Here is a 144,179-nt window from a genome sequence, read left to right on the forward strand (position 1 = left end):
ATAGGATAGGATAGGATAGGATAGGATAGGATAGGATAGGATAGGATAGGATAAGGTTGGGTGGGGTAGGGAAGGGAACAAGACAAGGAAAACAAAAAAGGAAAAGACGGGGAGAAAAGGAAAATGGAAAGAAAAAAGAAAAATATAAAGAAAAAGTGTAGGTAAAGAAAAAGTAAGACAAAGAGAAAAGAAAAATAAAAAAGGGAAAAAAAAAAAAATTCTCCACTTTTGTTTAATTTCTTTTGGTTGTTTTTGTTACCTCAGTCCCCTCTTCCAGAGCCGCACCACAAGAAAGGATTGCCCCAACTCCGCTCTCCTTTTAAAATGCTTCCTTTTATTTCAGTGGTTGTACATTGGGTGAATGAATTTTAACGTCACAACAGAAATAGAATGGCTATTTAACAGACCACTAGTAGTTATATGCTGAAAAAGAGTGAATGGTGGGGTTTCTTCTAACTGTTACCGAAATAGTCATTGTACGTGCCGTCAATTATGCTGGATGAGAGAGGCAAACTAAAAGGTATTTTGGTGAGGTGCTGTGTCCTCTGAAGAAAATAAACACTGAGACATCTCAAGTTACTTGAAACCATGTCCCAGCTACAGTATTCACTGTCTCTGTGTTGGCCCATCTCATGGTTCTTTTAGGGGGGTTTACTTGTTGGGTTTTTCTTTAATTAAACAAAGCATCTAAAATTTAATCATTTCCGTTAGACCTTTTTTTTTCTTTTCCTTTAAATATAAACAAAGTTTTGGCAAATAATATTTATACAGAAAAATAGGTTTTAGGCTCTTCCCAAATTTCGAAGTAGTCTATAAAATTACTTTATAAATAAATAAAATGCAGAATCTGTTGTACAGGTATTTGCACATCTCTGTAATTGCCTCCTTACTGTGTTCTAGCGTCGGTTTGCACGCCTGCGGTTTTCAGGAATATATCACAAAGTCGAAGTCGGAAAGTGGATTCTCTTATTAAAAATACATTTTTTTTTTCTCTCTTTCTTTTTTTCTTTTAAATGTTTTTTTTTTTGTCTGTCAGTTTATCTGGATGAAAGGCCTGATGTTTCTGAAGCTTCATCATCCACGGGCAGAAAAAAAAAACCAGCAGTGTCGGATTACTTGTAAAAAAAACCCAGAATACCGGTTATTTTGAAACATAAAAAGTTCACACGTAACAATGTCCTGAAGAGTTATCTACATAAAATATTTAAACAACAGGGATAATTTACCATTTAGTATTATACAATACGCTACCCAAATGCCTAAAGTAACTATTATAAAAAAATAAAAACAACTTTGACAGATAATAGGCAAGTTGCAGTGTCAACTACCTAGTTATAATGACTGAGAAAGTCTACAAATATTAGTGTTTTAATAGTATATAATGGTGATACCTTAACTGCTAAAGTAACAAGTTAAGATACGTTATCTTGCCACAAATTAAAACTAACGCAACGTTACAAGCACTATGTTAATTTTACAATCGAATTGTGATCAGTTTTTCCTTTCTTCTTTTCTTCCAGATGATCAAATCTCCAGCTTTATATATATATATGTTTTATATATATATATATATAAACAGAGAGTAATTAGACATCGGACGAACAAGATTTAGCCTGGAAAATATCATTTCCTAGACGAATAATTACATGGTTAGTGCCTCCGGTCGGTTCAGAACAGGCAGCGCTGCCAGCGTTTAAAATAGTTTACAATCAATCTGAAGAGGTTAAGTTAAAATACTGCAATCACTAATAATGTCCACATAGAAAACTTATGCTGCAAACAATTATACATAATATCCATTAATAACAGCTGTCTCGTTCTATATTTTTTTTTGTTTGTTTGTTTTGTTGTTTTTTTTTTTTAAAACAATAATTTAAAAACTATGTCATTCATGTGATACATGTGCAACATATAAAATGTGAAGTATGAAATATTTGGTACAATAGTGCTTGAAACAAATCTCAACTCAAACAAAGGAAAATTTAATTACACATATATAATTACCTTGTAAATCAACAAAGTATTTTAAAAAAGTAAACAACATTAAAATCTGCTTCATCCATATATATGTATGTATGTATATATAACATGTATATAATTGTATTAAAGATATCTTCATACATTTGTGACATAAAATATGTTTTTAAAGAAAAACAATTAACCGTTTTTTGTTGTTTTCCTCCACTCTAATCTGGTTACAATCTTATAATCCAATTAAAAAAATGCAAATACAGTAATGATTTACTAAACTGAATCTCATTCTACATTCTTAGTGTTCAGTTAATAGTCTAGATTAAAGTCACCCATGAAGTTGAAGTGACTCAACTGAATCTTAATTAAATTAGCGTATCATACAAATCTCACTATCTACAGCCTTCTTCTTCGCCTTTGCTTTTCTTAGTTTGGTCGGTTTTGTTTGTTTGTTTGATCGACTGATTGATTGATTTTACACTTCTAGAAGTAACTTCTTAACAGCTTGGATCTTTTTGGTAACCTGATTATGAGTTTGAAAGATTATTTGCTTCTGGTGAGATTTCACCGTTGGCATCAGGCTCACTTTCATCAAGTCTGATGTGACAAAATTTAGGCACTTCTGCAAAGTCTCTTTTAAAAACATTATAAATATACTTGTAAAATAATATTCTCAAGACTTTGTTCTTTTGGGGACTGAAAGGGGTATGAAGTTCATACTGTGCAACATTTTTAACTTTTCTTCTGCTATTCTGCTATGATTCAAATGCAACTTCTCCATACAGGTCAAACACCAACCATGCGCATCGAAAGAATTTGTGCTTCACTTTGGGCTTCTGGTTAAACATATTCAGGTTTGGCAGGGTGATGTGCAGGACACTGGGCACTGCTTTCACTTCTGCTGTCTTGGAATCAACTCGCTAAGGGAGCAAAACCAAGATTCATTTACTTTTTTATGTTTCAAATCGAGAAGAAAAACTCCCAATCATAGCTCGGGTGAAAATCAAACCTGCAACTGGGATATAGGTTTTTAGCCAATACAACTTAGTTATTGCTGAGCTCGAAAGATTCACCAACACCGAATCTCACGAGACTGACTTAACTGGACCATTTCCGTTAGGTATAGTTATGGAGAAAAGACATTATCTTCAAGAATTAAACTATGCTTAGAAAAATCTTTAAAACTAAATGTTACCCTTTTATGTCTTGAAACATCACAGCTGGTATTCAGGTAGTTAACTATTTTAGGTTGGAGTATAGTAAGCATACCATATTTAATATTCATATATGACATAGCAGCACTAGCTTTTTCGAGTTTGTGATTTGTCCATAAGAACAAATTCTTGACTTAGCATGCAGTTTGTGGCAACTCTAGAGAGGAGGAGACGGGGTAGTATGTACAGTAGCCATGCTTGGCCGTCCGCAGGGAGGCTTCGTGACACTCTGTTCCGCTCCTGCCGGCTATTTCAGGATTATCTGTGAAGAGAAAGGAAAGCGTGACCGCGCTTTGAGGTGACAGGGGAGAGCAGTTTGCCCAGACAGCTGGTGCTACACTAGCTAAGCTCAGGGGCAGCTCATACTGGGCAGCATCCTGTATCCTCACACTGCCCAGGAGGTGTTTGGGTTTCACAAGCCTGCTTGTCTTCCTCCCGTATGCATGTCCTCCTGTGTGAACAGGCAGAGGCGGTTTTTCGCATGTCAAAATACCGGGGATGGCACCAAGGCCACAAAGGGAGGGTCTGGCCATAGGTGGGGTGTGCATCCCCAGCACCTTGGCTGTCAGCAGCGGGGGAAGCAGTCTTGCGCCTCCTGAGGAAGCTCAAAAGTGCATTGGTGCCTGGTGCTATTCTCCAGTTCCCACAGTATCAGAACAATGAGGGGAAACAGTGGAGGCAGGGCCCCTCACCACTAGCAAGCAAAAAAATGTACTGGGGTGGCTGGTTTCAAGAAGCTGAAGTGTCTCCTCAGTGCACTTCTAGCAGCTGCTTATTTCCTAAAAAAAATAATTATCTGCAGGTCAGTGAACGTGAGAGGGTTTTTGTCACGCTTCCTTATGTCAGGGGATCCAGGAGCCTGATTGTAACAGTACCTCTGTGCACCTAGCTAGTCACTAACCTTGCTGCTTTACCTCCACAGCGTCTCAAACTGAGGGTGCAGCAACCATGTATACAGAAGCCAACTCTTACACTTCCAGGGCCATGAAGGTTAAATGCACAATGTGCCCAGCAACTGACTCAGCCTGCTCACACCATTGGAGAACAGTTTGGACTCCCATCACCTGCCTGAAACGGGTGTCAGTGACAGTGATGTCCACAGCCAGCGGTGTGGTGTTTTATCACCTCCTTGCTCATCTGTGCTCCAGACTTAAGCACAAGTCAGGGAATTAGAGTGCATTGTCTGCTCTTCCTGTTTAATTTGGCATGCAGTGTATTTTTAAGTGGTACACAAAACAGTCATGACAGCACTCTGACCTACTTCTGTATTACTAGACCGCTGCTTAATGCAGTATTTATTTTAAAAAGGAGGGAAAAAGAGATGTTTTGAAAATAACGTCAGCAACATACTACCTCTGACATACAGAATGCCAAAACAGAAACATGCTTGCCTCTGCATGGAAGGACCTTGCGCTAGTTCACTGCCCAGTCACATCTTAGCATGCCTCACAACTACGGAATCACAGAATCAACCCGGTTGGAAGAGACCATGGCAATAAGTTCCTCATCCAGTCTCTTAAACACTTCCAGGGACACTGACCCCACCACCTCCCTGGGCAGCCTATTCCAACGGGCAATCATCTTTCTAAGATGAAGCCTAAACTTCCCCCTGCACAGCTTGTGACTGTGTCCTCTTGTTCTGGTGCTGGTTGCCTGGGAGAAGAGACCAACCCCCACCTGGCTACAACCACCCTTCAGGTAGTTGTAGACAGCAATAAGGTCTCCCCTGAGCCTCCTCTTCTCCAGGCTAAACAACCCATAACTGCCATAAACGAACCATAACTGCCTTGCGCTCTGTGCACAGCTCCCAGCTCCCTGATCCTCCCTAATTTGCCAGTGTGCTAAAAAGTCATCTTTGATTACCGTCAGCATTGAAGATCTGGTGACACATGGGACCCCCTTGTAATGACACAGTACAAACACCTGATGCTCCAAAGGGCATACATACAACAAGGACATACATTTTTAGTGAAATTCCACCCACTGTAAGTTTGTTTGCTTAGTGTCTATCTTCTGTTTCCTATTGAATTAACAAAGAAATGCCTTTGCTGTAATAATAAAGCTCTGCCTGTGATCACCTTGGTCCATCTGCAGCACAGTACTTTGACAGTATGTACATAGAACGTAGCTGTGCTGAAAATGAGAAGTGACCAAGATTATCAGCACTGATATTTTTAGCATATTACAAACCAACATGTCAATGTAATTAATAAAGCAGCTTTAGCTATATTGGGTTAGATATAATCACACAAGTGTATTGAAGGGAACCTAAGGTCTGATTTAATAGGACACAAATCCATTCAGTGTGAAAAAAAACAAAACAAAAACCCAAACAAAACTTGAGACACTGCAGCTCCCTACTACACTGTCTGCCAACTTTTGAGATAAACTTGTATTTTCCTATAGCTTTTTTCCTCCCTATCCAGAGAGACAGATCACTGTCCCTTATGGCAAGGCATCCTAAAAGGTTAAACACACAAGACTGATGCTCCCAGTTTCCCCAAAGTGTGCCCCAAAGAATGAGGAGGGCCTAATCTCAGGTTGTTTCTTGGGATAAGGATAGGATCCTCTCTGGTGCTTTGGTTAATGCACATGCAACTTGCCCTGCTACATACCAGGTAGGACAGAGGGGTCCTGGGCAGTGTGAAGGAGCAGGGATCCCTTCTCTGCCCTGCTCTGGCAGGTGCCAGACCCAGCTAAGGACTTCCACCACACCATCCCTATTCCTGCCATTTCTCCCCACTTTCCAAACTCGCCAAACAGCAAAGACAATGCAAACACTTTCCTGTTGTGCATGAACATGTCCTGTTTATGTGGCTGTGGGCAGAGAAGGAGCAGCTGGAGCTTCCCTCACCATGCTTCTCCCACTGCCAGTGGCTGTGGAACTGGCTTGCTCCCACCACATTGTCCTTGCTGTGCTGCTCGTGCAGGGGATGTAACTAGGGCATGTTGCACCCTGGCTATTTCTAGTACACGTAGGAGTCCTCCCAGGGAAAAAAAATAAAACAACAAGTTTCTCTCCATCAGAACAAGCTTCTCCAGTGCAGACACACAGAACTACATTTTTAAAAGGAATTTTTAAAGCTTAGCCAGAAAGTGTAAAATGTATCCCATAGTCTTTAATTATATGTTCACACCCTATTTCTCAAAAGATATCACAACTCTGCCATAGCTACATACACATGTATCAGCTTCTGCAACTGGTTTTGTGTTGGGTTTTTTCCCCCCACTGCGTCTGACAGAGGCACATGAAATGCTAAACTACTTTATATGGAAAACACACTGTGAACCTCTTCTGTTTAATCTACAAATGAAGTCATAAACTGTGATGGAAGACAGAGGATATCTATGTCTGCATCACTGCTAATTGCTCCATCGCTTGCATGCTGAAAAAGGAGAAGCTGTACAGAACATACTGACAAAGCAACATCTTTGAATACTTACTACAGGGTCTGTGCTCTCTTGCTACTTGTAAATAGTTCCAACCTTTATGTTCGCTGCTGTTTAAAGAAATGCACATATATATGGCTTGTCGTGTTTGCAGTGAGACTTTTGTATCATTGCACTTAACAACAACTTGCTATGTGTTGACACTTCAACCGTAGTGTATGCAAACATGGAAAACTGAGAAGTAAGACTGTACAACGAGTGTGCATTGTCCCATGTACAAAGGTTGACAGGGCAAGCATGGGAAAGCATTTTACCATGCTCTGTACAGGTAAGTTCTGCAGGTGTGGATACAGATGTGCCAGAAAACATACCTGCTGCTGCTGCTGCAGTAAGAGATCTAACAAGTACACTCTTGCTAGCATAAGGAGCATGGCCTGGCACTTACTTGTCTGGGGGAGTAATACACATAAGATTTAATAACAGAAAAGGGAATTTTTTTTGGAGGCAGTCACAGACGTAGCCTCTCTGTTGCCTTCTTGCTTGGTACCCATTTGAAGTGCCAGAAAGCTGGCTACCCTTTAGACTAAAATCAGTAAAATTGTGCCAGTGTTACTAGACCTCACTGAAACCAGTAATACGGAATGGACCTGGATTTCTGCAAACTACTTTTCTAACTGCCAAGAAGCATTTGCTCTTCCAAATTTTCCAGCTCTTCAGAGGTGAGATTTTCAGCTCCCTAATGCCAAGACTTTCTCTCTTTTCTATCAGAGCATGCCTCTTTCAGACCTTTACTTTCAGAACTTCAGAATGAACACAGTGGTCATTTAACACCCCTGTGCAACACAGAACATTCTGAAATGCAGCCAGGGTGTATCATCCTAAGGGTGATACAGTTCTGAAGTGTCATCCATGGGAATGGCAACCAAGAGAGATGTTCGGGCCAATGGCTGCAGCTTCTCACTGGACTATAATGCATGCTATGCAGAAGACAAATCAATGTCAGCCAGGGATTTCCTCATCTAAGGCATCTATGATCAGTTTCCGTCTCAAGAATTATAAAGCAAAATGGTGACTCTATTTTAAATTACGGTGGAAAGTCCACCTTTGTGAGCTGTTTTCTGACACCCAGGTTACTACATGCACTGCTTTATTCAATACAGTTTACAGAATTAATGACATTACCTACAACCATGACTGGATAACAGGAATTTCAAGAATACTGTTTGGCTTGAATTTTTCTCTTTCAAAACAGAGAACACACAAAGCAGAGTCCTCTGCTCTCTTGGTGTTAAATTTTGTTTCCAGTTCCAGGAGTATTACACAACGATGCGTACGGGAAATGTACCATTCTGCATGAACTCAATGAAGGTGAACTCTTGTTCAACTACAGGCATGTCACAGTGGATCTGCTGGAAAACATGACCTTGCATCTACCTCCGATGTGCGTCTCTTTCAGAAATTTTGAAACTGCTTTTCCAAATCACACTTTGCTCTGCAATCACAAACACATTTTAAGGGGGCATTTGACCTCCATGTTGCAAAGCACTTATCCCTCCAAAAATGAACTCCTACATAGTTAACATTTTAGATTGCTCAGCCTTTCATTTGAAGAACAAGGTAGTAACAGGAGTTTCTACTAGACACAATTCATCTCCGATGGTTTCAGACATGCACGCCTCAGCTGGTTATCCTATTTTACATCTTCCTAGTCTACCTCAGGCAACTTATTTTATCCTGAGGCAGATTATGAACTCATAATGCTTTTTCCCTACCCACCAAATGTAAGAGTCTGCAGCAATCAGTTCACACTGAGGTATTTAACTTTTAGACACCTGTGTCAGAGCAGATGAATCCTTCCACAAGTGACGTTTTCTGCTTTCATGTTTTTTGCTCAAGTAGCAGACTGGTCAGATATATCTAGGGTATACATTAAAAACTACAGATATTTTCAGACAGCTGGCTCGTATCAAGCTGTCTCATAACTTCTCCTGCTTTCTAAAAATAAAACTAACACCAAGTATTTCTTCCCTTTGACATGAAACCCAAGACTATTTATATTTCTCCAGGCCTTTGGGAAATGTTTCTATCTCTTTATTTATCATTTTCTCTTAGAATCTTCATTGGTGGCCTGCACCTTGTTCTTTGTCTTAAAAATAAATCAAGTTGTTGTTTTGTTTTTAAATTGAACATTTACTGAGAGCAGTCACTACTCTATCAGTTATGCTTGATCGTACTTTTTACATAGCTTTGCAGATGGACTTTTTTCACCTCCTATTTCTTCATGACTTCAGCAGCAGCATGTCCACAAAGCACCAACCCAAGTTTTCCAGTCCAAACCCCACCTTTCCAATCCCCTCCCACTACTACTTTTCCAAAGGATGGGATTTGTTCCTGTCCTCAACTGGTTAATAGCTGAGACAGCTTTAACTCTCCCTTGTGTTAAAAGCAGCCTGCCTGCTCCCAACACTCAGGGTAGAAAGGTACTCAAGCACACACACACCTCATCTCTCCCACTTTAGATGTCATCCTGCCCCTTTCACTGCTCCTGGCACCAGCTGTAATCCCTGACTGGAAGTCTCTTCCTGGTGTAGTGTCTGCACATCACAGGTCTTGTCACTGCTGCAAGAGCCTCCCTTCCTCCTCTCCACCGAATATATTTGCATATTTGTGCACCCATCTAACCTCAGGCCTGCCTCACTCATTTCTCCCTTTCCACTTTCAAAATTCACAGTCACCAGTTTGCACTTGTGTAAAACTAGTGTCATCTTCCTACAGAGTCATCTGCAAACACTATAAAGAAAAAACTCTGAATAAACATATACCCAAACAAAACCTAAAGGAACTACTAATAGCGTTGGAGGGACCTGCTGAAAGCAATTTGTTATCCCTAGTATCACTGCTGAAACACTTCCATCACTTTTCATAAACACACACTGTGCTCCACCCTGTGTCACTGTCACTGGCTTCTTTCCTTTGCTGCTCCTTTTCTCTTGATGGCCAGAAACCTTGTTCTCATTCCCAGCATACTGTGATCTAATGTATATGTGCCTAAGTTTTCTCACTAACTGCAGATCTCTCTACATCAGGCACGAAGGAGGATTTTTATCATATTGCTTCTCCATTAACCCACTGCATCCCTAATACATTTGTCTACTTTGCTCATCAATAAGGCAACCTCTGACTTATATATATAAAGGGTGAAATATCTAGGTCACAGATGATCTCCTCAGTTGCCTGACCATACAGTGATTAGTATAGGGGGCATCAGGTGTTTCCTGAGGGGTGGAAGCCCTCTTTGTTTGGCTTTCTCACAGCCCATCCTCTGCCATGGTAATTCTACTGCCCTGCCCCACCTTCTCTTTTCTTCTCTAAATCTGAGTGTCTGGTTCTGCCTGTCCCATATCTTGATAATACACCTCTGGAAATTGCTGAGGGTCAGATGTCCATGCTGAAGTAGCCACATCTACTAGGACACTTTCATTCTATCAGGCACAAGCTTCTTGGTCACTGGGGTGTCACAACAGAGACTATGTCTGAATCCAGCTCTTCATGATGATCTAAAGAAAAGATCAAGGCAACCTTGGCATCCCAAAGGACTCAAGGATTTGACAGCATCATTCCTCTCATTTAATATTCACAAAGTCCTGAAAGTCTACAGCCACTTGTGCTGCTAACTCCTTAGCATGCTTAAGCATTTCAATCAAGTAATAATGTATAATATTAAAGTTCAACTTAATAGGTATTTACTTACTCTGAAGAAACAGCACTAGTTGCTTTAAAATTGAAAGCAATCTGGCTTTATTTATTCTTCTTTAAAGTAATAAATAATGCAGTGCTGAAAATTGATCATAACATAGTCTAATATATTCTATCAAAATCTATTTTTAGCTAATTGCACTGGCAGCAGACAGACTATGTAGAAATGAGAAAAATATTGCTGTAATATCTTAGGAGCATGCATACAGTGCCTGTTTTGAATAGCCACTCAATTTTACCTTTCAGCAGGTCTGAGCTACTGCAATCATCTGTGATTTTTACTTCTTATTTTCAGGTCATTTCCCTTCTCTTCTTGAATTTTAGAAATGCCAGAATAGGCTTATGCAGAGGAACTGAGAGCACAAAGGAGTGAAAGGCCAGGTAGAAGTTGTGTTTTGATCTGTGAACGTGCTTGTACTCCTCTTGTAGGGCTGTTACTTCTCCAAAACTGCGTTTTCTTAGGTGTCCTTACCCATTTTTTGTTGTTGTAACAAAACCTGCTTTACGTTTTCTTCTTACACATCATGCATGCCCAAATCATGCAAACTAAGGCTGCCACTACACATATGGCATCCCTTTTAGGTGAACACTGTCACTGCACACAAAGGATGATTAGCTGGCACTTCTGCAGGTTCCCCAGCAGCAGCCACCACTCTGAACCCCCCTCTCCCAAAACCTGGCACTCCAGATCAGACTCCAAGCATGGGACGGTCCACTGCAACATCCAGAACTGAACTCAAATGCGGAAAGCTACCACAATTATGTTCATCAAGGTTACTCATCAGATACCGCTCTGAGGACACCTATGCCAGTTTTATAAAACTTACAATTAGAATAGAATAGAATAGACTAGACCAGACCAGACCAGACCAGACCAGACCAGGTTGGAAGAGACCTTCAAGATCATCGTGTCCAACCTATCATCCAACACCACCCAACCAACTAAACCATGCAACCTAGCACCCTATCAAGTCTCCTCCTGAACACCTCCAGTGGCGGTGACCCCACCACCTCCTCGGGCAGCCCATTCCAATGGGCATTCACTCTCTCTGTGTAAATACTGTAATACTTACAGCTTCTCTGAGGAAATCTGAGGTGAAATTTCTCTGAGGAAATATTCCTGACTTTTGACTGCTTACTGCTTCCTTAACTTTCTTCTTATCTGAATACTCTCACAGAAACAGAGAGAGGACTGCGTGGCACTGGAGATAATATTGCACCAAAAACAAAGTCTGTCAAAGTTAACAAATCTCTGCCTCAAGATGAATGTCATGACAGGCATTATGTTGTTTAGTTTTTATGATGGAAAAAAACCCCAGACTCCCATGAGCTCTGTGTATGTGGTAAGCTCAATGAAACAAACTCATTTTCCCCAAAATGCCCTCAAGACAAGTTGACCTCAGATTTTTTTTTCCTCTGTTTAAATAATAAATAAATGCCCCCAAAGACTTTTTAACTAAATTTCTCAAAGCATCATTTGTGGAATAATTGAAAGCAGGAGCACAAAAGAGCTACCATATCAAATATAAATACATATTTTGAAAGATAACCCAGTCTATAACAGGAAAGGGAAATACGTCTTGATTTTTTGTTACATAAAAGAAGTGTTTGCCTGCGCTTTACTGCTCCTGTTATGTGACACTGCCATCTAGCAGGCTACCAGGGGAAATCAGGTTTCAGGTCACTTCTATAGGGGTGACTGTGTGTGAGGGGAGAATTAAAAACAACAAACAAACAAAACAAACCCAAAACAACAAACCAAACCGAATGAAACCAGATTTTTCCACTTCTTCCCACTGGCATCTTGTATATGAGCACGTCATCTAAAACTCAGCATGCCAGCCTGCCAGAAGTCTTCAGCATCTGCACATAATCATACAATCATAGTATGATAGAATTGTTAGGGCTGGAAGGGACCTCAAGGATCATCTAGTTCCAACCCCCCTGCCATGGGCAGGGACCCCCCACACTAGATCAGGTTGCTCAGAGCCCCATCCAGCCTGGCCTTAAAAACCCCCAGGGATGGGGATTCTACCACCTCCCTGGGCAACCTGTTCCAGTGTCTCATCACCTTCATGGTGAATTTCTTCCTAATAGCCAATCTGAATGTACCCACTTCTAGTTTTGTTCCATTTCCCCTAGTCCTATCATTACCTGACACCCAAAAAAGTCCCTCACCAGCTATCTTGTAGTCCCCCTTAAAATACTGCAAGGCCACAGTAAGGTCTCCTTGGAGTCTTCTCTTCTCGACTGAGCACAACTCCCAACTCTCTCAGTCTGTCCTCACAGGAGAGGCATTCCAGCCCTCCAGCCATCCTCGTGGCCCTTCTCTGGACATGCTCCAGCACCTCCAGATCCTTCCTATAACTGCATCCCTCCAGAGCTTTATGCAGCACTCTAGGTGGGGTCTCCCCAGAGTGGAGTATAGGGGGAGAATCACTTCTCAACCTGCTGGCTATACTTCTCTTGATGCAGCCCAGGATGTGATTGGCTCTCTGGGCTGCAAGTGCACACCGGTGGCTCATGTTGAGCTTCTCATCCACTGGCACCCCCAAGCCCTTATCTTCAGAGCTGCTCTCAAGCCAGTCACTGAAACAACATGGCTGTCTTAAAGAGACCAAAAATTGTTATTAAAAGTAAAGACTTTGTGAAAGTTCACGTGAGACTTAAAATAGAATTCCTTTAAATTTCTCAGGGTAATCTTCTGGCTTTGCTTCTCCTCTCCCTTACAGTTCAAGAAGGCAAAATGTTGCCATGTATTTTGTAATGTCGGTTGTTTCAAGGCAATTTGAAGTGTCTTTTCTTGGCACTGCTTGAGATATGTTCTGGGATTGAAGTTTGGGAAATCTCTTTCATGATCTTCAAACTGTTAATTCTGAAAGTTACCACTACTTATATGCAACTCAGTGTCTTCAGACAAGATAACCTGATTGAGTTAAAGCTCGTGATTCTTGGGTGTATAGCATGACAGACACAGCAAGCTGTTTGTCTTTCCTACCCTGAGAAGATATTGCTATTCAAATACTTTCTCTAGAGAAATGACTCTTCATGTTCAAGTATCACTTAGGTTCATCTTTCCATCCTGGTACAGGTACAAGGCGAGATCTCTAGTCCTGCATCCCAGATACCAAGGTTTACCACTACCTCTGCATAGAGCAGCATGGTGCCATAGATGGGGTTGCTAGATTCCCCAATGCTGTTCTGGTCAAGGGACTGCTCCCTGCAAGCATTCCCCCTCTGATAATGTGTCAGAGAAAGGAACTTTTCTGGATTTTATCATGACAGATTGGAATTGTCCTTTCTGTTGGTAGAACAGGATTTTCTATAGGAGTATTGAACTCAGGACTAGAATTTTTAGACCAACATTTCAGTCAATAAAAAAGGACCAAAATTGTTCAGATATTTATTATTCACAGCAGAAGTGCTTTCCTACCTGTTATGCCATTCCCATACAAGCTGCAATTGAAGCTTTTCAAATGACTAACAGGAATTTTGCATAGGCTCTTATTTGTATACCAGTACTAAAGATGTAAATAACACTCGTTTTCCCTTCCCACTTTCCTTCTCAAAAGCTTGCTTTTAAACAACTAAAAATGCCATTTCTTAGTACCTTCCAGACTTTTCAATTAGTTTTCTCCTTGCAGTATTACTCTTGTTTTCAAGTTCAGCAGGTTCCCACAGGAAGAAAAAGAACTTGAAAAAGAAAAAACCTTGTGAGCAGCACTGAGGACAGCCCTCAGGACAGCCCTCTGACCAGCCAGAAGGCTTCCCAGGGTTAGATGGGTGGACTAGAGAGGAAGCCCTTTTTGGGGCCACAGGGAATATTTGCAAGAGGGAGCTTTATGTAGAAAGAGAAATTAGCTTGAGTAGATTGCCACATGACATTTGAATTTGAGAAGAATTTGCCTCCTTTGGGAGTGGTGGCTGCCTTTGTGGGCACCTTGGCAAGGAGAGGTGTTCAGTTGCTGCCTGTCTCATCTCCCCCTGCTCCAGAGGGACCTGCCACATGCAGTATCTCAAAGCCCTGTTAAGCATTTGGCATGTTTGTATTTTATTCTACATTAACTATTTTCTTGAATTCCAGGGCAAATATTTTAATTGTCCTTTTGTTCTTGGCACTCCAATGGAACGTAACTATTTTATTTTCGCTTCATTGTATTTTCACAGATTTTGACAAAACTGAAGGCTACAGAATGATTTCATAATTAATATCTGCATAATTGCCACCCAGTTCAGTGTGAACACTGAGGCATAATTTAAAACAGCTGTGCTGGATAAATCACAAGCCTTAGCATGAGGCACCCTGTTGATCACATTTATTTTATTTTTTTCCAGTCTATGACTATTTTGCTGTTCCACTGCATCTGCCTTCTAATTTTTTTCCTTCTTGGTTAAAGGTCATGTAACCATTAGAATGATGTTGGCACTAAGTAACATCTTTAAGCATCAGTCTCCACAATGCTATTTTTATACTATCAGTCTGTGGCCCATTTTCATTGCTACAGAAAACAAAGCCATGTGCTGTTCTGCACTGAAGTGATGTGAGCAAGTCTATTTTAATTTGGAATTTGTAATTGCCCTGTAATACCCAAGAACTAAGGAAGCACCCACTGAGCTTGAAGACACATTAAATCAGAGAAATGCTGGTGCCTTAACCTCCTGCTGCAGTCAGTGGAGTGATACAACAGCCAGGAAGCCAACAGAGCCCAGAAATGACTTCATATGATCACCACTGCAGGCTCAGGTCATTTGCTCAACAGGCTTTCAGTACTGTTTGGGCTAAGGTCTCCTGCCTGTCATCCAGCTGCCAGTTCAGAAGCATGCAGATTTGTCTACAGGTCCCCTGTTGCATCTGCCAAGCTTGTCAACATGTCTTGGATAACCTAGACATCCAAGGTTATCTCAGGATGATCTTAAACATCAGTAGACACATGTGTAGGCAACTGAACCAAGACCTGCATGAATTTTGAAGGGTAAGACAGACTATTCTCCAGACTTCATCTGGCTGTGCTCACAAACTTCAAAGTCTAAAATGGATACTTAAACTTCTAGCTTGCATGCAGACATATTCAGACAGGAACACTTAGATGTCTTAATTTCAGGCTGAGTCCTAACCTTTTATGCTGGTGGGACTCACTGAAGCATACACATAAGCAAACCAATAGTAAGGCTTTCTGCTTAGAAATTTAAAGCCCTCCCAATGCAGATGTTTGCATTACTCAAAACTGAAACTCAGTCCCAGAATTCAGAATAACTCCTTTCTCACATAATGCTAGGGCACATCATCCTCTGCAAAATCTTATAGCTACCTGTGAGTGAAGTTGAGCAGGTAACAGCTTCCTTGCTTGCTTGAGTACTGCTTGCCCACTAGCTACCAGAGTAATAATTGAAAGCTTTGTTCAAGGTCTCTGAAGGAGGTATTTACACACAGTTACTGTATGCATATTTTAAATACATTTGACATACCTCTGCCCACATGCATGCACTAGAGGGAGCCAGGACCAAGCCCTCCATATACATGCCCTAACACTGCTTCTCACTCGCATTTCACACTACATGGATTTTGCAGGTTCCATTCTCCAAGAAAACATTGTGAGTATCCCTGAACAACAACTGAACATAAGTTCATTAAAGATCTAAGCCTGAAGTGAAGTTAAGCAGCTGCAGCTTCCAGCCCCACTCTGGTGAGAATGGCTGGAACAGTTTGAAAAGTGGGAAGAGAAAAAAGGGAAAGATGTCTCACCTCTGACAGGTCATGGTCATCATGTATCTTTGGAAGTCCACCTGCCTTTCACTGGAAAACCCAAACTGAAGTCCCTTCACTTCTCATCACAGCCTGACAGCTAGTGTAAGTGGGAACACCCCCTCACAAGATGTCCACATGCAGTGAACAGCAACACCACCAGCTCTTTTATCAACTGAGCCATTTTTTAGTCAGGATTTTTGAAACAGGATCTGCTAAAGCGTTTTTTGCTCCATCTTGGTTTTACTGCACTGAACCAAACCGATGCTCTCCCACAGTGAAGTACACTGCAAGAAAATTATTTTGGTTTTAAAATCTAATTTCTGTAAGTGAGGGAAAGCAGAAGACTTCCAGTTTTCCACATATTCTTAACTGCTGTCACCCAGCAGAGATGTACTACAGTATAGTCTTTACCCTACACAATCTTCTTATGTGCCTCATGCCATACACTGCGCACTCAGTGCACAGAGCTGCTGTCCGAGCATGACCAAACGCATGTTTTGAGCTGTGACTGATGCTACTTTCAAAAAGAAGAGACATACTCAAGACAGAAGTCATAGTTCATCTTTTTTTTTCAAAATAGAAGATGATGGCTCACACTGAATAATTTACTAGATCCCACAGAGTTGTTAGGGCTTTTTAGCCATCAGCTCAGATTCCCTAACTTTTGGGATGCTGACGTTTCCTTCCCCTGGTGCTTCAAGGACATTGGGATCATCACACTCAACACAAGGAAGTCCAGCAATTTTTCCCCAGGCCAGAATATGAAGCCAAATGATACTGAGCTAAATGATTAAGCCCTGCTGCAACTTTCTTTCCATGACTGTTATTAGAAGCTGTGGGAGCTGAAATGGGAGCTGAAGGTTGCAGGTTGATTTTAGAAATGCAGAAAAGACACTGGAAAGAGGAAATTGTGTCCCATGGATATGTAAAGTAGTGTGGCACAGACCTGAAAGGAAATTTTATCTAGATGGGAAGTTAATTACCTGCTCTTTCTGTGTTTCCTGAACTGAAGAAATACTGAGAGCAAGGACCACAGAGCTACTATGGGGCCTTTCCCAGTGCTGTAGCTTTGTCTCCAGTTCTTAGGAGATTGCAAATAAACAATAAACTTAGAGATTTGTCTGTTATAAAGAAGAATTACCTTTCCCTTTTCCTTTCAAATACACAACTTTTTACAGTAGCTTTTAAAGATAAGCCGTAACTCAAACACAGGAGTGAGAAATAAAAGACAGCAATGGCACATGCTACAGAAACCATTGAGAAAAGCTCCTGGGTTTGGAACCCATCTCCTCCATGTATAGCGGTGCAGAACTTCGGTTACACACCTATGCACCTTCTACAGGCAAGGGAAAGAGGCAGCACCTTCCACGGCAATTTACCTTGCCCTGACATGGACTTCTAGAAAAGCAGACAAACTGGATGCTGAACTTCCAAATGGCTGAAGTTAAACAAGTTGAAACTCATATCTGTGTTAAACTATCCTTGAATTTCAGCACGGAGTTACATGTATACACACACATATGCAACTAAATAAACACAGAGAGGCACTTTTCATTACTTTCATTAAATGTTAAATGCTCTAATGCTCCAATGCAAACAAAACCCACACCAGGAAAGGAGGGGCTCTGCCTGTTATCCTGTTAGATGAAAAAAGTGTATTAAGGCACACCTATGTCTCCCTAGTGGCACTAATTACTTGTGTAAAAGTATTCCCATTCCCATCCTGAAATAACCAGACTGCTTACTGGTCCTTTTGTAGGTGTACATCTATTTATTCTGCTGCAGACATAGTCTCTCTGGCACCCAGCAGTGGGGGTGGTGGAGCTGCCCCAGCTGCATTCCCACATGAGACAGGGTGCCCAGCTGATCCTCTCCCCAAACTGTCCCATTTTCTCATAGTCCCTTGGCATCTTCAAGTCCCTCTGTTATCACTTTGGGATCACAAAACTACACTGGATGCCACAAAATAATTTTCTGCAGTAGATGCAGTCCAGGGAAGGATGGTGAAATGCACTGTTTCTCTGCTGCACTTTCTTGCTTGTCTCAAGCATGTTTTTCATTAAAACAAGATAGCTCTTGGAAAAGAATGCACAAAATGACAACCCTCTTCTGATGAAAATGCTAGAAGCACAAATACCACAATGCTGGCAAACAAGCCTTTAAAAAACCCAACAAAACCAACGCACAAAGCTGACTGGTTTGTGTTTCTTTCAGAAAGTAGGATGTATTTCAGAGGTAGTATATTTTTCCTGAATTATTATAAATAAACTCTGCAGCAACTTCTGGTTTTCCATAGGATACTTAAATAGTTTGGGGACAGACTGAAAAAAAGAAATAAATCTGCTGGTATAACATTATTAAGTAAAACATTTTCACTCATTTCTTTCTAATTCCTTGGCAGGTGGAGGGGAATGAAACAATGAGCACACGTTTGTAGTAGGTCTGCAATAGCTTGTCAGTCTGGCCAAAAGCAACACAAGGAAAGGTGATGGGGACATAGCCCTTTGCTTTCTCTTGGTGAGCAAATCTGCTTGCTTCTTTCTTAGTCTGACCTCGCAAAACATGAGGGGAAACGGCTCTTAGGTGAAAGAGCCCAAGGACGGTTCCAAAGCAACAGAAAAGCCAGAGTGACCGAAGTGCTGTGCAAACATCTCTCATGGCAAATGCCAGGTGCGTCACGGTGGCAAACTCTACAGCCGCAATGGAGGAGTCAAAGCTACACACGCTGAGCTGCAACAGGTATGTCTTCCCTGGGAACCAGGTCTTACAGGAGGAAGAAGAAAACTCTATCAACATTACAACTTCCATTATCATAACACACCACAAAAGAAAAGGAGAAAGTATCATCTTTCCTAGCCTGTCTCTACCAATTACCCTAGGGGTACTTTGTGACAGTCCTTCCTTAGGCAAGTAAAATTCCCAGGTTAAAGGCACACGTTCAAATATAAAGCAAGCATAGTCATAAATATCTTGAGTGCTGATTTGATCACTAGCATTGACAGAAAACACTCAATTTTGTTTATTTTCTTTTTGTTTGTTTTGTGTGTGTTTGTTGGTTTTTACCTTTGGGGGTTTTTGTTTATTCATTTGGTTGGTTGGACTTTTCCCAGCTGCTCTGTCCCACATATGATTTTTGACCGCTTCCATGCTTACTAATTAGTCACTTCCACACACCACATGGAAAAGGCTACATGAACACACCTAAATATTTGAAACCTGTGATGATCTGTCTTTTGAACTTAGGAGTTAATAATAGACTTTGGTAAGTAGTCCAGTACTATGGTGATTGTAACTCCAGCTGGGTTAATTACACATTAATTAGGTACAAACATCGCAACACAAAACACAGCTACGTCATTATTTGCAACAAATGTTAACTCTAAATAAGTGCAACCTGTCCCACAAACACTTGCTATAAACGACTTAGAAATAAAAGTAAAATTTGATGGGGTAAACACAGAAAAAAAAAATTCTCTGGGAGAATTTTTTTTGTTTAAAAATAAAAGAAAAATTAAAATAAAAATCTCAGCACTCATTTAGAGTTCGGGATCTCGTGAAAGAAAGCTTTAAAAGGAGCAAACCTGATTTGCTGTGGCTGTTGCGGCGAAGGGAACACTTGTTGCAGGAGTTGTTGCTGCAGAGACAGTGGCGGCCGTAGCGTTGTGCATCATGGGTACTTTCAGGAGGGGAACCATGGAAGCAATGAACAGGAGGGTGCAGCATTATGGTAAGAGAAGTGGTATTTTTGGCATGGTGAATATCAAGAGCGGCAAGCCATCGTCATGGGTTAAACCGGCAGATGGCATGCAATCACAGTGCAAAGCGAGAAAGCGTGGCGGAGAAATAAAAAAAACAAGGGAAAATAGCTTATTACAAGTACAATTAAAGGAAGGCTGTCAACACAATCGGCGATTCCCAGAAAAAAGAGCAAGGAAAACACGGGTGTGATCTCCAAGAAGGCTATTACTTGCGCAAACCAAGCCGCTCCAAAAATAGCCTGGTAACTGAGAATTGTTACGAGGGCAGTTTGTTTTCCTCCGGTATCGATACAAAGCATTGGGGGAAAAAAATTAGCGCAAAGACAAGACAGTGGTTTGCACTGCGAAGGAAAATTAAACATCTTTATCTCATTTTTAAAAGACAATTAAAACATTTATTATTTTCATGTATCTTCATTCTGAAACAAGCCAGACACTGCCTGTCTTCCCTTATAATCCAATTTATGCATTTTTTTTTCCTACTAGCACTGCACAACTGTTATATTTTATCAGAGTTACATTACCATCTGTTTTGAGGCAAAAATCAGGAGGATGATTATAATAATTTTCCCGATTTAAACACTACTTTGTGCGATCCAAAAAAAGCAAGGTCGATTTTATAAAAGTCGCTGCTTTTGCTCATTTTGAGAATGAATTCTAACCAGCATCTTCATGAAAGAATTTTTAACTCAATGTTTTAAAGGCTTGACATTTTAACTGCTTATCTGAGTAGTCCCACAAATAAAATTTGGGGGGAAAATTTTTTACAAAAGATCACTGGGATAGGGCTACAGAATAGAAGGAAGGTTACTTTTCCGTCTTAGAGGCTGCTGCATTGGACTTCCATTCTGCATGCCCAAAATGTTAGTTCCAAGCTGCAAATACATTTAAAGGAGGAGCAAGGCTCAGATCACAGGTTTCAACAGAACCTCCATGGATCAAAGTAGGCATTTCTGGGAAACGCTGATAAAACTTTCTAACACACAGCAAAAAGGAGAAATAGGCACACCACTATGAAACTTTAAAACACTGATGAAATTTGCTGGCTTTTTTCCAGTATTTCATGTTTTATAGTACTAGACAATATAAAATATAAAGAGAAATAAAACTTTGAAAACTGAAAAGCAGACTGGAATTCATGGTATTATGCTTTTGCAGTGTAGTTGTTATAGCAGGTGATATCGCATCTAAACTGCAGCTTCCATCTACGAACCTAAAAACTCTGCAAATTCAACCAGAAGGACAAGCGAATCTTTAATTCACTCTCTAAATCTCGCCTAGGACTTTTGAAACAAGTGAATATACATCATATACATTACAAAAAGAGATCAATAAAGAGATTTGGAACCTACCAATACTGGTAGCGGGTGTCATGCACAAAACTGACCCTGCGTGTCATGCAATGATAGGTGAAAAAAGTGGATAAAGGGAAGAAACAGGTTAGCTGTTTAGAGTTAACATTCAAAGTGAGATTCAAGCATAACCACAGAGAAGTAAGTTAGTTAAATGAAACTGTAAGGTCATTCATAGTTTAACTTTAACACAAAAAGGTGATTATGTTCTCACTAAACTCCTGGCATTATTCTGTGTACCTACAAGGTATTTCATAAACATTTTTACTTAGCACTTTTATCCTTTCAATTACTACTTTTGCAGAAAAAGATTTTTGCTTACAGCAAAGATCTTTGGTTAAATATCCTGTTATTTGGGAATTTTATAACTCAATGGATAATTCAGACAGTTCAATGTTGCACATATAGGCATTCACCAACTTTCTGATGTGCAGTAGAGAAAGAAATTTAAATAGAATTAGCTGATACTGCTCTGCAGGGGCTTTGCCAAATTCACATTTGATGGTAAGGTACTCGTCCTTAATGCAACACTGGAGGCACAGAGATGCTTCTGAACAAAGAAAACACTACTGTGACAATTCCCTGAGCTAAACACTTCAAACTGTGTACCTACCCAGCAAAAGGTTCCCAGCACATCTCAAAGATGCCCTGGAAGGACTGCTCACCTGCCACACAGTTTAGTTTTGGTGCCTAGTTCACCTTTAACCTTTCTGGGAAGACCAAATGAAAAAAGAAACAAAAAAACCCAAGGAACTATTTTCAGGACAGCAAGCTGGTGAAGGCCAGCAGGTAAGGAGACTAGTTCCAGGTACACACATATTTGATATAAAATCAAATATGCTTCTGGTATTCGTGCTTAATTACTACCATGTCCCCTTCTCAGACCGTCACAGTAGCAGTGTAACTATGAATGACCTTACTCAAGAACATTCCCAGAGAATACACAAAGTTCCTCCTCTTAGAGGCTATAGAAACAGTAACGAACAGCAATGGGAAGAGAGAAAAGACCTGCTGTTTTCAAGATCATTCATCAAACAGTGAGGAGAAGGTGACAAAGCAATCAAACTGATGTAAAACAAAGTGCAGAACTTTGGAGCTAAGCCATGCTACGTCAAGCCCCACACTTTCTATTAGGGGAGCAAGTGGTTAAGAAAGCAGAGAAGTTATATAAAACAATTAAGTTTTATATATATTCCAGCAGCAAAACTTGTCCTAAATTTGAACTTAACACACACACACACACACACACAAGGAACACATTTGAAAATTACACCAGTTCAGAAAATATCACATAATAATTTAAAATCCAACAGATCGTGTCGTGCATTGCTCCTTAGACTTGGGTGGCATGACAGTCCTTACACTCACCAAATCCAACCTTTCTAGGAAATGCAGGATTATCAAGTGCATGTAACATCTTTAATGAAAAGCTTATGACACCCACTCATATAAGAGGGGGTTCCCCTCTCCTAACTTCCTCCCACACACCACTCCTCTCTCTAACACCCTTTCGAGGTGCTGATGTTGTTTGCAAAGAGTAACACTTTTAGAAAGGTTTTCTACTCTGGGCTTGGGCTCCATCTGCTATACTATCCCTCTGTTTTTCCCTCTTTCATGCACTTGTTTCAGGGCTTGCCAACAATCTGGCCTTTAAGATTTGGTATCAAGATCCGCCCATCCCTGTCCTCTGAAAATTTTAAGATAAAACTGTAATTATAACCATTAGCTGGAAAGGGGGATGGACATCAAAAACCACAAAGAATGAGCTACTTAAGGAAGCGTGAGCACTCCAAAAGTCTGGAAAATATCCAAATGGTATTTTGCTGAAAAGGTTTAAACTACTGCATTTTGCACAGTTAATTTAAAATCCTCGGCAATTGCAAGTAATAGCAACAGGCCCTGAAAGGGAGCGCTGAGGAAAAGGAACAATGCGTATTGTACCGCAAAATCGCAGGGCTACGATGTAAAACAAGCTTGTGGAAATTTCCGTACGTTTGTAGGCACAGGGCAGTCTTCCATTCATGTCCAAATAAGCAGACTTGCAATTTATTATTTTTTTTTCCAAGCACTCCCATAAATGTCAGTGTGTTTCTGCCACAGATATTCTGGTGCACCAATGCGCTAAAAATACAGCAAGCTATAACTTACTATTATAAATACAGGGGCAGGCTCCAAGGTTGTTACTCAGGCCTTATAGCAAAATTCCACGAAGTCAAAGCCATCTGTGTTTGTTTTTATCTTTAAACACATATGGGAATGCTGATAGATTGGGAAATCATTATGTGTTGCGTTTCATTCCTTGTTTAACCCACATTATTTCTATAAACTAAAAAAGCATTGCTGAAATGTCAAGTGCATTTGCAAACATGGAGTTTTAAATGATTCTGGAAGTTCACACTTGATAACATTCTGGTATGAAAATATGTAATTTGATAATCATAAATGAAAGTGCACATTCACTAGGCAGGATGTTTACCATTGGGAAATCTGGAGTGGGAGTGACTGACATAACGTAGAGGTTTATGTTGTTATTGTTTACACAAGCACTTAACACATTCTTTCTCTCACTGTTAAAAGAGAAGCCCTGCCATCAGCCATGGTGCAGTTCAAGTCATCTCTGAATCATAGAATCATTGAATGCTCTGATAGTTACAGACTTCTGAGCACTGAAATGCAAATTATGGTCACTCATATTCATATCACCCCAATGAAGAATTATAACCCCAGCCAGCTACCAGCCACAATTGCTAGGAAAAGTTCTGGTGGCATTCCAAGGTAACAACCACAAAAACACGCCTGATGCCTTAAAACCCTTCAGTGCAGCTGTGGGAAGCAATGTATTTGGTCAGGGCTTCCATGCAGGTACCCATTGGAAAGTTATGGCTGGTGTTCCCCTTTTCTTGCTCTGCTTGGGTGCAGGTGGGGTAAGCCCTGTGGCTGCAAAACAGCTCCCAAGGGAGCAGGAGGATGTGCCTCACTCACAGCACAATTTCTGCGGCACCTCTGAAGCATGATGCTTTTCCCAGCATTTCTGCTAGTGGATCTTTGCCTTCTCATCTCCTAGGAGAGCACTGGCAGATAAAAGTCAAAATACAGCCAATTTAAAGCAGGTAAAAAATGGGTCAGACTGCAGACAATGATCAACAAGGCTATGAATGTGAAAAGCAGCCTAGTGGCACATTGAAATACTTCTGCTTCGATTCTCATACATTGCAGAAGGAAGGAAAGTAACGTATAAATGTCTGTGCAGACTTCACCTCAAGTAGGGCAGAGAACACAGTGAAACCTTTTTTCAAGTGCAACTGCCTGACATGGAGGCTACCTAAGGAACACAAAGTAAGTTCAACGTGAGTACAACATACCTGTTGGGATAAAGGCTGCATGTTGCTGCAACTGAGCATTGGCAAGAGCCTGTTGATAGTGCAAGACACTGGGATTGAAAACGGCACTGGCACCATTGCTTTTTTCAAGTGCTTGTCTCTTTGGTAAAGGGTGAAGAACACCAGGAGGAAAGGCCTGTAAATAAGAAAGTTAGTTAAAAGGGTGCCATTTTTAAGACTTTGTTGGTAACACATACATAAATACAAAAAAAACTTCTTATTTTTTAAAGCAGCTAAAGATGCCTCGCCATGCATATTAACTCAAAGCACAGCAATGTAAAATGAGTGAGATTTTGTTATTGGTAGCAAAAGCGTGGTACTATTAACCTAAAACTGTAGCAGCACAACTACTGAAAAGAAAGGCCTTTAAAGCAACGAAAATGGCATTGCCTTTAAATAGGTTTTCAAATATTAACAGGGAGAAAAAACCACTTGTGTTTCATTGCCAAGTATTTTCTTTTTTTTAAAGTTTAAACACCGTTTCCTATTATTACCCAGATTAATGGATTACGTTAAGCGTTTTCAATTACAGAAGCAGTTTTGTCTCAATTCGACTTTTCATGAGAGGATATTTAAAAAAATGAAACCATGTTAGGAACCAAACTAAATTGTCTGCGTTTATTACGTATGAGAATGAGATGGATAAATAGAGTTTCTGGTAAATCAACGAGTATGTGAAATCATTTCCGGTTGATGTTCAAAAGTAAAGCGATACAAATTTCATTAGTTGCTTTCTCTGAAAACAAAACAAAATAATAATAATAATAAAAAAAAAAAAGCTACATGCAAAGCAAAAGGTGAAAGGTCAAAGTACCAGGTCTACAGTTGCTTCGAGAGGTCGCTTCATTGCTTTGGCAGTCGACTGAGTCTTTTAATAACAGGCAGCGAGCACATGATGGCAGTGGGCCAATGGGATTCAAGCGAATTAACATACAGGTAAACAGCAAGCAGAGGTGCATCATGGGAACGGCATTGCATTTGTGGATAGGTGAGAAGGAAAAAAATATTCTGAATGCAATATACAACATACAAAACACTAGGCATGCACAACAACAAAAATGTCTTCTAAAGAAATGAATATTACATTTCAAATTAGTACCGAAGCAAAAATGCATCTACTATACCTTAGTTAAAAGCATATAAGAGAGTAAAATATAGATGTTTGAAATTCAGGAAAGTTGAGTAAAACAGCAGCTTGCAGACACTATTAAGCATTATATAAACACTTCACAGAGATGCAGAAACTTTTACGGATACGCCCATAAGAATTCCTGATAAGTTAGTCACATCACATTTTAAAGCAGAAAAATCAATTTGGAAGGCTACTTTTTCAAATGTAAAGCACTAGTGAAAGTTGTAATGCATTACAAATGCTATTAACATCAGTGCTTGCAAGGTGAGGGCCTTTTAATTACGAGGTGTGCTGTTCAATAGGTTTGGGGTTCCAAATGAGAGAAGTTCTCCTTTTCCAACAGAAAGCAGAATCAGTACAATGTCTGGTTATACTAACTTATCATTAATTCCTTTTTGTTTTTTTTCTTTTTCTGTTTTCTCCCCTACAGCTGGGTCACTTTTGCAGATTTTTTTTTCCTTGTAACTTACCACATTACATTGAGAGGGAAAAAAAATCTTTCAGAATTTAAAAGGTATTTTCTGAATTTTGCTACGACCTTCAGTAGTAGTTTCAGGAGCAGGGAGTGAGAACACTGCGCTCCCAGTGCATGAGCAAACATTAAATGATGTGTAATGATACTAGTACAGCATTATGATGATCTTTTAAATTGAGTATTTAGGTGTAGTACATAGGCACATACATTTATGTACACTTCCGTAAGAAGATCAAATTTACAGCTGATATGATTGCTTCTCCGAAATATCTTCTCATATAAAATATTTGTGCAATATTACACGGTGCAAATAATTCTTACAAATCTTTAGAAAGGAAAGGGGGATTTCAGAAATGAGAATTCTTACTTTTGTTATTTAAACACAGACTGATATTTAGCTCTTTTCAATTAATGCAGACCACGTCTATCTTGACATCAGTATGTGGAAATAGGGAACAAAAGTAGGAAAAAAAAAACAGGGCAAGGCACAAAATGCCTAAAAAAATGCTTATGATCACAAGATTAGCTAGTTGCCAACAGGGTATTTTGCAGAATAGCTCTCACTTTGCCTATTCCTTGGCCCTGGCTCTGTTGCACCTACGTGGTATGAAGCTTCCTGACACCCTCCTTGCCTCTCCTTCAGCACTTTTCTGGATTACATACCCTGGTCTACAGGACTGTCTGGGTCCAAGACTCAGACACTACAAGAAACTCCTATTGCAAAGTGGAGATCTAGAAAGCACTCTTTTATCTCAGCAAGCTGCTGTGCCACTGAAGTGTGGCACCCTCGTGGAGGGCACCACTCTGCACAGGGCACAGCCTCAGATCTACTCTGCATCCACTATGAATGGAAGACTACAAGGAGGTGAAGCATTATGACTGAATTCAGTGCTATGTCATGATGAAATCCACAAACTCAAATCAACATAATTAAGAACAAAGCATTTCAGGTAATTACCTTTATCATCCAAATGCAGATCTTATCTAATCTCACTTGTTAACTTCTTATCTCTGTGTTTATGATTGCCTTCTGCCATTTCTCCATACACTTCATAACCTCAACTCCCTATTTTGAGGCTTTCTGATGGTTTTCCCCTCATTTTCTGCATCAAGTTCAGTCTCACAGATTTCCTAGACTGAAGGCTTTAACTTGACCTGGTTCTAGACCTACTTAATCATCAGCCTTTTTTCCATGCTGTCTCTCCCTCTTTTCAGGCTTTCAGACTGACTGTCCATTTTTCTCTCTTTCATCCTGATACCAATACCTTCTTTGCCTCTTTCTGTTCCGTCAGGTTTTCTCTTGCTCAACATCTGATCTCATATAACTACCAAAAAAAATAAAAATAATCAATGGCTATAGACTGGAGATGAAAAGGCTATGGAAAGGAAATACAGATAATAATAACAATGATCATACTGAGGCAGAGTGTTTGTCTGCTGTATATCACATTGGTACACTGTAATATCTTCTGGAATATGAACAAAAGCAGAGGCCTGCACAGATGTGCATGAATCTCCTGACTAAAATCAAATGCAAGAAGGGAAATACACAAGAAGTGGAAGAAAGCCCTGAATGAGGACAGGAGAAATGAGGGCACCACAGCCTGAGCATGCAGGGATGGGTTAGGAGAGTCAAAGACCAGTTGGAGCTGAATCAGGCAAGGGATATGAAGGACAACAAGAAGGGTTTCTCCAAGTGTATCAGCAGCAAAAGGGAGATTAGGGAAAACGCGGGCCTGCTGTTGTATGGGGCAGGTAACGTGGTTATACAGGACACAGAGATGGCTGAGGTACTGAACACCACCTCCACATCAGTCTTTACTGACCGTTGGCCACTGGGAGACTAGAGAGAAAGTCAGAGGTGAAGATTTACCTCTAGAGAAGGAGGATCACACTTAGAAACATCTAAACAAACCAGATGCATACAAACTCATAGGACCTGACAGGATGCACTGATGGGTGTTGAGGGAGCTGGCCAATGTCACTGCAAGCCACGCTCAATTATCTTTGAAATATCCCTGCTACTAGGTTCAAGTTCCCAAAGACTTCAGGAAAGGAAATGACACTCTTATCTTTAAAGTGGGCAGGAAATAAGGTCTGACAAATGATAGGTTGGTCAACCTCACCTCAATCCCTGGGAAAGCAGTCAAGCAAATCCTCCCAAAACCCATCTCCAAACACATGAAAGCAAAGAAGGTGATGAGGAGTAGTCAGCATAGATTTACAGATGAGAAAGTGTGTTTTAACCAGCCTTGACAGCCTTCTGCAATGAGACTGGCTTGGTGGGTGAGGGAAGAACAATGAATGTCTTTTCAGAAAGATTTTCCAACACTGTCTCCCATTTTAAAAAACAAACATACTTGGTATAGGCTAAATGGGAAATAGTGAGGTGGGCTGAAAATTGACTCAACTGATCAGCAACACAAAGTCCAGCTGGAGGCCAGTCACTAGCGGTGTAGAACTCAGAGGACTTGCTGACAGACAAGACAGATGTGCTGCCACTCAGAGGAACTTGAAAAGGCTAGAGAAATGGGCACAGAGGAACCTCACTAAGTTCAGCAAAGAGAAATACCAAGCCCTGAACCTAGAGAGTAACAAGCCCAGGTACAAGTACATGCTGGTGGCCACCAAGTCTTGGCAGAAAAGGCCCTCAGGGTCCTTGTGGACACCAAGTTGACACGAGCCAGCAACGTACCCTCACAGAAAAGGTAGTTGACAGCATCCTGAGCTGCATTAGCAAAAGGATCATCAGCAGTCTGCGGAAGGTGATCCTTACCCTTTACTCAGCACCAGTGAGGCCGCATATGGAGTACTATGTCCAGGTCTGAGCACTTTGGTACAAGAAAGACATGGACATACTATAAAACAGTCCCATAAAGAGCCATGAAGATTACTAAGGAACTGGAATACCTCTTATAGGAAGAAAGGCAAAAACAACTGTGACTATTCAACCTGCAGAAGACAAGACACTGGGAGATCTCACCAATGTATACAAATACCTGACAGAAGTAAAGATGGAGCCATATTCTTCTCATCAGTGCTCAGTGAGAGGATAAAAGGCAATGGAAACAAACCTAAACACTCTAAATCCCATTTAAAGATTCCATATGAGATTGCTTAATTTATTACTGAAAGCATGATCTAACCATGGAGCAGGTTGTCAAGAGAAGTTGTGGAGTCTCCATCCTTGGAAACTTTCAAAAGCCAATCAGGTATATTTGCTCTAGCTCACCTGGCTTGAGCAGAGGGACTGGACTAGGTGAAGTTCATAGGTCTTTTTCAACATCAACTGTGAATTTACATTTTCATTTAGGCCGTACATTCTTCAGTGACTTTTTATATGCTCTGATGCACCATATGAATATTTGGAGCTCCCCAAGTACAATGACAGACAACACTGCCCCCTAACACACTTCACACTTAAGCTGTACACAGTCTATAGCCTCTTTCACAGTGTCTTTCCCCTTTCCTTTTAGAATAGAATAGAATAGAAGAGAGTAGACTAGACTAGACTAGACTAGAATAAACCAGGTTGGAAGAGACCTTCAAGATCATCGTGTCCAACCTATCATTCAACATCACCTAATCAACTAAACCATGCAACCAAGACTTCAAATTACTTCAAATTGTGAGGTCACATAAGATATCTGAATAAAAAATCCTAAACTTCAGCATACAGAAATACAGACAAGGCATTTTCTGCAAGGTCCTACACTGCAGAATTCTTTGACCTTCAGTGGCCTTATAGGCCACAATGCTCATGTATATGAGTACCCTTTGAATCAGACCAACACAACCATCTCCCAAAGGAAGGAAAACCTCTCAGACACATTTTCAGCATGGGAATGAACTGAAAGCAAACTCTGCAGGTAATCATTTGTATTTTTGCCTTAATTTTGCTCTCTAGATCCAAATGAGTATTTTTGCTTGTTCCTGGGTAGCCTTGCAGGCATGTATCCTTTCTACCACTTTTTTGGGGTTTGTTTTGGTTTATTGCCATTCCTGTGATTTTTTCATTCACTCCATCTGATTGTTTCAAATGAATATAAAAAAAAAATAGTTGGATTGTAAAGAATCTTTTCTGTTTGGTAGTCTAAATACGCCATTAAAATATTTTGTACATATTTTTCTGCAAAACGTTATCCTGAATTAGAGGTTCCTGCTGCTTCTCCTGTGACATTAGAACGCTAATATTTCAATTCTGTCTTCCCAAAGATGCTTCATCTTGCTTTGAGGCTAATGCAACTCCAATTATGGCTTATTTAAAATCATGGGATATAAATTCAGCTATTACTGAAGCACAAAGAAATTAATCTCTCTTTTTCTTTAGTATATTGCCTAGAAATATTACATTCTCTAAATGGACAATAAATATTGTACAGCAGAAGCTAACTAGAATAAAAAAACAATCTCCTTTGCTTTTAGTTTCCAGATGGTATTCAATTTCTGCAAGCACAGGAAAGTTTAACTAAAAATCACCCAATCTGAATCAGACTGTGGATACTATAAGAGAAATAATATTAAAACTTTAGGAACGTTCCTCTGTTTGGAAGCTCACTTTCTTGCATAACTTATCCTATGTCCCTCAGAAAGTCTGGTCTTTGCTAATACGCTAAATACAATGGCTTGGGTTACTTATATACTGTGCTGTATTGTGTTCCTGGTAGGCTTTTTACCCAGAGAATAACTGTATTGTCTATAACTATTGTATGCACTGCCCACAAGTCCACAAACCACATCTGCTTCATTGTTCATCCACTACCAGCAATAAGGACAATGACTCTTTGATTTGCTGCCAGCAATTTCATCTCCCAAGTCAGATTCTGCGTGCTTGATTTATTTAACTTCATCAATACTACTCTATTTAAATTTATCAACTTTCCTGGTAGCAACTGTAAGAGAGATCAGATACTGGTAAATAGATGGGCTGACTCGTCTGAAGAGTTTTAAGAGCAAGCTTAAAAGATCTGAAAATGGAAAGCTCTCAATCTCTTTTCCTCTGACTACAGTTACTATGCTTTTTCTTCATGATTCCCATTTTAGTTTACTACCCCATAATTCAAATAATTTCTGGGAGAGGCAAGGATAGTCTCCAGGCAGGAGATTCATCTAACCAAGTTCAAAAATACACAGTCAGCAGTTTTCAGTCACAGGGGACAGGCGTGTATCTTTCTCATCCTCAGACAGGCACTAATGGTGGATGAAATGAATGTGCTGTTTTTTCTCCACTACCTATAAAGTGAGATCAAGGAAGGCTACACTCAGATATCTAACTGTCTGATATCAAGGGTGGGGTGAGTTGAATCTCAATACAGGTTTCTTCAATACTACTGATCTCTGAAGCAAAAGGTCTCTTTGTTTTTCTTCCTCTTCTTCCAAATTTCCACATGTATATCTGTCATCAAAGAGCTAAACCAGCATATGTGCCCCTCTTTTTCCAGGGGACGCTGAAGACGACCAATTTGGTTTCTGTTTGCAAATACTAGGGGTAAATTTAACACATAATTAAGGCAGGGAACAGAAGTGGTATAGAGTGTCATTTGCTTCACTGTCTTGGATAGAAATACAGCAATAAAATAAGGGCATAAAGAAAAAAGTGCTTCCTCCCATCAAGCAATACGGATAATTTCATTAATTCTTATCTTTTAACAAAACAAATTAAAAAAAAAATGAACAATTTAAAAAAATAGAGGCAAAAGAGAAAAGAAAGTATAAGCAAACAGCATTAAATTGAAGCAAAATAGGCATCAAAGAGCTTCTGTCAAAAAAAGGCAGCCATATATGCCAGCACTTACCATCACAGTCGCAGCTGCCGCAGCTGCCTGGGCTGCCACTGCAGCCTGGTTGGCTTGGTGTTGCGCCGCTTTGATTTTGGCCTGCAAATGTGCAGGAGGGTGAAAATACTTGCATTTCTCCCTCATGCAACGACCTTTTATGTAATCCATACACACGGTTACGGTGTTGTCGTTTGTGTCAATCATTGTGCTGTCTGCTGGATGCGCAAAGCGGCAATCAGTCTCTCCACGTGCACAGTTTCCCCGCTGGAACTCCCTGCACACCTACATGCAAAACAACACCCGTTGCAGGGGAAGAACTTGACACAATGCAAAGGGACAGGGAGAGGCCCATGCCCCCAAAAGACAGACCTTACTCCTTCCCCAGTTAAAGTTTCTCAGTGAACTGAATTTAACAAACTTTCCACCTTCTTCTGGGAGAGGGCAATGCATCTAGGTTACCCTTGCGTACTTGGCTCCTCAGGCAGCTCTGCGGTATGACGGCTAAATGAACTTGACACACAACAGAAGCATTCCCAAATACCTTTTGTTTTTCATGTCTAGAAAACACCTGAGAAGGATACCTACTGAAGTAACCGTCCCTGCATAACTAGCTGGGAATCACAAAATATTCATTCCCTTTCTGGCTACACTTCATATTCTTGAAGCTCCGTCAGTAGGGAAGGAGTTTCTCTTGCTTAGACCCAGGCAAATGATGCAATTCATTTTTATGGACTCAACAGACAAAACAGGGAGCCTCCTCAGAAACAATTTTCAAAAATTAACACAATGAACACACTGATTTATAAAGAGGAAATGTGCTCCAGACACTAGGCTTTTGGAAAAGGACATTCATTTCTGCAAGAGCCATTTGGCCTTCTCGTTTACTTGGATCACAGATTCCACTGAGCCCAGCCATGCAGAGATCTGTCAATACCAGGGAGACTCTGCACATAGCTGGCGGCTTGCCCCTTTAGCCTGCTGCAGGGCTGGTAACATTTGATGTTTCCATTTGTAGCTCAAGGCTGAAGGGCTGTAACATTCCTCTAATATCAATCCATAAGGTTACAAAATTCCCCTCATATTAGTCCATTAAAAAACTGGGACAGAATTAATAATGCAAAAAAAAAAAAAAAAGCTTGTTAGATATTTCATCCAAATATACCTTTAAAGGTGTGCACACCTGAGATAGTTTGGAGGACATGGCCTTTACCAAAAAATGAAAATTCATGCTGCTGCCTGTGTATTAAATTTGAGCAAACACACTACCTTAAAAATAACTGTGTTTCATTACCACTGGCTGCAAGTGTAGAAATCCTGCCTGGTTACAAGGTCTTTATTAGTAGCAACTAAATTCAAGCACCATTTCTAAAACAACAGAATTTTTCCCTCCAGGATCTTTCACACAGCCTAACAAAGGACTGTATTTCTAGTCACAGCGGTGTCTACAGTACCTCCAATTTATCAGTCCTGAGGAGCTTCTGAGTAGCAGTTGAACTGGGGACTGAAACCGGTGGACTTCCAGGGACAATGACAGGCGGCGTGGGTAGGATCTCAGTCGGGACTAAGCCAACTCCTGGTGTTACTGGCGTTAGGTAAGGAGCAAAGCTAATAGCCGTGTTTGTTCCTATTGTGGGACCCACTGGAAATGTGGGCTGCAAAAGGAAAACACAGATCAAGATGAAAAAAAACCAATCTTCTAATCAAGAGCTTGCTAGCTGTCTTTCACATGTTCTTTCTGGCACTGATTCCTTTCCTTAATGAAAAACTTTCAAACAGCTGGAAAAACACACAGCATACTTTCTTCTTTTAATTACATAACACATTCCAGCAGCACATGAAGAACTGTCCTTGTAGCTCTATTATTGGAAAAGAGGCTGCCCACGCAAAGGAACTCATACCTTGAACCTGAATCTCTATGGAGGTCCAGCTTACATTGCAGGCTTATTTACACATCTAAAAGCAGAAATAACACAGACTGTACTGCTTTTCCTCAACATCTGTTTTCCTTGGGAAAACAGGCTATTTTTCAAAGTAACAGATTTCACAGGTGAGGCATTATTAACTATATTAAAGCTATATTTCTAACAAGGGTATATATAATGAGTCCTTTGGCATGTAACTTCCATCTGTTTGCATGCTGTATTTTGTCACCTCCTGCAATTATACGTTACTATGGCTCACACATCAAAAAACCTCACCTTTGCAAATGTTTGTGTGTTCAGCTGTCACCAGTGGCAAGCAGAATAAATATTATAATCTCAGCTGGACACAATATTTAGAAAGGGATTATTCAAGCTTAGCCAGAGTTCATCTTACAAAAAAAATTTGATTGGAAGGAATGATATGGGTCTAAAAATCTGTTTCATGCCTTCCTACAGTGAGTCAGTGAAGTCATGACCAGAAGAAAGAGCACTTGTGTGATGCTAAAACGCAGGCCTGCCAAGGCAGAATGGTGCATTTGTTATCACCAGCTCCATAGTGGGGTGAAGGCAGCACACCACCACAGTCAGACCTGGAATGTGGTTTAGTTCTGCAGAGCTGACATTTACCCCAGAGTGAAGCTATAATTATAAATGAGGGAAAACTATGCAGAAAAACAGGACACATCTCAGAGTAGTTTTGTCACAAATGAAGTTCCCAAATAAGCCAGCAGCTAGAAATTAACCACAAAACAGTAGAACACTAAGGAAAGACTTTAAAACACTTAATGAAGTAGGAGTGTTTCTTATCTCTCGGTTCAAGAAAGGAAGGCAGCCATGTGCAGTATGTAGAAAATATGCAAGAAAAAGCGTAGGAGCTAAAAAGTTATTTCTGTTTTTTTGAGGTTTGTTTTGTTTTTTGTGGTCCTTTGAATAAATTACTAACTTATAAACAAATGTGAGAGAGTATCAAGAAGATGCTTTGAGCAGCAGATTGGCCAGGATACCCAACTGTATGGACACGGCATCTACCCACCCTAGTGAGTTGTGGCAGTTTTAGGCTGATGCCTAGAAAATTTTCCACAGATCTTGAGTAGAAAGTGGTAAAATGTAAATACCATTGGAGGTAAAGGGAAAATAATGATAAGGTCTAAACAGAATAGAATAGCATTAACCAGGTTCGAAAAGATGTTCAAGATATCGAGTCCAATCTATCATCCAACACCATCTAATCAACTAAACCGTGGCACAAAGTACCCCATCCAGTCTCTTCCTAAACATCTCCAGTGATGGTGACTCCACCACTTCCTCGGGCAGCCCACTCCAAAGGCAAATCACTCTTTCTATGAAGAACTTCTTCCTAACATTCAACCTAAATCTCCCCTAGCACAGCTTGAGACTGTGTCCTCTTGTTCTGGTGCTGGTTGTCTGGGAGAAGAGACCAACCCCCACCTGGCTACAACCTCCCTTCAGGTACTTGTAGACAGCAATAAGGTCTCCCCTGAGCCTCCCCTTCTCCAGGCTAAGCAACACCAGCTCCTTCAGCCTCTACTCAGAGGGCTTGTGCTCCTAACCCCTCACCAGCTTTGTTGCCCTTCTCTGGACACGCTCCAGCAAGGCAACATCTTTCCTAAACTGAGGGGCCCAGAACTGGACACAGGACTCAAGGGGTGGCCTAACCAGTGCTGAGTACAGGGGCACAATGACCTCCCTGCTCCTGCTGGCCACACTGTTCCTGATACAGGCCAGGATGTGATTTGCCTTCTTGGCCACCTGGGCACACTGCTGGCTCATGTTCAGCCTATCATCAACCAGTACCCACAGGTCTCTTCCTGCCAGACTGCTCTCCAGCCACTCTGACCCCAGCCTGTAGCATTGCATGGGGTTGTTGTGGCCAATGTGTAGAACCCAGCACTTAGATGTGTTAAATGCCATGCTGTTGGATTCTGCCCATCTGTCCAGCCTGCCAAGGTCCCTCTGCAGAGCTCTGCCACCCTCTAACAGATCAACATCTGCCCCTAGCTTGGTGTCATCTGCAAACGTACTGATGATGGACTCAATCCCCTCGTCCAGATCATCAATAAAGATATTGAACAGGATGGAGCCCAGCACTTATCCCTGGGGGACACCACTAATGTCCCATTGGTCTGATAATTAACATAAAGTTAGTTGTATAAACTAATCTCTCTCTTTCTTGGCTCTTTGCTCTAGCTGATGCTAGATGGTGGCTTCTGTTTGGCTGCTGCAGACCTTGGGTGTGTTCTTCTTGTGGCTAAGTAACTAAGAAACTACTCTCTGCTTTTGTCTTTTCTCTTTCCCTTGTACAGTGTGGAAGAGAGCAGAGAGGGGGAAGCTATTGGTAGCTCCCTGTTTTTTGTCCAGTGGGGTCCTTGTGTTTAGAAATTGAAAATATATGTAAATATTGTATATTTTCTACACATTCATTGCATTTCATATTTCCAGATTTTAGTTTGCTTGTAAATACAGTTTAATTTGCTCCTATCCCAAACTGAGCTGGTCTGGCAATTTTATTTTGGGGAGTAGTTCTCCAAATTAGTTGGGGGGTAATTTCAACCCACCACAAGAGTTAAGAATGAATCATATTCTGGTTTTATCAGAGACCAAAATTGATTGATACCAAACAGTCATTTATATGTCAAGTGCAAGCTAAATTCTTTAGAGCATAATAATAATGAACATTCATATAAAACAATATGTGTTATGTAAAATCCAAGTAACAGCTTTGTATCAGACACAATTTTAAGAATAAATCTGCATGTTAAATGACTTCTATGGAATTTTCCTTCATTTTTATATCCATTTCGTCAAGGGTGAGTCATCTTAATCTGGCAATTTATGTGAGACCGGGAAATAAACCCCAGCATTGTTATCACAGTGATCGGTACAGAAGGCATTACGTCAATGAAATGACAGAGTTCAAATTATGAAATCAGTAGGGAAAAAAAAAAAAAGTATAATTTTGCCACTTCAATTTTTCTCATAATACTAAGAGGTGAAATCTATTACTTCACCAAAACCTTTCTGGTGAAAGCTCAAGCAGTAAAACCCCAGGAAATATCAAAACACTTGAGACCCCATCTTGAATACTGTGTCCAGTTCTGAAGTCCCCATCATAAGGACACAGAGCTGTTGGAATGAATCCAGAAGAGGGCCACAAAGATGACCCAAGGGCTGGAACACCTCTGCTATGAGGATAGGCTGATAGAGCTGGGGACATTCAGACTAGAGAAGACTCTGGGGGGACCTTATAGCTGCCTTCCAATACCTGAATGGATCCTACATGTAGGCTGGATCCTACATGTAAAGCTGTCTAGCAACAGGACAAGGGAGAACGATTTTAAGCTGGGGTAGAGTAGATTCAGACTGGATCTTAGGAAGGAGTTCCTTAGTATGAGGGTGGTGAGACTCTGGATGCCTCCTCCCTGAAGATATTCAAGGCCAATCTGGACAAGGCCTTGAGCAGATGAGTCTAGTTGTGAGGTGTGTGTGCCCATGGTAGGAAGGTTGGAGAAGAGATCTCTAAGGTCCTTCCAAACTAAGCTGCTCTGATTCTGCCAATATACCAAGATATATTTTGACAAATATGTACCAGAAATTCAGGGACTCCTGACACTCAATTTTTGTTCATACCCCCTCACCTTACACCAGCTGTTTCAAGTGTAAAAATACATCTGGAAAAGGCATCAATGGTAAGCTACCTGTGACCAAATACAGATGTCTTTCTCTGAGATGGCTCGTGTGATAGCCCATGGCAAGACAAAGGCACTTAAACCAACAAGTATTCTAATCCAAATGTAGAACTCCAAAACAAGGCAAGCAAATAGTAATGAGAAGCGCCTATGTCTTCCGATAAACTATAAATGGACTTTGGAAGCCCAATGCAGAAGTTAATGTCAACACTACAGATGCCTCAAGCTAGAGAAAGAAATCCCACTCCAGTGAGATGCCTTACACTAGGCATTCAGATTGAGAAAACAATATTAGCAGCCATGTGTGAAAAGTTTAATTCTGATCACTTGCCAAAACACGCTTTGGAAGTCTGGTAGCAGTGAGGAACTCAACTGCAAAAGCAGCCCAGAGCAGTCAAAAGATTTTAATGTATATCCAAAGATGCCGCTCAAGCATACAAGACTTAAGTTTCATGCAAGCTTCTGGATTTGAAGTGTCCCAGGCATTACATGCATTACCTTAAGATAAAATGCTGAGTTTTGTAAAGGAAACACAACGCCAATCTCTGTCTTACTCTGGGACACTTCAGATTTCAAGAGAGTAAGAAAATGCTACTCAGAATGTCATGAACCTTTGTTGCTGGTACTGGGATTAAATACTAAATAAAGCCATTCAAACCCATAGACTTCTGAGAACCTTGGCATTCATACTCAAATATCTTACTAGCATTATAGTATTATTATTACACAAATTTTGACCTCCAGAAGGATTGCAGGTAAAAGCCTTGCAAATCTAGACTAAACCTGACATAAAGTGAAGGGAAAAAATGAAGAAAGGAAACAAATCCTGCAAATTATTCTGGAATTTAAAAAAATGTATAAAATCAACTGCAACACTCCACTCTATCTTCAAATGCAAATACAAATAGACATGTCTTAGCAATTGCTTAAGTCAATAGACAGGAAATATTTTTATTGATACTAATTTAGAGAACTTTTGCAGGTCAGTATAGTCTTCAACTTTACTTACCATTCACACCATCAGAGAAATATACTTACCACTGGTTGTAGTGGCGTCCCTGGAAACATGAACTGCATTTGCTGGGCAAGCATTGCTGCTGCAGTTTTTTGCTGGATTAAATTGTTCCTGCCATTGATTTCCAGTTGAGTTTTTAAATGCGTTGGTGGATGAAGGTACTTGCAGTTCTCCCTTGTACAGCGACCCTGGAAGAAGAAGTCACACTAATTGGTCTCCTGCTTTTCATGATAGTTTAATGCCTTTGAGTAAAATGTTACACCATAAGCTGAGGAAGAGTTGATGAAATACCGGGTGTTTCCTGGGAACTGTGTGGCCGGCTGAGAGGAGCTGATGGCCTTGAGCTCTGCCTCAGCCCACTACCTCTGATGGATCATTACAGCTAGTAGCCAAGAAAAAGTGGGAATGACTTTAAAACAGCATTTACACTGCTAAGTACAGATCACTGCTACACACTTAATATTCTGAGTATTATCTGAACTGCCTGTTGTTACCATAACATAAATGTTTGGGTTTTTTAATAAATGACATTACATTATGAAGAACAAATTTAAACCTTGTTTAAGAGAAGTGCAGTCTTTAAGTATATAATATTAAAAAAAATAATTGTGTGTTCATGGCAGTAAGGATCTAAGGTCACTCTCTGCTTGTGTTCTCTCATATATTCACCCTTATTCCAGTTCAGTGCCTTCTGGCCTCCTGTTTTTATTACATCAGCACAACTTTGAGCTATTTCCATTCAAGTATAAGAGAACAGAAGTCAAGCTGGTACTTTCACAGCCTAAATTTAGAAGCAGTGGACGGAGCTAAGTCTGAAGGTACACAGCACAAAAAAAACACAAAAAAAGAGCTGCTGATCATCCTGAAAGCAGGAATTTACAGACAGTTATACGGCAGTAAGTGACAATAAAGATACAGGTGGGCTTGTTTCTGAGAGATGGACACAGAGCAGACTTCTGCAAGCAGTGCATGTTGACCAAAACATGGGCAAAGCAGCGCAAGGTGCACTGGGAGGTTTTCCCCCAGAAAGGGACATTGTAGGAAGCACCAGTAGGTGGTGCAGCTGCAGGGCAGGATGTGCCGGTATCAGAAGCTCCTCAATGACACAGCTCACAAACAGTCACAACATTTTTAAGAGCTGTGACCAGCGGACTTCGAGCACTAGTCAAATTGTATGTGACACACTGTCCTGGGTTTAAGGCACACTGGGAGGTCTTAAATCACAGGGAAGTCTTCCACAGGAGGACTAGACAGTTCAGAAGATACACCCCAGAAAGTATAACCTCTGTATTTCATTCCCATAATGCCTGCATCCATATAAAATTTGCTACAGAGTTAGTTTCTGTCTCTCCTCTCCCTCATTTTGGCTCTCTGGACTGAATCCTTATTTGGTAACATAGGGGAGTACATCTGTTTATGGCCTGCAGAGGCCAGACTCATTTGTCCTGTGCAATCTTGGCCTGTTTAGGCCTAATGGAAAGGAGACAATGGGGAGAGAGAAAAGGAACACTGGGGTTTTGGGCTTAATCTGCTTGGGGGAAGGTTTTGGGGTTTTTTCACGTATCCTGTGTATGTATTAGGTGTTAAGAGTTCATGTGCTCTGTGTTTTTTCTGTATATTTTTGAATATAACTCTGTATTTCTCTCCAATTTATTTTCCTCTTAGGGGAAGCAAAATTGCATCTGTCCACTCTTTAAAGGAAGACACACACTCAACTTGTACAAAGGCAAACTTCCAAATTTAGACTTGTATTAAGGTTTCTTTAAATTTTCCATTCACTGGTATAAGGGCTTTGCAAGTTGTAGCCAAGCAGGAATGTCCTCCCACAGCCAAGAAAACATTAAGATCCCTGTGCAAGAACATCACACAGTAGACACGTACATTGTGTACGCATATGCACACACAGAGTACTACAAAACCTTCAGTGTGTCCCAGAAGAGCAGCAGTTAATACAATAGAATTAATGAGGTTGGAAAAGATGTTCGAGATATCGAGTCCAACCTATCATCACACACCACCTAATCAACTAAACAATGGCACAAAGTGCCCCATCCAGTCTCTTCCGAAACACCTCCAGTGATGGTGACTCCACCATCTCCCTAGGCAGCATATTCCAATGGCCAATCACTCTTTCTATGAAGAACTTCTTCCTAACATCCAGCCTAAACCTCCCCTAGCACAGCTTGAGACTGTGTCCTCTTGTTCTGGTGATGGTTGTCTGGGAGAAGAGACCAACCCTCACCTGGCTACAACCTCCCTTCAGGTACTTGCAGACAGCAAGAAGGTCTCCCCTGAGCCTCCCCTTCTCCAGGCTAAGCAACACCAGCTCCCTCAGCCTCTCCTCAGAGGACTTGTGCTCCTAAACCCTCACCAGCTTTGTTGCCCTTCTCTGGACATGCTCCAGCAACTCAACATCTTCCCTAAACTGAGGGGCCCAGAACTGGACACAGGACTCAAGGGGTGGCCTAACCAGTGCTGAGTACAGGAGCACAATGACTTCCCTGCTCCCGCTGGCCACACTATTCCTGATACAGGCCAGGATGCCATTGGCCTTCTTGGCCCCCTGGGCACATTGCTAGCTCATGTTCAGCCTACTATCAACCAGTACCCACAGGTCTCTTCCTGCCAGACTGCTCTCCAGCCACTCTGACCCCAGCCTGTAGCACTGCATGGGGTTGCTGTGGCAAATGTGTAGAACCCAGCACTTAGATGTGTTAAATGCCATGCTGTTGGATTCTGCCCATCTGTCCAGCCTGTCAAGGTCCCTCTGCAGAGCTCTCCCACCCTCTAGAATACATAGAATACATAGAATAAACCAGGTTGGAAGAGACCTTCAAGATCATTGCGTCCAACCCATCAACCAATCCAACCCACCTAATCAACTAAACCATGGCAACAGATCAACACCTGCCCCCAGCTTGGTGTCATCTGCAAATTTACTGATGATGGACTTGATGCCCTCGTCCAGATCATCAGTAAAGATATTGAACAGGATGGGGCCCAGCACTGATCCCTGGGGGACACCACTAGTGACTGGCTGCCAGCTGGATATGTTCTAGTTCAGACAGCAAAACGCTGCTGGTTCTGCCTCTCATCTGCCACAATTGTGCAATAGCTACCTACACAGCAATGAGTTAAACATGTCTGCACCAAGGCCAGCAGGAGTGCAAACAGCTATTTCTACACTATTAAACTATTGAAAACAGCCCTTTTTCTGAACTGGCCACTGCTCAGGAGTGTGCTAAATGGCAGAAGCCAGGAAAATTTAAGACAGATAAAAATTTAAGGAATAATGGAAAAAAAGGTCTCAGCTCTCAAGAACAGTTCTTAGTGCTGTACACATGCTAGTATAAAATGCAGCCATTTTCAGGACACCATGTCTTCCTTCTGACTTCTGTTGTGCAAATCACTAACGCTGTCTGGTCTAATAAAGTACACAAAAGGAATATTACTTCGTCAGCTGGCATGAGCAGATCCAGAAATAGTCATGATTTGATGGGCATGGAAGAAGCTTGGCACTTCCATTTGGGGGAACAAGGCCATCCCCTTCATAACGCTAAATTGCAGCATGATTAGCACAGGCAATGAGCATAAGCTTCTGTGTTGGCTGATGAGGCCAACTGATTAAGACATTTTAAACTGAGATCTATTTAACCTTAACCTATCTTGTACATGAATGGTTCACACAGCAAATTTGAAAATTAAAATGGCAAATTCAAATCAAATTACCTGATGGAAATATCTACCTATGGAAACAAAAGTGCTCCTCAAATAAGGATTGAGAGGGACTCTCAACCACAGTGCCTTTTGAAGTGCCTTAAGCCTGAAGAGTGCCTTCAGCCAGCCCTGTGCTTTCATCTCTGAAAACACACAGCTACCATATACCATTACTCCAAGCTCTGCAAAGCGACCCACAGTGCACAAAAGATTGGTTATTTCAGAAAACTTTCCAAAATAATCCAACCATACAAAAATGTACTGTCCTTTCTAAACTTACTCATGTCTGTGCCTCATTTAATAGTATTTTGAGCTCCTGGTTAGCAATAAACCTGCTATGAAAGAGCTGTGTGGCCCCGTCACGCTACTGTAGAAAGTGCGGTAAACAGATCAAGCCTTGTTGAAATTAAATGACCCAAAATAAACCACAGTGGAATGAACAATGAAAATAGTGAGCAGATTAATCCAACTCTAGCTACCAAAATTAAATAAATTCTGAGACAAGCTTTCACTTTTTGGACCTACAATGGTTGCAGGGTAGTGCATAAGACCCTTAATGGGAAGGTCGTGAGTTCAAGCCTGCAGTGGGCAGTAGTGTCCTCCCTACTCTAGTCATGAGGTCTGTGGTGACACGTTGGACTTGATGATCTTGGAGGTCTCTTCCAGCCTTAGTGATACTGAATACTGAACTTTTCATTCCTTCTTTAACCAATGCTCTATGTCCCTGTGACCTTCTGATGAGGTTAGTTTCAGAGAGGAACAAGGCTGATTCCCAGCTATCTATCCTTGCAAAAATATTTGTAGTGTTATCTCAGTCAAATGTGACCCTGGATTTTTTTGTTCATTAAAAAGTAAAATATGAAATCCAGCTGAAGCAACAGCACATATCAACCAAATCACAGAACAGACAACAAATGCAGAGACAAAACTGAGTGTTTCAAATTTAGGATGCATCAGTATGAAGCCTCTGGAGTAAGGCTTTGCTTATAACACTCTTGAAACCACAGCAACTCAGGAGCTGCTCCGCAAGACCTTCAGTCTTCCCAGCATCCTGGTGGCACAAACTGTCAACTGGATGAGACAGGTAGCAGGGAAAATAATTGCTTCACACAACTTCACCAGCTTCATTGCCCTCCTCCAGCACCTCCACATCTCTCCTGTACTGAGGTGCCCAAAACTGAACACAATACTCGAGGTGTGGCCTCACCAGAGCTGAGTACAAGGGGACGATCACCTCCCTACTCCTACTGGACACAACATTTCTGATACAAGCCAGGATGCCATCAGCTTCCTTGGCTACCTGGGCACACTGCTTGCTCATATTCAGTTGCCTGTCAACTAGAAGCCCCAGGTCCCTTTCTGCCAGACAGCTTTCCAGACACACTTCCCCAAGCCTGTAGCATTGCTTGGGGTTGTTGTGACCCAAGTGCAGGACCTGGCATTTGGCCTTTTTGAAGCTCATCCCTTTAACATTGGCCCATTGATCCAACCTATCCAACTCCCTCTATAGAGCCTCCCTTCTGTAGAGGCTTCGCTTCTTCAGGGTCAGTGGTCTTGGGAGCTGCTGCCTGATCAGCTTAATATCAAACCTACATCCCTTAACAAGCCATGTTACACCACTGACTTTTGTTTTTATTTCAAACAAACAAACCAAAACAAAATAGATTTCCCTATTAAGAACAAGTAGTTTGGCTGAAGCCAATGGCACAAGACAGCTCACAGAGGGGAGTATATTTAAAAGCTAAGCATGTGCTAAGAATCATAGTTTTAAAATAGCAAAACAAGGTGAGTGCAGAAGTAACACCTCATAACTCTGCATATTAAAACACTAAGAACTTCTTTCCTGTCTACAAGTTGTACAGACACATCTCTGTCTTGACTATCTTATAAATTCACAACTTTCTTCAGCATTTTTTTGTTGCTCTAACAGTAACAACAATAATAGTTCATCCAGGCCCAGGCTGGGAATAGCTTATGCACAATAATGAGTTAGTTTTTGCTCACTAAAATTACCTTTGTATTTAAAAAAAAAAAAAAGATAAAAAAGAAAAAAAGATATCTGACTTTAAAAAAAGGCAAGCCAACAAAAGGCAAACCAAGCTTTCTTTCATCTCCTAAGCCATTTCACTCAGGTACTGAAGTCTGCTTTTGAGATAGGAGTCAATACATAGTCTTAGCATGCTTATCATAAGAGTCTAATATTAAATGTAACAGCCCCAACCTGTACAATCTGAAACTTCTGTAAGATACATTTCTGTAGCACAATATGGTGGAGTTTTTTTAGCAAAAGGAGAGGCTAATACAGGTTGCAGACCAACATGCTCAGAACAGTCAGCCCTGGGGTCAGATCAAGTTGCTCCAGCTGGGTCTTGGAAACCTCCACGGGTGGAGCCTGCACAGCCTCTCAGCAATTTATCTGCTGCTTGGCTGTCCTCTCAATAAAGATGATTTTGCATATATCCAGTCTTAACCTGTCTAGTTTTGGCTCATGCCAGCTGCCTCATATCCTCCCACTATGCACAACTGTGAGGAGCTGGGCTGCACCTTTGGACAACCTCGTCTTTGAACGCTGCGCTTTCAGGAGGAACATTGGCGTGCAACATCATTACATTGTATTCTTTTAGTGTACCTGGCTCAGGTTTGAACCCTTAGGGATATAGGTCAGTTGTTTTTTAAATCATACCAGCTAAACTAAGACTTCCTCCACGTGTTACCTCATGTTTTGGGAAGGCAGCAACCATGGTTACCTGCCATCCTGTCAAAGCAGCAGCGTTATTCATCATCAGCCCAAATTATTTTATCATTCTCTTAAATAGTTGAAATAGGAAAAGTCCAACTTGAAGCTGAGCACACAAATCCAACATTCATTAAGGCAATTTATTGATACTGTTAGTGGAAAACATCAGAGTATGCCTCCACCACCTCACAGCACATCATGGGACACCTCATCACCTTTCAAAGTCAGAAAAAGGGAGGCCCTCTTCCTTGCAGACATTTGTTGCTAACCTCAGTCCCCAGGGTGCTTCCAGCTCCCTCCACTCACCCTTGTTCTCCCTAAATTCCAGGCTTCCTCTCATACACCACCTCCCTCTTTCCTTCTACCCCAGAACACCCTCCCACCTCTCCTAACTAGAGTCCAGGAAACAACTCACATGATAAATATAACTTGAACAAGCTATGAATGTCCTGAAGGGCCAGCCAAAATGTGCACGTGGCTGGCAGACCACACTTAGGAGCAGCTCAGTGCATGCTTTAGCCTTTTCCTTAACAGGATTCTTAGACTGAGTCTCTTTCTTCTACCCAGACACTGCTTTTTGCATAACCATTTGTGATACATCTTTGAGATGTTGTCTTCCAGCAACTTTGCTTTAAATAGGCCAGGGTGTTCAAAAGTTATTAGGGCACAAGGATGTTACTGGCAAAAATATGGATAGCACAATTATGCAAAACCTCTTTCCTTAAGAAAATGAGCTACAACTAACAAAAACAGATTAAATAGTATCATCTCTCAGGATTAAATATGCAGCCTTATGGGGGCAAGTAGCTCTACAATGGCCAGCCTGATCTAGTGTGGGGTGTCCCTGCCCATGGCAGGGGGGTTGGAACTATATGATCCTTGTGGTCCCTTCCAACCCTGAATGAAACTATGAAACTATGAAAAAAAGATTTTCTGGTTTCCAACTAGATACTCTGAGATACAAATATTTAGAAAAGACACACCAAGTATTTATTTATTTAATTTACTTGTTTATTTAAAAAAAAAAATAATCATCACTTGATGTCACAGCCACTTCTCTTACTGGAAAAAAGAAATAAATTGCAAGTTTCTGTACCTTGCAGCTTCAGCAGCAGATCTGCACATGCTTGTAAAGATCAGCCCACATTTTAACAAAGTATTGGTAAATAAATTTTAATTTTATTTAGAAACATTTTAATAAATACACTCCTAACTGTGGCCATGCTGGTTAGCTAGGTAGCATCCACTTGACACTGACATTAGATACCCGAAGCTATTACATGCTGTTCAAACCTTGGCAGAGCAAGAGCTAGCACAGGTCACTGTCTGGGGTGGGGGCAGTGCACAGCAAGAATAGCCACAAAGAGAGCAGTGTCAGCAGCAGTGGATGTACCTAAGCCCTAAATACTCCTCTGCAAGAATTTCTGACAAGAGCAGAAACTGTTACATCTCCTTCGGGACTCCTCCTCAGCAGCCCCTCAGCAAATTCTAGTTGGGAACATGTGTGGCCTCACCCAGTCAATTTAACAATTTCACCGCTGCATAAATCGGGAACTTCTCATTCCAATAATCCCTGGCTCCCTAGGGCTAAAAATAGACCCAGTCAATCGAAGGGCAGGGTATTTTGAGATACTTAAGCTTCTGCTCGTGTCCACAGACAGCCACACTAACTCTACCACTTCAAAACATCCAGTTAAAACATTATTTTCCAAATGCAGAAATATCCCCCCCAAAAAACACCAAACCACGAACCAAAACTGCAACAAAACAAATAAAACCCAAACATAATGAAAATGCTGAGGTTTTGTTCATAAAGAAAAAGGGATTCTTCTTGTTCTGCAGGACTTGCATTTATGCATTGCCCTGTATATTGCAGCACAAGAGCTCTATCACCAACAGTCCTTTCAACACTAGACTTCATTTTGGACTAAGTTAAAAACAAGCATTTTCCATCTAGCATCACAGTGTGGGACTTCAATTTTCCTATGCAAGTCTATCTGCTTCCTAACTTCTCTCAGAAAATAAAAAATCAGGTATCACACCTCCACTGAAGTATTCCCTTTGCCCTTGCTGTGAATCATCTCACACAGTCTGTGGGACTACACATGCGCATAGAGCTAGGCATATGTGCAAGGACTTAGGGGATTTAGTTAAGCCTGAAGAATGACTAGTCATAGGTTTAAAAAAAAAGTAACAGCATTTTATTTCTTTCTAAAGGTACACTAAAAGCTTCACAGTTGGTTTTTTTTTTTTTAATTTTGCACAGTAATCTAGAGCTGGCTTACAAATATACATGTTGATGAAAGCATGATATCTTTAGCCTAAGAATTGTAGCTACTTTTATAGAAAGGAATGGAGATGAGAATAAGATCTCTTATCATGAAAATGAGACACACTTGAGCTAATTGAGGAAATGAGAAATAATTTCAAAGGTAGCAAACTGTACTTGTAAGAGAAATAACAAGCTTCTGATGGAGATCTCAAATACCTCAAACTTCACTTGTTGCCATACACCTTAACAGCACAAAAACTTGAAGAAATAAAAGGTATTTAGAAAAAAACACAAGTACCTCTTGTATTATACTTGAACTGTTTCAGTTTCCATTTTCCTGGAAAAATAAATCCAAAAGCAAACAAAAACCACCAACAAAAAACAACTTAAAAACTTTGCTGGGAATTTAATTCTGTATTTCTAAAAAGCCACCTTGCAAGCCTGCCCACTGAAGTTAGTGAGTGTGCATACATATTTATACACACCTACACACTTCCACTTCAGGAAAAAGTAAAGGCAGATTCAATTTCTTACTTTAAAGCAGAAAAGGGAAAGAAGGCAAAAAATCTCAGGTGACTTCATCTCGATTCACTTTCCAACCCCTTAGCTACCCTTGCAATGATTTCTTTTCTGGTAAGAAACCTAAAAGCTGATAATACAAAAATGATCATTTTATTCATAAAGTTAGAGAACAAGGACTGCCTGTAACTGACAGAAACCCCAGAAAAATATTGAAGAAAAATGGAAGTCATGTAAAAAGCTGAAATATCTAAATGATGTAAGAGTGTTAACACTAAAGACTTAATAGGAGATATTTATTTAAGTGGAAAAAGACAAAATGTTCTACTGAAGAGCACATTTGCACAAAAAGCTCTGAGCTTCTCAAGATGCTCTTTCAAACAAATGTTGAGAAGGGTGGCTATAGAGAATAGTCTAATAATTTGCCTCACAGTATCAAGGGAAGTATACTCAGCATTAAATTGCTGAAAGGAGAAAGAATTCAAACAGATATTGCAGACACCAAAAAAGAGGACACTTATTAAATTGCAAGTTGTCGGACAAACATCCTCCAGTTTACTTCTAAAATATAAGACAAAGTCAATTCAGACAAAGAAATGGCAGTTTAAAGCAATACCAGTTTATTTTATTTCTGTGTTTACTGCCATGAAAATAATTTGTGAATAATAGGGAGGTGGTTGAGGCCCTATCCCTGGAGATGTTTAAGACCAGGCTGGATGAGGCTCTGGCTAGCCTGATCTAGTGTGGGATGTCCCTGCCCATGGCAGGGGGGTTGGAACTAGATGATCCTTTTCACAGTATCACTAAAGTTGGAAGAGACCTCGAGGATCATCGAGTCCAACCTGTCACCACAGACCTCATGACTAGACCATGGCACCAAGTGCCACGTCCAATCTCCTCTTGAACACCTCCAGGGATGGCGACTCCACCACCTCCCTGGGCAGCACATTCCAATGACTAATGACTCTCTTGGTGAAGAACTTTCTCCTCACCTCTATCCTAAACTTCCCCTGGCGCAGCCCGAGACTGTGTCCCCTTGTTCTGGTTCTGGTTGCCTGGGATAAGAGACCAACCCCTTCCTGGCTACAACCACCTTTCAGGTAGTTGTAGAGGGCAATGAGGTCACCCCTGAGCCTCCTCTTCTCCAGGCTGAACAATCCCAGCTCCCTCAGCCTCTCCTCATAGGGCTTGTGCTCAAGGCCTCTCACCAGCCTTGTTGCCCTTCTCAGGACACATTCCTTTTGGTCCCTTCCAGCCCTGACTGATACTATGATACTATGAAATAATGATTATTTCTTGCCCAATCACATAGCTCCTTTTTCTCTTCCCATTTTCACCCCTCATTAGCACTCAAAATCTAAATCAGTTATTTTTTTCTTAGCTTTATGTTTGGCGACCAGCTTCACACAGTATATTCCAAGCAACCAGACAACCTCTGAAATAAATTTTCTCTAATATACACAGGCAATTTTCCTGGAACAAGAAGCAAGCAGCCAATGTAAAGGAATAGAGGAAGACTCTTATGGAATGAAAACAAAGAAAGCAGAGGGAAGCATGAACTCATTTAGTTAAAATTCCTAAAATGCCTGATTTCTATTATATTGGGGGTGAGACTCTTCACAGGATGCAAAGTTGCCTTGTGCTTGCAAGGGTGTGGTGGGTTAGAGTCTAACAAAAATACAGCTCCTCCCATGAAAGGACAAGATGCAGCTTGTCATATGACTCAAGATGGGCTACAGTAGCAAAGCAGTGATTTAAGCCCTCCAACTCTGCCCGTTAGGAGAAGTCAATGCATCTGCAGATTCCTGTGTTATAGAAAAAAAGTCAAAACCTTTATGCAGTCTCACGATACAGCATTACAATCAGTTAACACAGCTCAGGGCAGCTTTAATGTACCCACTCACCACGAGGACAGAATGTTTTCATGGAAGTCAGAAGAGAGCTGTGTAAATTGCAGGTGGGACCACATGGTAACTTGAGGTGACATGGATTTTTGGCTGGTAAACAACATACTCTACCATTAAGTTTAATTTGACCGAACTGTAAAAGAAGATAAAAGCTTGGAAAGAGGCAATTTTCGTCAACTTTTCTCAGAATTTCAAGAGCAGACAAAAACAGCCATTCCAGAAATAATGCCAGTACAGGAAGGTAAATTGTTGCACTGCAGGTCAGCTTGTAAGACAAAAGACAAGAGCAGTGTAGCAGAAGGCCAAGCAAGAAGTTGGGCAGGGCATGGCATGGCACCTCTTCCTGATCTACCTCTCTAACCTCCTCCTTTGCAATGCTCATGAAAGCCTTCAAGCAGAGGTATGCTGACTTTAATGCAAGCTTGTGTTATGAATAATTAGTGATAAGGTAAGAAATTAATAAAAATATAACTTGTGTATTGATTTGGCTCCACCTCCCACATAACTATATACAAAAGTTATAAAGGCTCGGTATTCCATTGAGAAATTATCTTCACAATAGGAATGGTTACAAATGGCTTGAGAACAGTATTTGGAAAATGATAAACCCAAAAGCAGTATGACTATCAAAAGGTAGGCATTTCCCAGAGACCTTAGGAATATAGCGATTACTCACAATGCTGTTTGCCAGCGGCAGGAATTCCTCTTTTGTCTCTTTTTATTGGAAAATCCTCCTGAACTGCTCCTGCTGCTTAGGATCCAGCAGTCTGGAACCTCAACCACTTTATTAATAAATCATCAACTTCACTCCTGGAACAGCCCAGCAAGGGATGGAGTCTGACAGCATCTCTCCACTCACTGGAAAGCTACTGAAAATACACAGAAACTTCCTGGTGTTTTAGAAACTCCATGTATTTGGAACTGCATTAAAAAGCACAAATTAAAGGAAACACTCCTAAAAACCTAAAATATTTCAAAAGAAGAACCACACCTTAAATACCCCATACCACCCATAACTGTAAGAGAAGTGGCAAATAAATTACCAAGATGATAATACACCATTATCATTATGGGACCACCTAGCAGAGAGCAACCAAGTGTGTTTGACCTGCAAAGCAAAAGGTAAGCAGACGCCTTTTCTAGCTTTTCTACACCCAGCCCATGCCCTTCCTCTTTTGGGGACTGATTTCTTAACATCAGTGATACATTTCAGTTCCTATCTTTTCTCGCAGACCAATACACCTCAGATTTCCCTCTTCAGGGAATGAGGAAACCAGCACGACCAGCAGGAGGGGCAGTGAGATCTCTGCCTCAAAGCACTGGGACAGGACACTTAGCAGTGAGAAACACCCAGAGACTCAACAAGCTAGACCAGCTTTTAATAAATAAATAAAAGGAGAAAGAGGGTGGTAAGAGGTCCAGAAACTCAATCAAGTGCATGAAGAACCTGGCATCCCAGTAACCCAAAGAAAACCCACTGCTTTTTGCTGAAGTTCTATTTGTCCTCCTCCATCCAGTATTAAGAAGCTTCCAGAATATCCAGCAAAAACTGTAAGAACTGTAATGCAGTTACATTTATTTCAAATGCTGGCTTACAGAATTAGGCAGCTAAATCATGGTTATGAGAACAGATAAGACACATTAGGATGTCTTATTATCTCCCTTGAATGCTATATTCATCTAAGTGCTAGAATATGTGATTGTGGTCTTGAGAGTGCTTATACCTTCTCAATACTGTGTTGAAGGAGCAGATAATTATTCTCTTCCTTAACATAGATTCAGCTTCAACTAAATGAAATTCTAAGTTAATCTCAAATTAAAATACTGTCTCTAGGTTTTCCAAGGCATATATCCATGATTTTCAAGGGAATGAACACACTGGACTCCCTGCCATTTATTATACTACAATGACATTATCAGTGTATTCTGGTGTCCACGGTACCTTTCTTCATCAGGTCCAGAGTAGATGCGGTGATACCAACCCCAATTACATGAGTGCATCTACTATTTTACACAGTCTCCTTTCCCAGATAATGAATAGGGCAGTTGAAGGGTACTTCTTTTAACCCTGACTGTCAGTAGACAGTAGAACTCTAACACATATTCATCTATCTCCTGGCTTGAATGCAAGATAGTCACTGCCTTTTGGGCCTATCCATAGGCACAGCAGGAATGGCTCCATTAAAAATTGTTAATGGATTTCTCTGTTGTCTTCTGAGACTAGACAGCACTACTCTCACTCTACATTGAATAAACTGAGACCAAATGAAGACCTGAGAAGTGTCTGTGGGTTTTGGCTGCAGATCCCTGCCTTCCTTCCACTTTGCCATTGCATCCACATGGCATGTTTAAGTGCTCCACTAGACTCCTACTGCTTTTGAGTTTGGGGAACCCAGCCACGTAAGAGCTAGCAGTGAAGATGCTAGCTTCAGGGCCTCAGTTGCTAGTCTCCAGAAGAACAGTGAATGCCTGACTAAGAGGCCAACTCCTGCCAGCTCTGCCACTGCCTGCCTTGTTTACTGCATCAGCACCCTGTGAATGGAGACATGACCACCTCCACGTGCCATCCCAACTCCCCAAAGCTGTCTGTGATGTGCACTACTGAGGCAGAGGAAAATGTAAGACTGGAAGAGTGCAAGCTAACATCACTTGGACAACATATTGCCAGAACAATTTCCTAACCCCTTGGCTTCCACCCAGTTCACCTGTGTGAGCTCCCACTTTGTCCCAGCTCTCCTCTTGCTCTGTCTCTCCTTACCCACTCCTGGCACCAGCACCTGACACCTAAATGGAGCAAATGCATTGAAAGCTGTGCTCAGCTTGAAGGCAGCTCTGTGAACAGAGTCTGTCTTATCTGCACACCAACCCACACACAGCCTCTGCTAGGCGTGCATAGATGGTGAGTTTTCACACACAGAGAATAACCAAACTTGGGTGAAATTTCTCAAAACCAGCATAAGGCAGAATTACTGATATCAGAGCAACACTGCTGCTGCAGGATTTTGAGGCTCAGCTGTAAACAATGAGGAGTCAACTTTATTTTTGAAACAGTTTTAAGATGCACTTAAAAAGGAGAAACAAGTTATTTGCATCTCAACTGTTTTTGAAAAAGGCTTGAAGAGTTTCACTGAAACTTTAAACAAACACTCTGAGTAAGCCCTCATGTTTCAGCCCAGATAATTGCATTTTGAGAGACTTACAAACCACAGAAAAGGAGGATCTTATTTGGAAAGTGGTGGGCAAGATTAAATTCAGGTGCTGATGATGGCACACTGTTTGCAATAAAATGCTCACGCATGCCTTAACCACACACTCGACCAAAGGCTAATGACCACAGAAACTCAAAGCACTTACGGAAAAGTAGAAGGATTCAAACACAGTTATAATTAACAGAATATTTGGTAACATGTTAAAGATTAAATCTGTTGGACCATTTGTCCAGAAGTACTTTAATGCAAGTAGGCATTTCACATCCCAGCTGATGGACTCCATAGACGATAGCTACCACACAGTGTTTTGGAGAATATAATGCCTATACGCATTTAAACATAATCTCAAGGCAAACTTTTTGTTGTACTTCAAATTGCATCAGAAGGAATTGTGTACTAGTGTACCCAACCTTTTCAGTGTTACAGCAAAGCCCTAGTGATCTATGTAGAAAGAAAAAGGTCATGACCATTTGACTTGCGCAAGGACTTCTCTGATTTGTTGCCTTCAGCATTTTGAAGATGATACCTTCCCACCATAATTCTTAGCAGGTAAAAGAATTTTATCAAGTCTTGACAGGCTATTGCAAGTTCTACTATAAAATACACAAACTCACTTGAATAAAGGAATCACCTTTGTGACTTGTTTTTCCTTCCTCTTGAAGTTTCTACAGAAGACAAGCAGGCTCCCCTGTTAACAGGGACCAATGGTTGCTTTCAGTGTCTATCTCCTGGAAGACTTCACAGGTTTGGCACTACCCTCATCTGTTTCTCAGGATAAATTAACACAGTCTGAAATAGTGTTCCCCAAAGAGGAACCAATAGACCATATGATTTATGACTTTCCTTTGTAGGCAAAGAGTTTTCAGTGCCCGCACCTTGCCTGAGCAGCAGTCACAAAATGGAGATTCCCATCAATATATTTTGTCAAATGCTTCCTTTTTTGAATGCCAAGGAGAAAGAGGCAGGGTGCAGTTAGAAGCCAAGGGCATAGCCAAGGCTTCCATAACTGCTTTTCACACCAAAGTGGCAACAACCACCAAGTGAGAAACTCTAGGTGAAGATTACACTTACTTGTGGCTGACAGACCTCTCCAATCCTGCCTGGGAGCAGAGAGGGAGCAGAACAGATGCACTAAGAACTTCTGTCTCTGAACCAGGAAGGAGATGACCACAACCACCAAGTCCTCAAAACTAACAGACTTTGAGAATGGATCTGGCTCACTACCCAGCCTGGCAGTGTGGCTGAACCAGGCCTTCATCGCTCCCAGGAGAATCACTCATCGCAGCCACACTGCAGGACTTTGGTTTAAATATTCTTCATAAATGTCAGAAGGCTGAAGACTATATTAAACTAAAATTCCACAAACCAAACCAAAATTTAACGGAAAAAGAAAGGGGGAGAATAAAAGACATCATGATCTCATGCTTTTCCACAAGAGTGGCTCTTTCACTGCCAGGAACCATGAAGCATTTGTTTCTATTTTCTATTTTTATTTGTCTGACACACACATCATAAAGTGATTACAATTGCCATGGCATGTCAAATTCAATCTGAAGGACGTTCAGGTTAAAACGTAGCATGGTATGAAATGTTAATTGTAATTGAAACAGACTTGATTCAGATTTTTCTAAAAGCCTTTGCAATTACGGAAGGTCTGGAAAATAAGTATTTAAATGGCCAAATCAGTGGTTTTTTCCCATCCCACTGCTTTTAAGTGAAGAAAAATTTTGATGGATGAGCACCATTCATCAGAAGAAATAGTCAAAACATGAGATCACTAACCAGCATCTAGACAGGGTTTAACCAACTCCCTTATTTAATCACTGGGGATTCAGTGTCCGGATGGAGAGAGCGTGAGAGGGAGTTTAGACAAATCTACAAATTTAACACTAATGTACTTAGAACATTTATCTGTTTTAACCAGCCTATAGTACTTAGTAGTATCTATCACGGGTTTCCACCACAGCAGAGAGGACTCTCTCAACCAACAGTGACCACAAGAAGGGTGGTGTATGTATCACTAATTGCTAATTCGCTAATTGCTAATTAGCAAGACTAAGACTAGCGTTAGGTGCTCTTTGTCAAATGTAATGTAAAACCATGCCCAAAAATACAGCTCCTAATACAAGCTGTCATTTACCTCCTACCACTCATTCACAAGGCAGCCCACAAAGCATGACTCTTCAGGCTATTAAATCCCTACCCTATACTACTTAGTAAATATATACAGCAATAAAAGCAAAAAGATACATCTACTTTTAAATATGTTTTCACATCTTCAGGCCAGTCTTGGGGGATATAGCTGCTCTGTAAGGGTGAGTATTGGTATAGCAGCACCAGTATGGGAACATAAATTTCATTAGGGATCCCCTGGAAGACCTCTGAGCCAGATGAAGCATCGTCATATGAGGGCAAAACTCTCATTCCAGGTACTGCCAAATAATACCGAGCACACAGGTAAAAGATGCAGGAGGTTGGAAGGACTGCACTCATCCCCCCTCACTGATATGCAAGCCACACACTATAGGATATGTAGAGTTTATATATAAGCAAACCAATCACACACAAAAAGTGAGATTTTTATAAGGCTGCCTTATTATCTCTGAAGATATGGCCTCTGATACAGACATTTCTTTGGAGGTGAGTTAAACATGAATACACCCCAAGCACACCTCTATTAGCGCATTAGTTTTATTAGCTTACTTAGTTATATTTGTTTGCACAGATTTTTAGATACCTTAAAAGCAGACTGACTGGAAGTATCTTGCCTTTCTACAGTTTACATGGAATACAGTAAATAATCTCAGTTTTCCTTGGCAAGTAACTTCAGTAGAAAGGAAGAAACTGCCAATGGGGAAAATGTCTTTTAATGAATTTTAAACAGACATTGAGACTACAGCACCACTGTTAACATTTTTAAAGAGAACTGTCTCCTCCAGTAGACATCACTGGCCTTTTTATTTGTTTTATTTCACCATCCCATACTGAAAGCCCACTGTTTCATCAGCAGGTATTTATCAGCAATGGTAGTGCCAAACTCAAACTTTCAGCGAACAGATAAGGTCAAATTAGCTATAAATGTCAACTCTGCTTTAAGAATAGGAAACACAGTGAATTTTAAAGGTATCAGGGTCTCAAGAGAAAGTTCATAGGTACAGCCACCCACTACAATCTAGACCATGTTTCACTAGTTTTCTTCAGCTACAATCCTGAGAACAATGAAATAAAGAGACAGTAAATAATGCAGATGCATGCCCAAAGGACTCCTTTGGCTGGTTGTATTTAACAAATTAAGTGCTCAGTTTCAACTAGTTAAGGAACATTTGACTAGCATATCAGCAAAACCAAAGGCAAGGTAGGAGCCAGGAAAAACCTTTTCAAACATCGAACAGAAATCTAAAAAATTTATAGAGTGGCCTGAAAGCAAACCATTTCTGGAATGTACTGTGGGAAGCAAAGGACAATCCCACAACAAAGGGATTACAAAATCCAACTCAGTTTAACAAGTAGAATTACCAGTTTGGAGACTACAAGGAAACAATGCAAAACCACCAGCAAATCTGACAAGGACAACTTTCCCTAGCATTTCACAGATACTCCAACATAAAAGCCAATCACTAGGTAATTGAATTTGGCTCTTTGGAAATACAAAGCCTCACACAGAGTTGTTAACTGCTCATGAAGTACTAGAATGAAGGAGGAACTAGAAGTCTCAAGAGTAAAGCGGAACAATTTCAGATACATCTATTCACAGCTGGAAAATATTAAGCTATTTGAGTACTAGACAAAAATTTATGTACAATCAAACAGCTGTCTGCCAATTTATCATGTACTACTTGCTGACACACAGAGAGTTGAAGACCTCTAAAACATTATTTTGGTGCTTTAAATGTAGATTTTATGCTTGCTATTAAACACAAACTCATGCATACACTGGAGTCTAGATGTACAATGAAGTATTTTTGACTGCACATAAGAGGACAATGATAACCCTACTGTGATGGAAACATAATAGCTACCACTATCATGTTCTCCAACACTCTAAAAAAAACTGAAAAACAACACAAACCTCCTAATGCTGCAGGGGGTTACAAGTAATTGAGGATTCACCAGTCTGGGAAGGAGAGAGTCATTCTGTGACATTTCTCCACACTTGTGAATGGCCCAAGCAGGCACTGTAGTTCATGCATCCAAGCAGTGAACTGTCTATAGGTGCCAGTGGAGTCCCTTAGCTACTCAACGCCACACTGTACTCCACAGCAATATCCAGTGTCCCCAGATTCCCACCTTAACAGAGGGATTATCTAGTATGGCTCTGAGTAGCTGCACTGGGAGGTATGAGATTGCTGTTGCTGTCTATAAGCCAATGCTCATCTCTGAGGATCCATCAGAAAAGACAGCAAAGAACCATATTCAACCCAGTCGCTCTCACCATAGCACTGGGAGATTAAACAAAACATGGAGTAGGCCAGCCTGAGCTTGTGTGTTCAAATAATGACCTACACATAAGCACTTATTCAATGCTCTTCAAATAAACATATCTTCTGTTTAGAAAAGTAACTTAGATACAAAATGAAGTGCACCTGGTCCTTTGTTTTGCTCATCTTCATGAATAGATTAGGGGCTAATACCAATATTCCTACATCTCGTTTGCTGCCCTATAGCTAGAGAAAAAATTTATTTGTATTCTAAACATTTACATTTTTCTTTGTTTAAACATGGAAATACATGTTGTTATTCCTTAAAATTAAACTGCTTCAAGGACAGTGGAGTCAAATAAAAATATATTGCCTGTTGGCTAGTTTGCCATCGCCGGGGAAGTGAACACTGCTATTCCAAGTACAGCAGCCGGGAAGTATTTAGGACAGATACTCAGCCAATTTTAACTAACTCCTGAGCAACAAGTCAACAAAGCTCAGGATCTGTAAATGCTCTGACAATCTCTGAAATGAAAATATAGGTCAAAGTTTTCAAGATTTCTACCTCCTTCTAAAAATACAAACAAGAACATACAGCTAGAATGTGAATGCATCAAACAACAAACTTTCGCAAAAACAGTAGGTGAAAAACGCTAACCTTGGTGACAATAATTAAACCAGATGATAGTGCACTTAATCACAAAAACAGATCTCACAGTTAAATGGATGAAAGTACAGCAAAAGTAAAATACAAGTCTAAGTTGGACATCCAATTGTAGAAATTGTTTGGGAATTATGTGAATGCAAAACTTCATCTCAAGAAAACTTCCACTTTTAAATCTGGCCACATAGACAGGTAAAAGTGATGCCCAGGAATCTTAAAATACCTCTGAGACTATCACTGTAAGATCATTTTCATTAGTCCAGTGTAACTAATAACAGTATTTCTATGATTCTCAGTTGCATCTCAGTGCTGCATACCACAATGCATTATTGCTTCAGTGGTATATGAACTAGGAAAACATATATGCAAACATGATAAGGCAATAGAGCTCATGTTACTACGTCTGTGTCTTAAAACACAAAAATAATCAGATATCACAACATTTACTTTTTATTATTAGTAGGAAAAAAGTATGTAATCATCAAAATTAAGGTTTAAACAAAGAAGCTTCAAGAAGAAGCTGTGAAATCTTGTAGTTGTGAGCCCTTAAAATTTTGCTGAACTATTAAGAAGATATTTACTATCTACATTTATGATAAGGCACTGTGAAATCTGGACACAAACCACACCTTCCCTGCCCCAGTTCTTTCCTGTTCCCCTTCTTGAGCAGTGGCAACTCCAGCTACCAAGTCTCAGGCAGATTTTTCTCCTCACTGGCATCCTTTGCCTCCCCTTCAGAGTGCAAGCTGGGGTAGCTCTCATCTTTCCCTGCTGTTGGGTTCTTCATCTCTTCTCCAGGGTAAACGTCAAGACTTTCTGGAAGCTGCACATTTCGTTGCAATACACGCTTACTGCCTCAGCACTCATCAGAAGGTTACAATTAGGAACACTTCTGTAATTACTTAGATGAGCTGTTGTACACCTCTGAATTTATCTTTATACTCTCAAGAGCAAACTGTAGGCTCTGCTTCTTAAGAGCCACTGCAGTTGCATACAAGCAAATTAATAAAAATCACTTTTTCTGACAAATGATTCAGCGATTAAGAAAATAAAACCAGCTGCACTGTGTTAAACCAAGGTACATCCAGCCCAGTATCCTGTTTCCAAAAGCAGTCAGCAGCAGATGCCTAGGGAGTAGTATAAGAACAAGGAAGCCATTTAATGATATATATTGAAAATATTTTTCCCATGTCCTTTATAGAAAACAGAGATGGAATTTTGAGAGAAGAGGGGGAAAAAAGTAAAAGCAAACAGAGTCAAAAACACACACACTTGCAAAAGCATGAAACATTCTTATTGAAATAAAAAGAGAACCAAGGAGAAAGCCTGCAGGAGCAACAAAACCCAGAATCTCACTTTCAATCCACAGAAACAGTGTAAGTACATACTGCATACATCACTATCCAGATAATTTTTACAAACCCCTAACTGTGAGTGTCAACAGATTTTCTCTTGTGAAACAGTCCTCACAGAAACAGATAGGGATTCACATCATGACAGCACAGCTGAGAGTTCTCAAAGTATTTAAATTAATGGATTTATAAATACAGCTTCAAAAAGTATATGCCTTAGTCAGCCTGTTCCATTTGATTCCCTAGGTACGGAAACAACCATTAAAACACCATATTGGTAATATGCAAAACAGGTTGCACTTAAAAAAACTACAGAAAATGTGGGGACAGTGAAGTACTCCATTAAATCAACTGGAGGTTTACAATTGGTTTAGCTGCACATATGATCAGCCCCTGCAGAATTCATCCCAGATCAAAGACAGGTTGGATCGGGACTTGAGCAGCCTGGTTTTGTAGGAGGTAGCTTTGCCCATGGCAGCGCGGTTGAAGCTACATGATCTTTAAGGTTCCTTCCAAGCCAAACCATTCTTGGAGACAACAGGCTGGAGGGGCTACAAAGTCACAGATATAGAAAGCAACTGCTTCGATTATGTTGTTAAGCTTCATAACTCTGGGACACTGCATTTGCTCATTTGACAACGGGAAGGTGGAAAAACTGGGGTTATGACAGAATGTGATGACCTTGAAGCCGAAAGAATGAAAGCCAGTATGAAAGCAGAAAGTGAACAAAGTATTTCTAATCAGCAACATGAACCCCACACATCAGTGGAGACACAGACTGGAAGGTTTTTGGTTGTGACCGAAGCATGGCAGAGAACACCATGGATGCTTTGATCAACAGCTGACTGTGGAGACACCAATGTGACAGACTGTGGAATAAGCCATCACAGCCCCAAGGACGTATCAAACCAGGATTGTCTAGGAAAGGCAATAAGCTGCTGTGGCAAGGTTTGTTCTTTTGCAGTGTATCTCTGCGTGCAATGCTGTGTGTGCTTCTGATCTCCAACATCCAAATAAGATCAATTTGGCCTGGAGCATGTACAGAAAGAGGGCTGCTGAAGTGACCCAAGGAAAGGAAAGTCTGTCTTGCAAGCAGAGAAACAGAATCTGGTGGGGGGGTTTGGCTGAGTAAAACAAAGGCTGAGGAGCAGGGTGCCTGCTTCCAGTGAATGTCCCAGAGGTTGAGGTGGCAGGAAGAAATGGCAGGAAGGGAAAACACGGCTGCCTCAGCTGCAGAATAACAGTGGCATTCATCTGAATGGAGGTAAATTGGCAGTGCATCCATCCACAGAGGAAACGAGGACATACGTGAGATATGAAACTATAGCAAAATCTTCTGATGGAAGCTGAAAAACTATATCCTAAAAAACTCCACCCACATTTAGTACAGAGATTAGTAAATAACTTTAGTGAGGAGATGACATGCTCACCCATGATAAAAAACAGCACTGAAATCTCTGACTTCCACAACTCCCTCAAAGCTACCTTTCTAACCTGTCATTAATCAAATAGGTATCTGCTAATGTACTGGAATAGTATCAGGGATTCAGAAGTCCTTGATTGATAGAGCACTAATAAACAAAGCACTTGAGTAGCTCAGGTCCCTCCTCCTCTCTCAGCTAAGCACTGAGAGTAAATCACTGTGGAGCAGAATGCAAAGGGAAAACCTTTGCTGAGCAAAGGATATACATACAGAAGTAGTTATGATTCATATATGTGTATGCATATATCTATATTATATTTTATAAATAACCAACCTCAATGGATTTTTGAGCCTCCAGTTTCACACCAATGAGATGCATTACAGGCAAAAATTAAAAAAGATGAGGAAGGAGTGTGTTTAGATGTTACCATATACCTTTCAAAGGTCAGTTTTCATGACTAGAGTAAAACAAGAAAAGTGCATGATTTCCCACTCAGAACTTAACAGAGATTACATCAAGCTTCAGCAGAGAACCTATCATGAAAACAAAAACACTGTGTGCTTGATAGGTTTTGAGAATCTCTGACATGCCTTCTTTTTAAAAAAGCTGGAAAGGAAGTCTCACTCCCAGGGGGAGCAGGCGTTGGTCTCTTCCAGTGCAAATCAGCACATGCAACTCACTCTCTGCAAAGCCTTCAGTGTAGCACCAGTCTGTGGGTGCAGTTGTGAGGTGACTAGGAGATGTCCCTCACTCAAGGGGCTTCTCATGCAATCTAGTTTGGGAAGGCCAGATTTAAACACCTGGGCCAACAGCTCAAGAGGGAGAGCCCTAACTTTAGATACTACATCCATTGAACCTAAATTAATTACCTAATTTTCCCCTGATCTTTGGATTACAACTACATTTCGACCACCAAGCTGCTAGAGGTAGACAAAGGTCCCTCCATAATTTTGGGTACGAATCTATTCTCTGAGCTGCAGAAGCCACCTAGCTTCTTGCTCTTAGTTTCTCTTAACTGTATCATTTGACCCCAAGCTACCACTTTTTTTGGGTGACAGAACCCTACAGGCAAACTGTGCTGTAGGATTGACTCTCTAGGTCCAATGCACTCTAGGTCTGCCAACTCTAGTGAACAGCAAGCACTACATATTCTGCATCTCTGTATGTCTTCTATGCATTCATGGACCTCTATGTGAATAGTAAGTTGGTTTACAGATGCCAACTATTTTTTATTACTTTTTCTTTATAAGTGAGTATTGTCATGCTTGCTCTGTATTTCCAGGACAGTCTACAGAGAAATTTATACAAATATGATGCAAAAAGGGGCTTGTGAGCACAGAAGTTTATCTGTGGTTTTTTGTGGGTTTTTTCCTCAGTTGTTAGCAGGTCTCACAGAAAGTGTTGTTTCTTCTCGCTAATCTTGAACAGCTTATTAATTTCTATTTCTAAAAGAAGGAGAAGATAAGTGAAAAAAAAATCTCAACTGTTGCATCCCTTTCGCAAGGGAAAACAAAGGGACAGAGAGGTTAAAAACTTTGCATCAAATAACACATCAGTGTCAAAAGCTATTTAAATAACCTAGTAACCCCGCTGGAACGTGTCAAGAGAAGGGCCACAGGGATGATCAGAGGGCTGGAGCACCTCTCCTATGAGGACAGACTGAAGGAGTTGGGGCTGTTCAGTCTGCAGAAGAGAAGGCTCCGAGGTGACCTAATTGTGGCCTTCCAGTATCTGAAGGGGGCCTACAGGAAGGCTGGGGAAGGACTTCTCAGGATCTCAGGTAGTGATAGGACTAGGGGGAATGGAATGAAGTTGGAGGTGGGGAGATTCAGGCTGGATGTGAGGAGGAGGTTCTTCACCATGAGAGTGGTGAAACCCTGGAATGGGTTGTCCAGGGAGGTGGTCAAGGCCCTGTCCCTGGAGGTGTTTAAGCCCAGGCTGGACGAGGCTCTGGCCAGCCTGATCTAGTGTGGGGTGTCCCTGCCCATGTCAGGGGGTTTGGAACTAGATGATCCTTGTGGTCCCTTCCAACCCTGAATGATACTATGATACTATCTGCTATACAATAGAGGTCTGTTACAGTATGAGTAGTAACTAAGACTTGTACACTGAAGACTTACTATTTCAGCTCAAAACAGGCAGACACAAGCATTGTGCAAGGAGAGGTGTTTTAAAATATACATATAAAGATCAATATCTTCTGATTCACCACTTGTTAATTTTCAGATTGGTATAAGCTATAACCCATAGCAGACAAATAAATAAGAACATATTTACACACACTGTGAATTTTACACAGATTTTTAAGAGGCAACACAGGTTGCTTTGTCAGATAAATGCAATCCTGTATAGAAAACAGGAGAAAAAAAATCACATTTAGGATATTGTGATTAAATAGAATTTAAGAATGTCTCCCCATATTATTTGGGGAAGAGAAAGCATGTTAAAGATACTGCATTTATACTGATAAACTGTGGTTATGTTTTTAAACTCCAGTCTTAACTGCACACAAGTATGTACATAGCGAATGCAAAGTCAATAAACTATCAATCCAAACAATTTTAATAATGCTTCTGCAGATGACACATCAGAAAGATCCAGCCCTCCCTTCAGCTCATTTGAGGTCGTCTTGCATTTTCTTTGTCTGTAGTTGCACAGCAAATTTTTACTCCATATTACACTGTGTTCCAAACCAGACTGAATTAAACAACCAAAGCAAACATGATCATCACCCAAACACCCTCGAAACAACACCATTCCCATACTCTCTGTACCTGCTGTTTTTTATCATCCTATCAAACCAGGGTGTTTAAAGAGGTTGCTTAACATTACACACAGCAGCAGCACAAAATTCTGCCCACAGCCTTCCCCTTTCTTTGTGTCTGCCTTACTTTTAGAAGCATCAGTTAAAAAAACAGGGCAGCATTTTCTGAACTGTGTTGTCCTCTCTGTGGTCTTCTCCTGGCATCCAAAGCAATGCAGGGCACCAGTGTTTACTACTGGCCTCTACTGACTCAGCTGTGTCACTCTCTCTTCTTTTGGGCTGCTCTACTTGCATCTCTTTTCAAGCAATACAGGAGTCTAAGATCAGATGCACACTGAAACAAACAAAGCCTTTCGGTATATCCGTTAGTTAACTTCCCTGGAACAGAACCCAACCCCAACTTGCCATCATTTCTTTATGGCATATATAAAATTTGCCTGTTACTTTTACACTCCTGGTTCTCATGTGCGTTGCTGAAATGCACAGCTGCTTTATAGCAAATCAAAGCACACTAAGACACAATCGACACAGATCACAGCAACATCCAGGACTGAAAGGCAAATGACTCATTAGGAAGAACAGCCTTATTCAATTGCCTAATAATAAACTCCCTTGCTTGTTACGTGCATTACAGATATTGTAACAGCTGGCATGCTGAAATATGCAATAAAAGAAAACCTGCTCATAGTACTATTGGTGCTTTAGGGAAAGCTGACTAAATTTGTTGGGGTTTGTTTTGTAGTAGTACTTGTTTAAAAGATTAGCTATGCATGGAACAATGGAGGACTTACACTGCCTAAAGTTTGGGGGAAGAAAGAGCAAACATCTCTTAGGCCAGCCTTGAGTAAAGCCAAAGACCAGCCTGGTCCTCCAGCAGGATACAGGAATAGCCTTGTGGGCTGCTGCTCTGAAAACGAGAGCTAAGAGCTCAGGAAAATGGCATATGGTTCTTACATAAAATGTAGTCACCTCTACTTCCAGGACGGTTGTCAGGTTTTTTCATCAATTGGCTGCCTAAAGAAAACATACCCCAAGAAACCTAGCAGCAGAAATGATAATTGTAAACTCCCTCCTTCTTGATGAGCTCTAACCACAGAGAGTCACATTGTTACCGAAAATTGTAACCAAGAGAAGTCTCCAAACCTAATGATACCTTTAGAAAGCAACACTAGTTTATTACACAGTTGTGCCAGATTGTGTATTCTCAGAAAGCTAGCACACACCTTGAAATTCACAGCAGGTATTTATACAGTGAAATGCAGTGGTCTTCTAGCTAGGACATGTGGAGTTTAACATTATAATGAGGTTAGTTTAGTCTAGGACATTATTTTCAAGCCAACAGCTGACTATGTTATGTAGTAGCAGCACTTTTTACAAATTTATCTAGGATGTTTCAACTATCAAGGATAGCCCAAATAGAAGTTCCTTCCCTCATTGTTCCAGTATGTCATCTAAAAGAACAGTTTAACCCTGTATGCTTCTTTGGTAATGCCACCTTCTCTTTCTCTTTCTTATTGCCTCTTATATTCCATGTGGTGCTCTATACAACAGCCAGCTTCAGTGAGAGGTGCCACCTTCCTGAGCTGTCAGCCAGGATCTTCTCCTTGTGACATAGGTTGAGTTGAATCTGCTGCTGTTATTCCTACCATGCTGCAGTCATGCCACGTTTGTTGATTTTTGCTTTAAACCATTGCACAACCATCTCAGATCAGACCTAAATGCACATGTCTAATGAAACATTCCTTTTTCCTAAAGGCAAAGAAGTATAGGTAAGTACCAACAACTCTGTAAGATAAATCTGCTATTTTTGAAAAACTATTCTTACCAAGCAAGAGAAGGCTAAAGGTAAGAGGGAATGACTGCAAGCAGTCCTCTGCAATAGCTCGGCTCAGCATGGAGAGTGACAGCATCATTAAACAGGTAGTGCTGCAAACACTGGCACAACTGAAGGCAGGGGCTTTACACATTTACAAATGACTGCACATCCCAAAACCTGGCTTCCTTGCAGCTGACTGAGTTTTAAGGATCTCCTCTTGTCTGGACTCTCTGAGAACCTCTTCCTTCATTTGGGAGGCCTTAGTTGTCTCTCCCTCCTTCTCCATCCTACTATTTGACTGTTCCTTGTAGGAATTGAATTATCCTTGAGAGTTCAATCTCTTTGTCAAACTTGTCTGAAACAGGCCAGTGGGTTCACAAGTTAGTAAGGAAGGAGGAAAAGAGAGGCAGCCTGACTTCATAAGCCTCATTTCCTCAAGAATCTAGGCTAAAAACAATTATAGCCAGAAGGTTCAATTAAAGAAAAAGAACCAGAGACTTCTCCTGCACTTCAAATACAAACCTGTTCATGCATGCTAATCAGTGAATGCTGCTCTCACTGAAGTAATGGGAGTTCTGCAGCAAAATACTATTCATGTTGATTTATACTGAGAACTGCCACAAACTACAACTTTGACAGCATCAACATGTTCAACATGAAGCACAAAATTTCCTTTATACCAACAACATAATTTACAGAAGTTCACAATACCTCCCTTACCTATATCTGCACACCTCTATCTCTGCACATGCAAATCCCACACCACCAATTTTAACAATGCTGACACACATAGTAAGGCAAATACCTGACACAGGTAAGGCAAAATATGTCTGGGGAGTAGCCTGCATTTTAATGTATTTCATTACATGTGTCCAGTTCTGGGCCCCTCAGTTTGGGAAGGATGTTGACTTGCTGGAACGTGTCCAGAGAAGGGCAACGAAGTTGGTGAGGAGTTTAGAGCAGAAGCCCTATGAGGAGAGACTGAGGGAGTTGGGGTTGCTTAGCCTGAAGAAGAGGAGACTCAGGAGTGACCTTATTGCTGTCTACAACTACCTGAAGGGAGGTTGTAGACAGGCGGAGGTTGGGCTCTTCTCCCAGGCAACCATCACCAGAACAAGAGGACACAGTCTTGGGCTGCGCCAGGGGAGGTTTAGGCTGGATGTTAGGAAGAAGTTCTTCATAGAAAGAGTGATTGGCCATTGGAATATGCTGCCTAGGGAGATGGTGGAGTCACCATCACTGGAGGTGTTTAGGAAGAGACTTTATAGGTTGCTTGGCTGCATGGTTTAGTTGATTAGGTGGGTTGGATTAGTTGATAGGTTGGACATGCTTCCAACCTGGTCTATTCTATTCTATTCTATTCTTCTCCATTACCATAGGAAAATCACCATTAAGAATTTCCTTGAAAAGCAAATATTTTTTCCCCCCATTTTGTATCAGAAACAGACTACACATGTATGTAGTACACATATGACACATTCGTATTGGCAAATGAAGTAGTGGAGAATTATATTTCAGGGGGAAACAATTTCTTTGTTGTAACTTTCGTAGCTTTTCAAAAGCACAGACAGCTATTCTGGTTAATTCTTAGCTTTAAAATCTTCATGAAGAGGTAGTTACGGTTGCTCTTCAATTTAAATCTGCAAAAAGTCTCTATAAAATTGAAAGATGGACAGCATGAGCTCACTGTCATAATATCCCCGTGTTTGGAAATATTTTCTTTCTTGTCATAGGTAAGAAAAAGACAAGCCCAGTTACCTCATTCACAACTATCTCAAATTGAGTTTACATTAGCTGTTAGCACTACCAATGGTGAATTATAAAGTGCACACTGAAAATGTTAATTCCTCTCTTGATATTCACAAGGGCATTCTTCTGCTACAGAAGATAGTCTCTTCTGGGTTTGACCTATACCTCAGCTTTCTTCTCAGCCAGGTCACCACTGTGGCAAATGCATTGTCCATCTTTTTACTCAAAGCAGTTGACGTCAGTCTCCAGTTGCTACAAAAACTAATGCTGCCTCCCAAGATGGGCTTCACTCTGTTGCCATGGAGAAGTCAGCAGGACCATTTGGAGTACCCTGGGACATCCTGGACCTCTGTGTGGTGCCAGCAGATATGATACACTCCTCTGACATGTCACTGGAAAGCCATCAAGAGGACTCTAGTGTATTTCAAATAGTATCAGATGCCTCTGTTTGGGCAATTGAATCAAGCTCAAAGACCCAGGTTCTATTCATGGCAAACAGATACATATCAATTTTTAAATGATGACCTAGAAAGCAATCTCAGGGTGAAAAACGTCTCTTGACTTTTATATATTACATATAGCTTAAAAAGCTGGCTTATGTTGAGTTTTCACTTGGCAGGTGGTTGAGGGGTAGGGGACTGTTTGACACAGGCACCAGGGCTTAGTCTCGATGGATTTTGGGGTTTTGGCTCACTGTGAATGAATACAGATGGTCCTAGCAGCTCAGTTAGCTTCTTAAGGACAGCTGAGCTGTTCTTATGGCCACTCTGTATCTTTATAGGTGCCACCAGTCTGACACTCAGTAAGTTCCATTCCTGACAATATATGATGCATGAACCCATTTAGTCCAAGGCTCAGCTTTGCTGCAGTGTGCTCACAGCTCAAACTGGGCTTTTTCTTTTTTTTCCTTTTTAAAAAATATGTCTGGCCTACAGGACATGCAGGTGAGGCAGCAGCAGAACAACTGATGGGCAGCTAGCCAGGCTATCCATGCACCTGCTAGGACACTGCACCACAGATCCCCTCTCGTTCAAGCCAAACAAACCTCAGAGGAAGCAAAGGCTGAAGACATGTGATGCCTCATGAAAATGGGTACATCTACACTATGGTGACAGTACCAGGGCATCTTCCAGTCAGGAGCACAACAGTGCACAGTGCCATGTTGTGGAAAAATGCACAGGCCTGAAGGGTTAGTGGGAGCAGGAGAGCTCCACTGACTCCTTGAGCCCATGTGCACACATTGCACCACAGCTGCTACATCTTTCACAGTTTTTCATGCAGTTTTCCACTGACTGCCTCCTTCTTTCTTTTTACTGCTCAGTGATTTGCCTTCCCAAGCGCTGGGGTTATCTGACTTTTGAGGCATTGGTCACACCACCTTGTCATACAGCTCACTGACAAAGCAGATGAGAAGGCAGAAGGTACCTCACAGTAGGTTTTCAATGGTATGTCCCAACATCTCTGAAACTATGACAACTTTCCTTTATTGCATTAGGCTTCCAACACATCCACCTCTTCAAAAACAAGGAGCCATCTTCGTATGAGAGGATACGATTAGGAGGGGGTAAAGCTGTCAGACTAGCACATAAACCCCCTAATTCTTTTTGCGTGGGGTTTTGTGGTGTTTGTTTGTTTGCTTTGTTGTTGTTGCTGTTTTGGTTTTCAGATTTCAAATATCTGACCTGGACTAATAGGAACATGGGTCTTGTCTTTGCTAGGCTTTTACATCAGGTTCTGCATCTGAGCAGAACCCTGTCTTTTGTATTGATGATGCAGTCAAAGTATAACAGCTTGGGAAGAACAGCTGATGACTGAACTGAGAAAAAGCTAAATACACAGGGACCAAAAAAAAAAGGAAAAGGAAAAAAAAAAAAAAAAAAAGGAGACAGGAATGAAAGAGAAACCACCTGCCAGAAAAATAAAGGAGTAGGTGGGGAGACCTGGAGAGAGCAAGCCTGTGGGAACAGTGAGTGACCTGAGTTAATAGGGAGCGTGGGGGAGGAGTGGGCAGCAAGCAATTGCTCTTGTGTTCAAAATCCTAGTGATGGGATGAGTCAGAGACTCTGATTGAATTTTGCCTTCATTACACCCACAGACTGGTTATTATAAAGCTTAGGGGAGCAACAAAAACTACACAGTGAATCAATGGGTATATGAAGCACGCCCGAAAATCTGAAGAAAATCTGCCAAACACTGTGCCCTTTGCACCTAAGGTTTCCTGCAGCTCTAATTAGTCTACCTAGCTGCTCTTCATGTAATAAGACTTAGACTGATAACTGAGTGGCAGATGCATCTGAGATGAAGGGGTACAGCAGACTACCTGAGAATGCTCTTCACAAGTCTCTCCTAGAGCTTCTAGAAGCAGCAAGCTCCAGGAGATAACCCAGCAAGACCAACTGTCCAGGAACTACTAAATACTCTTCCAGTCCCTCAGGACAACACAATTCAGTGAACAAAAAGATGTATTTGTATTACATCCTTCAGTGACTGTTTAATCACTTTTTCTTTCAACCATTTCTGCTCCTAGTGCTCATTCTTCTCCCCAGGCCAAGGGCCAGGCAACCTGCTCAGCAAGTTCTACCACACTGAAACCAACAGTAAAAACTGCTGGTAAACACCCACTCACTCGTATCAGGCAATTCTAACGGGCCAAAGGAGGCACAAGCTGTCTGACAGGTCTCTTACTTGTGAAAGGCATCTACCCTGACCACCAGGAGGCTTTGCCACTGAACCAGCTAACTGCGAATAAAGATTACCCACACCTTCAGAGGGAAAAAGGTTCTGAACAACCTCAGTAATCAGGTTCACAGATTGCATTGGGTTGGAAGAGACACACAAAAGTCATCTTGTCCAACTTCCCTACAGTGAGTAGGGACACTTCCAGCTAGATCAGTCTGCCCAGGGCCATGTCAAGTGTCTCCAGGGACACGGCCTCCTCAACCATATCCCTGGGCAGCCCGTTTCAGTATTTTACCACACGCTTTGTCAAGAACTTCTTCCTTACGTCCACCTGGGTTCTCCTTTGAGAATGTAACATATCAAGTTGAAACAAGGCATGCACGTTTAAAATCTAACAGGCGAGGTGGTGCCAGGGGATACTACTGGCAGCCAGGACAGCTTCATGCTCAGTGCTGCTAAAGCAAACTCAGAAATTAAACAGGGCCTGAAGGAGATGCCTGACTTTTCTAATAGCCTACATAATGAACTCCAACTGGCTCAAATTCTCTTGCTTTCCATAGTTTCAGTCTGAGGGCAGAAACAGCACCAACAGGTTAGGACTTGCTCCTGAGGGAAAGTCTTATGAGGAGAGGCTGAGGGAGCTGGGGTTGTTTAGCCCGGAGGAGACTCAGGGCGGGGGGGCCTTATCAACTCTACAACTAGCTGAGGGGAAGTTGTAGTAAGGCGGGGGTCAGGCTCTTCTCCCAGGCAACTTGTGACAAGACAAGAGGGCATGGCCTGAAATGGCACCAGGAAGTTTAGGGTGGATGTTAGGAAGTACTTCCTCATGGAAAGGGTAATCAGACACTGGAATGGACTGCCCAGGGAGGTGGTGGAGTCACCATCCCTGGAGATGTTTACGGGAAGATTGGATGTGGTACTTAGTGACATGGTCTGGTTGATGTGGTGGCGTTAGGTCATGGGCTGGACTTGATGATCTCAAAGGCCTATTCCAGCCTCAATAATTCTGTGCTTGTATTTCCGCACTGTACACAATGAAGTTGTGGAAGTTCCAACTGTGGCATACTGTGAGTGCAGAAGGTGTACATGATTCAAAAAGCAGCAGGGCAAATCCAGGGGAAAGAAGGTAACTTGGAGCTAATAAGTACGACCGTGTAAGTCCCAGCTTTCAATGTTGCCTGGAGCAGCACATCATTAGGAAACTGTGGTGTTTGCACACTACCTCCTAAATATCCACTACTGGCCATTACTGGGTCACTGGAATAAGCAAGGCTTCGGTCTGCCCCAAGGCAGCTGCTGTTATTCCGAATACAGAGGAAGCCCACAGAGTTAATTCTCTGCCACCTAACACTGGCCTTGATTGACACTTTCTCTTCACATCCACTAAACTCAGACAACAGAAAATTTCTGCCAGGTGGTGTTCTTAGACTACCTGTAGTTTATTGGACTATAGAAAGAACGTGCTCAAACTTGTTGCTTTGCAGGAAGAGTGAGATCTACATTCTGCATCCCCCACCTGAAGGTTTCAGCCTGCAACTTTCACATCCCCAGAGCCCACAACTACTGAAGAGGGCAACCTAGACCCTCCCGTTCTGCTAAAATTGGGTCACTGCAGCAAAGCAGTCAAAATTCTGGGCCCAGAAGGAATTAGCTACTCTGTCACCCAAGAGAAATGAGCCTGCCCATTTCAGTCATTCTTCTCCACCAGCTGTAGGCACAGCCCTTGAACTCACCTTGTCTGTGAACAGTGCCACATCAGACAACCAGGCAATGAGCAGAAATTCAACCAACCAGGATGCTATAAACACCCATTTAAATGCTTTCTAGTACAGACAGAACTAGTCAGTCCTCCCTGCATATGGTGCTCATACACAGCCTGCTCAGATCGCCTCACTTTGCTGAGTGACAGCAGGTATCACTTACTTCAAAGTGTGAGATGATCCTGAATCCCTGACATTTGTAAAACATTTAGAGACCCACAAAAGAATCCCAGCAAGGCAAATGACTACCTATTGCATCCCAACTCTGAGTTCACTTTACAAAGACACTTTTTTTCTCTAAATAAAGATGAGGTAATTTCAAACCAATTATTTTCAGTTCCAGATATATCAACAAAGTGGATGTCCCTAAAATGTCATATTTTTTTTTCCTGGAACCCTTTTAAATTGGAAAACAGGTCTCTCTGTACAGCTTTCAATTACCTTTTATTCTGTGGTCCCAAATGAGACCAGATAGCCACATTCTTAAAAAGGCTTTCATGAAAATGAAAATGAACAGCTCACACTGGTCTGCTGGCTCAATAAATAGAACAGTTCAAAGTGTTTAGACACTACTCAATAGATTTTAAAAAAATACAGAAATAGCCATCTATACCCCTAGAGAAACTTCCATTTTCCTGTTACTACCATAAAATTTGCAATGAAAGTATCTTGAAGACACCGCTTCTGTTATCTGTATTGGCTTAAACAACATATACTTCTAGTAGCTGACCTGCAAAGAAGGTATAAATCTAAGACAAGAAATAACACTGAACCCCAGACCTGCCTGCAAACATGAGAGTTGACCCCTAGCAAAATGTTATCTGTCAAGCTTTCCATAGAACAGAATCATAGAATCATTTAGGTTGGAAAAGACCTGTTAAGATGGAGTCCAACCATTATCTAACTCTACCAAGGCTAGTGCTAAACCACATCTTTTAGAACCACAATCTGTGTGTCTTTTAAACATCTCCAGGAATAGGGATTCAACCACCTCCCCAGGGAGCTTGTTCCAATGTTTCAGATCCCTTTCAGGGAAGAAGTTTCTTCTGATATCAAAGTTTAACCTCCTTTGGTGCAATCTGAAGCCATTTCCTCCTGTCATAGAATCATGGAATTGTTTTGGTTGGTAACAACCTCAGAGAGCATTGATTCCAGCCATTGACCTAACACCACAATGGCCATTAAACCATGTCCTGAAATGCCATGCCATGTCTACACATTTTCTGAACGCCTCCAGGGATCAGTGACTCTACCACCTCCCTGGGCACCCTATTCCAATGCCTGATCAGCCATTCAGTGAAGATTTTTCCTAATATCCAATAAAAACCTTTTCAGGTGCAATTTGAAGCAATTTCCTCTTGTTCTATCATTTGGGAGAAAAGACCAACAACCACCTCAGTACAGCTTCCTCTCAGGTAAGTGCAGTGAGCCATATGGCCTCCCCTCAGCCTCCTCTCCTCCAGGCTACATGATTCCAGTTCCCTCAGGCACTCTTCACAAGACTTGTTCTCTAGACTCTTCTCCAGCTTTGTTGACCTGCTCTGGAGATGCTCCAGCATCTCAACGTCCTTGTGGTCAGGGGCCCAAATCTGTAAACAGTATTTGAGGTGTGGCCTCACCAGTGCAGATTACAGGCACACGAGCTCTTCCCTGGTCCTGCTGGCCACGCAATTTCTGATACAGACCAGAATGCTGTTGACTTTCTTGGCCACCTGAGCACACTGATGGCTTATGTTCAGCTTTTTGTCAGCCAGCACCCCCAGGTCCTTTTCTGCCAGATAGTTTTCCAGCCACTCTCCCCCAAGCCTGTCCTATTACTCATTACTGGGGAGAAGAGACCAACCTGGCTATAGCCCCCCTGTAAGGTAGTTGTAGAGAGCAATGAAGTCTCCCCTCAGCTTCCTTTTCTCCCCGCTTCCCCCTCCTAGACTTCCCCATTCATTTGAATGGTGAGAGGTTTTTAAAATCCCAGCCCAAATATAGCAAAGTGTTGTATGTTCTTGTCCCCAGACATTATATGATATGTTAGTATTTCTTGGAAAGGATTTTGTTCTTTACTATGAGCAGAACAAGAGAGCCTTGAAAACAGGTTTGCTTATAGTGTCCAACTTGGAGGGATTTTAATATAGTATATTAATTGTTATGTATCTGGGTTCTTCAATTTTAAATTAAGATACTGGAATCCAGCAAGAAGTATTAAAATACAAACAGAGCATTTCCTGAAATTCAAACTTCCCAGTTACAGGCATCTTACCAGACCCTTCCTACTGCACAAACACCACAGCAGCTAAAGACAAGCCTTTAAGAGCTCCAAAAAGGCTTCAGGAACTTAAGGCAGCAGACATGGCTCTGGCAGTGCTTCCTCAGCATCCTTCATCTTCCCACCACCAGCAGGGCTTTGGGCTTCACTATGGAAGTACCCCTTCATTCACCTCAGTCATAGTCAACCAGATTAGCTCAGAGACATTTTCCTCATCACATTAAGTTTACAAAGGGCAGTTGTCCAGTACAGTTTTGGGCGTGCCCTGTGGCTGAGCCATGGCAGGGCTTCAGCTGGAGGGAGGCACATGGCTGAAGGCAATGATGTAACTGGCAAACGGGCATGCATCTCTCCAACTGCTGCATCCAATATCCACTGGGTGCACAGGAATCATACACCTATTCCTTCACCAAAGAGGGAGAAATAGACGCTGAGCTGCGACTCCAAAGCCCATGCAGCAGAACCTGGCTTTAAATCAGCAAGTTTCTGGCCTGAATCTGAACCAGGCTCATTAGTCTTCAGCTATTTCTGTCTAGCCTGCAGCATCTCACAGATGAAGGATATTCAGCGACCAGACTGCCTTCAACAATGAGCATTTTGTATCCCCAAACCTGTAATGAGTCCAATGGGTTGCTGTTGAAACTTTTGCTGGGTCTAAAAATCAAATATTGCAAGGACAGGTATTTAAAGCCAAAAATCCCTTTTGAGTTGAAAGCAAACAGCCTGTTAAATTCTGCTGACCTTTTACTGGGAAACAACAGACCTACAAATATACTTCTTTAACATGGGAAAATTTGGATTCTGATGCAATCATGTCACTCCAGAAGCCTGGCCTAAGGCTACAGCTTTATCAGTGGCAGAACTCACCCAGCGTTCTTTTGACGCCACATGGCTCTTCTCCCTTCTGTCAGCAACAACTACAACAACAACTCAGGTTTAACTGCTATCGATTTACCATCCTGGTACACCATAGAATTACGAAGAGAGTGGAGGGAGTACAAGGGAGGATGTGGCACAACATTGAGGCAGATGTAACATTTAGGCTATGGGCAAGTCAGTGTGGAAATGCTCCTGGTTACACAATCACAGCATAGATGAAGTGGAAAGGTCCTCTGGATGTCATCTGGTCCAAACCTCTGCTCAAACAGGGCCATCTAGACTCAACTGCCCAGGACCTCGTACAGATGGCTTTTCAATATCTCCAAGGATGGAGACTCCACAACACCTCTGGGCAACCTTTGACAGTGCTCTGTCACCCTTGCAGTGATAAAGTGCCTCCTGATGTTCAGAGGAAACTTCTCATACTTCAGTTTGTGCCCACTGCTTCTGGTCCTATCACTGGTCATCACTAAGCAGAGCCTGGCTCTGTTCTCTTTACACTCTCTCTTCAGGCATTTAAATACACTGATGAGATCCCCCTGAGCCTTCTCTTCTCCATGCTGAACAATCCCCACTGTCTCAGCCTTTCATCATAGGAGAGATGTTCAAGATCCAACTTTCTGGCCGTTCAATGGACTCTCTCCTGTAGCTCTAAACTTGTGCTTTGGCAGTCTGACCCAGCTGATAGATACTGATTGCATGCTCCCTCATCTACCCTAGAAATCTGGAAAGGTAGTGGCATGCAAGGGAGTTCATATGCCTTCTGAAAACAGTGGCTCTTTTGAATGATCAGTATGTAAAGGAAAGCCTGTCTCAGAGTATTTGAGGGAGCAGCTTAACCACCCAAATGTAACACATATCCCCAGTCTGAGACTAAAGAAATTCTGTCCTCTCTGGGTAGGAAGATGTTTATTCAAAGAGACTCAACATACCCACTATAATTTATTTATACAGCAGGTATACTAAACCAGGATCATTAAAAAGCTATGTCTCCAAAGCTCCAGATATTATGTAAATAAACTCTAAATAATTGCCTGCATTAAAGTGTGGTTCAGCATCCAGCAAGGAAAACAGCTCTTATTTTTTTTAATTACATTCTGATTTTTATCTATAATTCTAGACTGTTCTGTTTATTTACTTACATGAAAAGTTATCCAGGCAGTTGAGTGCAAAAGCCTTATTCTGAAACTGTATGATTAAACACCAGCATTCCTGAAAGCTATGCATCAGATAGATTTTTACAACTAATGACATAAGTCCCTCAACCAGAAGCATAAGCAAACTGAGCTAACCAGGCACATTCTTGACATACATATGGAGAGGTACAAACACTCTTCTGAATAACGGAGATAATGGCTGCAAGGGTAGCAGTTGCAGCCAAGAGCCACACACTCACAATGATCCCTCACAGCTTTTTATGCACTGTGGGGTCAGGCAGCACACTGAAACACAGCTCTGGCTCATGCTCAGCAGCTAGGAGCAACAGCTGAAGATGTTGGTGTCCCATTATCGGATCTCCCTCTGCCTACAACAGAGTTGGCAGAAAGAAACCTATATCCACCTCTGCTGCTTCAGGCCACAATCTGGCTTCTTGGTATAATCCCATCTTTATCAGCAATTTAACTCAACAGACTCAACTAGGAAATGCAAGATGGGAGGCCCAGGTGCACACTTCCTTCTGCCAGCTGGGAAGAGAGTGATGACAGGCAGTGGCATGGAGCAGCACCACTTTAGCCACCAGCAGGCTAGAGCAAGCTGGCCCCTAGGAGCAGATGCCCTCCCACACTAGGACAAAACACACCTGCATGTTTTGATTACTTTAACATGGGTTTGGACTTCTCTTCACTGAGCAATGGTGCTGGTTGTCAACAAGTTATCCACAGCAATTCCTCAAGATCTTCCTCAGGTATTAGCTTAGGTTGCAATTCGTGGGTGAATGCCATCCCTGCACAAAAGTCTCCAGCTCAAATAGCTGGCAACTCTACCTATACTGTCAGGGAGGGCAATGCTGTCCTTGGGTAGTGAGGACAGGCATGTTGCTGCTTTGGCCAGGATGATGCAGTAGCAGCAGCACCTCTTGCACTGCAAATCACCTGTCCTGGCAATCCAGGAGTGACCAAGCCCTGCTGCCCACCTCCAGCCTCCCAGCTACAGCCCTGATTCCTTACAATTGTTTTAAGTTGTATTTAAAAAACCACTTCTACTGACTCCTTAGTTTTTCATAAAAGCTGATTATTGCCTATTTGCTGCACACACTGGCCTATCTGTTTAAAGGAGGGGCAGGGGGGGAAGTATTATCCTGTTGGCAGACAGCCAGCACAGAAGACCATCTACAAAGAAGCTGTTACAGTTTATCGTGCAGTAATCCATGGATTAAGGTCATTAATAGACTCAATGACATACTGCCATGACTCCAAAAGTCCTGTTCTGGCTTGTAAAATATACAGAACATAAACATTTTCTCCAAGTTGCTTTCTTCCAAATCCTCAAAAGAAAAAGTGCAAAAATGTAGAAGATACGTAATACAGCATCTCGGATTGCACCAGAAAAAGAGTTATAATAAAGATAAATCAACACTTTCAAATAACACTGAATTTTCTTCTTGTTCACATTGATGCTTTCACAGTAAAAGCTGCCTGGGTGAGTAATCAAAAACTACATGTAATGGGTTGGGGCAAACCCCCTCCCCACCATGTGCAGAAATAACGACTCAGACAAACAGATTGCAAAAGTGATGGAAGGTTTAAATAGAAAACAGTGAGTGCGTGCAGAGAGCTAGGAACACAGTGACAAGAGAGACCCCAAAACAGACCCAGAGAGATCCCATCCCCACCTGAGGGTGCACCCAAAACCCCCAGGGCTCCTCCTTTCCCCCCCCTCCCCCACTGCTAGACTAGTCTCAGCTGGCCAGATCTGAGACTGCCCATCCCCCGGTTAGGCCCATGGCCAGGAGGTCTCTCCCCCAGTTACCGGGTGGCGAAGAGGAAGGAAAGAGGAAGTGCCAGACCCTGCCATAAAACTTATAGTGGTGCAAGGGATCATGGTAGGAAATAACCTAATTTCCTGTGTCCACCCACTGGGCTGGACTTCTGGACACAGGAAACACCCCTGTAGCAGAGGGCACCCAGCCCAAACTACGACACTACACAACTAAATTTAAAGAGCAAGCATTCTCCCATGCCCAAAAGACAAAGCCACAAGTGAAGCTCTCAAAATAAAATTTTTAAAAATGCTCATTTTCCCCTTTACTTATTGATATGAAAGAAGATTTTCCATTTTGTTGACATGAGAACAGAAATGTATCATCACACAAAACAGTGTGTACTCCCCTCCCAAAGCCCATGAGGTCATTAATTTTCTTTTAAAATAGTTTTCTAAAGCGTGCCAGATGTCATTAGGAAGCCAAGTCTTAACAACATAATTGCTAAAATATCCTCCAAAGGAGGGAATCACTTCACTCTCTTCCAAACTTTGGTATCTACACTGTACATACATGTAATTATTAATGCTATTAACTTATCCAAGTCTCCAATACCAAGGGTAAACAACGTGTCAAAACTGAAGTAATGGATAGACTTTTCCTACTTCTGTTGATTTAAACAAAAGAGTCTGCACTCTTTCTATATGATTTGCCTCATTAGGACTCTGGTAATGTCCTAGTACTGTGCCATTATATGTTTTTGTTTGTCATGAAACAATGCTAAATCATAAAATGTGCTCAGGAGGATATAATTGTCCCACCAGCTGTAAGCAATTCTGTACCAGTCACACACAATTCTTGTAAACAACATATTGACACTGGAAAATAAAATCCTTAGAAAGAAATCTTCTAAAAGCTTCAATAAATAGAAGTTACAACAAACAACATTTGTATTAATATGCATCTTACCACGAACAAATCACTTTCTGATTAGCCTGGTTTAATGGCAACTCATTTCACACTTTCAGTACAGTATAGTAGCGTATTCACTACACATGCAGTTTTTTCTTACCTTTAACGAATCAAAGCAGGCAATAACCCTTCCATTCTCAACCTGGCAACTTTTAGGGGGGTGTGCAAATTTGCATTCTTCATCAGAGCGTGAACAAGTTCCTCTCTGAAACTGCCTGCAAACTTCTAATGTTAGCCATTTTGTATCTCTGACGGGAGCAACATTCAGAGCCATGGTGAAAAGCCGATTTAGAACTTGTAAATTTCTGTCAAGTGAAATACGCTGAAAGGATTTCCAAAACTAATGCCAAAGAAGAGGGAAAAAGAAAAGGGGAAAAAAAAATACCTCAAAACCCCCCAGAAAAAAAAATTCAACTGAAATTTAAAAGAAAGTTAAAAAAACTGGGAAACGATTAATGACGTCCAGTGCACACAAAGCAGAATAAACAGAGAAAGTTTATCAGCAAGCAGTCATTCATCAATCATTAAGTCCCACTTGTAGACTTTTGGCTGGGAAAAATCATGCTCAGTCACATTTCTGTCTGGAAAACACGGGAACTTGTAGATTATATCAGGGATGCACCAGTTTCAAGCCAAGGTCCTTTGACGAAGTGGCACTCCTTGATAGAATAGTAGTTCTCTGACAGTTGCTCGCTGGTATTGATTACACAAGAAAAGCAATGCAGTCATTTGTTCATGTTCCAGGAATAGTGATAATTACTGTTCTTCCTCTTTTGCTGCTTTCAGTTTCCCATCAACTAATTGGCAAATGGAGACAGCTGAGGTATCTTCCACCCGGTGTAAGGTGAAGGCAATGTCTGGCTGGCAAAGACGGGATTTTGAGAATACAAGCGTAGCAGTCCTCACTCATAAAAGTGACTTGGCAAAGGCACTTTTTAAGTCACTGACCTGACAAAACAAATACAGTATCAGTTCACATGTAACTCATTTGCATCAACATTACGAAACCCATCATGCCTTTTTATCAGACATTATAAATATACTGCCAATGCTCACTTGTATTTCTTCTTTCTGAACAAAATCTGCCTCCCTCCCAAAGTTATGCATGACAAGGGAATAACCAGTTGAAACACATATTGCAGTAATATTCTAGGCAGCAATCCAGAAGTTGGGAATGATTTAAATAGATGAATGTGGCAGACACAATAATTAGGCATGCTGGTTGTGAAACAATTCAATGTGCTTAGTCTCCAAAACAATATACAAGAACCTGTGTTTCCATTCATTTATCATTTGGCCCTTTAAATTACTACATTAAAAGCTGTCACTTGTTGATTTGTTCTTCCTTAGAAATTATTTTATATGCTCAGATTTTTTTTTGCCTCTCCCTCTGTTTCTCAAGGGGAGAGAAAAAAGTTAAATTATCATCAGAAAAATTACAGGGGAAAAAAACCAATACTTCCAGATCCAGAAAATATAGTTAACTTCCCCATTAAGCTAAAAGCTGTTTCATAAAGGCTTCATGAAAGGACTCACCACTAAGTCATCATCCTCTAATGAGTTCTTTCTAATAAGAAGTAGTCTTTATCTAATTCTTCCTTTGATTAAATTAGCTTTCATGTACCTTTACAAATAGATTTTGATGTTGAGCCATGTAAGACTTAAATGTGGAACTTAAGCTACTTGGGGACTATAAAATAGCTAGGATATTTTATAAATAAGCAGTTCTGAAAATCAAAGGGTTAGATATTACAAATATTTTTAAATAAATGACTATTTTATATGCAGATGGTGAAACCGCAGACATGATGTTTCCTTCTATTCAGCTTCAAAAGAACACAAATTTAACTTTGCGGATACCAGCCAGAAACAGCTGACGGTTTATTTTTGTGCCACAATAAAGAAAAAGGGGAGGACTGGAACAAGTGAGATTTTAAAATGCATCATTAAAAATAGCTCTAAAAACACTGTCATCTTTCCCATGCAAGAATATGCTTGGACTTGTCTTACTTAATTGAAGTCAGTATTGTTAGTTATATGAGTAAGGATTACTCACACGGAGTTTCAAGAATAGATCCCAGTTCTGAATTCCAGGTCTTAACATCAAAAGGCGTTTCTGTTACTTAGTAATGCTACCAAAAAGGCTTTTACAACGTGACTGATATCTACACCAAAATTTGCCACTGATAGCATAAATAAAGGTAATGCAATGCTAATTGCTCAAACATTTAGTTTTGGTTGCAACACGCAAGAGGATGGGTCTGAAGGATACACTGCTAGCTTTACCTGGCCATCAGGAATAAGAAGTTGCAAGAGAATTCTGCATTTTTAAATAATTCTATGCAACTGTGGCATAGTACAACGCATGAATTAAGTATTCCTCAGATTAAATATTCCATCAGTGTTGTCCAACAGCATTGATGAAGAACAAGGTTAAGTTGGAAATGTACAAAGAGGTGAGAAAAAACTCATAACTGATGAAAAGGGAAGATAGGTAGAAAGCCTCTCCACAGGCACTTGGAGCTGATTAATTTTAGAGCTAATGATTTAGATGGACAATAAGATGGACAATAAGATGGACATGAGTAGACAGTGTGCACTTGCAGCCCAGAAGGCCAATCACGTCCTGGGCTCCATCAAAAGATGCATTGCCAGCAGATCCAGGGAGGTGATTCTGCTACTTTGCTCTGGTGAGACCTCACCTGGAATATTGTGTCCAGCTCTCGAGCCCTCAGTAGAGGAAAAACATGGACCTCATGGAGTGGGTCCAGAGGAGGGCCATGAAAACAACCAGGGTGTTAGAGCACCTCTGCTACAAGGTCAGGCTGAGGGAGCTGGGGCTGTTCGGCCTGGAGAAGAGAAGGCTCTGGAGAGCCCTAACAACATTCCAGTACCTAAAGGGGGCCTACAAAAAGGATGGAGAGAGAATGTTTACAAAGGTCTGTAGTGGTAGGATGAGAGGCAATGGCTTCAAATTAGAGAAGAGCAGACTTAGATTGGATATTAGGAACAAATTCTTTACCATGAAAGAAGTGGAACACTGGAAAAGGTTGCCCAGGGAGGTTGTTGAGGCCCTATCCCTGCAGATATTCAAGGTGAGGCTCAAGAGGGTTCTGGGCAACCTGATCTAGTTGAGGATGCCCCTGCTTACTGCAGAGGGAGTTGGACTAGATGACCTTTGGAGGTCCCTTCCAACCGAGACCATACTATGATGCTATGAAGTATTCTCCTTGGAACCAACCACTCCCATTCAGAAATGTCAGTAATGGTTTTCAGTAAATAGACGTAGGAGACACACAAATTTTGGGAAAAGGGCACCACTGAAAGTTGAGTGGCAATACTTTGCTGGGCTGAATACTGCAGAAATTGACAATGTTGTTTCTCAAGTAATAGATGTACTAAAGTAGGTAGACTAAAGACTAGACATTGCATATGGTGGCAAAGCAAACAGCATGCACTATATGCATGGCAGCAGCCATGCTTTCAAAACAACCCACAAAAGTGCGCAACAAAATCTCACATGAGATTCCTGGGGCTGCAGCAAGAATTAATACCAAAAAGTGTTTGGGGGGTAGAGTAGAAGAGGAGAGGAATAAAGCATCATCCTATTTCTTATCTTCCAACTACATGAAGAAAGTGAAGCATGAGAAGTTTGTCTCAAAAACCTGTGTCTTGTTAAACGTAACAGCACCATCTGATTTCTCAAGACACATTGAGTACTTCAGCAGTTTCTACTGATGCAAACTTAAAAAAGAGAGATGAGATCCTTCTAAAGGAGGCCATGCCTTCCACAGGAGGCAGGTACAGACATGGTGTAGATGGAAGAATCTGGAGTCCTTCACCCCTACCACACATATGGCTTATGTTTTCATGACCACATCCTATGCAGCTGCCATCACCTGCTCCAGAAGCATAAAGGAAGAGATGCCACCTGGAATCTCTGACCATGAGGGAAGCAATAGAAGAGAAGGGAGAGGAAAGGGAAACAGGAGAAAAATAGGAGGAACAAAAGAAAGTAGAGTTGAATATATGAAAAAAGAGCTCAAGAGAAGGAAAAAAAAATGGGAATAGAAGGTAGGAAAGTCAAATGGCTCTTTGGGTAAGAAGGAAGGGTGAATCTTCATAGGAAGTGAGCAAAAAATATGCTTGTTGTGGAAGAAAGATGAAAAGAGGATGTGAACACTGGAGGAGAGAAGGACAAGAAGGAATTTTAGAAGGAAAATAAAAGAGACTATGGTAACTGGGTAAACAGAGGGAAGTAAATGAGGGAAAAGAAACACAGGATTTTAAAAAGAAAATATCATTATTGTAATAATAATCCTCAATAAAATGCCCCACAGGCCACAGACCATTACTAACATTATAGATTACCCTGACCTTATGTATTGCAAAACCCACTCATGGAGAAACCAGGGCCTCCATCAGATGTGAACTCCATTACTACTAATTTCTGTGTGTATCCCAACATATCAACTAAAATCAGCTGTCCTCTCAAAACCAGCCTAAAGTCCTCAGCATCATTGAGGTCCCTCATCCAGGCAGAGGTTTTGCTTTTTGGTTTGCTTGGGAGCTTTGTTGACTTGTTTTGTTGTTGTTGTCATTAATGACTCCACCTGAAGCCTACAGTCCCACTACAGTTAAACAAACTACCTGAGCTTTTACCTTGACAACTGAGATGCAAAATGTTCCTACTTAAGCTGAAAAAAGCACTCAATGTAAGTAGAAAAAAAATAATTTTATTTGTTTTTCTGCAACTATTGCTGTTTATTTGCAGTCTCTCACATACTTGGATCAATGGAATTGATCCAGAATATACATCCACAAATGCTGTTTTTCTTAGGCTAAGTGAAATAAATTCATGAACATGTATTTGTAAAAACTATTTAGCTTTAGACTGCTCTTTTCAGATAAACATCACTTTCCTTTTGTGGAAAGCTAGCAAGGCTCAGAGGAACAAGAGGCTTTTGCCAATCTCATGTTTTCTTGAGAGAGTGGGTAAGAGGCTGTGTTAGGCTCCAGATCTTTCTGTTCTAAACCACAAAATAATTTCTCTCCTCTTCCAAGGAAGGGGGAAAAAAATTGTAATTTAAAAAAAATAAATCCTTTTACTTATTAAACAAGGCACAGCACACCAGCACTAGGCACTCCCAGAAAAGGTTCTCATTCTGAAGAACACAAGACAGCCAGCACCTGCAAGAGCTGCAAGCAAGCACAAAGCCCCTGACCTATTACAAACCAGCTGGCTCTCTCAGGTAGAAAATAGGAGTTCTTGGTCTTTACAAAATATGGGCTGCTCTCATACAGTAGTTTAACTTATCAGACAGATTACGTGGCATTGGATTATGTCTAATTATTATCTGTCTAAAAGAGAAGCTGAAACTTCTGAGCATGCTGTATTCACACTTCAGTAAGGAACGTGTAGTAAAATGAAAATCTCATCTTCAAAAAGATAACTCTGCAGGTGATGATTTCCACCAAAGGAGAAGAATACTTTGCATGGTCCCAACACAGATCTCTAGTGGAACTACTAAGTTAAAACAGATTTACACTTTACTCTTAGAGAATTAAGCACTCTGTATTATTCATCACATTAAAATCTTCAGTTACAGATGTCAAGACTGGAGCTCAGTTTGTTGCTCCTATTGTCAAAGTTTATCAAGATGATCAATATATATTTCATATATATGTGTGTATACACACACACAAAAATACTAAAACTACACACACAAAACCCCAAACAAACAAAAAAAAACAACCAACAACCCAAAATCTCAGTATACTGTGGAAGAGGGGTGTTCCTCCTTTAGGCCACTAGAAGGGCAGAAACCTATTGACCATCAATAGATTACTCACCCAATTCAGTCAAAGAACATAGGTGGGATAAAACTCACCTTCAGGACCTAACTGACCTACTGGGTGCTCTCATTCTAAAAGAATGTCTTGAGAACTTATTTTCCACACCCAGAACACATATACTGCAACTCTTCAGAGAGAGACTGTTAGTTTAGCCAAAAAACAAAAGGAATGCTTTCAAGAGGACCAAAATCACATCCCTTGACACCAAGTAGGTTGCTGCTACAGCTTTTATTCATAAACATATATTCATGTTGCTTACTTCCAGAAAATCATGTCCAGACTCTTATTTCAGAAGTCTTTTAACAAAGAAACAAAACAATGACCCTGCAGTAGACACCAAGTGCAAAAAGTTTCAGATTGAAATTGTAAGCTCTGGCTGGAAGGTGTAAGCAGTGGAAAACAGGCTCTCTGATCTTAGTCATGGTTAAGCATAAGTATCACTACCTTTGTGCTGCACAATACAAGTTTACAAACCAGCAAATAACATTCAAGGCCTCCGAACCGAAGAGAAGCTGTATACCAAAGTACTGCTGTGACCCCTTGAGTACACTCCAGCATTGCCTTCAGTTCCAGCTACCTGCCATTTCCTTGACTCCCCTGTGTTGTTTTCTCTTGCCCTCCCTCAGACTCCCTACCACAGAAAGCAAGGCTGCAGCTTAATCCTAGGATAAAGCTGGATTCCACAGGTGCACAATAAAGTCAGAACAGCAGCATAAAACACCCTGCCATCAGGCATGCTGCACAACTCAATCAAGACTTTCTATGACCTTCTAAGATGTACCCACCAGTCCCTGCCCCACAGCTGAGAGAGTAAAAAGCAGAGCAAGCATGACAGCACAGGCTGTGGCCCCTATCCCTTCCCTGAACCCTCCTTGTAATGATCATAGTATCATTCAGGGTTGGAAGGATCACAAGGATCATCTAGTTTGCTGGAACGAGTCCAGAGAAGAGCAACAAAGTTGGTGAGGGGTTTGGAACACAAGCCCTATGAGGAGAGGCTGAGGGAGCTGGGGTTGCTTAGCCTGGAGAAGAGGAGACTCAGGGGTGACCTTATCACTCTCTACAACTACCTGAAGGGAGGTTGTAGACAGGCTGATGATGGTCTCTTCTCCCAGGCACCCAGTACCAGAACAAGAGGACACAGTCTCAGGCTGCACCAGGGGAGGTTCAGGTTGGATGTTAGGAAGAAGTTCTATACAGAAAGAGTGATTGCGCTATGGAATGGGTTGCCCGGGGAGGTGGTGGAGTCGCCGTCATTGAAGGTGTTCAGAAGGAGACTTGACGGGGTGCTTGGTGCCATGGGTTAGCTGTTTGGGTGGGTTGGATTGGTTGATGGGTTGGACACGATGATCTTGAAGGTCTCTTCCAACCTAGTTTGGTTTATTCTAATAAAGGTTTATTCTAATAAAGGTTTATTCTAGTTCCAACCCCCCTGCCATGGGCAGGGACACCCCACACTAGATCAGGCTGGCCAGAGCCTCGTCCAGCCTGCTCTTAAACACCTCCAGGGACAGGACTTCAACCACCTCCCTGGACAACTCATTCCAGGGCTTCACCACGCTCATGGGGAAGAACCTCCTCCTCACATCCAGCCTGAATCTCCCCACCTCCAGCTTCATTCCATTCCCCCTAGTCCTATCACTACCTGACATCCTGAGAAGTCCTTCCCCAGCCTTCCTGTAGGCCCCCTTCAGATACTGGAAGGCCACAATTAGGGCACCTCGGAGCCTTCTCTTCTGCAGACTGAACAGCCCCAACTCCCTCAGTCTGTCCTCATAGGAGAGGTGCTCCAGCCCTCTGATCATCCTTGTGGCCCTTCTCTGGACACGTTCCAGCACCTCCACATCCCTCTTGTAATAGGGGCTCCAGAACTGGACACAGTACTCCAGGTGGGGTCTCACCAGGGCTGAGTAGAGGGGGAGGATCACCTCCCTTGACCTGCTGGCCACACTTCTCCCGATGCTGTATCCCAGGACAGTAAGGATGACTCTCACTGCATACTAATTTAAACCTCACTGTGCAAGATCTCACACTAACCAATACAGAGAGGATCTTATGTCAGAAGATGCTAATGTTAGGAAAAAAAAAAAAAAAAGAAAAAGAAAGAAAGAGAGAAAGGGAGGAAAAGTAACTTCATAGACAAATAGTGTGACAGTCAGCATGTCTGTTAATCACCTTTGAATAGATCACATTCTCAAAAACAGAACGTGTGAGAGATTTTCCTGTGGTGAATACACTTTTCTCACTCCATTAACCCACCAGATTAGGAAACAGGATCAGAAAGTGATGTGACAGCACAGAGGTATCATCAGCAAATACTATGCCAGCTTCATATTCTTCTCTCGAACTAGTTTTTAACAGTCATATTATTGACATGTAACCTATAGATATCTAGTAAGGCTGAACAATGTACAGTAGAGTTTAGTGATGTCTTTTCATAGTTCAGTAAAATTATAGCATTAAAACCAGAACTAGGCATCTGGCTCTTTTCCGACCTGTTGTAAAGTCACCAAAAAATAATGTTCCCTACTTTTAAGGAACAAGAGAAAACACGACAGACTTCCACAAAACATCATCTGTTCTTTGACAGCAAATATGAATGGAAAACCTTCCTGCCTCCATAGTATTTTAAAGAAAAAACATTCAATTACAGCAGAACATGAGGAGTGCATTTTCTTCTACACATTTCAAATGAAACTTCAGAACATTTCTTTAATAATTTTGAAGTTTTTTGTTTTGTTGGGGGTTTTTTGGTTTTGTTTTGTTTTTCACTAAGATGGTAGCAGCTTCCATTTGGCATCAAGCAAACCCACAATGCCCAACCGAGAAAGAAGCCAGAACTACCGTATCAGAGAAGCAGCCTACTAGTTTAGCCAGGTAGCTGGGAGCCAAAAAATAAGTTCAGTTCCTGTATTAATCCGACCTGAACTCATCTGAAGTCAGAAGTGCCCTGATTTACAAAAGAATCAGTATTTATTTTATTTGCTTGACTTAGAGATAACTATTGCAACATCTCTCTATGCCTGTTACACAACCAGAGAGGAACATTTGCCAACTGTAATTCACATGAACGCTTTACCCAGCATCAATCCTAACTACTTTGGCTAAGCTGAGAGAAGTCCAGGGACAGGTTAGAAAACACTATTCTGTTTTATTTAAACTGAGCATGACCTCCAAATACCAGTTCTGCTAAATGAGCCATATTTTCCTTGTCAAGATCACTAATGTGCCAGGTTCAGGCTTTTTAATATGTCCCATGCTATTTACAGCATAGCAATGAGATTCTTACCAGAAGCCATTGGTTCACTTTGAAGCTGGCTTTACAATATAGCAGCACTAATGTCCTTTGTCCTCAGGGAAGCAGGTGAGGAGGAAGGTGTACCACTGACTGCGAAACAACAGACACAGCCTGGAACCTTTTCAGCGATCCACTGTACTACTGTGCTAATGGACCATAAAATATTTCTGCTGAACTTTAAGTCTGCAGATGACTGGAACACACAAGAGTATTTTATAACATCAAAGTGCTTCAAAGTCATGCTGACAAAACTAATGTTCATTATGCTTCAGTTAAAATGCAGTTGCAGAAAACAGGGGTTTTCTGCTAGCAAACATTTTTCTTTACTTTTTGGTTTTTAAATAATTCTATTTATCCCACTCCACTTAACCTTCTCCTCCTCTCTTGGCCTTTACCTTCTCTCACAATCCAAAACTTAAGCACTTCTTGTTTCCATGTCTCCAAAAAAGTGATTTTATCCTCTAGGTGTACGTATTTCGTACACAAAACTCTGCTCCCACCTTGACAAGAGGGCAAAAGCAATTTCTCTTTCTGTGCCTCTGTGAGCAGAGTTAATCATCCCCGACAGCAATGACGTTCTCACTTGGCCTCTTGTGGACACAAATGTTTTGCTTTTGGCATGAGTGCACCATGTAACAGCTATTAGTCAAACTCAATTCCCCAAGGAACGGTACCCCAGTGCATTAGGAGCTTCTACTCACATCCTGCTGCAGACATGCATTGTATTTTTGTATTTTTTTTCCCTCAGGACTGTAAAAATATTTATAGAAAAGTGTGCTTATATAGTGTGAAATTTCTACATGCTGGCATGGAGGGAATGTGTGATCAAATGACTTTTCTCACCTGCCAAAGGACCGATAGCATGCTGTTACACAGGAGTGCAATTTAAAGGAGCTCAGGCTGTTGTCAGTTTTCTGTTTTCTCTACTCCAGTGTCACGACGCCCAGACAGGAAAGCACAACTCTTATCGAGGTATGTAACAAACAGCATCCCTTTGCACTGAAAGATAGGTCTGAATAAACCAGGGACTCAATGTAAATTAGGATATGTTGAACTGGCAAACTGAAAGTATGTTTAAGACTGCCAACAGCGTTATTAGTAATATACCCCAATAAATTACCCAGCTCTGGGAAGCTGCATGGCACATCCAAACAAAGCTTTCAAGGCAAGGCCGCAAAAGCACTACCTAATGCTATTAACTGTGACTGCCTCTTAAGCACTAAACCCACTCTGCTGAACAGATTCCCTGCACAAATCCAAGCATATCTAAGATAAAATAACCGCATTTCTGTGCTGTTTTCTCCATTTATATTTTCCTTGAGAACAGAATATTAAAATACACAAAGATAACTTTAGAAGGTCAGTCAAAAAATCCATTTCATCCAATATCCAGTCTCCAACAACAGGCAATACCAGTTGTATACAGAGGAGTGCAAAACCAGGGCAGGCAGAGCATGGTAATTTCTATTAATCTTCTCCCAGTAACTTTTAACTGATGTCTTTGTATTTAATAGGTCTCACTGGATTTTTCTTTCATTGATTTGCTTACTCCCTTTTTGAACCCTGCTCTCTCAGAAGTGTCTTTCATCATGTGCATAGAATGTAGGAGGCTGAGAGGGAGCCTGACTGGTTTTCACAATTGTTGACAAAAGCCTAGACTCTCAGGAGAGGAACATGGATATGGAAGGAAGCACTTTTGGCCTTCAGAGATTTTAAGAAAAATTGAAAACAGCAAATGGAGCTGGGGACTGAGATGACTGATCACAAAAACTTTTCAGTAAATCTGTGTTGTTACTGGCTTTTTATTACCCCTGAATGCATTAAAGTAAGAGACAGAATGTACCTTTTATTTACAATATAAGTGAAGCTTAGAGAAAATCACTTTTAAAGCCTACCAAAACAGGAAAAAATACAACGACCCCTCCTTCTGCATACCGAGCTGCATCACCTAGGTGCATCCTCAAATGCAATGCTTTCTTAGCAATCCAACAGAGAAGGAGGAAAACCCAACAGTGTGCCCAAAGAAGCCCAGTTGAGTCACTCTGACCACATTCTGCCAAATCCAGAGCGTTTAATGATCATATCAAACACACTTTGGAAGCATCAACTCATCACAGTGGGCAGGAGCTTCCAAAAGGGAAAAATAAAAACCTCAAGAGTGTCCACTTCTCAGAGGGTTGCCCAAGCAAGGCTACATTAGTGTCCATTTTATCACAAGGACTCAGCTCCCCTTTCTCCATCCATTATTAGCGCACGTGTAACATGCCACAAGAGTTTCATTTACTTCCAGAACTAAAGAAACCCCCTTGAAGCAGAATATACCCAAGTGCTTTAGTTCTTAGGTATCTCACAGAACATACTGCAAAGCTAGATTAAGCATCTGTGTTAGAGCACTTTATGTTGTACAGCAGTTAAACTTAAGCTGCTGTTCCATCTTTTTAAAGTCACCTATGGAATAGCAGATTGTTAACAGTACCTTCAAAGGCAATTTAATTATTTTTTTTAATAATGTTGCCATGCCAACACTCAGACAGAAAATGTTTTATATAACAGAAGTTGAAATCTTCCATTAAAAGCCATTTTTGAAAGACCCTTCCCAGCCAAGGAGAAAGCAGTAATGGTGGGTGTTTTTGGCACAGCACTGGGGGGAGGAGGGGGTGGGGGGTAGTGAAGGAAAAAAAAGTAGTACTACTGAAAAGGTTAGTGGTCTGTTCTGAAGGTAGGTTGCCTCTTTTGTGTTTTGAACAGAGAGATTGTTTCCTACCTGATTATCTTTAGTCCTCCAAGGCAAATACAGAAAATATCTAATCAAGCTCAGTGTGAAGATGACAGCAAAAGATGTTCTTTTCAAAATTCATACTATTTATTTGCCCACCAAACAACCTCACCAAAACCAATACTTAAAACTTCTGAGGCTACCTCTGTTGTATTTGCAATGCCCAGTGGAAATTTACTCTTCCTGGGAAAAAATGATTTGCCTTTAGTGGACTACTATCCTGTTGACAAATTAGAATCATGAGCTCAGAAAGAGAAATGCTTTTTCTCTAGAACTGTTTTTGCAATTGGTGGCAGAGAAACAAAGAACTTTTCTCAGAGTACTGTTGAATTTCTGTTTTCCTGGAAATCTTGAAAACTTCTACTTAATCCCGAGGCAAATGATGGAGTAACAACTAGAAGGAGCATGCAGTAACTGCCTGCAGATACTGCCTACCACAGCAAATACATTTTTCCCTGATCTCTGATATGATGAATTCTGGGTTTGCTGTGCAGTACTGCTACTGACCTTCCTTTTTGCTTGAGCACCGATTAAGAAGCACTGACCCAATAAAAATGGATCATATTGATCTGTTGTTCTAATTTGTGTAACACATCTCTCTTGATCCAAAAAGTTCACCACCCATTGCCACTTGAAGAAAGTTGCTTTCTAAAATAATTTCATTTCAGAAAACAAAACAAAACAAAACAAAACAAACAAACAAAACAACAAACTTTTTCTTTTTTTTTTTTTTTAAAGTAAGTAGCAGGAGAAAAAGTACTTAACACACAGGGAGGATGCACAGGAACAAACCCAGAAAGCTTACTGGCCAACAGTAGGACTCTTGATGAGTTCATACTTGTTTTTCTGCCATGTGCATAGCTCAATTGCCCACAGCAGTAAAACAGGACATAAACTATATTCAGATTTCTGGAAAGGAAGAGGGATGAAAATAAATAAGCAAAGAAAACAAAACAAAAACCCTGCCACTATCTTGAGAAAGCAACTTTAATGTACAGAGCCTTCCTTTTCATTTCTTTTAGCCTAAAAGTTCAAAAGGGGATGGATTCAGGTAGCAATACTGACTGCCTAGGCAGCATTAGTGTAGTACTCCTGGGTTTCAGACCCAGGCATGTCCCTGCCTTAAATAAAAATTGCTGTCAATATTTAAACTACAGTGCCCATATTTTAACTCAGCTATTTAACATGGAAAGAGAGCAACAGCAAAAAGAGTCTTTCCTAGTCTCAATTGATCTTGTTGAAAACATTCAGGAAATTTCAGCCTCCTCTGACTGAAAGCTGAAAATAACAGGAGGGGAAGTCGAGGTATTTAAGCAATATTGGAACAACTGGACCTTGGGACTTTGTTTTTATATGGTTGAATCATCTTATCATAATTGAAATATTGTCATGGATAAGCACACAGTTATTCAGGAATAGTGTCAATTGTGATTCGAAAGGAATGCTGAAAAAGAGTTCTTCCAGCCTTTGACACAATGAATTGCAACATGTTTGCACTGAAAATGGAATAAATTTCCCAGAAATGTTTTGACAGAACCCATTTCCAGACCTTTTTCTATTATCTCTGCTTACCTGTTACAACAGCAGAGATTTCTCTTTCCTGCTGGGGACAACAGTACTGCTAAGCACAGCCTGGTTGCTCACCAGCACTTCCACAGCAGTGGATATGCTTGCGGCACCAAGTACAAGCTACAGGCTTTTGGCAAGAAAACGTTTGCAGTGAAACTGTTTGCAGGGAAAAATTTGGACTGGTTAGAATAAGTCTCGACAGTTTTGTCCTTTTCAAAGGTTCAATTCATTTGCTGTACTTCAAGCTTATCCCAAATGGATATTTAAAGCCACAGTATGAGTTCACAGTATCGCTAAGGTTGAAAGAGACCTCAAGGACCATCGAGTCCAACCTGTCACTACAGACCCATGACTAGACCATGGTACCAAGTGCCACGTCCAATCTCCTCTTGAACACCTCCAGGGATAGTGATTCCACAACCTCCCTGGGCAGCCCATTCCAATGACTAATGACTCTCTCGGTGAAGAACTTTCTCCTCACCTCGAGTCTAAACTTCCCCTGGCACAGCTTGAGACTGTGTCCTCTTGTTCTGGTGCTGGTTGCCTGGGAGAAGAGACCAACCCCTTCCTGGCTATAACCACCCTTCAGGTAGTTGTAGAGGGTAATGAGGTCACCCCTGAGCCTCCTCTTCTCCAGGCTGCACAATCCCAGCTTCCTCAGACTCTCCTCACAGGGCTTGTGCTCAAGGCCTCTCACCAGCCTTGTTGCCCTTCTTTGGACACATTCAAGTGTCTCCATGTCCTTCTTAAACTGAGGCCACAGTACCACAAGGTGTGGCCTAACCAATGCAGAGTACAGGGGCACAATGACCTCCCTGCAGTTGTACCGCCTTGCACAACTTCTGTATTAAATCATAATTCAAAGACTTCTTTTAATCCTGTGTAAACCTCACCTTGATAAACAGCACTGATTTTTTTTTAAGATAACGTCATATTTTTTATATTTCAATAAACAGAACAAAAATATTTTGGATTTGATCAAATCAGTAACATCAACAGCAACACTCTAAGATAAGTTGTCCACGTATGAACATGAAAAGTGGACTGCTGCTGTTATGCTTACACACATTTTTTTCCCAGAAAAACAACTCTGCAAAAATTACTTCAAAAATTTCTGTGTTGAATATGCTTCATTTTAATGCAGTATTTAATTAGCTTGTAAGAGATTTTTATACCTTCTAACCTCCAGTCTATCTACACACATTGGCCCCTGACACTTGATAGCGCTTCCCCTTTCACACACTTCCCGGACAAATCTCATTGAGGTGCAATACAAAAACTAAGCCAGAACAGGATAAAAAAAACCACCAACATCCAAACAAGTTAACCAACTCTTTCTCAGTCAGAAGTATGCCTCCCAGTAATCCCCTGCAAGTTTATGGGTTGCAAAGTATACTCTACCAGTATTTGACTTTCACAAAGATACCCACTTTACTATAATGCACTGACACTGAAAGAAAGCACCCTCACACTTATCCCTCTGCCCGTAAACTTTGACGATGTGCCTCCTGAAGTTTATCCATAAACTATTTGGATCATCCAAATGCCTTGAACTTGGAAAAATCAGTATTTCTGTAATTCCTGAATTTTAACACATTAAATCAGAAATAGTAAAGTTGAGAAGAGCTTTAAGCTTATCTCATAGTATCTCAGGATGGAGGTTAGGAGGAAGTTCTACACAGAGAGAGTGATTGCCCATTGGAATGGGCTGCCCAGGGAGGTGGTGGAGTCACCATCATTGGAGGTGTTCAGGAGAAGACTTGATAGGGTGCTTGGTTGCATGGTTTAGTTGATTAGGTGGTGTTGGATGATAGGTTGGGTGCAATGATCTTGAAGGTCTCTTCCAACCTGGTTTATTCTATTCTATTATCTGAAATAGTATTACCCATTGTACCACTTTATAGCAATTGAACAGAACTGCTTGTCCACTACCAAAACACCCCACCATTATGCTCTGAAAAGAAAGAAAAGGAAGACACTGAAAAGATGCAGCTGTGTTTTATGCTTTTAAAATTTTTTAAGAGCAAAGTTCACTCAATGTACTTAAGAAGGTTGGAGGTGTTTGGTTGGGTTTTTAACTTTGAATATTATGGTTCTGTAAAGTTGGATGGAAATCCATGATTTAGGGTCCCAAGTCTTTTCTGGCTTCATTATTGCCAAACATTCACCAAACGAGCAAGGTCCACCGGAAAAAAAACAAAACAAAACAAAAGAAATATAAAGAACAATCCTGTGCTGATACACAAGGCACAACAGAATCTGAATTTTGTAACTGTAGTGCTGGAGTAAATATAGCCACACAAATAAAAACGTTTAGTATTTTTAAGGCAAAAAAGTGGAAACTTTCCCACCATTTCTAAAATCACACTTCAAGACAATCATTTTTACCTTCCAGTGCAGCACTTCAAAGACGAAAGCCATCATGTTTATCTTTCCTCTAATTGAAAAGTATGATGATATTTTGGGTGTCTAGAGGCTAAGAGTGTTGAGATACAGGTAATTATCTTTGCCAGAGCAGACCATTCCTACTAAGGCTGTTTTCATTTCCCTTCAAGATTAAAAAAAACTAAAACCCAACCAAACAAAAACAACGACAACAAAGCAAACAAACAGCTCTATACTGAGTCTTATCCTCAAGTTTAAGGACCCTACATACTCCTAGTACAACATATCTACCTCTCACCCATTTCACTGAATTTTGAAAACATCAAGTGCATTTCATAAGCCTTATCACCTACAAGATGTTTATAGGGAGCTGTCAGTTTCTATTAAAGAGTACAATTCTGACTACTGTGGAGGAGAGCTAAAAAATACAAGTCCTACAAGCTTAAAATTATGCAAAATGGGAGTACATTAATCATCTCACCTTTGTAACAATGATTTCTGTGGGACCTAGTTCTCAGCCATAAGATTCATGTCATCATGTTAAAAGAAATTTATTTAAAAGGGTAGCTAAAAGTGCTACACATTTGCAAACAGTGTGAAGATGGAAGTCAGAGCCAAAGTTCAGGGTCAACAAATTCTGCAAAAGCCACAAGCCAAACAAATTCATGTGGTTAAATATTATGCATTTAATTCTAAAAACCTACAGTGAACTTTGTTATGAAAACTACAAACAGAGTTGTCCTCTGCCTTACAACACAACCATAAACAAAGACAGTCTGCAGTTACAAATTTTTGCAGTCATACTTGAAGCCAACTGTGAAGAGTTACAAAATGATCTCATGATAATGAGTACACTGGACGATAAAATAATGTAAGAGTTTAACATGATGTTAGGCAAAACAATACAGCCAGAGGGAAAACCCAAAACTACTAAGAAGTGCACAATGATGGTTCAAACAAGACATTAACTACAGAGGGAAGATCTTGTGGACATAGCAAGTAATTCAACGAAAACTTCAGCAAAATACTAATAAGCTGACTATGATAAAGCAAGCAAAACATTTGGAAATAATGAGGGAGAACAGACAAGAATTACACTACTACATAGTCATGAAGCATGTAACTCCCAAGCAATAAAACAAGTTTGGATCCTCCATCCCCCATTTCAAAGATTACTGCAGAGCTAGAATAGAGGTGAAGAACAGCAACAGTGCCATCAGCACTACAGAAAGGCTTACTTATATGAAGAGGCATGGCAAGACTTTTGACAACAGAAAGAGTACGCTGTTCATAGAGACTGATGATGAAGACCTAACTAAATTGTGACTGGGAGGCAGGGGGCACTCACCAAAATGAGCTGGGAAATCACACAAAAGACAGTTATCTTTGCACGTGGCAAACAGAGTTTGAAGTTAAATGGCAGGTTAGGTACTGAAGTGCAAAATTATCAACAAGTTTAAAATAACTTTTTAACTTCAGAGTCAGATTATTTAAATAGTTATCAGAATCACTGCTGGCTATTAAGTGCTTGAAGTCCTCCTCAGAAGCCTCTAAACTCTGGTGACTAGCGGGTAGTCATGCACCAGTCAAGGCACATGCTGCTGTCCTCAACTCACCCTTTCACCTTCCCTGTCTAGGGACAGCAACTCCTTACAAGCAGCCTAGCCCAGCAGCCAGGACTGGCTATGGATCTATACGGACACACTGATCTTCAAGCCTTCCCATAAGAAACTCAACACTTTTGTCTCCTATTTCAAACAAATAGATTTCAGAGATGGTGAATTTGTTCCACCAATCTACAGGCACTTAAACACATCACCGGTGATGAGTGGAAAACCAAAGCGTGAGAGAGGGGGAGGAGGGGTATTAGATCCCCCATGTCTGTGGAAGTGTCAACCAACTTCCAGGTCCACGGGTGAGGTCCAAAACCAGGAGAAGGGTTGGGTTTAGTTTCACATAGTGCTCTCTATCATCTCCCTGTGGGATTGATGTTGTGGCTTCTTAACACTTAGGACCTTTTACAGCAGGGATTAAGCTGCCAGCACGTCCCCCACTGGTGTTTCCACTTCAAAGAGCTGCTACTGTGGATACCAAAGCCTTTGAAAGTGGCCTCACTGCACAAAGTCACAAGCATTAAATGAGGTCTTTAAAAAAAAAAAAAAAAAAAAAAAAAAAGAGAGAAAAGAAAGAAAATAAAAGGGAAAAAAAAAAAAGACAGCAACACTGGCTTTACAAACACATCAGTGCAGCTACATTCAAAGCCTTTCATGCCCCCTCCACTGTGGCAAAGAAAATCTCATGGCTTTTTGGTTACCTCCCTGCCCCCTTCTTAAGAGTATGGCAATAAAGCCATACAGTCCTAAAGCATGTCCCAGCACCAGCAGCAGGGAGTCAAAATACACACAAGAATTGCAAAAGAAGGAAAAAAAAATACAGGTGAAGTGAAAAGTTTTGAAATGCAAGCGCTAGAGCTCCAGGACAGCGCTGCGCTGTGCTGCCAGTGCATGTTCAGCATGCCAATAAGGTCTGCAGCACTGCAATCCCTAGCACAGGCAGCCCACACACCGGCGGCCGCCTCCGCTAAAACCTCTCACCAGCTGGAGGAGGTGCCCCAGGCCCCATCACTTCTGGGCTGCATGGCAAGGAGATGACAGCAGGAAAACCAGTGCTGGTCTCCTCAAGGCTGTGAGAGGCTGTATAGCTGGGGATACTGTGCCATGGGTGAACACAGCTGTCAGGAAAATCCCATGCACGTTATTGTAGCATTTTGAAGAAATAAAAGGGAAGCCGTGCTGAAATCCTGAGTCACCAATTGGGTGCAGAGGTCTGCTCCTGCCAGCAATGGAGCTCCCTGTCCCACCAGAGGCTCATCCAGGGATGTCTGCTGACAAACCAGCATGGCTATAGGCTTAAAATATGCATATAGCTAATAGCACCACACACTGTTTGAAAAGTGGTAATGAGCACCCAAAAAAAAGATCAAAACGGACTAAAAGCAGGCTCTGGTACCTACAAAGCAGCTGCTTCCCCCCACCTTGATGTCCGGAGTCTCCAACAGAGGGCTGCCAGAGGAGAGTGTTAATGCATAAACCAAACAAGCTGAAACCTGGCAGTGAAAATCATTGTACTGATCACTTCAAAACTAAGAGAAATCTTGCCACTCTGCATTTTAAGGTTAGTTTTAGACCAAGTTCAGAACACTGCCCATAATACCTATAAAGTGCAAAACTCATGACAGATTCAGGAAATTGGGTGGCAGGGGGATAAGCCATTTAGCATACCTGAAGCGTAAGTAACAGCGTGTTTGGGGGGGGGGAAAATGAAAAACTGAGCATAAAAGTCCTCGGGGTGGCGGGGGGAAAGGTATTCAAGCCTGGCATTCAAAAACACTAGAATTTTAAATAAATAAATAGCTAGCTAAGCCTGTATCTTAAAAGTGTTCACAAAGGAAAAATACTGAAAAGTTGCCTCCAGAATTCATACACACGGAAAAGAAGTGGGGGGGAAAAAGAAAGCCTCTTGTAACCAAGTCCTACCTTGCTTCCATTAAAACCACAAAGGGAAAACATTTCTGTATTTTTCCTTAGTTGTATTCTCTAATTCTGCCTGTTGTCAGAGGCGCTGTACTCTTGGCAGGAGAGAAGATTTTACAGCACGTGAATCTCCAGATTGACCTTGTCTTTATTTATGAGTTTGGTAATGTGTAACACACAGACCTCCCCAAAACCCTGTCTATCAGCCACTCAGAAACTGCTAAAAAATTATTGATCTAAACCAGAAGAAATTAATAGATTCTGATATGAGCCATCTGCTCCTATTTCTTGATCTACTTCTTTATGCAACAGCTGTACCACTAAATCGGGTGGAGAGGGACCTGGGGGTGCTGGTCGATGGCAGGCTGAACATGAGCCTGCAGTGTGCCCAGGCAGCCAAGAGGGCCAATGGCATCCTGGCCTGCATCAGGAACAGTGTGGCCAGCAGGAGCAGGGAAGTCATTCTGCCCCTGTACACTGCACTGGTTAGGCCACACCTCGAGTACTGTGTCCAGTTCTGGGCGCCTCAGTTTAGGAAGGATGTTGACTTGCTGGAACAAGTCCAGAGAAGGGCAACAAAGTTGGTGAGGGGTCTGGAACACAAGCCCTATGAGGAAAGACTGTGGGAGCTGGGATTGCTTAGCCTGGAGAAGAGGAGACTCAGGGGTGACCTTATTGCTCTCCACAACTACCTTAAGGGAGGTTGTAGACAGGCGGATGTTGATCTCTTCTCCCAGGCAGCCAGTACCAGAACAAGAGGACACAGTCTCAGGCTGCGCCAAGGGAGGCTCAGGTTGGATGTTAGGAAGAAGTTCTATACAGAGGCAGTGATTGCCCATTGGAATGGGCTGCCTGAGGAGGTGGTGGAGTCGCCGTCATTGGAGGTGTTCAGGAGGAGACTTGATGGGGTGCTTGGTGCCATGGGTTAGTTGTTTAGGTGGGTTGGATTGGTTGATGGGTTGGATGCGATGATCTGGAAGGTCTCTTCCAATCTGGTTTGGTTTATTCTAAATTATTTCATTTCATTTCATTCTCCTCCATACAATGTCATTTCATTTCATCCCTCCTACCGTCTCTAGTAGTTATTGGGTTTGTGCTAAAAAAAAATAAATATTCTGAGTGTGCCTACAGTACATAGGTGTGCGTACATTTGTGGACATATAACTAGGTATAAAAATGGTGAGAAGGAAAGACAGACAAAAAGAAAAAAAAAAAAAGAATATGTGTGGTCATCCCTTTTGTTTACTGCAGAGCTCCCAAACTTGAAAAGTTTGAGGTTATCACAAGTCCAGACCTGGTTATAACTGCATTCTTCGCCAGACTTCAGGCTCCAAGAATCTTGCATGTCTTCTACAGAAGGGCAAGCTGCACACTGGCAGTTCTCAACAGCTTTAGTAATCAGCAGCAGCACCTACAGTCCCCTACATCATCAGTATTTCTTTGTGCTAGTTATAAGGATTTTGAATTTAATCTCCTGTTGGGTATGCTCTTCAATTTCCACAGGCCCAAAGTTTTCATTTATTAACGTGCATAAAATATGGAATTAAGAATTTCACATCACCACCACTGTCAGAGGGAAAGATCAGTGTTTTAATGGCCTTATTGAAAAAGAATAATTGGGGAGAAAAGAAAAAAAGAGGGGGGCAGAGGGGAGGAGATGATGAGGTTTCCTAATTTTGGAAAGGGGCCGAATGATTTCTTTCTCCTCGGGCAACCACTTCCCAGATAGAACTGAGAAGTTTGCTTTTAAAAGATGACTTTGGACTCTGTATATCAATAACCAGCAACTGTCACTGCATTTGATAATAATGCATAAGAAGATTAATTAGTCAAGCAGTTAATACTACTATTATTTGAACTAGTTTTCAGCACTGACACCCTCTTGAAATCAGTTTTATTTTCCTCAGGGTATAATTTCAGCTTGTTTACGGACCAGTTACATAGCACTGATTCACAGTAGTTAATCATAACACATTCTATTAAACACAACGTATCAAATTAGCGTCACAATCAAAGTCTGGAAAGCAGTCTTAAAAAGAAAATATATACTAAGTATGCTATTTTATTCCTTTTTCCTACAATATTCTACCAGTCTTATTCACACCAAAAAAACAAACCAGGGGGGAGCGGAGGAAGGGGATTATCATTGGACTCAACAACTCCTTTTTCCCTGAAAGAAAAAAAGATAAATATTCTCCAAAGTCAGAATTTTCTAGTAACATAAACAATGTATCCCTAATAGCTGTTTTGTGAAATTTACATCTTAGTAATGTGTCTAGCTAATGATTTAGGAAATTAAAACCACATGTGAAATCATTAATGAGGAATTTCATTCCTTTTCTCATCTCTCAATACCACCAAGACTGAGCATTTTACAGAGCTTTTCACAAATAAACAGAGTACAGATTTTCCTGACGTTACTTGTGAGCAACAGAGAAGAATATTCACAGTAGAGATGAGTTACCAGACCCCAGTGCCTGAAATCCCCCATAAAAGGGAAAAAAAAAATAATTTGTAGCACACAATTACCTTTGATTTCTATAAAACATACAACTTTCAAATGAAGAACTTAGTTTGACACCACAAATAGTCTATAGTCAAACACTAAACACTACTCTTCAGAACCTCTAACTCATTAGAAAATCCTAACTAAGGAAAATAAACTAATTCTAAACAGAGTAATTATTCCTTGAAAACAAACAGACTGCACACAGTAAGACCTTACCGCAATAACAGCTCTGATGAAATCCACAGAGCATACTACTAAATGAAAAGAGGTACCAGAATCTGGTCCAAAATACTTTTATTATAAATTATTTACATAGTAAATGTAAATACAGAATATTTACTACTATCTCCACCCTCCAAGATGAAAGCCCTTACCTATCTATATAAAGTATTAGTACGCATACAGCTTGAGCAAGAAATATCGTTTTTCATCCTTTTGTCACCGGATTGTCTGTCAATAGCTTGATACAAACTATTTGACCAAGGGAGGAATGCAAATTTTTGCTTTGGCAGTCAGACATAAGGAGGATAATTCTACACATTGTGATCTCCAAGGTACAAAAAAAAGTGTCACTTAAATTATGTGAAAGCAAGAGACAATCTCAAACCATGAGACTGCAAAGTTTTCTCTGAAAGTTGTGCATGAAAATGGTTTTACCCACAAAAAGTAAAAATTCATCTCATGTTTTATAGCTTGAAACAAAAAAATTGTTCAACTTGCTTCTAGTTATCACTCTTTGCCTCACATGCTTAACACGCTATGCACACAAACGTATTTAAACATCAATAATGATATGTATCCATAGTCTTTGGATTTTTAATAATAATGCTCTAAACCATGACATGTGTTTCACTTGTTTGTAGAGCTTGAAATTCTCAGAAGAGGTTGATTTTACTCAGAAGAGAATAGCGCTTAAAAATAACCTGTCCATGAACTGAAGATGTGTCAACAACCTAGCTGCAGATCTTCCGCAAGTATTTAGCAAGAGAAGCTGAATCGACCTCCCCTGAGTAGCGTCAGCTGCGAGGAACCTGGAGAGGTGACATCGGGAGTTTTGAGCCCATGTCCTTGGAAGAGGGGCATGGGGTTGAACAGTTAGTCTAGAAGGGCCTATGTAATGCAATACTTTAAAATTAGTGGAACTTGATTCTAGGCTAATAAAACAAAACAACAACAATAACAAAAAACTTGAGACTTCCCTCAAACTTACACCCCTGAAATCTTTCCTGGATAGCAAAAAGTTCTTCTACCTAATTTCTGTTTCAAGAAATTGATCTTCAGTCTTCCTTCAGCTCATAAACTTTTATACCAACATCCTATGTGAATACAAATATTCATATGTAACGTTCAGAAGTATTACACAAAACAGGAGATGATAATATATGCTTGCCTTTTCATTGTTAGTCTTGAAAATAATAATAATAAAATCTAAAAGAATATTATATACTGTGCATATGAATGAGGCTGCTATAACACAACCCAAGACAGTATGTTAATTCAGGTAGCTAACTGGGTAGGACCTTAAAAGGTACTGAGCACCATCAATGCATATGGCAGTCTAAGAAAGTTGAAGAGGCTTCAGCACATCATAGGATGAGGCAATGTCCTCAGATCCCTCCCACAATATGACAATAAAGTTTATTTCCAATTAATAACTCTTCTATTCTTCCAGAATTTTACTGATTTCTGCCTAAATAACCCTTTCGTTCCCTACAGAGCATTTAACATAAATCTTCTCCATTCTTTCTTGAGGCTCCTCCTCAGCAAGAAAGTTGATGTGCCTCAGCACAGCAAAATCATGGCTCTGAAAGCCAGCCTGCTCATTAAATTATTCTGCTAGCTGTGTGTTCTCTCATTAAAAATGTATAAAGATCAGATAATTGCAGCACATATTATTAACCTTCTTTTCCTTGTTTGTGTGTACAGGTTTTGTTTTGCTGCCAAGACAAAGACCTGGAAAGGGCAGGGAAAATGCTCAGCTAAATGACAATACAAAAAAATCTCCCAGCTTGCTTTCAAGAGCAGAAAGAATCACAGTGCAGTGAAAAACACTCTTACTTCTGTAATAGGGTAAAATATTGTAATCCTGTTGTATGGCTCCTACAAGTCCAAGACAGGCAGGTTTGGCTTTAAGTAAAGCCCCTGATAGGGAATTATTTAGATCAGCCAGTCTAATTCACCTAAATCTTCAAACATATCTGCTATAAACTTCACAGATTTCCAGGTTAACTCCTTCTCCTTCTGAAAGCTACGAAGCACTGCCCAACAACAATCCAGCTAAAAATCCAATTAGGGTAACAGCACTTCTGAAACACACTGACCCATTTCTTTTTTTGTTTGTGTTATTTTAATACGCGTACATACTCACGGTCTATTTCCGAAGAGAGCTATTTACATCGGAAATTAATTCCCTTTGAAAACAAGTTACCAGAAAAGCCACCTATCGCAGCCAGACAGCACATATTCACCCAAGAAGCATCATTTCCCCGACTCCCTCAAGCAACACATACACGGCATGCAGCATACTGCAGCAAACTCTTTAAACATTCAATAAAAGACAACGATCCTCCTACCTTCTTCAGCCCTGTCTATTCGGCACATTCCCAACGTGAACAGGAACATCTGATATAAACAAACGGCCGCATCTTCCCCATTGCATCATGGCAAGTCATTTTCACATGAAACAATGAGCAGCTCGTAATTTTATTATTATTATTTATTAATTATTTTTTTTCTTCTGTGCCGAGAAAGCCTTGTGCCTTATCTGTTTTTTTTTTTTTTTCCCTCAGATGATGAAGCAAAGACACAGCCTAAACTCTGTTGCCGAAAGACTGCAGCCCTTCCTTCTCCCAGAGCCCTCCCAGCGTATGGCAGCCAATCACACCCAGCTTCGTCAGCCCTACTGCTCTTAAACTGATCCTAACGGGATGATTGACACAGCAACACAGCACTTCTAATGTGTAAAAACAATGCATCCATACTGATGAACCAGGAATTTCTCTCGCGCAGGGAAGGAGTTTTACTGGTGAGGTAAAGCAGTATCTCCATGGAATAACAAAAGCAAACAGCTCCCTTCCCCTCCACTGCAACAGCAGCTACACCATTTCTTGCACAAGGATTTTCAAAGCTTTGCTAATCGTAAATGCTTGCCCAAACATTTCCAAAACTGCAGAACTGCAGTGATCCTGTTGTGGCTCTAAAGGTGAGCTGTGCACCATAAACCAGACCATCTATCCTGCATTTTAACACGCAGCCAAAACACGCTCTGATTCCGGCAATAATATTCTTGTTTTCATACTGCATGTGCAGTGCTTGCATTTAACAGCAATACATACACATTTCTGAATATTTGAGACCAGTTGTTAGGGACAGGACTGCAGGTATGGGCTGCTTCCTGATGAAAACAAAACCAAGACAATGGTGTTCTGATATCACCAGCAGGCAAATCACATTAGCAGCATGTAAACTTCAGTTCGTGTGATTAGCTTACAGCTGATGTTCATTTGTATCAAGGTTCTGGCATAAGGGCTATGATACCAGTTGACATTTTCAAGTCAAACAGTGGGCAGCTCGATATATTTGGTACACAAGGTCTGCTGTCAATCAGTTTTCCCACAAATTTTTGTGAAGTTTTTTTAAAAAAGACAGAACAACACAGCCAAGGATTATTGAACAAGGGTTGCAAGTAAGAAAAATACAAAAAGGAGCTTAAGCTGAAAGTCAATCTTCATCCAGAAAAGGATCAAGACTGCAGTGCAATACTACTTTAGACAGCAGTTTATGCAATTCAAGCCATTATATAAAAAAATGTGTAAAATGTGTTTAAAATGCCACTAAAAGTTTAGAAATATGAATAGACAAGAGGAAAACAAAGCTCTCATTCACTGGCAGCTCTGTCCCAAGGTCCCATTGTTTCCTATGGACTGTTTTGCATATTATAAATACAGCTTCCCAAAAATCCATTATTCCTCTATCCTGCAAGCAAAAAAACTCTCCTTTGGGCTCCACCATCTCCTACTCCATTTGTGAAAACCCTCCCCCTCCTGGCATGGCTGAAATACACTCCTGCCAAGGAGGCTCCTGCCAGTCAGCCCTCGCTCTCTGCTCAATCTTTCCCTCCCCTCTGCTCAATCTTTCCCTCCCCTCTGCTCTGCCTATATATAAATAAAGAATGATACAAACCACTCCAAAACAAAACCTCATTTGATTCTGGTGGGTCTCAAGAGACCCTGGGAACAGAGGTGGTAACTACCCATTATTAAGACAACATGGTGCATCTTGTTGGTATTTTCCACATTCTTTTGACATTGCCAAACTCAAGCTGCCTGTGTTAAAAATTTTCCATGCTGGACATCTGCTACAGGATTTATTTACTTTTCTGCCAAAACACAGTTTGCCCATTTCTGAGACAGCCTTGACAAAAACATGCTGCTCTGCCACTCTCATAACTCACTCTAAAGGGAACTCTGGTTCCCCTGCTTATGCCAGGGCAGACTTGAAATTTTTCAGGAGTGCTGATCTTGTGCTTTTTTCCAGTTTTTTTTATTTGTTTGATTTGTTTTATTTGCTTGATTGGTTAGCTGTTGAATTGGTTTGGGGGGGGGGTGGTTGTTCTTGCTGGGTTTTTGTTTCTGAGGGGTTTCATGCTTGTTGTTGGGTTTTGATGTTGATTTTTTTATTATTATATTTGTTGTTGTTGCTATACCAAGGCCATGGGTTTTTTTGCTATACTTATGAAAATATTTCCCTATTTGACAAAGCTTTAAAACCTACTAGAATTCACCTGACACATACCACCTTTTCAGGATTTTTTTCCTGGTCCCTACAGTACAAACCTCTGAAAATGTTCTGCAGTAAGTGACCACCACTTCCCTCCAGCCATCCGTTCATATGTGGCTGGAAAGACACCAGCCCCACGGTGTGACTGAGCATGTAATGGGCTCAAATTACAGGAGATTAGCAGGATTTCCCCTGTAACTGCTGCTCCCATCTGCCAGAGACCAGACATTGGAGCTGACAGCAGGAAGACAACCTCACCTGTTGCTCTTATGACCCTTCAGCTGTGACCCACGGGCACGCAGGAGACGTGCCCTTGAGAGCACACTGTAGAAGGAGTATGAGAAAGGTCAGGGGGAACCAAAATGTGACACAAACCTGGGCAGAAACAGGAGGGATCGTAACAACAGAGAGAGACAAAGATATGAAAGAGCTAGTCTGGAAATCCTGGGTCTGGTTGAGCAGAAGTTTACAACAAGGATGAAGACAGAGCCCAAACCAGACAAGACACTGGGAAGAGTAAGCACTAGCCAAGAGAAGCTAGATGTCCTCTCCATGGACCACACGTGCATGGTCATATGACAACATGTGCCATGAGCTTTTGTGGTCCATTAGGTGGCTTCTAAAGAGGGAGGAAACTTGCAAAACTCAAAAAACCACCACAAACCCAAGACACTAGCACAATTCCCACCCCAAAATGTATGGGTTCAATGCTGCCTGCAGAATCCTATTTCAACACCACTGCTTCACAGTGCATACACCAGTCTTCAACCACTGCAAGAGCTTCAACTGCAGTCAAAAGGATTGTGAGGTTGCCAGATACTGTTCCTAGGACTCTTGAATCATGCCCACCCAGCTCCTCATGTGGGCTACTGCATTTTAGTTTCTCCCTTGCCAAATAGATCAGAAGCCTCTCAACTCAATAGCAGGTGCTGAAAATAAATCACATCACATTTGTGAATCCTTCAGCTAGACCAAATCAAAAACCTCAAGAGAAAATGTATGATCTTTCTCAAAAGTAGCACTTGAGTAGCAGACAGTAAGTAAACTGTAAGTTTGTGGAGTAAAGAAAAAGAGACTATTTTCTTTAAATACCTACTTTGTACACTGAGGAATGAGGAGCTCCAAAGTGCCTGATCTTGAATCAGTACATGCCCATGTGCTCATTCATTTTTCACATCAGTTACAAAGAAAAACACCAAGATTTCAATTTTCAGGCCAATTCATATAACTGTATTACATATTTAACTGGAAAATGGCATCATATTAGAGAAGCTTAGAAATTCAGATGTCAAACAAAGAATTAAAAAAATAAAGATAAATTCCCAACTTAACAAAACACCACCTGCTCTGCTTGACATGCACCTATAATTAATTAAGGGTAAAATGCTGCCAACTGTGACTACTACACACAATTTTCTGAAGGGTGTGGATGCAACCTTTGGAGAAAAGTGCACTATTTTGGAAGTAATAAAGAGGACGAGAACTGGAACGTGTAGAGCCCGCACAGTTTTTCCTTCTTTACTCTTCAAACATAGTGATTAGGTCTAATACCAGAAACAACAAAAATGTCTCAATGTAAAGGAAGTTTTGCAAGTGTGGAATAAGTCTAATGTCAACATTAAAGATGCCAAGCAACTTACATGATGTTCAGTATAGCAGAAAGATGATTTTAAGACTTTCATACATGACCGACAGCCACATTTCAGTAAGTTCAGCAATGGCAGGAAGAACTTAACATTTAATCTGTCAGTTACAGACTCTCCTCTTAGTAACTACCCACAAGCGCCACTACCAGCAAAATTCACCCTTGGTAGTTAACGGTCTCAATGACAGCATAAAGAAAAGTCAAGGCAGCTACCAAGATTTTAAAATTAGGCACCTAGTGCTCTTCACACATAGTAACACTGATGCCAGCCTTTGCAAAATACTTCACTGAAAGTCTTCTTAAAGTCCACTCACTCTCTTTAAGAACTTAAAGTCTAGGATTTAAATTGTTTTAACTTCCTAGCATGCATCCAGACATCCCAACATTTCCCTAACCTAGGAAAACTGGCAATTGATTATGCACAGACCTGAATAAAGACTATTCTATTTTCATCATATATGCTGAGAGAGCTATGAAATGAAAACACACCACAGAAGCAAACGTCTCTCCAACTTACATGTTAGGATTCAATCTTACCAAAATTAAGGTAGCATCTGGAGGCCTTCCAAATCCCCTCTCTCTTCCCACTTGTTGCACAAGGAATTTAAACCGTGTCTAAATTGTGAGATCCAAACACATGGGTTCAGGCACACATCCAGTCTGCATCCTGACTTTATTTTGGGATGACACCAATTCCCCATCAGACTGAAAAGTGAGTACACATGCACTGCTCCTTCACAGAGTGTTTCCAGTTGGAAAGGGTGATGAAAGCACCAGCCAGAGGAGAGCTGTAGCGCACTCCAACCAGGCTTTGCAGATGAACATTTGAGAGACATATCCTGGGTGCCTTGGAGAGCTGAGCTGCCTCTGGATAGTAGCCTTATGCACTTAGCTGAAAATATATTTGACCAAATATAAACAACCACATCTCACTGAGTCACTCTACTCCCCCTCTCTCTTTATAGTCACTGAAGAGAAATAGGCATTTGCGGGCTGTGATTCATCCTATCCTAAAGTAGCTATTCTAAGAGATTTCATCATACCCTAAAAGCATGTGTTTTCCTATTGGTTACCTGAAATGGTCACCCTTAGACTCCTTCTATTGTGTCCTTCATTAGACATGTAAAAGTTGAACTCTTACTACAGAAGCAGTTTTCTCAGGAACACAAATATTTTGATAGTTAAATGCACTGGATAGCACTTCTGAGTATTTGAAATAACTGAAGACATTAATATATAGCTAAAGAACACCTGTATTTTGACAATGTCCAGTTACAGCTTTAGTGTAAATCCTCAGCTTGCCATAAGCATGTTCCAGCTATGTTGCTATATAAGCTACATAAGCTTGTTCTCTAAGCTATGCTGAACATGTTCCAGGGTTGGTTTTTTTTTTTTCCCCTGACTGAACATCAGTCCTTGCACTCATTCACGCTTTCTACCTCTGAACAACTGACACCAAATTAACCCAAGAGGAGTCAGACTCAGATCCTCCTCTCAATTCTCCTTTTGGTTTTGGAGGGGGGGGTAATTTTAGTGGGAAGGAAGATTGGTAAAAACAACCAATATCTTGATGACTCTGTCTATATAAGATAGGTAATATAAACTGGCAAAATAATAAGGTAGGCAAAATAAATTGTCAAACTACCTATGTTGCCATACTCTTAGAATGCAGACTTATGCAAAAGTTGTTTTTTCCTTCCAGGAAAGTGATTGAATTTTGCTTCCTGACAGATGAAAAGAAAAACCCACACCAAAACCAAACCAAAAAAAAAAAAAAAAAAAAAAAAAAAAAAAAAAAAAAAAAAAAAAAAAAAAACCCAACAAAAAACACCCCACACAACCACAACACTAAAGTGTTTGCAGTTTGCTCATCTGAAATACCAAATCTCAAAAGTACTGAAATATTAACATTTAAAGTTTAGTCATCTAAACCCAGACACCTAGTACCTTCTTAGATGCCCTAGGGGATTCCTGCTGGAAAGACTAATGGGTTATTGTTATGTTCTGGCTTATATTTGCCAGTCCTGTGCAGATGTCCCAGATATAAAATGGTCTAGTGTCATTTGAGATGTCATATGTTTAGGTACCTGTATCCATCCAAAAATGTAAACCATTTCCTCCATTCATATCAGGATAGAGCCCTAGTCTTCGAGGGCTATATGGAAACCAGGAACCCTTTGTCTTCAACTGCTGAATTCTGCTCAGAATAGACATTTTAACAATCACAGGAAAGCATAAAGTAGAAGTACAAGCACTATTTAAGCCAGCAACAGATGTCCTAAATTAAAGATATATCCTTCTCTTTGCCAACTGACTTCACGTCCCACTATTTTGTACAGCATCCACCATGACCAAGGAATCATCTCATAGAAATCTCCCAAGCCTCTCACTCCAGCTGAAGCAAACAGCAAATGCTTAAGCCTTCATAAAAATGTATTTTTAATCCATGTCTTTAGAAAGAATATTTGTCAAATGTGTCAAATTAAGAATAGAGCAAGTGTTGTACCCTTTAATCTTTAATACCCAGATGGAAACAATGCAAAGGTATAATCTGGCACTACTCGCTAATGCCCAAATTATCTTTAGCAAGACCCTTGTGTACTGGGAAGTTCTTCCATTCCTGATAAAAACATGCTCCTTCCTCCTCAGATGCCTCCATGACTAATTTCCTCCAAAGCTATTGTTCTGGCTTCATATTTGGACTAGCTCCTATTCAAACCCACAACAGGAGGAAACCATTTGACAAATCACCTTGTCAGAGAACCTACTAACCTCAGCCACAATGTGACATGGGTATAGGAAAACCTTCTTGTGTTTCAGGGAACATAGGTGGAAGACACTTATACCAAACTTCTGCCACTTATCCAGCAAATTTGGTGGTTTGCCATAACAGCCAACCTACAGGGAAGACACAGGGGCAAGATTTGTCCCGTAAAACACTTCCTAAATTGCCAAAAATAATACTTCATGTAACTGCATGAGAAAAGTATTCCAATTATGTTTTCTGTAGGTAAACCAAATATTTTTTAATCTTCTATGAAGCTTCAGTTATCAGCCTCCAACGTATCCCAGATCCCGCATAAACCTCAAGTAACAGCTGCAAATAAATCCTCCAAACAGTGATGTAATGAGGACTCTCTAATTATCCTTTAGATCCAAAAGTTCTATTACAAGCCCAAAGGGGAAAAGATGCCACTGAAACTAAACTACATTTTGAATTTTCCTAGCTTCAATTAGCACAAAAATAATTCGTCCCACTTTAATTCGTTGACATTATCCTATTGCACACCCCTGCAATACAGGTGCAGAACATCCCATTGCTATTTAACAGGTGATGTGAGCTCCCATTTCCCTACAAGCTGCCACGTAATAGCCTGCGTCTGCAGGGTAGATGCTCAGGGGCATGCAGCAAAATCAGCAAGCAATCTTCACTGTAAGCAGAGAAAAACAGGCTCCAGGAGGCCTCACAGAAAATGAGAGCCAACTGGATAATTTCTGTTGTTTGCTTTGGTTGTTTTGGGTTTTTTTTTAATCAGTAAGAGTAGGATTCGATCCCTCACCCTTTTACGGCAATTAATAACCTGTATATCTATGAGCAAAGGACTCCATATAGTTAGCAAAGCATTACTTTGGCAAGGAGGGAAGGCCTGGAGTATGTAAGTACAGGGTTTTATTTCTTTCTGTGAAGTATGGATGACAGGTAGGAGAAAGCTATGCCAAGTGAATAGCTGGCAAGCACAGAGTCTTTTGGTTATCAGGCAGCTATGTTTTGTGAAGTTTATGAGTTTGTGTTCACATAGACAAACATTTCTTTAAACATCAGATTTACATGCATTCAGTTATGAGTTTTGCACCAAATTTCCATTTTCAACTCAAAAGAGATTGTTTTGTCTCAGCTTGCTCTCTGATTAGTGTGAAGTGCCAGGAACACCTATCTATATAATGTTTTTAAACACTACATGTGGATCTTTGGCTAATTACCACATAATACATGACCATGAACCTCCATTTTTCCCATGTCACATAACAGAAAACCAAAACCAAGTAGCTGTGTACACAGGAAGAAACACTCAGGAAAAATAAGCAAACAAGAAAGAGTAATGAAGAACCAGAAACAAAATCCTCTAGCAGAAGCACCAAACATAGGATAAAATGGCATCCAAAAGCCTGATCTCTGAGAACAGCATGTTTCAAGGAGCACACGTCAAGATTTAATCCCACCACCTCAAAAATGAAGCAAATTGCAGAAAGAATGTCTCAAAATAAAAATGTACACAGGGCTCCATTCACTAGAGGTCCAAAAAATGCAACAGAGACTTATTTGTAGGGAAAGTCTCTAAGGGAATAACAGCCAGCTTTCTAACACTTTCTCTAATAACAATAAAATATTAGCACTGAAACACATCAGTAGAGCCAAAATATGATTACAAGACATCCTGTCTGCTACCTTTGGCTTGCTTAAAGCTAGTACTAGGCAAAAGGGACTGCAGAGGAAAAGCTCAGCTCCCGCAGCCTAGACCTCTATTCATAACAGTAGTTCTTCACTTAATCTAGGCACAGCAACAGGATTTCTTCTGAGCTAGAAGTAACAAAAGCAATGACCATCATCTCAGTTCCCAAGGTACGAACTAAAGAGATTTTCATCTCTACCTCTTCCCTTCATTGTTGGCAGCATATACACAGGAATATCACTCAGCTGTTTTTCATTTTCTTCTTTTGATTCTTTGAATTGTTAAACTGAACAGAAAGGCATAGATTAAAAGCTTTGGATCCTGCACAGAAAGGGCCACAGAATTTTAGCCCTCACTATTTCAGTCGTCTCAGATATTTTGCATATTTAATGCACTTTCATTTTACAAAGATCTCTATAACAAGCCACTTAACAACACAAAATGAAATTACCAGTGCTTACTTTCTAGAAGAGTTCTTTATAGGTCCTCCGAAACTGCAAATTTGATGCAGATGCTTCCAATTACGGTCATCTTCAAAAATATCCTTTCTGAGACAACATAACTCAAAGTGTATTCGTAGCTCCAAAAACCATCCTAAGAATCCTTTAAAGATACCTCATTCATTCTGACCCTTTCTTCCAGCCTGTTATGCAGAAAGCAACAAATAACTATAAACCCACTGACAAAATCATGCCAAAGTAAGCAAAGTGGAACTACAGCAGTTTCAGTCATTCCTCCTGTTTAGAAAACTCATCATCCCAATCCTAAATGCCTTCTGCACAGCTCTAGACAAACTGACATTTCTTCCTTTCCAGTTTGTTTCTAGCAGCAGATGCCAGCAGGGACTCAGCAGCAGGGATCAGCTCTAGCAGGTTTGGCACTGCTCATACCATGTAAGAAAAACGCTTCAATCATATTTGAAACTTGTAAAGAACAATGAGGTAAGCTTTCTAGAAAGTGAGAACAATGCTGTAATAATCCTCCTGTCAGCCCTAAGGCCATCACCACAATTCAGATGACCAAACTGCTCTGCTGCTTCATGAGAGAGGAGAACTGAGCTCCACCCAGCTCTAGCCTCCAGTTATTGCCACACTATTAGTCAAGAGGCCTCTTTATAGCTCAGGAAGGGTATTGATTTTTCTTCCCCCTTCCTTCAATTCACAACAAGGAGGACAGGTTATATCAAGAAAATGACTGACTGAAGCCACCAACACCACCTCCTTCTGCTAGAATGTGCCCTAATCTTACCACTACAGCTATTACACTCTCACCCTTCCTGTCCACACTCACCACTGCTCCCACAGGATGCATAACCAGGTCTAACCATTTCCAGGCTCAACAGCTTGCACCTCCACAAAGACTTAAAGTGTGTCCGTACCGCTGGAACCCAGCAATCAAGATGGCACAGTCCACTTCATCTGCCATGATATAAACTGGTATGGGCTGTTCAATGAATTAGGAAGAAAAAAATAAGAGAAATAAGATACCTTCTAAAGGTGCAAGTAGCAGGAGAAATACACTCCACCACAAACAGGAAGCAAAGAGCACAAAGCTTTATGAAATTAGGTGAATGAATTGAGTAATGTAAGACTTACTTCTAACTGCCAACAAGCAATATACAATTTCAAGAGATGAAATATCTGATATGCATTGCATCACCCAAAACTGTCAAGATGAGACCCAAATGCCATGTCTTTCACCCCACCCCCCTCACGATACTGAATCAAAGACTCAGACACAAGCAGATAGCAGGAAGTATTTCATTCACCTGTTCTGCAACGTGAAATCTATGGTGCCTCTAAGTAAGGCATCTTTACTAGGTTTCATTAATCTGAAAAGCTAAACCTAACATTTACTGCAGCTAAATTTTAAAGGCATAGCCTAAAACTACCACACTCACTCAAAGACTACAGTAAACAAATGGCTTTAGCAAGGCTAACAACAGAAGGTAGTAAAATGTCCTCAAATGATAAATTTGGGGCATTTCAACACATATATTGACAAGGCTAAACATACTGAAGTCTCCAAAACTCCTCTTTTCATGTTTTGTATGAAAAAAACAGTTTCCTCATAGTTCCCTTGCACCATTATTGGTCCAATCTGGGGTCATATTTTGGACTTGACCCTTGACAAGAAGTTTCCAGTACCGCTGTTCTGGAAAGAGTATTGCCTCATTCAGGCAAGTGAAAGAATGTCCAGCTTCCTAGGAATCAGAAAAAATAAGCCTCAGCAGAGCAAAGACCAAGAATCTCCAAGACTCCCAAATCTCTTCCAGCTCACAAACAGCCAGCAGGGCAAAGGCCTGAAGGCTCAGGGAACCACTGATTGGTACCACTAGCAATGGTCAAAAATACTATCAGCTCCTAACACCCACCGCTCCAGTGACATACTCCAAAAATCACCTTCATGTTTTCACATCTCATCATATACACATGTAAGACAGAAAATACAGATTTCAGAATGGCAAATAAAGGCCAGAATAATTAATGCATCAAAGCCTATGCTAAAGCCTTCAACAGAGCTAACAATATCTATACACACATATAGCACTGCAAGGAAACATTCTAATTTGAGCATTTAGAAAGCTCTTTCAGTTAAAAAGAACACACCAACAGGCAGCTTACACAACCCAAGGGGAGGACATTTAGGGTATATCCCTGTACCTCCAGACCTCCTTCTTGATACCATCAGACATGAAATATTTGTCACTCACCAGGGGGTAAGGCCAGCTCATGAGGGCCCACAAAAATATGATGAATGTTCTGGGACCTTCCTGGATTAACTAAGAGCAATAGCAGCAGTTCAATCCAATAGCAGTCAGAAGCGGCTGCTCCACCACTTGATCCTTCCCTTGTAAAGCCCTATGAAGCTCAGTTCCTTCTCTGCTACTTTTTAGCACCAGCGTCCAACTACCCGATGAAACAGTCTCAAATTCTCTCGATGTGGAGTCACATTCATTTATCCTTCAGCACAAACAGCTGCAGTACCATCAAAATGATCCACTACTGAAGTTAAACCCAAATCAGAAATTTGGTGATAAGTAGAGGAAAATGCTGTCAACGGTTGGCAGCCACAGACAAATCTTGGTTTAGTTGCTTTAAGATACATGATCCCAACTGGTCATAGGTCAGAAGTATTTCTGTACTTTACACTGACATTATACTTCCATACTGGAACATTACTCACTGGCAGCGTTGCTGTCTCAGCTCTATCTAGGCAAGGAGCAACCCGCATCTCCAGTACACCGCAGGCCGATCATGAGGCCCTCCAGTCTAGAAAACTGCATTACCACTGTGTCTTTCCCCAGGAATAGTTGCATACCACCATCCTCCTATCTTCCAGACTGCATCCTCACCGTGCTCAAAACATCTGCTCACAGTCTTACTGCTTTCTATGGCCCCAGGCCTAGGCACCAAAAGACCTGCCTTGGGCTCTGCAGAACAGTCCCCTGGAGTCATCACGGTCTTCAGTTACCCAATGTGAGCCAAAAGTGCTGGTGGACCACTGCAAGTCAAGATAAACTATTACATATTCAACACTTTGAGCTCTTTGAAGAAGTCTACTCTTCCTTCATACCTGTAGCTGATGGAGCCATAACAACCACATTTTTATTCCAGATTTAGTGCAGTGTTTCGATACTGTGTTTCTCTGAAGGCATAAAGTGAGTTGACTGTGTCAAAACCAGCTATAGCAAATAATCCAATCATAATGGTCAAGAAAGAAAAAAGTACAGGGGAAGTAGCAGCAGTCAAAAATAGATTGTTTTTGTTTTTAAGTTGATTCACCAGAAATGAGTGACTTGAAACTGAATAGCATTTTTGATCAACACCCTTCCTGACTTTCACTTCAATGACATTTTAATGATCACTTTCTAACTAGCTCTACTTACGTAAAGTTGCAAATGAACGTGGGAGAATACTGAAGAAAGGTAATGGGGGGGGGGAATAAAAATCCATCAAGCGTTTCATTTCTTGGATGCCTCTGAGAAAATGAATATTAATTCATCTAGGGAAAAGTGATCCAGTAAAGATTTGATTGGTAATAACACCAGGATAGGAGTAATAAGTAGACAGAGAGAGTCTGAATTATCACAGAGGGACGTGAAGAAAGATACTGTGAGATTTGGAAGCCACTCGGGTTACTTTGTAATTCTGCAAAGATGAAGGTAGCTGTTTTTATAGAAGAGCAGTAAACATGATTGTAGGACTGGATGGAGCCATCTGAAGCAATATTTCTACCCTGTTAACTGACAGTATGAAAATATCATCTTTGATAACAAGTTTAATATGGTTCATGGCTCTTTACTTCTGTTTTTACTGGCAGGCTGAACCAAATTCTGAAGCCTTCCAGTAGAACCACAATGAGACCTATGAGGGCCTATTAAAAGTGGGAGGGGGGGAAAGGTAGTATAAACAAACAGGCTGTTCATTCACCTAGCAGGGCATGAGTTTCAGTGAAAATATGCCAAACCTAAATAAATCAGGCTGTATAATTTTACTCGGCAGCATAAGGAGTAAAATAATCATCCAGTGTTACTGAGATTCCAAGAACTACCCAGAGGATGCAAAAACATCTAACACCATCAGGCAGCAATGGGAATACCAATTTAATATGCTTTTTCCTCTTCCTGCCATAAACCGCTGACAGAACTTCTTCCAGTGCTTTGTAGCAGAGATTTGAACCCAAGAAAGGGCAAGACTAAGAAGGTTCCCACAATAGCAGTCATATGCCACTGCCAGTGGGATTCAGGTACCACTTTTGCTGTGGTATATATACTACTTTTTAAGAATCCCTAGGTTAGTAGGTAGAAGAACTAGTCTATTTAGTACTGTGTACTCCAATTCTGGATCTGCAACCAGAAGAGAAACTACAGAGCAGCTGTAGTAGAAGAGATGAAAATATCATCCAGCAAGTGTTAGCAGCCAGTAGACTTTATTTTTAATCTTCTTATCACAACTGTTAATCTAGAAAAGCCAAATTTAAGAAAATTATGCTCAAACGAAGATTTTAGCATCACAATCCCAAACATACCAATACCAAACATTTGAGATTTTGGCAGGCCTACTCATGCCTAAGAACAAGTGGTTTCCTAAAGGAGAGGGCATAAAGGGGTAAGTTGGAGAGGGAAAGTGTGTTGAGGAGACACAGGTCATGATGTTCACTCACCTACCTGCACAATCCAGAAGTACCACACCTGGGGCAACAGCAGGGATAGCACAGCAAAATAGCCCATCTATAGGAACACATTACTATATAGCCACTGTCCTGCAAGTTATCCTAGATGGACTGACAGACACTAGAAGAAATCATTTCTGTAGCCCACTGCTATTCCAAATTTCATGCCCACAGAGGTGAGCCATAGCACATGCAAGTGATTATGGCAAGCACCGACGACTGACATGCCCCAACTTGGGGCTCCAGCCTACATCAGAAGTTTTATTGCTAAGATCTCCAACCAGCAACTCTGGCTGGCACCCCGCCACCACCGTATCACAGAGAAGAGGAACCACAAGGCTCTACCCAGGGTTCATACACCCTCTAAAAGCATACAAGGTTGACAAAAGGGCCTTGTTGCCTTTCAGCAGCAGTATCACCTGCACTGGATGCATGCAAATAGAATTAACATCAAACACAAGTTATCAACTGGCATCGCTGATGCTGAAGTAGCCTTTTTTTCCAAGCATACTCAAGTATGAAAGAAGCTTTCAACTAGTCCTTGACAGTAACTTTACAGCATTTCCTGGAGTTTAAAGGCTCTAAAGCCTATAATATAGGAATCTTTTTCGTTTGTGCTGTGTAGTATATGCAGACAAAGCAAAAGCAGAGGACAGATGGCTAAATTTCTGCATATTTACGAAGGCATGAATATCACATTAAAATCGTAAGCACCAGGCCAAGTCACATGTTTAAAATTAATTGCACTTCCGCTACTACCTACAAGTCCACACTGCTTTAAAAATCTACAAGTCTGAACAAGATACGTCAGTGTGACATGATCGCTTAAGTATATTAATCCCACATGGATCTCCGCTGCAGCTGAATTAAAGGCACACAAGTTGTTCCCTGCTACTGTTCAAATACATATTCAGCAATATTACTGCTGTCTGTTCCCTTCCCAGAAGAAATGCAAATATGCCTCAAAGAGCCAGAAAACAAAACATCTGGCAGCGGGAGCCTTTAGGCAATGTTCTCATAGCTGAAAAAAATATCTGTATATATTCCACGTATATACAGACAAATATGCATATATGTATATACAGGACATAAATACGTAGGATTTCCGCACTAAACTAGTAGGAAGGAAAAAAATTCATTTCTGACAGTTTTTCCCCTCCTGTCACACTAACTTCATGGATGGCAACTGCCCCCCGCCCCAACCCTGCCTAGTGTTGCTGCCTGCACACCACAGCGAGCACCCGGCCACAGCGCTCAGGCGGCAGGGGGGGAGGGGGCGTTTTAGAGGAAGCCGCTGGGGCGCCCACGGCCCCACTGAGCCCTTTTCCTTTTCCTCCCACAAGTAACAAAAACTTAGAACTCCCGCCCGCCGCTGCTCCCCGCAAGCGCGCCGTGCCAAATGCTGAGTTAACAAAACCATAAATTACCGCTGAACCGGAGGCAACGGGCAAGGCGGCAGCGCCCGCCGCCTCCCGCCTCGTCCCATGCTGCGTCCCCCAGGAAAGCGAAAGGGGAGTGAGCGGCGCGGGCAGCGGGGGTGGGGGTGCACCCGAACAAATTTCCGGGCTCGGGGCGCCTTCCCGCGCCCTCGGCGGCGGCGGTAGCAGCAGCAGCAAGCGGAAAGGCCGATGAGGACTCGGGGACGGCCGCCGCCCGACCAGGTGCGGCGGGACGGGCAGCGGGACGACCGTGCGCGCCCTGAGTAGGGAGGCGCCACGGCTCGCCGCCGCCGCCAGGCTCCCCCGGGGCCGCCGGCACTGCTGCCGCGACTGCTCCTCCCAGGGGCGGCGGAGAAACGAAACTCCCGCCGCCCTGCACCCGCAGCGTCCCTGCAAGGCCCAGATCCGCGTTGGCGGGGGTCGACACCGGGACGCCGCGGGACCTCATGTCCGCCCGCCGTGGCCCTACAGCCTCCGGGCGGGGGCGGGCGCTGGCGCGGAGAGACTAGCAGAAGAACATGCGGTTGCCTTACCTCGAAGCGGGGCGCGGAAGAACGGACACCTACTTCTTCCACCCCGGCGACGGCGGCTCCGCGCAGCGGCTTGTCACCTCTCCCGCCGCGACGGCGGCGGCTGCTCGCGTAGGGGCGGTCCAACCCCTCCCTGCCAGGGCCGAGCGCCGCGCCGCACCGCCCCGGGGCCGGGCCGGGCCCTTCCGCCGTAGTCCGCACCGCCCCCCGCGCTGTCCCGCGGCCGCCGAGGTCGGGTCTGTGGTCTGGGCGCTGCTGCGGATGCGGACCGGCTCCGCAGTGTTTTGCCTGAGTGTTTCCTCCTCAAAACAAAAGGGGCAAAAAGGGGAGTGCTGCAGAGGGGCCAAAATAGTGGATTCTAGGCATGTTGTTCTGCTTGATTTTTATTGCTGGAATGTCACCATTTCGTTAGGTGATTTTCTGGCGGAAAAATACACGTGCTTTGGCTCTCAGAGCTTATTCTTCCCATGTTTTGACACTAATTTTTTAAGTTTATGTTCCCCTTAAGGCTAAAAAGCGCTTTCCCCTTGCCGACTGCAGCCAGCGCAGGCCTGTAGTACTTCTCTGCTCCATTCTCCTGCAAGTCGCGCTCCCTTTCCCTAAAAAACCGAGGAATATCCGCAGCCAGAGACAGGGGGAGCTGTACTGTTTCCCGGTTTTCCTCGAGCCTGTTAAACCGTGCTTGTGCTCTGTCAGGTGAAGCTAAAGGTGAGGTTCAGATCAGCTGTTGGGTCACCACTGACTCCAGATGTGCATTCATGGCAGCCCCTTTGCCCTCTACGAATTCAGCTAACCCCTGCTCTGTGCGATGAAAGGGCTGAAGCCTTGCTTGACAAATCCCAGAATTAGTTTCCAGATACATCTTAGGTCCCTGAGCTGGCTCTCCAAGGCAACAAGGAGTTGGTTAGGCACTGACAGGAGTGAGGCCACAGCTGCTTCAGCCTAGGGGGACCAAACTGCTGCATCACAATATAGTGGGGAGGGGAATAAATCAGGAAGCATCTGCACATCAATTTTAACTAAATTCCTTTAGTCTGTCCTTGAGGTCTTTGGCAAGAATCTGTAGCTGAACTTTCAGATTTCCGCTACTGCAAAATGTGTTACATTTTCAGAAAGAAAGTGAGCCTTTCAACTTAGCCACCTCCTTCAGTATCAAAGGCTCAAAAAGAGACAAAAAGAAAGCAGAGTGATGAATTAATATTTTAAGGCTAACTGGAAACCAGTTCTAACCAGTCTGTTAAAGGTGACCCCATGGATAAAGATGTTTGAATACAGCTAATGCTAATGTTGCTCTATTTTGAAAGGGAAATACAATAAATGGAATAAACACAAAGTCCAGCCACAGCCTGGCTGAGGATGACACCAGGTACAATAAGCATCCTCCTCCAGCTGACAGAAAAAGAGAATGGCTTTGAAAATGGTGGGAGAGAATAAGAAAATAAAATCTGCTGCTGATCCAGCCTGACCTAGGACAGCAGTCCCCAGGTGACCAGGAGCAGCACGAGCTAAGACTTTACTCCTTCCCTTCCTTCCCTTCCTTCCCTTCCTTCCCTTCCTTCCCTTCCTTCCCTTCCTTCCCTTCCTTCCCTTCCTTCCCTTCCTTCCCTTCCTTCCCTTCCTTCCCTTCCTTCCCTTCCTTCCCTTCCTTCCCTTCCTTCCCTTCCTTCCCTTCCTTCCCTTCCTTCCCTTCCTTCCCTTCCTTCCCTTCCTTCCCTTCCTTCCCTTTTGTTCTTGGTCAGTGGCAGTGCTGTGAAGGAAAATAGGGAAGCTTGTGAAATGTTTTCCTGGCACACTATTTTTTAAAATATTCATTAAATGAGAGAAGGCAGAACTGGGAAAACAAACAAAAAAAAAAAAAAAAAAAGAGCTAAATATGCAAAAAGCCTCAGCAGGATGTTCCATCAGTAAGGTTTTAGTACACAGCTGATACCATAAAATGCAGGATCTCCTGAGGCCTTCTATTAGGCATCTACTCAGAATGAAGCAGGATTACATACATTTCAGACCAAATACAACATGTTTTTTTACCTTGCCTTTAAAATCCTTAGGTGAATCACCTCTTCAGACAATTTGTTGTGCCCATTAACTGGTTTTGCTCAAGACTCTGCAAATTAACCCAACTGAATTTTGTCTTCCTCTTATGATTGTGGAGGAAAACTGATGTTATCCCATTTATGACAATCTTTTACATACGTGTCTAAAGCTAGCATGAGCTTTTCTCCCTTCAGACATCGCTTTTTGATTCAAAGTGTCATATTTTCCCAAATATTTATCATTCTTCTTCCTTTCCCCTAGATATTTGAATGCAGTGTCTCCAATAGGACACTGTGGACTAGCCAAGCCTCAAGAGTAATGAAGATAATAGAATAAATAATGGTGACATAGACAGTATATTTGCCAATAAATCCTTCAAGGAGATTTGTTCTTGTTCTGATGGCAACTTCATGTCAACTCATTGAGTAGGGGTTCAGTGCCAACAGCACCCATATTTCACCAGCTATTCCCTGTGTGAATTTCATGCCTTCCTAAATGCCTACCGATGACTCAGCCTCATCTTTTTCATTTTGCATACTCTCAACCAACGGAGAGTAATTTTTAGTAGCAATAATTTGTCAATGTACATTCCAAAGTGGCTTATTGACATTAGGACATGGATCATTAACTTTGCATTTTCCTTTAAAAAATAATTTCCAAATCAGTTTAATGAGGCTTAGTCAATATTATCCTACTCTGGAAAGTGCCACCTAGAAAGCTCATGAGAAAGCAAGACAAAGTTAAATACCATTAACTCTTTAATATTTGCAGACCTTTTTTTTTTTGTCTTATTTGTATTATCACTTTTTACTAAAAGCATGCCACAAAGACTGAAGATGTCTTCACCATTAAAACAAAGAGTATGAATAGGGCCATTCAGGTTTTATAAAACCATAAAATTTTATTCAGAAATTTTACATGAACTTAGAGCTGATCTCAAATCTTTCGACAGAGTAGGAGATCTAGTCTTCTGCTTTCCACTGTCCCTTCCCCTGCTGCACCACCTGTGTCTCAGGGACTTGCCCTGACAACAGCAGTCATGTCCCCTGCCTGGAGTCCAGAGGCATTATACCAGCTAGTCTGCAGAAGGGGCCAGCAGACAGCAATCGTCCACCGGCAGCCATCACCCGCCCAGTAGTGCCCTCATGCGTCTCCACACGTGAATTTCAAACATTGGGATTCCAGGAATTTGTTCGAGTTCTACGTGACACTAGAAATCTGGCACGCACAATACGTACGTTGTGCACTCCCGTTCTCTGGAGCCTCAAATCAAGTTGGAAATTTCATACAAGGGAAGATGTATTGAAGTGAAGTAACTTGAGCCCATTCTGGCACAAGCTGTATTTTCGATTGAATAATGGTAGGTGCCACAAAAGCTCAACAATCTATTTTAGATCATGGCAAACTCCTAAACTCGGACATTAATTCTCTTTGCCCCTCAATTTGCAAGGCTACCAGTAAAAATAAACTTTACAAAAGACCCTTTGTTATAGCTATATATTCACATGCTGCAGGAAGGCAAAGTTAACATGCTTTCATTGACATTATGCCTGTCTACACAAGTTGAAACTAATTTGTTGCTTTAAAGGCAGTCAGGTCAATTCAACCCTATCTCATTTTTTCTAAAGAACAGAAAAATTCAGCTGAGTGTGAGGTTTCACTCTATGTGGGCACCTATACATACATACATACAGAGACCATTAGGATTCATGGCCAGTGCTGTAACTCATTCTTTCCATTTTGGGGTATTTTTTTTACAGTAAGGAGAAAATATGAAACTTAGCCTACGAACTCATGCAAGTTAATGGAACAAATGTTTTATTATTTAATGCTAGAGCATCAGATTTCCATAAGCAATTCATGTTTCAGCAATGTCATCATCCAAGGAAACTAAATCTACAAGTTGCTTCTCCGCAAGTTTTGTAACACTTTTTTTCATGTATATTGTGTGCTATACTCAAATAAAAGGATAAACTAAGGCTGACCAAGGGCAAGTAGAGCCTATCGTCTTTAATCTGAAGTGATGCCATATGTCCAGCTAGTTCTTGAGAAAATCCATGCCCTGTCCTCCAAAGAAAGATAGAATCCCCTTGACATGGAAGCAAGCAAATTTGCTGAACTCTTTGGCACTTTGCTTACCATGTGAAAAAGTGATAGCAGACAAGCATCTAAGAAAGAAGGTTCTCCATATGATTTCCCATCAGTGTTCCATCTCTAGGAGAGACTCATTCCAATGTGTCAGAGGGCGATAACCCACTACCCACAAAATGTAATTGAGCTATTGTGCATCAGAGGAGTCTTTCATTGCTATGACAGCCAACCAGCTGAAGTCCAGGTATACAAGATTGTATTGTCTTAATGAAGAGCTGCAAACGTAATGAACATGCTCAGGACATGCTCATATCCTTCAGCAGGACTGCAGGGGAACATCTCCACACTATTACACATGACTCTTCTCTGACCTTACATCCAAGCAACCCACTGTGTGTCCTGTGCACATGGCTGCATTTTCTTCTACATAAAATAAAGCTGGCCATATTTGTGCTGCTTAGTGTGCACAGTCATCCCATGAGCTCAGAGGATGGTGGTGTCTGTTTACATGTTTGGTATTGTTTGCGAGCATGTTAGCTGTTACCTAGCTATACCAGGCCTTAAATAGTCATTAAACAGCCTGGATGTATGCAAATTGCCAATGCTAAGCCCATGCTCCTGCCCTGTGTAGTTTATTTGAAACATATAGTGCTACGACTATACTATCCAACCTGAAACTAAGCTAAACTACTATGTGTGGAAAAGAATTCTCTTCAGGTTTTCACCTGCTTAGTAAGCCTGGTGTAGTGGTTTAGTGCAAGGGCTAACCTGCCTGCTCCCCACACACAAAAAGTGAGGCAAAAAGTAAAACACAAGACTTGGTTGAGATAAAGAAATAAGACAAGAGTGTAATACAATATAAAATATCACAATCACAATGCATAATTACATTACATTATAATCTAATTAATCTAATATCATGATGCATGATTACCTTAGCTTAGCCTATTTGGAGAAAAAGTGCAGTGAAACACAGGGGGGAAACCGAGCATAAAACAGAAAACCAAAACCAGTGCTACCCCACACCCACATTTCTCACTTCCATCCCTGCAGAAAAGAGCCAAAACCCAAGAAACCAGAAACCAGAAGCAGCAACCAGAACAGGAAGCCTCCCATGGTGCAAGCTGAACTTCAAGCCTAACAATACTTTACTCCAGTTAGTACTTTCATTGTTGAAGCTGGCATGACTGCAGCATGGTATGAATAACAGCAGCAGGTTCAACTCAATCCATGACATGTGGGACCTCCACCTTCCCCAGTAACTGACTCCAGCAGTTACATTTGCTGCTAGCAGGCCATCTCTATTTCAAGTTTGGTTTTAGTCAACTTCAAACTTCCAGCCACTGTATAGCATTGCACTTTTACATTCAGGTTGAAAAGCCATCTTTGAATGAGCTCTATCCTTTGCTTGTTGCTGTACCTAACAGTCAGTTTAATTCTCTTCAGTTTCTGATAAACCACATGCCCTGCATTTCTCAAGCCTCACACTGTAAAACTCTTTTCTGACCCTGAGTTGCTGACCCTATAAATACAGCTAATGTTGTCAGATTCCATGTATAATACATTGTATTTGGCCCTCATAATTTGCCTTTTTGTTGCATTGTGATTCTCAATGAGATGATTCAGCCCCACTGGCAAAAGCTTTACACACTCTCCAATATTTATTCTCATCTGCAAACTTTATCATAATATTTTATGTAGTCTAGATAATTGATACAAGTATTAGGACTTAAAAAAAAAAAAACAGTCTTGGGAAAAAAAACCTCTTCACAATAATTTTCTTTGTGTCTTCTCATTAACAATGACATCTGGAGATTAACCAGTGAGTCAGCTTTTAATCCATGTAACGTTAATTTTGTACAGTAGAAGTTCTTTTAAATCAAAGTGTTATTGTGATATTGACTAAAAAGCTCTGAAAGTATCAATGGCTGTTATGTGAAGACAGTCGTCTTTAGCACTCAGAATTATGTACTTCTAATAGCAAGTGAAGTAGCACAGACATCCCTGCTAGCAAAAGAACTATAGTAAGGTCTACTTTCTGGGATGCCATGTTGACTGATCTTAATTATATTTTAACCTCTTTTTTTTGTTAATGTGGTCACAAATTGCTACAGTTCTGAATGACATAATTAGTTATTCAATAGGTCCTTTCAAGATTTTCAAAACTGATGCAACTTTGACAATAGTCTTCTGGAATTACCCATGAACTGGGGAAATACCTTACTGGCAGCTGAAGACAGACACTCATCTAACTCTGTTAGGACTGAAGTTTAATATGAACAGATTCTGTCCTGTTTGCTTTCTTACAGGTGATATTTATTATCTCTGCCTATTTCTCACATGGATACATAATCTCTTTGTTCCAGGTAACAAACAAGAATCTTTTGCACTGCTTAATTACCATATTTAATGTATATCTGATGCAGATTCTTTGTGGTTTTTTTTTCTTTTCCCTCTAATATTTATTAAAAGTGGCCTTTTTCTGCATTTAATCTAGTTGCCCACTACCAACATGTAACTTTAAAAAAAAAATCTTGTTACTGTTAATCCCTGTCATTAATTTCTTTGTTTCCCACCTGAGTCTTTACAAACTGATTTTCCATTTCCTCATTTCATTTTTTTTAACCAGCATGGCTTTCTGCCCAGTAAAAGCTTGCTACGTGCTAATGAAACCATGGCTATCTACATATCCAGCTGGCTATCTTTGAATAACTGGAAGTTTCTCTTCACACTTCTTACTTCAAAGCCACGTTCTCTGTCCATTATGCTGACAATTAGTCTAAGATTTGGGTAATTTGCTCTTTTAGAGCTTCACAGATGAGTATTGGTCCTGCCATTACATGTTTAGGCAAATAGAGTGTAATCAGATTCTAATCAGAAATACATAAACAACAGAGTAATTTTTAGAGTGACAATTAACTATTCTCTGTAAAGAGAAAGTCTGATAATGAGTTATTCCCTCTGGGAGCAGGGCATACTGCATTAAGAAGCTTTAAAAAGGAAAGAACCATTGCCCTTGAGGTCTGTCACCTATTTTTTTTGCCCATACAAACTATACAGCAAACGTTCCCTAGGTCAAATTAACCAATCGTATGTATTTTCCATTTTAATGGTTTATGTGTCATTCATGAGATTTAACATTAGGTAACATCTAAATGTTATAGCAACTCATACATAGGAGACCATGTTTCACATATTTTACCCTGTAGCTTTTTAAGGCTGATAGAGACCACAGTGATAATCCAACCAGATCTGCATTATAATAGGATCTACATCCAGGCCATATTCCATAAACTTACAGCATCAAGAGGTTCTTCACCGAGAGAGTCGTTTGCCATTGGAATGGGCTGCCCAGGGAGGTGGTGGACTCACCGTCCCTGGAGGTGTTCAAGAGGGGATTGGACATGGCACTTGGTGCCATGGTCTAGTCATGAGGTCTGTGGTGATGGGTTGGATTTGATGATCTTTGAGGTCTCTTCCACCCTTGGTGATAATGTGATACTAGTTACACCACCTGCCATGATACTGCCTAAACCAGGGCAGAATTTAATGCTGAAGATGCTCATCTGCCACAGAAGTTGTATTTTTTTAAATATTTTTTGGTTTATACAGAACTCCATTGTGCACTTGTTTCTACACAAGCTTTCACATTTTCTAATTTGTTTTTTTACCTAAATGTAGCCAAACTGTGTAAGCCTGTAAAAAGGCAGCACGTATTTTAAAATACTGTTACTTTCCTGGCAGATAAGTTTTCTTAGGCTCATTAGTAAGGTTGCTAAAGTTCATACTTTATAGTTTCACCTGCACCTGTTTAATAATTTACAGGGTGGGAATTGCATCACTGAATTCTGTTTCAACAAAGCACTTTAAGCATTTGTTTAAGCAGTGCTATTTGTAAAGCCACTTAAGTGTGTCTCGAAGTTCCAGCGGAGCCTTGGTATGTTTAAATGGTTTGCTGAACAGAGGTGAATTTATGTACACACATTTATTTTTTAGTTTGCTTTTTTTCTGAACTAATAACTTACTCTTCAATTAAATATACACTTTCAGTTTTTTATCCTACTGAATGTTTAAGAATGATAGCTGTCTAAGGATTTTGGGTTTAAAGTTACCTAGGAAAAATATGCTAATATTTTTTATAATTTATCTTTTGTAATGCAGAGCAAAGTATTGAAATATCCAGTGGCTTATAAACTATACTATATTTTTCAAATGTGCAAATGACTCTTATAGGGATATGCTCAATGAATACTTAACAGATCCCTAAAGCTACTGGCACAACTTCACAGAAGTTATGTCAGAGTTTTATACGTATGCAGCACTGCTGCAAATGGATAATGTTTAAATAATTAATTTCCTTCTACATGCAATGCATTGACAAGCATAGGTGCCCTCCTAGCTACCTGAGCCTCAAGAATGGAGTGAAAAAAATAGTTCAGAGTTTCTGGAAGCACAAAGGTGCAAAAGGAACATAACACAATGAATTAAATTGTGTAAATTCTGACATGGAAAATGAGTGTTGAGAGCAAAAGGCAGCTATTCCTTTTAAATAATAAATAAATAAATTTAAATGAAATAATAGTAAAAACCACCTAAAGTGTACAGTGGAATTGTCCCAGCTGCAATAAAGCTGGTTTGCAACCAGGCAATCCCAAGTGTCCCAGTTCTGCTGGCAATCTGAGTTGGGTCTAGCCATAAATGGTGCGATCAGAGAGCAAAGGTTTAGAGAGTCCAGCCAGGAGCTGCAGATGAGACAATCATGCTAGCAGATCATGGAACTGGAAGTGAGCAACTGATGAGAGCAAAAACAGGAGAGCTTTTATTTCCAAATCAATAGAGAGGGCAATACAAAGTGCAGTTGCAGGTGGGAAACTGATACATGCTTACAGATCTACATAATTCACCACTAATGTATGATTCATATAAACACTTGCTTATGGATAAATCCAACACTACACTGTGAAGAAGTGATGCATCTGTAGGTTAACTAATAGGGTATCTTTTACTTGATTTTACATCCTGTACTAGTGTTACATATGCAAGAAAACTGATTTGGCAGCATCCTATTTCTAATTGTAATTTGGCTAGTTGGGACCAAATTTTCAGCAGGTACCCCTGGTGTCTTAAGTATATGGGATGTATGCTTTTACACATTGATGGCTCTATAGTGTGTTTTACAGAACTGAAGAGACACATACTTTGAGAATACAATCCCCATTATTTTGGCTTTTCGCCCCTGTGATTCATTGAGTGCCCTTTTGCTTGGTTGGGATTCTTCCCCCAAAATAAAACAAACAAACAAAACCAATAAAACCAACATAACTCAACGGACTTAACAGCGGAAGTCATCTGCCTACCCTGCTTAGAGTCTTCTTCATTTAAAAAAAATTAAATAGAGCTTTATTTGTGGAGAAAAAACCCATCCAACCAACCAAGCAGAAGAATAACTTTTAAAAAATGAAGCTGTGAAATCAGTTTCAGATGGAAGCATTACCGAAAGCATTGCACTTCATCAGTGGAATTTCAGTTCTGGTTTGGTATGGTAGAAGTTATGTTAGATAGTATATAAATATGCAATATACATTCATTTTACCTAATCTTATAGATAAAGCACCTGTCTTTAAAAGTATGGTTATTTTATAGCAATACATCTTAAAGGATCTGGGTATGGTTGAAATTATGTAAGAATATTTATGTTTCTTTCTGATGGATTTTAAACTGGATTGTGAAGATCAGCTGCAGATAAAAATTGCAACCATATGAATTCCTAGTTAATAACAAAGGTCATCAGGATTTAGCCCTTCTTCTGTTATTTTAACCTACCATTATCTACCTTTCTGGGGCACTTGAGTCCTCCACAAAGCAGATTCAGTTCAGAGGAACTATGATACAAAGTAAAAGTGGCACCATAGGAAAAAATGAGTCAGGCAAAATGGATCTGAAATTGCTTGGTAATTTAAAAAAATGCAGTGTATATAGATTGAGGGGGTTGTTTCAGACCTATTTCTGTTACAATCTTTCTAATAAATTTGGAAAAGTAGAGGATTTAATGGAATAATTAGCTCAGCAGAAATCTCAGTTTTGAGCTTGTTTCTCATTGACAAAAACAAGAGCTGGGAGACTGATACAGTCTTCCCCACAACAACGTAAGAGCAACACAGTCTTTTAAAATACTCAGTGTTATCTTTTTGATACATGATCAATACTTCACAGCACTTTGCCTCTTCAAAGTGCAATTTAAGTGCTATGAATTCAATATAGTGTTAGACTAATATTTAATAGGCTAAGGGTTGTATTTTTACAAGAATGCTATCAAGTCTGACATTACATTAAAGCAAGCCCTCTTGTTATTGATTAGAATGAACTATGTTTTTCTCAAGACTCAATGCTATGCCCACCTACGAGTCTGGTCTATTTTTGATGTAAGACTAACACAAATCCTAAACCACCATATTTCTTTTACTTTTTCCCTGCCTGAGCCATCAGAGCTTGTATACTTCATACCAATATAGCAACATAAGCAAAGTCCCCATACTTTCAGATGCAAAGATGCATGCCTTAATAGTCTCTACTGAACTTAATTCTTTGCACTGAATATATATTAAGAGATTGTCTGTCACAACATGCTTTTTCCCCCCCCGTCGTTTAATTATGCTAGAGGATTTTCCTATTTGCTTCCACTGTGCCTGCAATAAATACTGTAAAGATCAGTGGTAAATAGCACTGTTCAGAAAATACATCTTACGTGTAAGTTTCCTGAGATGGTACCTCATATGTCAGAGAAAAAGAGCAGCAACAACACTTTTTCCCTTAGGACAAGACATAAAGGCTGCCTGGATTATGGCCAAGCAGCTGTAGCGCACACACCACAGGTATATGTTCTCACTGCATCAGGCTGCCTGGATTCAAGAACAGCCTACACCCTGCAAAAAAAGCTAACAAGCAATATACTAATCCAGAGCCAGAGGACATGGAGAAAATTATATTTTCAAGAAAACATGGCTTTTCCAGGGAAAAGGTGAATGTGAATGACAACAGCTCTGAAAACAGTTTTGTCCAGATCCCAAAACATGCTAGACTTAAGGATGTAAACTGGATCTGTTCCTTCCCTGTATCTGAAGAAGACCACCCCGGTAAATAAATGAGATGAAAAAGTGCATAGGTTGTTGGATAAAGAAAATAATTTCTAAGCTGTACTCTATTCAATTTGCTAATGATTTTCAACTTGCTTTCAGAGGGTTCTTTTTTCATCCCTATCATGATGACCATGACAATGAGACATTGACCCAGGAGACACAGAAACATCTAATTTCAAAGGGGAAGAATGCTATGACATTCCACACCTAACCATGAAAGGGACTAAAGCACAATGCATTTTAAACACACACTCATTTGCTCTTCCAAATCACATGCCACTGCTTTACCGTGTTTCACAAAATCATTGAGCACCACATGGAATTAGAATAATATTGGGGAATCAGCCATATTTTTCCTATTCATACATATACATTGGGTATCTTCTGAATTGTTTGTCATATCTGCTTTCTAGATGACAGAATAGGCTGTCTATGTGGTTTTTCAGGAATTTCTTGAACTGCTGAATTTTGTATTCCAACACACAAGACTGGAATTTTATGTCCCTTTTTACTTATAGCATTCTGCTCAAGACCATCAGTACCATTTGATCCTTCTTTTTAAATCCCCATCCAAAAGATTTTTCTCTGATAATCTTTTTAACATTATTGAAAGCAGCACCCACATAGCTGTGTCCTACTCTTCCAGATAACACTGAAGACCCTTACATACATGTGTTTGGCAGCTGGGTACCAGCACTGCAATGGTTCCAGCAGATCCTTCAACACTCAGGATAGGCACATATCGAGAGAGTCTGATACTTTATAATGATAGGGTTGAGACAGAGAAGTAGATGTCTACAACCATTTCAGCCCCTCAAAGAGACATGTAAACAATGCCTGTTGTGTAAGTTCTTATTTCTAATCAGACAGATCCAGAAAGAAACAACAGAGAAGGGGTTAGATTGGGACACATCATTTTATTATGCTGGAATTCCTTACAAGAGGAACTGTGATACCACATTCTTCTTCAACCTGTCTTCTAGACCATGTGAAATGACAATGAGCAATGATTGATAGTACACTTGCATTATTTACAACTCTTTAAAAGGCAGTTTTAAATTATACTTTTAGTTACTATGGTAATCTAGGAGACCTTTGCAGCCTCTAGCTTTTCTGAGTAAGGAATGAACTGTTGCTGCAAATCGTTTTCAGTATTGCTACAGAAGATTATTTATGATGCTTATTTTTTTCTTTAATCTTTTCCTTTTTCGCTTGTTTTGCTGGTAACAGATTACATTGCTGTCATTTGGAGTGGAGACTTCAATGTAATAATTCTGGCACCAGATCTGTAGACAGCACAGGTTAAAGATACTCAGACTTTTATCCTTATGTATAATGATGTAAACCTATATTTGCCCAATATCAAATCATAAATGTACTCCTGGTTAATAAAAATATGAGATAAAATTTCTGAATTTATTAGGATAGGATAGGATAGGATAGGATAGGATAGGATAGGATAGGATAGGATAGGATAGGATAGGATAGAATTAACCAGGTTGGAAAAGACCTTTGAGATCATCAAGTCCAACCTATCATCCAACACCATCTAATCAACTAAACCATGGCACCAAGTGTCCCATCCAGCCTCTTCCTAAACACCTCCAGTGATGGTGACTCCACCACCTCCCTGGGCAGCCCATTCCAATGGCCAATCACTCTTTCTATGAAGAACTTCTTCCTAACATCCAGCTTAAACCTCCCCTGGCACAGCTTGAGACTGTGTCCTCTTGTTCTGGTGATGGTTGCCTGGGAGAAGAGACCAACCCTCACCTGGCTACAACCTCCCTTCAGGTACTTGTAGACAGCAATAAGGTCTTCCCTGAGCCTCCTCTTCTACAGGCTAAACAACCCCAGCTCCCTCAGCCTCTCCTCACAGGGCTTCTGCTCCAAACCCCTCACCAGCTTCGTTGCCCTTCTCTGGACATGTTCCAGCAAGGCAACATCTTTCCTAAACTGAAGAGCTCAGAACTGGACACCAGGACTCAAGGTGTGGCCTAACCAGTGCTGAGTACAGGGGCAGAATAATGACTTCCCTGCTCCTGCTGGCCACACTATTCCTGATACAGGCCAGGATGCCATTGGCCTTCTTGGCCACCTGGGCACACTGCAGGCTCATGTTCAGTCTACTATGCACCAGCATCTCTAGGTCCCTTTCTGCCTGGCCACTCTCCAGCCACTCTGACTCCAGGCTGTAGCACCTCATGGGGTTGTTGTGGAGAACCCAGCACTTGGATGTGTTAAATCTCATGCCATTGACTCTGTCCATCTGTCCAGCCTGTCAAGGTCCCTCTGCAGAGCTCTCCCACCCTCTAACACATCAACACCTGCCCCCAGCTTGGTGTCATCAGCAAATTTACTGATGATGGACTCAATCCCCTCATGCAGATCATCAATAAAGATATTAAAGAGGATGGGGCCCAGCACTGCTCCCTCAGGGACACCACTAGTCACTACAGCATTACAGAGACTTTTTTTTTTATGTCTTCATTGGAGGATTTGCACTGAAAGTAAAATTTATGTGCCCTTTAAGATGCTCTTTTTCTGTTAAGACTTATGAGCAATGTTTACAACACGACCTCTGAACTTCACTGAATGGTACTAAACATTGGTAAACTTCTTTAAAATTAACTCCACTACTCCATTTTCATGCAACCTGCATGCAAAAATAAATATACATTTAAAAATCATTAAATAGCTATGAAAGGTGATGGGACTGAGAGATCGCTGAGATCTTAACTTGCAGAGAAGGAGCAGTGCTGAGTAGTGAAGTATTGCAGGTTTGTACTCGTCTAATTATTCTGCCAAAACCTCAAATGAAAGCAGCAGCAGGCTTGAGAAGGAATTTCTGTCCCTATGCTCCCCCATCCAAACATCTGAGTTATTTGTTATGTCTGGTGGAAGTGTGGTGAGGAGTTTTGTGATATATCCACCAGTCTTTAGGGAAATCAGCCTGACATCGCCTCTTCTGTTTTAAGGAAGTGTCATCCTGATGATAACAGATTTTTATTATTACTGACCTGGATTTTGTTTAAATTAGAGATCAAAGGATTTGCTTTAAACTTGGCTTATAGTTGATTTTTTCATGTTTGAATGTCAGTGAATATAATTTGTATTCCTTTCATTCTGGGCACAACTACCACTGTTGATTAGAATTTATCATTTTAATTAAAAGATATATTTTTAAATTTTCTGCTGCTGTATTTTTCCCAAGTTTGTGAAGGTAGAGGCACTGAAGCATTCAAGAGATCTAGGTAGGCTTCACATTCAAATCACTTTCTTTGTTCAACCTCCTGTACACACCACACAGAAAATTTCACAAAAACAGTCACATTGCAGTGGTATCCTCCACCTCAGGACTTCGCTTGTCTCTTTAGTGTTTAAATGCCTTATCTATTGAGCATCACAATGTAAGTAGAATTCATATTGATAGAACTCATGCCTTTTTCCAGAGGAAGCCACTGGAGTAAAATATTTGGATTTTTCCATCTCATTATAGCCCGTTTTTCAATTCCAAGCTACTTTTGTGTGCTCTTTCAGGAGAAGGCACATAGAATGACACTGGGTTTAAGTTACTTGAATTGTACACATCTTGTTGATCTGAAGGAAATATTGAACAAGTGACCAAATATAACTAGCAAATTAATTAAGCTGTGTCTACACTGACATTTTGACTTGGACCCTTAAAGCAGTTTTTAATCCAGTTCCCCCATTGTTCACACTTACTGGACATTGTTGCATGAAAGGAATGGGTTTTGTATCTATAATGAGATTTCTTTCATTGGAACTAAACCTCAAGCCCCACGCCAGGTGCTTCCCAAATGTGTTCCATCTCTTTGTGGAGGTCCAAACCACAAGACCAAATCTAACATCATGTAGCTCCTAACTGCATGCGTGCTACAGACATTTATGGTCCAGAGCACCACATTAGATCTACTCTAAGTCAAAACTTCAGACCACATTTATCGAAGATGTCGAATGTTCTGCATCTAACATCAGATCTACTGATCTGCTCCTAATGCATCACATTGCCTGTGGACATATACACAGCCTCCATTTTCTCTGCAGCTCTAGTAGACCTGATGAAGCTAGGAGGAGGGATCTGTCTGCATGTTTTGGGAAACCATTGTGCAAACCCATCCACTGAGACAGCTGTTGCTGTGGTTAACTGAATATCAGCTACTTTGCTATAGGATGTACTAATAATTGCACTAACACACCGACTACTGTACAGCTCAGTGTGCAGGCCAGCTTTTGCTCAATCACCAAATACTGTGTGCCCATCCTGAGGGCATTGCTCTGCATGTGCTGGATGTGATTCTGCAAGGAGCTTCCTTAAGAGCAAGAAGATCACCTAAAAATGCTGTTCCCAGGCTTGGGGCCTGTTCCGGTGCCCCTCAGAGGAATGTTCTAATGATGGCATGCAAAATTATACAACACTATCAGATTTCAGCCAAATCAGACCATAGGTCACGTACAACACAGAGATGTCTGGAAAACAGATGCTCCTCATAGCTCTGGTTATCTAAATGCATGCGGTCCCTTGCTTTTTTCACATTAATGAATGGAAATCACAGGAAGCCTTCAGATGATAGATTAAAATAATCACAACTGCAGTGGGTCCAAAAGGTCCAAAGACATTTTGTAAACATGCTTGAAAATGAAACAATTCTGAAACTACAGTGTATACCTGACACAAAGAGTCATCTCTGTCAATATGCATGTTTCCCTTATTGTTGTTGATGAGATATTCAGAAAAAAAAACCTGAGGCTTATTTTTAAGCCTATTTGTGGATTACTTCCAGCAAGTAGGTCTTACAAAACAAGCTCTTTATAGCAATATATTTTCTATTACTCTTTTTATAAATGCTTTATAGTCCAGCCTTCTTATCACATAAAAGGAAAAACACTTTCATTACTGGAAACTGGCTTTCAAGTGAAATGGCATAACTCAGTACTTTTCTGCTAGGTCAGAAAATTAACCCTTCCTTGTTAAAAAAAAAAAAAAATCACAACAAAAAACCACACAACCAACCAAACAACAAAACCCAGTGTTTTCTCTTTATCAACTGAAGTAAAGATGAGCAAACTTCAAATATATGTTCAGGATTTAAGCTAAAAGTTCATCAGTGCATTTGAGAAAGCCAAACTTCAAACAGGCCAGAAGACAGTCTCTCTCTTGTGACACAACTTTGAAGGTCACTTACCAGAACACTGACTGGCTTCACCAGGAAACCTTTTAGCAACCAGAGATGACAATTCAAACATACATTTAAGTGTTAAATTCTAATGCCCAACATTAAATATTTGGCCATCTCTACAGCCATCATGTAGAAGATCTTCACCTTCTCTTTTCCTGTCTTCCAGTTCATTCAGCTGCTTGCTTGCACTCATCTCTCCTTTTCTTATCAGACATAGAGACATCACAAGATTAATATCTGTAAGAGCTTGTTCAAAAATAGCATTATTCCTGCAGGGTACAAAGGAACGGATGGCCAAGTAGCAAAATTTGCTACTGTGAGGTTTATTCCTAAAAAGTGAATGAGGGAGAAGTCAAGAAATTATTAATCTCCCATAAAAGGTAGATTCTGAATGCAGCCTTCAAATGCTTTTGAGCATTTCACAGAATTTATTCTTCACAAATTTAATCTTACTGCTTAAAACATCAAGCAAAGAAAAGAAAAGAAAGGCTAAGTTTAAGTTAGTAACTCCTGACTGCCCTAGACCAAGACAAGTTGTCTTCATTGTTCTAGAGATACTCATGGAAGCTGTTGTCACTAGCCAGAAATTCAAAGTCATCATATGGCTCAAGATATTTTAAGATGTACAGAAGAAGAAATGTCACAGAGGCATTTTAAGGAGATGTACAGAAGCAGAAGGTAGTTCGCTCAAGTGCAACCCAATAGTGTGTGTGTGGGGGAAAGTTAATTGTGAGTAAAAATGACCTCTTGCCCCCAGCAAATTCTCACACACACTTGTTGCAATAAATGTAAGCACTCTCTTGCTGCTTTTGAGAATGAGTCTTAAATCATCCAAGACATTCCTGTTGGAGTCAAAGCAAAAATTAACACCACCTAGTCCTAATATGACCTCAGCTGGACTCCCATGTGCAGCTCTGCCCACCCATGGTTAAGAGAGAGGAGATGAAATGCCAGCAATTGCAAATGATACTCAGATAATCCAGGGAATGGAAAGCTTGTGTTACAAGAGGAAACTAAAGGGCTTTGGATTGCTTAGTCTAGCAAAAGGGTGACTGCAGGGGAATATGATTCATGTCATGTGCTTGGGTTCGTTCCAAGATGCATGAATCCTGACCAGCAGGCCAGTACACACGTGTTAGCCAGCTAGCGGGCAAGCTGAACAGATCAAAGTCATTACAGGGCCTCTCCAAGAGTGGCCTGCTGATGTGGTTGCCTACCTAGCAAAAATTTTAGTTCCTTACAACTCATGAAAACTTTACATCTCAATTTTCAATCCCTCTGACAAATTAATCTGAAACTGAAACGTGGCTTCAAAAGATAGTGAGTCCAGACCAGACTGAAATGGAACAACTGATGGGCAAAGAGACACAAATCAGTAGTTTCTTAGCAAAGCAGCTATGGGTACCTTATTAAAAGTGTGTAGTGACAGTAAACACATTTAAAACAAGGAAAAAATGGTGAGATATAGAGGTAGGGGGAGAGCAAGAGATATCTTCATGCACTGAATAAACCAGGAGCAAAATCAGCTCTTTAGCAACTTCAATCAGCAGGAGCAGGGTATTACATTTTGAGCTTCTCCATTAAACAAATATAGACTGCAAATGGGAACAACTAGACAAAAGATAGAATAAACAGCATACTACATTAATATTTCATTTTGCAACAGTCATAGTTTAAGGAATTGCATTGAGGGAAAAAGGATCAGCAATGTGGCTAGTGAATCTGTTTGCATCACTGTCTGCCTACTGTAGGTCCTACATTTTGGCATTGAAACGTATGAGCGCTGGTTCATGAAAGTAGAGAGAAGAGAAGGCTCCGACGTGGCCTAATTGTGGCCTTCCAGTATCTGAAGGGGGCCTACAGGAAGGCTGGGGAGGGACTTCTCAGGATCTCAGGTAGTGGTAGGACTAGGGGGAATGGAATGAAGCTGGAGGTGGGGAGATTCAGGCTGGATGTGAGGAGGAAGTTCTTCACCATGAGAGTGGTGAAGCCCTGGAATGAGTTGTCCAGGGAGGTGGTTGGGGCCCTGTCCCTGGAGGTGTGTAAGACCAGGCTGGATGAGGCTCTGGCCAGCCTGATCTAGTGTGGGGTGTCCCTGCCCATGGCAGGGGGGTTGGAACTAGATGATCCTTGTGGTCCCTTCCAACCCTGAATGATACTATGATACTATACTACGATACTAAATAGCCGTGTAAAGAGACTGATGTCTTTGAAGACCTCTACCCCTTCACTTCTTAAAGAACCTTGGTTCTTACTTTGGAAATGGTGATTCAACAGGCATCTGAAATTGAGATACAAGTCAAATAGGTATGTGAATTGAACGTGATCCTTACAGCAAAGTATGTTCTCAAATGTGGGGTTTTTGATTGTTTGTTGGGTTTTTTTTATTCAATACCTTACAGAGTGCAAGAAAGCACTTACTTTAATTACTTTTTACACATACACTGTGAACAATGCTGTTTCCTGGTCCCCAGCATTGTAAAGAGTAGACCTCTCCCCCACACATTCAACATTTCAACATCCCACTGAAACATATCAATCTAGTTAAGGAGTTGGCTTAGAAGGTTGATGGAATGATCAAATATATTTAACTTTTGGCTGCTGTCAGCCATGAGTTTCCTTAAGAAAATGTTGGGTTTTCCTCCCTTACATGTTATGAGGGAATTCATTTCTTTTTCAGTCATGTTTACAGGAAGCAAGACAAAAAGTTTAAGATTTCACAGACTGCCAGACCAGAAGGACTTGTAGTCAAGGATTAAATTCTGTTTTAAATACTCAAAGATTGTCATCTTGTACTTACTGCCTATAATCAACCAGACCGATTGATGACAATTTGGCCAGGGCTTAATTAAAAGTAGGTATTGATTGCAACAGGTTGTTAGTAATGTACAGACAGGTTTTCCCTAGGGGATGAAGGCAATAAGAAACAGTAAAAGATTTTCTGAGGGGTCCTCTACCACCTGCAGCAGGACTGCCAGGAGGAGTGTCTTCTGACTCATTTGTGTGGAGCGATATGGCTCCTGAGATATGCCCACAGTGGAGAACAACTTAAAAAAACACACAGGGGATCCCACGTCACTTGTGGTTAACTACAGGGAGGAGTGCTGCACCATGACAGTCAGCAGGGTGATGTGCACAGTACTCCAGGTGGTTAGGAGCCACGTTCCTCCAAATCACTAAAGATGGCAGCTTCTCTGCCATCCCACTGCCACAGGCGATGCAAAGAAAGACAGAAATCTAGAAGTTGGGAGCTCACTAGTGGCCTTTGCCTTCTGGATTTCTACCAGAAAACATCAGAGAGTAATAGTGAGCATACTACATTCATCTGACAAACATGTCCCCATGAAGAAACCATACAGATACTCAGAATTGCAGATTAACTCCTAGAAAAACCCAACCAACCACTAATAATCCAACCAAAAAAACAACCTCACAGAAACAACAACAAAATAAAACAAAAGGAAAAAAATCAACCCCAGCCTTTTATCTCTTTATTTATCCATCTGGTATAGAGACAAGCCTGGCTTTTTATTCTAGGCTCTTTTGCAGTCTAGTTCTCTACAGGAAGACTATTAGTAACAACCACCTCAGACTGACTCCAGGCTAGTAAGTGAGCATTGTCATAAAGTCCCACTGTGATGGGTTAATGCCCATCCTGAACACTGGGGCTGGAGGGCTTGCGAGTGCTTTGCCCTCCCTGCAGGGCGTTTTCCCCCTGGGAAACTGAGTCTGTTCCACTTCCCCCTCCCTGCCCAGCTAGGGTATAAAAGGGAGGACATTGCAGCCATTAGCTCTCCTTTGGCTCCTGCCTTCCTGGACAAGAGCTACTGCAGCTGCCTTCCTGCTCCTCTGCCACGTGGTCAGGCCTGATCCTTCTCCCTGCTGCCTCCGTGCCTCTTCAGAGAGACTGGTTTTATATTCTTGTTCTTTCCCCCCCATCCATCCTTGTTCCTTGCCCTTGTGAACCTTACCTGTTATTGTTATATATACATATATATATACACACACACATATATACTTTGAAGAAAACTCTTTACCTCTCTACTTTCAAGCTGACTCCAAATTATTTCTTGGTGGACTTGCTCCCTCCCTTTCTTCCCCCCCGGTGGGAGTGAGGAAGGGGGAGCAGGGGAGGGATTCTCAGCCTTGCCCCTATCTGAGCTCTTAAATCCCAGTTAAGGCTCAAACCACCACACCCACTGAACTGGACCAGATCAGGTCTACCTAGCACCATAATGATGGAACAGTTTTTTAAGTCAACATGATATATTTCAAGGGATATAAGGTATTTAATACTTACAGTATCCTGGAACTTGTGTGAGACATTAGAGAGTGCATGGCAAGTCACATTCTTGGCAGATGGACTGGATGATCCAATATAATGAAAACCTTTTATTTCAAACATCTGTAACATTTCAGGCAGTTGTGACAATGATCTTTACTTGATGTATTTTGGATTAGTTGTCCAACTAATATCCTTTCCAAGTACTCACAGACAGAATAATAATAGCTCATTGCTGTAGATGGCAGCAGGCATAAACAGCAGGAGACATTAATTATCACCCTTTTGGTTTACAACAGCAGAAACCCCCATTAAAAGAAAAGGAAGAAACCCTAAGTTAAGAGAACTCTTAATTATCGAAGCTCAATTTCCCACCAAAGGTCACCTAAAAGAAAATGAAGGCCAAAATTGGGGTAGAGGTTTTTTAACAAAGTACAGAGGCAATCTGCAAAAATATCTTTGATCTGCCTATTGGTTACATCTGAAATTCTGATCTGTAGTATGTGAGGACCATAGGGATAGTGATATGAGGTGTTCCAGTAGAAAGTGAGCACAGGAAGAAAGATTTACTCAGATAAAGTGTTTCCCTGTCTATAAGTGATCATAAATGCAGTAAATGGTACAAAGCATAAGAAACTACTTTCACCTCTATTAAAATATCCCCCAAAAGTAGTCATGTTATCTTTTGCTTGGTGTGACAACAGACTAGTATCAACTCCTCTTTACCTCAGTTGCATTTTCTTATTCTCATTGTTATGGTAATAACCTGCTTTTTATGCTACAAATAGTTTGGGCATCATTGCAGGGAAGGCTTTCATAAATGTAGTGATTTATGGTATCGGACCAATTCATAGCAGTTGGGGCAGCATTACCATCATTGAAAGCATAAGATTCTTTGTCTGCACCACATTTCCCAACTTATTTACTGTTTCTGTAATTAGAAAATCTTCATCAAGGTTTTAGAGAAGGTAGTAAAAATCACATTAAAGTCTCCCTCAGAAAGGAATGGATTAGGGAATGTTCTCTCAAAAGGAAATAGGACTAAATCTGAGATTACAGGACTATACTAGGAACAACCAGAAACAATTGGGATAGAATTGAACTTAAATCAGGTAATAAGACTTTACTCTGGAGATCTTTCAATGCCAAATCTGCAATAATTCTGTTTCAGCTTTTTCATCTATTTCAGATTTTCTTTTTGTAATCCTGAAGCTGACCAGATGCGTTTGATATGAAGACTGCACAGAAGTCGCTCAGGGAAGAGCATACATTAAAAGCAAAATCTTTTATCCTACAGAAGGTCTGACACTGATCCAATTGACCCGTCAGAGTATAAACAAATTGCTGCTCTACCACGAGCTTTTCCAAAACCAACCTCTGTGATTTATTGGATTTGTGTTTGTGATCTCATCCCCAAGGTTTTAAAGGCTAATGATTCTTCATATGTCTTTGGTTGGAAGTTTCTAATAGCATCTGCTATGTATCTAACATTTGATACATACCAAACCAAATTCAATATAATTTTTAATGCAGCAGCCCAGTTCTCCTTTTCAACAATATCTAACACCAACTTTTGGATAAAAGTTCTTGAAACCTTCCTTCTGGCAAGATTCCAGATTCTCTGGGGCACAAAGAAGCACACACAGCACATACTCCTGCAATGGGGGCTTCAGCTGACATGTTCAGCTCAAGTCTGTTCATTGATAATGGATACTTCTGCACAAAACTCATTCTAACAAAACCATAATTTGTCATTCTGAAAGCTCTAAGTCAAATGGCACTCAACAGTTTAAGATACCACTGCCACTTAAAGGAGTAGTCCGCAATCTCTTTCACGCTCTACAATTCATTACCACTTCTGCACTACTGCCACCCTTTTGTGGACACAGCTGCTATCACAGCTATGCACACTGTCAGATGGGAGATCAGGTCAAGCCCTGTGTTAGTTTTCAGCCTGGTTGTTCCCCAGCCTAGCTCATGTCAACACATATGACTCTATAAAGCAGGGGGCGGGCAAACTGAGGACTAGTGGAAGCTTATTTTGGCTTAAAGAGTTCCTCAAATTACAAAGTTGGCTATAAGCCACAAGCAGTAATGGCTACTCAGGCTGCTCAAGTCCTGAGAAGACCCCAGAACATCAGAAGGACTTACCCTAGCTAGGTAAACAAACAGTGCAATGTCAGGCTAAGCTCCATGTCACTAGATAATTCATGTGTAAAGGGAAATACGGAATTATTTGGGCTTCTTGTTCAGGAAGGACATCTGCTTACAACTAAGGACAGCTCAAGTGAAAGCCTTTCTTCAATACACAACTATATTCAGAAATAAGGCATTGGATTGTCTGAGAAAAACATACACACAAAAATACTGTGTATCCATTATATTAAAACATGTTGCAGAAGTGATTGCACCATCTGCCAACGGAACATGGTACAAAACAGAGGTTGTGGGTATTGAGAGGAAGGCAACTGGAATGTTTGGTATGGTAAAACGTGCACAAATAGATTGAAATGATTTGAACTGTTCATTTCACAAAACAGACATTGAAAAGAAAACATGATAATAATATTTAAAATAAGGAATGGTGCAGATAAGGTAGATAAAATGCTTTGTTGAGACAGCTTTGTTTCCTGGCTCAACACAAGACTATGGGGAAATACTGTGAAATTGTAAAATAGCAAATTAGAAAAAAAAGAATTAAGAAGTAACACATTTTAGCACAATATGCAAGCAGAGGATGTGGTGGTGATGCAGGCAGTGGGGTATATGGGATAATTTGAGGTTCCTGATCCCTCAGTGGAAGAACAAACGAGTTAGGATGCAAGGTACAGTAAAAAAGCATGAAGTTTGGCAGTTACTAGAGCGTAACACAGATTGTCACCAGCTGCCAGCCTATGCCAGCTTGCTAACTGTACCCAACTGTAAACATCTACCTCTTGTTTTGTTGAGGGGTTTGTAATTCAAGGAACAGCAAGACTCCTAATCTTCTGAATAGCATGAGAGGTAACCTGTTCAAAGGGGGTCAAATACCTTCACTTCATGGGATTAAATGTATGCAAGCACAGAATCACACAAAGGGGATTTCCTAAACCAAAACCAAAACCAAACCAAACAAACAAACTCACACAAAACTAAGCAACAACAAACCACTACAAAGGGACTTTCACTGCATACGCAGGAGATAAATCACCGCAGAACATGCCTGTTCTGTTTCAGAAGAGAGAAACTGCCATGTCTAAAGATTTCACTCTCATGCACCTCACCCTTGGTACAAAGTGAAAAGCAGTATATAGCCATTAAAATAAATCACGTTGGAAACAAGATCTAAGGCTCTGACAGAATAAAAAATTAGCACATTAAAAAATTAATTGGGGTGGGGGGTGGGGGGGAGGTAAGATTTCAAAGCCAGCTGTTGACAAGTGGCATTATCCTGCTAAAGACAAATGACTTGCCAAACAGAGTTATACTGGATGCATCTGTATTTCACCGGGGGGTCTTGGCTCCTATAGTCTCTCGCTATCACAGCGTGTGTCCATGAGACTTAGCATCGCCACACAGCGCTTTCCTCACGGAAAGGGTTTTACCGCACACAAGCACATGCCAGTCCCCAGAGCCGGTCACGGAGGGGCTGGTGGCGCTCTCTGCCACCAAGAACGACCAAAAGCGCTGGAATAAAAGTCCCGTCTTTCAACGCTGTTCCGGCACTTCCCTCCCAGGGAGGAGAAGCTGACCGGCGAGGCGCTGCGCCGGTCCGGAAAGAAGCCTCTGCGCCTGCTCCAGGTCTGAGCGGGGCGGTGCTGAGCGCGGCCCCCGGCCACGCCTTCCGCCGCCACCGCTGCGACCGAGAGGGCCGTGGATCCCCAACACACTCCCAATGGGGACGGTCGGGAGGAGAGAAGAGTGGGGAGGGAAAGGGCGGCCTGTGCACGAAGTCCCGGCCGTGCTCCCTCCTGGCGCCCGGCGGCGCCATAGCGGGCGGGGCGCCGGCGGCACATCTCCCATTACCACCTCCCCGTGCCCTTTCCCGGTCCGCGGAGCCGCCCCCGGGGCGTGGCGTGGCTGGCAGCTGGGATTACTGCTGTCCTCGGGCTGTGGGGGTCGGAGCTCCTCGAGGCAGTCTCGCCAGCCGCCATGAGGCGCGGGCGGTGGGCCCCAGCGGCGAGGCCTGTGCGCACCCCCGGCCGGGCCCCGCGGTGCCGCGCGTCTGCGCCGCGCGGCGCGTCACGTCACAGGCCTGCGTGAAGGTGACACCTCGGCGGCGCTGGGGGCCAGGCCTGAAGGGCACAAAGGTGCTCGCTGCTTTGCCGACGTGCGTCACGTCCGGCTCATGACGCTGAGGTGGTTGAGGCACGGGCTCGATGGAAATGCGAATGCGATGTGTCACTTTGAAGTGCTATGTGTATTGGGCCAAACAACCCTAAGTGAAAATTAAATGCTCTATTTACAGGTGGAAAAGATAAAGCCACACGGTACAGTTAGGGTACAACGTAAAAAAAGGGGATGGTTTTATTTCAGTTTCTGAGAGCTAACAACCACTTTGAAAGAAAGAAACAACATTTGTTTTGTTTTTAAGAGGAAGCAGAGACCCAGAAAAGCACAACTATATTGGTTTCTGCCATTTAAAGTCCTCTGTGCTGCCAGCTCTGCCCACTTGTTCTCTAGAACTATTTTTGATGAGCTGGCTCTACCAGGCCAGCTGTACTGCTTCCTCTCAGCCACCTCCAGTGATCTGTCCTGCAGGCATGGAAATCACTCCAAACACTGTCCTGTCTGGAAACTATGGTAGTAGCTCCTTTGCTTCACTTTGAATGTACTTGCTGCTATCTCTTTACACAGCATAGCATAGCTGTACATACAGTGTTACTGTCTTTCTTATT

The 144,179-nt window shown here is 41.2% G+C and overlaps 1 protein-coding gene across 7 annotated transcripts; it reads right to left on the minus strand.

Annotated features, from left to right (window-relative positions):
- Window positions 1–314: 314 nt before the first annotated feature.
- On the minus strand, window positions 315–118,692 carry MBNL2 (muscleblind like splicing regulator 2). Of its 7 annotated transcripts, none has more exons than XM_068167251.1 (10): window positions 118,562–118,692; window positions 78,714–79,561; window positions 38,619–38,783; window positions 33,403–33,603; window positions 31,970–32,233; window positions 25,382–25,435; window positions 24,550–24,703; window positions 21,188–21,223; window positions 19,659–19,753; window positions 3,334–3,447 (listed from the first exon to the last, which is right to left on the minus strand). In XM_068167251.1, the coding sequence occupies exons 2-10, from the start codon at window positions 78,885–78,887 to the stop codon at window positions 3,433–3,435; spliced, it is 1,158 nt and encodes a 385-aa protein (XP_068023352.1). In that variant the 5' UTR covers window positions 78,888–79,561; window positions 118,562–118,692; the 3' UTR covers window positions 3,334–3,432. The 7 variants fall into 7 exon arrangements, with proteins under 7 accessions (XP_068023516.1, XP_068023701.1, XP_068023352.1 ...); XM_068167338.1 differs by lacking the exon at window positions 118,562–118,692 and adding an exon at window positions 103,113–105,450; XM_068167479.1 differs by lacking the exon at window positions 21,188–21,223 and having other exon boundaries at window positions 118,562–118,691.
- Window positions 118,693–144,179: the final 25,487 nt, after the last annotated feature.

Source organism: Melanerpes formicivorus, unplaced genomic scaffold (genome assembly GCF_026170545.1).
Source record: "Melanerpes formicivorus ecotype bairdi unplaced genomic scaffold, bMelFor1.0.p_v2 SCAF_1, whole genome shotgun sequence".
Taxonomy (NCBI): domain Eukaryota; kingdom Metazoa; phylum Chordata; class Aves; order Piciformes; family Picidae; genus Melanerpes; species Melanerpes formicivorus.

Coding starts and splice junctions, on each gene's coding strand:
- MBNL2 (XM_068167251.1), bottom strand. CDS start 78,887: ATGGCTCTGAATGTTGCTCCCGTCAGAGATACAAAATGGCTAACATTA. Junction 32,234..33,402: donor TCAGGACTGATAAATTGGAG/GTACTGTAGACA, acceptor TTTTGCATGTAG/GTGTGCAGGGAGTTCCAGCG. Junction 25,436..31,969: donor CGGCAGCTGCGACTGTGATG/GTAAGTGCTGGC, acceptor TGTTATTAAAAG/ACTCAGTCGACTGCCAAAGC.